This window comes from Salvelinus fontinalis, chromosome 33, assembly GCF_029448725.1.
Source record: "Salvelinus fontinalis isolate EN_2023a chromosome 33, ASM2944872v1, whole genome shotgun sequence".
In the NCBI taxonomy this organism is placed as follows: Eukaryota; Metazoa; Chordata; class Actinopteri; order Salmoniformes; family Salmonidae; genus Salvelinus; species Salvelinus fontinalis.
In genome coordinates this window covers 36,797,970-36,935,222 of record NC_074697.1, presented here as the reverse complement: position 1 = coordinate 36,935,222, position 137,253 = coordinate 36,797,970, and the positions used below count along the sequence as shown (strand labels likewise).

The 137,253-nt window shown below is 43.8% G+C and overlaps 2 protein-coding genes across 16 annotated transcripts; one reads left to right on the top strand and one right to left on the bottom strand.

Annotated features, from left to right (window-relative positions):
- Positions 1-20,099: 20,099 nt before the first annotated feature.
- Positions 20,100-40,767, top strand: LOC129832158 (alpha-2-macroglobulin-like). 2 transcript variants are annotated; one of them, XM_055895983.1, is made up of 36 exons: positions 20,100-20,465; positions 21,018-21,201; positions 21,734-21,890; positions 22,041-22,093; positions 22,372-22,392; positions 22,573-22,741; positions 22,873-22,957; positions 23,141-23,255; positions 23,372-23,480; positions 23,561-23,670; positions 23,856-24,023; positions 24,183-24,419; positions 24,688-24,751; positions 25,038-25,183; positions 26,419-26,568; positions 27,075-27,296; positions 27,422-27,515; positions 27,865-27,988; positions 28,216-28,441; positions 30,921-31,047; positions 31,610-31,731; positions 32,211-32,262; positions 32,412-32,495; positions 32,778-32,954; positions 33,301-33,382; positions 33,660-33,816; positions 34,398-34,472; positions 36,077-36,242; positions 36,317-36,513; positions 36,803-37,018; positions 37,224-37,342; positions 37,776-37,866; positions 38,091-38,159; positions 38,366-38,471; positions 40,360-40,399; positions 40,536-40,767. In XM_055895983.1, exons 1-36 carry the CDS (start codon positions 20,383-20,385, stop codon positions 40,537-40,539), a joined length of 4,401 nt encoding a protein of 1,466 aa, XP_055751958.1. In that variant the 5' UTR covers positions 20,100-20,382; the 3' UTR covers positions 40,540-40,767. The 2 variants fall into 2 exon arrangements, with proteins under 2 accessions (XP_055751958.1, XP_055751959.1); XM_055895984.1 differs by lacking the exons at positions 20,100-20,465; positions 21,018-21,201; positions 22,041-22,093 and having other exon boundaries at positions 21,812-21,890.
- Positions 40,768-40,772: 5 nt separating this feature from the next.
- On the bottom strand, positions 40,773-133,982 carry phldb1b (pleckstrin homology-like domain, family B, member 1b). 14 transcript variants are annotated; one of them, XM_055895969.1, is made up of 25 exons: positions 133,735-133,982; positions 115,232-115,333; positions 110,560-110,683; positions 106,868-107,038; positions 91,528-91,653; positions 80,389-81,929; positions 64,776-65,087; positions 63,728-63,874; positions 63,331-63,468; positions 61,260-61,388; positions 58,689-58,844; positions 58,303-58,413; positions 57,680-57,769; positions 55,590-55,709; positions 53,622-53,780; positions 53,042-53,188; positions 51,862-51,978; positions 49,733-49,835; positions 48,261-48,546; positions 46,539-46,629; positions 46,116-46,262; positions 45,767-45,986; positions 44,749-44,834; positions 44,514-44,543; positions 40,773-41,901 (listed from the first exon to the last, which is right to left on the bottom strand). In XM_055895969.1, exons 2-25 carry the CDS (start codon positions 115,289-115,291, stop codon positions 41,761-41,763), a joined length of 4,752 nt encoding a protein of 1,583 aa, XP_055751944.1. In that variant the 5' UTR covers positions 115,292-115,333; positions 133,735-133,982; the 3' UTR covers positions 40,773-41,760. The 14 variants fall into 14 exon arrangements, with proteins under 14 accessions (XP_055751944.1, XP_055751939.1, XP_055751941.1 ...); XM_055895964.1 differs by lacking the exon at positions 133,735-133,982 and adding an exon at positions 128,252-128,568; XM_055895966.1 differs by lacking the exon at positions 133,735-133,982 and adding an exon at positions 128,252-128,568 and having other exon boundaries at positions 64,827-65,087.
- Positions 133,983-137,253: the final 3,271 nt, after the last annotated feature.

Here is a 137,253-nt window from a genome sequence, read left to right as displayed (position 1 = left end):
ATCAAGGGTTCTTCCAGGTCCTTAATGTAGTCCATTCCTGAAATACAAGGGATATGACAATGTCAATCATGCAGTCAAGAGCCTACATTAATCCATCCCCATCCCCCATATATATAAACCAAGCAACAGGGCTAAGTAGGCTACCCATTGGACTGAACCACAAAGTCAGGATTGTAGTTTAAATGGGTGCTTCTCAACTCTATGAAGTGTCAAAATGTACACTATACACAGTTTATGAATAATAAAAAACTATTAATCTACCACATGTTGTGTTACCCATTCTGATGGTGGTATCATCCTTTGTCCACATTGTTTTTAATTTGGGGAGAAGGATTGCAGCTGCTATCAGCTCAGGGTTGTGAAACATGTGGCTGAAGCGCTTCTTCAGTCTCAGTTGTAGCGTATCCACCAGAGGCTTACAGTACTTCAGGGACAACTTGAGTCGGTCAAGTTTTGTGATCAGCAGGTTGGTAGTTGGAAGTAGCCACCCCATCTGGACATTGGCTTCAGCCTGCAGGATGTTGACGGCCTTTGCGACTGGGCTCATGGTGGCAGCATACTCTGTGAGGAAGGCGAGTGCAGCTGGATTGAACCTATGAAAAATATATATATATAATAATACTGTGTTTCCTAACCCTATACAAAGAGGACTACTAACCATTTCACCTGATTTAACTACAGTACTCAATGTTAGTGTATGGCTACAATATGAAACAATTATTAGTCCCCAAGCAAAGGGTCAGGAAACTGCAACAGATTTAGACAACATTCAAGAACTTAAATTATGACAAAATAATACATAATCCTTACCTACATTGGAACCTCGAAGTCTGTGCAGAGAACTCTGACGACCACCTCTCCTTTGTCTTTGACGATCCTCAGGGGTCTTTCTACAGCCATCAACCAGGAGTTCCACCTTGTACTGTAGCATTCGGGCGCAGCAGCTGCAAGCATCTTCATTTGTTCCAAAGTGCTTGGGGCTTGGCACTTGGCAAATATTGAACGGGACACTTTTTATTTATTTCTTCTTACTGGATGTTGCTTTCAGGGCATTGACTGTAGATACTTAGTTGAGTCGGTGGCAAGAACAGTGCTGGTGCTTCGGCAACTGGTACTCAAAACCATCATCTTCATTCAGGATCATTGCCACCTCAACAAACTCCACTTCTTCACTCTCCTCTTGTTCCTCTTCACCATCTTCCTGTCCTGGCTGAGCTGCTTCACCACCCACTGCTTCCACTATCTCGTTGTTTTTCATCTTTTCATAAAAAACTCGGAAAACATTCAATAAGTTAGAGCCGTTGTCTGTTGTTGTTCTCACAATCTTAACCCATGATTTCAAACTCAGAATGGATGTTATTTAGGGCGCCTGCCAACACATCGAATGTGTGCGATCCTCTCAACCGTTTACAGGCCAGGGCTGCAGAGCATCTGAGACTGTCAGGGTCTATCCAGTGGGAAGTAACACCAATGAAGCTCTGTCTTCTTGCAGACCAGCAGTCGGTGGTGGTGGCGATGTGGTCAACTCATCTCATGGCCTCAGTCACCTTCTTCTTCATTTCCTTGGAGCCTTCATCAATCCTGGAGCGCAGTGTGGGCCTTGATAAGATCTTTGAGTTAGGCTGCAGATCCTGGACAAACTCTCTGAACGGTTTGTGTTCTACAACAGCGAATGGTTGGAACCCTTGGACCACATACTTCACCACAGCTTTGTTGATGGATTTTTGAGACACTCTCTTCAGTAATGTGCTCTGCTTGCTGGTGGAGGGAATCTTAGGGGCATGTTTTCTCCTCAGTGTGTTTGCCGTCAGTTCTCCATAATTCTTAAGATGGTGTACATGCTTTCTCTGAAATAAGAAGAAAAGGAAAAGCGAAAAACTGTTACTAGATAACTACCATCACCAAATACTTAAGGTATAGGATCCTAATTTTAAAGCTATAAACAACATTAGTTAAGTGACAGTGACTATTTAATATTACAATGAGAAAAAAATATGTTAATTGATCTAGCTAGTTAGTAGGTTATGTCAACAACTTAAGTCTACAGTAATTAGCAAGGTAAGAACAACTATCAACTAACACAAAGAATAAAATGTCCAGCTAACTGGGTGTTTGCTAAAATTAGAAAGCTAACATTAGCTAGCTAGCTAGCTTGACTGGGTGTTTGGAAAAAAGGTTTTTGGCTAGACTAACGTTAGCTGACTAAAATGTGCCCAGATTCAGAAACTTCGGAAGCTAGTTAGTTAGCTCGTGTCAAATCAAATTGTATTGGTCACATACACATGGTTAGCAGATGTTATTGCAAGTGTAGCGAAATGCTTATCCTTCTAGATCCGACAGTGCAGCAGTATCTAACAGGTAATATCTAACAAATTCCACAACAAAACCTAATACACACAGTCTAGTAAAGGAATGGGGTGAGAATATATAAATATAAAATATATGGATGAGCAGTGACAAAGGGCCTAAGATGCAATAGATAGTAAAGAAGAGATAGTGAAGGATAGAGTATACAGTATGAGATGAGTAATGCGAGATATGTAAACATTCTTAAAGTGACTAGTGTTCCATTTATTAAAGTGGCCAATGATATCAAGTCTGTAGGTAGGCAGCCACCTCTCTGTGCTAGTGGTGGCTGTTTAACAATCTGATGGCCTTGAGATAGAAGCTGCTTTTCAATCTCTCTGTCCCGGCTTTGATGCACCTGTATTGACCTTGGCTTCTGGATGGAAGCGGGGTGAACAGGTAGTGGCTCGGGTGGTTATTGTCCTTGATCTTTTTTGCCTTCCTGTGACATTGGGTGTTGAAGGTGTCCTGGAGGGCAGGTAGTTTGCCCCCGGTGATGTGTTGTGCAGACCCTCTGGAGAGCCTTGCGGTTGTGGGCGGTGCAGCTGCCGTACCAGGCGGTGATACAGCCCTACAAGATGCTTTAAATTGTGCACCTGTAAAAGTTAGTGAGAGTTTCAGCCTCCTGAGGTCGAAGACGCGCTGTTGTGCCTTCTTCACCACACTGTCTGTGTGCGTGGACCATTTCAGTTTGTTGGTGATATGTACACCGAGGAACTTAAAACTTTCCACCTTCTCCACTGCTGTCCCGTCGATGTGGATAGGGGGTGCTCCCTTTGATGGTTCCTGAAGTCCATGATCATCTCTTTTGTTTTGCTGACATTGAGTGAGAGGTTATTTTCCTGACACCACACTCCGAGGGCCCTCACCTCCTCCGTGTATGCTGTCTCGTCGTTGTTGGTAATCACGCCTACCACTGTAGTGTCGTCTGTAAACTTGATGATTGAGTTGGAGGCGTGCATGGCCACGCAGTCATGGGTGAAGAGGGAGTACAGGAGAGGGCTGAGAACGCACCCTTGTGGGGCCCCAGTGTTGAGGATCAGCGGAGTGGAGATGTTGTGTCCTACCTTCACCACCTGGGGGCGGCCCGTCAGGAAGTCTAGGAGCCAGTTGCACAGGGTGTGGTCGAGACCCAGGGTCTCAAGCTATGGTGTTGAATGCTGAGCTGTAGTCAATGAACAGCATTCTTACATAGCTATTCCTCTTGTCCAGATGGGATAGGTCCGTGTGCAGTGTGATGGTGATTGCATTGTCTGTGGACCTATTGGGGCGGTAAGCAAATTGGAGTGGATCTAGGGTAACCGGTAGAGTGGAGGTGACATGATCCTTGACCAGCCTCTCAAAGCACTTCATGTGTGATGACATGTGATGACAGAAGTGAGTGCTACGGGGTGATAGTCATTTAGTTAAGTTACCTTAGCTTTCTTGGGAACAGGAACAATGGTGGCCATCTTGAAGCATGTGGGGACAGCAGACTGGGATAGGGATCGATTGAATATGTCCGTAAACACACCAGCCAGCTGGTCTACGCATGCTCTGAGGACACGGCTAGGGATGCCATCTGGGCTGGCAGCCTTGCGAGGGTTAACATGTTTAAATGTTTTACATCGGTCACGGAGAAGGAGAGCCCACAGTCTTTGGTAGCGGACTCTCCCGGGTGGCGCAGTGGTCTAGGGCACTGCATTGCAGTGCTAGCTGCGCCACCAGAGTCTCTGGGTTCGCGCCCAGGCTGGGCTGGGTTCGTGCCCAGGCTCTGTCACAGCCGGCCGCAACCGGGAGGTCCGTGGGGCATAGCGTCGTCCGGGTTAGGGAGGGTTTGGCCGGTAGGGATATCCTTGTCTCAGTATGTAAAAAAATGTAATAAAAATGTATGCACTCTACTGTAAGTCGCTCTGGATAAGAGCGTCTGCTAAATGACTAAAATGTAAAATGTAAAAATGTCGGTGGCACTGTATTGTCCTCAAAGTGCGCAAAGAAGTTGTTTAATTTGTCTGGGAGCAAGACGTCGATGTCTGCGACGGGGCTGGTTTTCTTTTTGTAATCCGTGATTGTCTGTAGACCCTGCCACATACGTCTCGTGTTTGAGCCGTTGAATTGCGACTCCACTTTGTCTCTATACTAACGCTTTGCTTGTTTGATTGCCTTACAGAGGGAATAACTACACTGTTTGTATTCAGTCATGTTTCCAGTCGCCTTGCCATGATTAAATGTGGTGGTACGTACTTTCAGTTTTGCGCGAATGCTGCCATCAATCCACGTTTTCTGGTTAGGAAAGATTTTAATAGTCACAGTGGGTACAACATCTCCTATACACTTCCTTATAAACTCGCTCACCGAGTCAGCGTGTACATCAATGTTATTGTCTGAGGCTACCCGGAACACGTCCCAGTCCACGTGACCAAAGCAATCTTGAAGCGTGGAATCCAATTGGTCAGACCAGCGTTGGATATACCTAAGAACGGGCACTTCCTGTTTTAGTTTCTGCCTATAGGAGGGGAGCAACAAGATGGAGTCATGGTCAGATTTGCTAAAAGGAGTACTGGCGAGGGCCTTGTATGCATCACGGAAGTTAAAGTAGCAGTGGTCGAGTGTGTTACTCGCTCGTGTACTGCAATCAATACACTGATAGAATTTAGGTAGCCTTGTTCTCAGATTAGATTTGTTAAAATCCCCAGCTACAATAAATGCAGCCTCAGGATATATGGTTTCCAGTTTGCATAAAGTCCAGTGAATTTCCTTGATGGCCGTCTTGGTATCCGCTTGTGGGGGATATACACGGCTGTGACGATAACCGAGGAGAGTTCTCTTGATTGTGAGGAATTCTAGGTCAGGTGAACAAAAGGACTTGAGTTCTTGTATGTTGATACAATTACACCATGAGTTGTTATTCATGAAACATACGCCCTTCTTCTTACAAGAGAGATGTTTGTTCCTGTCTGCGCAATGTACTGAAAATCCTGTTGGTTGTACGGACTCCGACATCATGTCCCCAGCTAGCCATGTCTCCGTGAAACAGAGTATGTTACAATTCCGGATATCTCTTGGAAAGCAACTCTTGCCCTAATTTCGTCGACTTTGTTAACTTGGGACTGGACATTAGCGTGTAATATACTTGGAAGCGGTGGGTGGTGTGCGCGCATCCGAAGCCTCACTAGAAGACCGCTCCAGCACCCTCTCCTCCGGCGGCGTTGTTTTGGGTCAGCCTCTGGAATCAGTTGAAATGACCTGGGAGGTGCAGACAAAGGATCCGCTTTGGGAAAGTCGTATTCCTGGTCGTAGTACTGGTTGCTCTGGTAAATGTTACGTCTCTCTGATATCCAATAGTTCTCCTGGCTGTATGTAATAACACTTAAGAAATTATACCACCTAAAAAAAACTAAAATACTACTGTTTCCTAAGGACTTGAATCAAAGCTGCCATCTTTATCGGTGCCGTCTTGCAAAAAGATTGCTTTAGCTAACAAAGCTTCTGAATCTGGGCACATTTTAGCCAGCTAAAGTAGGTAGCTACTAGCTAGTGAACTATATAGGATTAGCTAGCATCAACTAACACTGCTTGTTGCATTCGCAAATGTGGGATAGTTAGGTTAGCTAATGTTAGGTTAGCTAATTAGCTGCTAAAGTTATTCTAGCTAGCTGGCAAGCTAACAGTAGACTTACATTAATGTGTTTTTTTTTTGGATCGACAGTGATTTCTTGAATGCTAGTATTTCCTGAACTTTTGGTAAACATAAGACATTTCATCCGGTAGGATGAATCCTTCATTCCGAGAAAAGACAACATTTATTTTAGATACAGCCAAGGGTGTTCGTCCTCATCTGGAGGTGGTGGTAGAGCGATGTCGGACATTATTGTGCGATTTCGGACACGCTTGGGCAAAGTGCTGCTGAGTGGATGACTGTTTTGCAAGTGACAGGCTCCCGGTGGATGGGGTTTACACTTTAGGACCCTTGGATTTGCCCAAACTGATGAGGATTGGATAAACTCTGTATGTCGTCGCCTGCTGCCTAGCAAAACAAGTTCACCCATGTGTGCCAACTCTCCGATGTTGCTAGGATCTTTTTGCCAACATGATTAGTTTTTTTCTTCCAGCTTCAGATTGATTTGATTTTGTAGCGAGTAACGAAGGTGTCAGGGGAAATGTATTGGAGTAAAAGTATACTTTTAATTTTATTTAGTAAAGTAAAAGTCGACAGAAATATAAATAGTAACGTACAGATACCCCAAAAACATGACTAGTACTCTTTTACTGGCTGTTATACCAAAGATTGTGGAAGATTGACAAGATGGCTAACCTGTCGGCTTCACCATGTAAAAAGTTGTCTGATGTCTACAGTACAGTAACAAAGTATTTCTACTTCGTTACTTTACACAACTGAGTAGACATGAATCAGTGGAGTATGTTTTTCTAAAACCCGACTGAAAATCATACATTTGCTCACATACAACTCTCTCCAGGATCTTTGATGTTACACTGAGGATAGATACAGGCCTATAATTCCCAGGGTCAGACTTTATCCCTTTCTTATACAGAGGTATAACTTTAGTGTGTTTCATGTCCATGGGAAATATGCCTTGTTCAAGAGAGACAATGCCCTCAACCACAGGGCACGAGTGGTCACTGAATTGTTTGGTGAGCATGAAAATGATGTAAACCATATGCCATGGCCGTCTGTCACCATATCTCATCCCAATTGAACACTTAAGGGAGATTTTGGACCAGCCCCTGAGACAGCGTTTTACACCACCGTCAACAAAACACCAAATTATGGAATTTCTCATGGAAGCATTGTGTCACATCTCTCCAATAGATTTGTTTACATAATGAGCATTTATGAGCATCCACATCCGGCTTCTTCACCTAACCAAAAAATAACCAAACCAAGCTCCTATCCAAAAAATATGGATAAGAATAAGAGATAAAAGTAACAAGTAATTAAAGAGCAGCAGTAAAAAATAACAATATATACAGGGGGGTGCCGGTACAGAGTCAATGTGCGCGGAACTGGTTAGTTGAGGTAGTATGTACATGTAGGTAGAGTTAATTAAAGTGACTATGCATAGATGACAACAGAGAGTGGCCGTGGGGTGGTGGGGGGGCAATGCAAATAGTCTGGGTAGCCATTTGACTAGATGTTTAGGAGTCTATGGCTTGGGGGTAGAAGCTGTTTAGAAGCCTCTTGGACCTAGACTTGGCGCTCCGGTACCGCTTGCCGTGTGGTAGTCTATGACTAGAGTCGCTGGAGTCTATAACAATTTCTAGGGCCTTCCTCTGACACCGCCTGGTATAGAGGTCCTGGATGACAGGAAGCTTGGCCCTAGTGATGTACTTGGTCGTCCGCATTACTCTCTGTAGTGCCTTGCGGTCGAAGGCCGAGCAGTTGCCATACCAGGCAGTGATGCAACCAGTCAGGATGCTCTCGATGGTGCAGCTGTAGAACCTTTTGAGGATCTGATGACCCATGCCAAATCTTTTCAGTCTCCTGAGGGGGAGTAAGTTTTGTAGTGCCTGCTTCACGACTGTCATGGTGTGCTTGGACCATGTTAGTTTGTTGGTGATGTGGACACCAAGGAACTTGAAGCTTTCAACCTGCTCCACTGCAGCCCCGTCGATGAGAATGGGGGCATGCTCGGTCTTCTTTTTCCTGTAGTAAACAATCATCTTCGTTGTCCTGATCATGTTGAGGGAGAGGTTGTTGTCCTGGCACCACATTGCCAGGGCTCTGACCTCCTCCCTATAGGCTGTCTCGTTGTTGTCGGTGATCAGGCCTACCACTGTTGTGTCATCGGCAAACTTAATGATGGTGTTGGAGTCGTGCCTGGCAGTGCAGTCATCAGTGAACAGGGAGTACAGGACGGGGCTGAGCACGCACCCCTGAGGGGCCCCTGTGTTGAGGATCAGCGTGGCGGATGTGTTGTTACCTACCCTTACCACCTGGGGGCGGCCCATCAGGAAGTCCAGGATCCAGTTGCAGAGAGAGATGTTTAGTCCCAGGGTCCTTAGCTTATTGATGCGCTTTGAGGTCACTATGGTGTTGAACGCTGAGCTGTAGTCAATGAATAGCATTCTCACATAGGTGTTCCTTTTGTCCAGGTGGGAAAGGGTAGTGTGAAGTGCAATAGAGACTGCATCATCTGTGGATCTGTTGGGGCGGTATGCAAATTGGAATGGGTCTAGGGTTTCTGGGATGATGGTGTTGTGATGTGAGCCATGACCAGCCTTTAAATGCACTTCATGGCTACAGACGGGAGTGCTACGGGTCGGTAGTCATTTAGGCAGGTTACCTTAGTGTTCTTGGGCACAGGGACTATGGTGGTCTGCTTAAAACGTGTTGGTATTACAGACTCGGACAGGGAGAGGTTGAAAATGTCAGTGAAGACACTTGCTAGTTGGTCAGCGCATGCTTGCAGTACACGTCCTGGTGATCCGTCTGGCCCTGCGGCCTTGTGAATGTTGACCTGTCTAAAACTTTACCCACATCGGCTGCAGTGATGCGTGATCGGCTGCGTGATCACACAGTCTTCCGGTACAGCTGGTGCTCTCATGCATGTTTCAGTGTTATTTGCCTCGAAGCGAGCATAGAAGTAGTTTAGCTCGTCCCGTAGAGTCGTGTTACTGGGCAGCTTTCGGCTGTGCTTCTCTTTGTAGTCTGTAATGGTTTGCAGGCCCTGCCAGATACGACAAGCGTCAGAGCTGGTGTAATATGACTCGATTTTGTCCTATATTGACGCTTTACTTGTTTGATGGTTCGTCGGAGGGCATTGCGGGATTTCTTATAAGCTTCCGGGTTAGAGTCCCGCTCCTTGAAAGCGGCAGCTCTAGCCTTTAGCTCAGTGCGGATGCTGCCTGTAATCCATGGCTTCTGTTTGGGGTATGTACGTATGGTTACTGTGGGGATGACATCATCGATGCATTTATTGATGAAGCCAATGACAGATGTGGTGTACTCCTCAATGCCGTTGGAGGAATCCAGGAACATATTCCAGTCTGTGCTTACAAAACAGTCCTGTAGCTTAGCATCTGCTTCATCTGACCACTTTTTTTATTGATCTTGTCACTGGTGCTTCCTGCTTTAATTTTTGCTTGTAAGCAGGAATCAGGAGGATGGAATTATGGTCAGATTTGCCAAATGGAGGGCGAGGGAGAGCTTTGTATGCATATCTGTGTGTGGAGTATAGGTGGTCTAGAGTTATTTTCCCTTTGGTTGCACATTTAACATGCTGATATAAATTTGATAAAACTGATTTAAGTTACCCTGCATTTAAGTCCCCGGCTACTAGGAGCGCCGCCTCTAGGTGAGCGTTTTCTTGTTTGCTTATGTCAGAATACAGCTCATTCAATGCTATCTTAGTGCCAGCCTCTGACTGTGGTGGTATGTAAAACAGCTACAAAGAATATAGATGAAAACTCTCTCGGTAGGTAGTGTGGTCTGCAGCTTATCATGAGAAACTCTACCTCAGGCGAGCAATAGCTCGAGACTTCCTTAGATATCATGCACCAGCTGTTGTTTACAAGAATACATAGACCGCCGCCCCTTGTCTTACCAGACGCCGATGTTCTATCCTGTCGGAACATCACATAACCAGCCAGCTGTATGTTGATATTGTCGTCGTTTAGCCTCGACTCCGTGAAGCATAAGATGTTACAGTTTTTAATGTCCTGTTGGTCATTTAATCTTCCCAGTAACTCATCCATTTTATTGTCCTAAGATTATATGTTTGCTAGCAGAATTGGAGGTTTATTCGATCGACTCCGACTTCTCAGAAAAAATAAGCTGCAAACAAAAAAACGGTTGGAGGCACGTAAAACGTCTGCCTTCTGTGTTAGTGTTTGAAGCTTTTGGAGGTTAGACAAAACTCATGCTATGATGCTAGGTGGTCAAGTGAAGACTGGTTGAGCCTTGGACAAAAACAAATGTTGCTATTTGCATTACCAGTTTTACCGCTCCATTCAAGAACACACTACAGGCCAGGTATGGAGGTCGCATTATCAGTTTCACACCGTTTACTTCAGATATATCTTACTGGATTTTATCAAGTAACACTTTGAGATAATTCAGTAAAAACAATACTATAAGCGTACACATTTTGTTCATATTACTGCGCAGCAAGCACATTAATAACTAGTAGGTGGAACCAATATAATTTGATGTGCAAGGGTATATTGCAATATTGTTTTATCATTCCTCTTATCAAACACTATATTTATTAAGGTACATGTGTGTGCTTGCTAGTGTTGAAGTATTAATGGTTGTGAAATAGTAGTATTATTGGTAATGATGGCAGTATGCCTAGCTAATGGTAGTTGTAGTAATGGTGGTAAAAGGGTTGTCATAGGCTATGGGTTAGTTAAAGTTAGTTATTTTGGGTTGGTTTGTAGGTGTGGAGTTATTATAGTGGGCAAGTATAATATGTTAGAGTAAGTATAGCATCATTAGCAATAGAATGGGGTTTTAAGCTTAATTATATATATTTTTGAACATTCTGAAAGTTTTGTGGGAGTGACTTCAGTTTAGAATACAGAGCAAAAATTGTTTTCGCCACTGCTCGTGATCCATTTCAACTACAAAAACCACCCAATGTTGACATGTGCTGACTGACTTAATTTAGATTTCCTCAACACAGCTTTTTGCCACGATTCATACTTTAGAAACGATCAAGCTTGTTGTATCTCCATTCATTTCGATGGTGGAATGCAAGCTTCAACATTCTAAACTGAAATCACTGCCACAGAACAATCAGACTATTATAACAAACAAAATGGAAATCTTTAAAACCCATTCTATTGCTAATAATGCACTAGCACTCACGCTTGCCTATTATAATTTCCCACTATAACCCACTATAATAAGTCCACACCTACAAACCACCCCGAAATTACTACCTTTAACTACTACCATTACTAGGCCTACTGCCGTCATTACCACTGTCACTAGTACTACTATTTCACAACCATTAATACTTCAAGGCTAGCAAGCACACACATATACCTTAATAAACATAGTGTTTGCTAAGAGGAAGTATTAAAGGATATTGTGACATACCTTGCTCATCAAGTTCTATTGGTTCCTACTAGTTATTAGTGTGCTTGCTGTTCTTACTGAATTATCCCAAAGTTTGACTTGATTAAATCCAGTAAATTGTATCTGAAGTGAACAGTGTGAAACTGGTAATGCAACCACCATTCCTGGCCTATAGTGTGTTCTTGAATGTTGTTAAACTGGTAATGTGATGTCCATACCTGGTCAAGAATGTGTTTTTTTGCATGGGGCTGTGAAACTAGTAACGCGATGTCAATGCCCAGTCAAGAATATGTTCTTGCCTGGAACTGTGAAACAGCGAGCAGTGTGAGTGCAATGATTGAATAAAATGTATGTGTCAATTTATTTTGCAATGCTAACATGCTGACCAGACCGCTCGCACGCTATTGCGCGCATGTTGATTTTTTTCCACCCACACCAGACGCGATCAGGACACGCAGATTGAAATAAAAAAACGAACTCTGAACCAACTTTTCGATTTTCCGTGATGTGTTCTGTCTGTTCCCTTGCTACGTTTGCTAAACCAAAGCTAGTTTGACACAATTCGTGTCAAACAGCTAGTAATAGCTGTGTTTGTAAGAAAGTATGTTTGTAAGAAAGTATTTCACATAGCAGGACATCTAGCTAACGTCATTCATTGTATTCACAGGTTGCGTTGGACAAAATTGATGATGGCAGTCCGGCTAGCAGGGCTAGAGGGAGAGCCAGGGGGCAGAGGCTCTCTGTGATAGAATGGCTGCCACACAGGTTTGTATTATGTTGAAAATACCCATATATTTAACAAAAATAACGTTTTGTTTTTTTAATAGTTGATGTATGAACAGAATAATTGGTGGCTGAATACATAGTGACCGACTGGCTCAAATTGGTCTTGTGTAGCAAATTTTGAAATGGTGTTTTTTACATTGAATAAAAGTAGAGACTCGGTGCTACAAAATGGCATATCATACACTACAGTTGAGCAACAATGGGAAAGTAATTGTGCTTTGAAAGTTGATAAACTTGTAAACTCACTTTTGAGAAAATGGCCTTTGAATATTTTGGTACTACTACTGGAGAGCCCTTCTTTAGCCCCACCCATCTCTTTAAGGATTGATCTGTGCATTCTGTACTAATAACAGCAGTCAAGCACCCAAGCTAACTTGCTAGCTACTTCCAGACACGAATGAGAGAACAGCTCACTGAACATTACTCGCCCTAGCAGAGCTGGTTAGGCTGTTATGTTATCCAGAGCGTTGGTGACTGCAACTGTGCTGTCAGATTGTCCGTTCCTAAATTCAGAGCGACTGGCCGATGAGTATGGTTGATCCGAACGTTCTTACCTCACAACTGCAGTCAAGCACCCACGCAAATATTGGCTAGCTTGCTAGCTACTTCCAGACACAAATGAGAAAACACCCCACTCTGACCATTTTACTCACCCTAGCAGAGCTGGTTAGGCTGTTTTCATGTTATCCAGAGCGTTGGGGACTGTAACTGTGCTGCTGTCAAACATTGGATTACGCATTTTTGCAGACTGTTACTGACACCGGCCATATTCAACGGGTGTTGAGCGTTCGTAAATTCATCAGTTATTCTGCGCTCTGGCATACTCAGGCGAGAGTGCTTTGAAGTAGAGTAGATGGCCAGACAGAATTTACAAACGCACCCGAAATGGTTACTTGCATAGTGGAATCTTTTGTTAAGACATGTAGCTCAAATCAAATCAAACCAAATGTTATTTGTCACATACACATGGTTAGCAGATGTTAATGCGAGTGTAGCGAAATGCTTGTGCTTCTAGTTCCGACAATGCAGTAATAACCAACGAGTAATCTAACCTAACAATTCCACAACTACTACCTTATACACACACAAGTGTAAAGGGATAAAGAATATGTACATAAAGATATATGAATGAGTGATGGTACAGAACGGCATAGGCAAGATGCAGTAGATGGTATCGAGTACAGTATATACATATGAGATGAGTAATGTAGGGTATGTAAACATAAAAGTGCATAGTTTAAAGTGGCTAGTGAGACATTATTACATAAAGATGGCAAGATGCAGTAGATGATATAGAGTACAGTATATACATATACATCATATTAAGTGGCATTGTTTAAAGTGGCTAGTGATACGTTTTTGATCAATTTCCATCAATTCCATTATTAAAGTGAGCTGGAGTTGAGTCAGTATGTTGGCAGCAGCCACTCGATGTTAGTGGTGGCTGTTTAACAGTCTGATGGCCTTGAGATAGAAGCTGTTTTTCAGTCTCTCGGTCCCTGCTTTGATGCACCTGTACTGACCTCGCCTTCTGGACGATAGCGGGGTGAACAGGCAGTGGCTCGGGTGGTTGTTGTCCTTGATGATCTTTATGGCCTTCCTGTGACATCGGGTGGTGTAGGTGTCCTGGAGGGCAGGTAGTTTGCCCCCAGTGATGCGTTGTGCAGACCTCACTACCCTCTGGAGAGCCTTACGGTTGTGGGCGGAGCAGTTGCCGTACCAAGCGGTGATACAGCCCGACAGGATGCTCTCGATTGTGCATTTGTAGAAGTTTGTGAGTGCTTTTGGTAACAAGCCAAATGTCTTCAGCCTCCTGAGGTCTTCTTCACAACGCTGTCTGTGTGGGTGGACCAAATCAGTTTGTCCGTGATGTGTACGCCGAGGAACTTAAAACTTACTACCCTCTCCACTACTGTCTCGTCGATGTGGATAGGGGGGTGCTCCCTCTGCTGTTTCCTGAAGTCCACAATCATCTCCTTTGTTTTGTTGACGTTGAGTGTGAGGTTATTTTCCTGACACCACACTCCGAGGGCCCTCACCTCCTCCCTGTAGGCCGTCTCGTCGTTGTTGGTAATCAAGCCTACCACTGTAGTGTCGTCCGCAAACTTGATGATTGAGTTGGAAGCGTGCATGGCCACGCAGTCGTGGGTGAACAGGGAGTACAGGAGCGGGCTCAGAACGCACCCTTGTGGGGCCCCAGTGTTGAGGATCAGCGGGGTGGAGATGTTGTTACCTACACTCACCACCTGGGGGCGGCATGTCAGGAAGTCCAGTACCCAGTTGCACAGTGCGGGGTCGAGACCCAGGGTCTCGAGCTAGATGACGAGTTTGGAGGGTACTATGGTGTTAAATGCTGAGCTGTAGTCGATGAACAGCATTCTCACATAGGTATTCCTCTTGTCCAGATGGGTTAGGGCAGTGTGCAGTGTGGTTGCAATTGCGTCGTCTGTGGATCTATTGGGGCGGTAAGCAAATTGGAGTGGGTCTAGGGTGTCAGGTAGGGTGGAGGTGATATGGTCCTTGACTAGTCTCTCAAAGATTTTCATGATGACGGAAGTGAGTGCTACGGGGCGGTAGTCGTTTAGCTCAGTTACCTTAGCTTTCTTGGGAACAGGAACAATGATGGCCCTCTTGGAGCATGTGGGAACAGCAGACTGGGATAAGGATTGATTGAATATGTCCATAAACACACCAGCCAGCTGGTCTGCGCATGCTCTGAGGACACGGCTGGGGATGCCGTCTGGGCCTGCCGTCTGGGCCTGCAGCCTTGCGAGGGTTAACACGTTTAAATGTTTTACTCACTTCGGCTGCAGTGAAGGAGAGTCCGCAGGTTTTGGTAGCGGGCCGTGTCAGTGGCACTGTATTGTCCTCAAAGCGAGCAAAGAAGTTATTTGTCTGGGAGCAAGACATCCTGGTCCGCAACGTGGCTGGTTTTCTTTTTATTTTCGTATTATTTTTTTGTATTTTATATAAATTTTATCCCCTTTTCTCCCCAATTTTCGTGGTATCCAATCGCTAGTAATTACTATCTTGTCTCATCGCTACAACTCCCGTACGGGCTCGGGAGAGACGAAGGTCGAAAGCCATGCGTCCTCCGAAGCACAACCCAACAAAGCCGCACTGCTTCTTTAACACAGCGCGCCTCCAACCCGGAAGTCAGCCGCACCAATGTGTCGGAGGAAACACCGTGCACCTGGCCCCCTTGGTTAGCGCGCACTGCACCCGGCCCGCCACAGGAGTCGCTGGAGCGCGATGAGACAAGGATATCCCTACCGGCCAAACCCTCCCTAACCCGGACGATGCTAGCCCAATTGTGCGTTGCCCCACGGACCTCCCGGTCGCGGCCGGCTGCGACAGAGCCTGGGCGCGAACCTCGAGACTCTGGTGAGGCCCGGTTTTCTTTTTGTAATCCGTGATTGACTGTAGACCCTGCCACATACCTCTAGTGTCTGAGCCGTTGATTTGCAACTCTACTATGTCTCTATACTGACGCTTAGCTTGTTTGATTGCCTTGCGGAGGGAATAGCTACACTGTTTGTATTCGGTCATGTTTCTGGTCACCTTGCCCTAGTTAAAAGCAGTGGTTCGCGCTTTCAGTTTCGCGCGAATGCTGTCATCAATCCACGGTTTCTGGTTTGGGAATGTTTTAATAGTTGTTGTGGATACGACATCGCCAATGCACTTTCTAATGAACTCGTTCACCGAATCAGCGTATTCGTCAATGTTGTTGTTGGACGCAATGCGGAACATATCCCAATCCACGTGATCAAAGCAGTCTTGAAGCGTGGAATCAGATTGGTCGGACCAGCATTGAACAGACCTGAGCGCGGGAGCTTCTTGTTTTAGTTTCTGTCTGTAGGCTGGAAGCAACAAAATGGAGTCGCGGTCAGCTTTTCCGAAAGGAGAGCGGGGGAGGGCCTTATATGCGTCACGGAATTTAGAATAACAATGATCCAGGGTTTTACCAGCTCTGGTTGCGCAATCGATATGCTGGTAGAATTTAGGGAGTCTTGTTTTCAGATTAGCCTTGTTAAAATCCCCAGCTACAATGAATGCAGCCTCAGGATATGTGGTTTCCAGTTTACATAGAGTCAAATGAAGTTCGTTCAGGGCCATCGATGTGTCTGCTTGGGGGGGAATATATACGGCTGTGATTATAATCGAAGAGAATTCCCTCGGTAGATAATGCGGTCAACATTTGATTGTGAGGAATTCTAAGTCAGGTGAGCAGAAGGACTTGAGTTCCTGTATGTTGTTATGATCACACCATGTCTCGTTAATCATAAGGCATACCCCCCCGCCCCTCTTCTTACCAGAAAGATGCTTGTTTCTGTCGGCGCGATGCATGAAGAAACCAGCTGGCTGCACCGACTCCGATAGAGTCTCTCGGGTGAGCCATGTTTCCGTGAAGCAAAGAACGTTACAGTCTCTGATGGCTCTCTGGAAGGCAACCCTTGCTCGGATTTCGTCAACCTTGTTGTCAAGAGACTGGACATTGGCAAGTAGTATGCTAGGGAGTGGAGCGCGATGTGCCCGTCTCCGAAGCCTGACCAGAAGACCACTTCGTTTGCCCCTTTTACGGCGACGTTGTTTAGGTTCGCCGGCTGGGATCAGATCCATTGTCCTGGGTGGAAGGCAAAACACAGGATCCGCTTCGGGAAAGTCATATTCCTGGTCGTAATGATGGTGAGTTGACGTTGCTCTTATATTCAGTAGTTCCTCCCTACTGTATGTAATAAAACCTAAGATTACCTGGGGTACCAATGTAAGAAATAACACGTAAAAAAACAAAATACTGCATAGTTTCCTAGGAACGCGAAGCGAGGAGGCCATCTCTGTTTACCTACAGTGGGGCAAAAAAGTATTTAGTCAGCCACCAATTGTGCAAGTTCTCCCACTTAAAAAGATGAGAGAGGCCTGTAATTTTCATCATAGGTACACTTCAACTATGACAGACAAAATGAGAAAAAAAAATCCAGAAAATCACATTGTAGGATTTTTAATGAATTTATTTGCAAATTATGGTGGAAAATAAGTATTTGGTCAATAACAAAAGTTTATCTCAATACTTTGTTATATACCCTTTGTTGGAGGTCATTTTGCAGGGCTCTGGCAGTGCTCCTCCTAATCCTCATTGCACAAAGGCGGAGGTAGCGGTCCTGCTGCTGGGTTGTTGCCCTCCTACGGCCTCCTCCACGTCTCCTGATGTACTGGCCTGTCTCCTGGTAGCGCCTCCACTACGCTGACAGACACAGCAAACCTTCTTGCCACAGCTCGCATTGATGTGCCATCCTGGACGAGCTGCACTACCTGAGCCACTTGTGTGGGTTGTAGACTCTCATGCTACCACTAGAGTGAAAGCACCGCCAGCATTCAAAAGTGACCAAAACATCAGCCAGGAAGCATAGGAACTGAGAAGTGGTCTGTGCTCACCACCTGCAGAACCACTCCTTTATTGGGGGTGTCTTGCTAATTGCCTATAATTTCCACCTTTTGTCGATTCCATTTGCACAACAGCATGTGAAATTTATTGTCAATCAGTGTTGCTTCCTAAGTGGACAGTTTGATTTCACAGAAGTGTGATTGACTTGGAGTTACATTGTGTTGTTTAAGTGTTCCCTTTATTTTTTTGAGCAGTGTATATAAATGTGGTCATACAATACAGCTCAGTATTTGAATAATTTATTTTATAGTATTTTTTGCTTTATCAAGGGTGCTAATAATTTTGGATGTGACTGTATGTTAAGTTTTATGTTGGACCCCAGGAAGAGTTACAGCAGCTAATGGGGATCTTAATAAACTAAACGAAACTAAACCATAATACTTCAAGACTAGAAAGCATACAGCGTTTCTAGTTTTACAATGTCTTCATATAATTTATATCAGCCATGGTTTGCCCATGCAAAACTCTCTACATGACATCCACATTATTTACCTAATCTTCTTAGTTCCTGAAGGAACATGGCCTGATATCCACATAATTCCTAACAACACATTTTGGTTTGCTGAGGCTAATCTTGGCACCCAGAACCAAATGTTTAGAATAACAAGAGGTCCAATCCTCCTGCATTGGAGCGTACAATTGCAATTGTATGAAATTACACTTGTTGTTCTATATTGATCCACTAGGTTTACTGTTAAATTTGATGACAATATTTGGCTGTTGATAGTCAGTAATGTGGATATCATGGAGAGAGTTTTTCATAGGCCAACCATGGCTGATATAAATAATATGAGGATAGTGAAACTAGAAAAGGACATTTCCTGCTCACACAATGGGAAATAAATATGCTATTGGTGAGCTAATATGTTGCATTTTATCCCTCCAAGCACATAGCAGTAGGCTATGGTGGCTTTTCCATGGCTAATGTCTAAAACGACAGGTGGGCTAAATCAACAGGTTAGCCAGGCTAAACATGTATTTCTTCTCTCAAGTGTTCCCGCCAACATGTGTCCAAAAGAAATTGCCTGGGGTATTTTGGTCGTCATTCTGACTGTCCCATTGGTCAGAAGGCTGCGACTAGTTGAGAACTTCTCTGCATCCATACACAGAGCTATGGATGTAAGGACTGGCCACACCTATCTTTTTAAGATTTCAAAAGCAATACCTGTTAAAGTAAATATTTTTCTCAGAAAAAAATTGAGCATACATTATAGCTCAGTGTTTATTATTTATTTTATACAGTCTTTTTTGCTCATCTTTATCAAGGGTGCTAATACATTTCAGATGTGACTGTATTTTATGTGGATCCCAGCAAGAGTGGCTACTGCATGTGCAGCAGCTAATGGAGATCCTAGTAAACTAAACTAAATCATAATACTTCAAGACTAGCAAGTATACATATTTTCCTTGGGAAATGTCATTGTTTTAGTTTCACCATCTTCATATTATTTTTATCAGCCATGGTTGGCCTATGGAAAACTCTCTCCATGATATCCACATTATTAACTTACTCCTCTTCATTCCTGGGGGAACACGGGGCCTGATATCCACATTATAATGGCATAACGGTTGTTCACATTGACATGTGGCTAATTTCAGCACCCAGAAAGATATCTTTAGAATAACCAGTGGTGGAAAAAGTACCCAGTTGTCATGCTTGAGTAAAAGTAAAGATACCTTAATAGAAAATGACTAGTAAAGTGAAAGTCACTCAGTAAAATACTACTTGAGTAAAAGGTTAAAAGTATTTGGTTTTAAAAATACTTAACTATCAAAAGTAAATGTAATTGCTAAAATATACTTAAGTATCAAAAGTAAAAGTACAAGTATAAATGATTTCAAATTCCTTATATAAAGCAAACCAGACAGCATAATATGCTTGTTTTTTAATTTACGGACATCATTTACAAACGAAGCATGTGTTTAGTGAGTCCTCCATATCAGAGGCAGTATGGGGATGAGCAGGTATCTTCTCTTGATAAGTGTGTGAATTAGGCAATTTTCCTGTCCTCCTAAGCATTCAAACTGTAACCTGTACTTTTTGGTGTCAGGGAAAATGTATGGAGTAAAAACACATAATTTTCTTTAGGAATGTAGTGGAGTAAAAGTACAAGTTGTCAAAAATATCAATAGTAAAGTACAGTTACCCCAAAAAACTACGTAAGTAAAAATACTTGAGAGTATTACTTAAGTACTTTACACCACTGAGAATAGCAAGAGGCACAATCCCCCTGCATTGGAGCATACAATTGCCATTGTTTCAAATTACTCTTGTTGTTGTATATTAATCCACTAGGTTTACTGTTAGATTAGATAACAATATTTGGCTGTTGATATTAACATAGTGCTGACACAATGGGAAATAAATATGCTATTGGTTAGCTAATATGTTGCATTTTATCAGTCAAAGCAGAAAGCTGTAGGCTATGGTGGCTTTTCACATGAATAATGGCTAAATTGACAGGTGGACTAAATCGACAGGTTAGCCAGGCTACATAGGTATTTCTTCTCTCAGGTGTTCCAGCCAAAATAGCCTGAGGTGATTTCATCATCATTCTGACCATCCCATTGGTCGGGGCCTGTGACTAGTTGAGAACTTCAGCGGGAATTGGGAGGAAACGGGAGGTGGCTGCAGTGTTCCAAACAATTTGGAAGGGAGTGACACAAGAGGGTGCATTTGGGTATATATAGCACCGTTTGTGCAGCTTTCCTGACAATCTCCCTGGACGAGGAAGAGAAGGGAGCATTTCGAAGTGCGGAGGAAGACCGACTGTGTACCGAAGCTATGGCCATGGCTCTCAACTTACTTTTCTTTGTATTGATCACATCGGTGATTATACAAACCGCGACATCGAGCACCTTCAAATCGTAAGTACGCTACAAAACATTTGATGTAGAAAGCAGTAGATTAAACACACAATCAGCTATTTTTATTTACACGTCTGGCTGGATACAACTTCAAATGTAGGAATTAATTATACTCTGAATTCTGCACGCTATGCACGTGCAGGTGTAGAATAGCCAACCTGAACAATATAATTATTTTAGTTCTAAACATATTAAATAATTTTTATATGCTCATTGCACTGATAAATGAATAGATGCTTGCAATTGTCTCTATTTGGGAATAATAATAATACAAAAAAAGATAGTGGTAAGACCACAGGACATCACTGTTATACATACAGTACCTCTATCTCTCTGCATGTGAGGCTTTTCATTTGTTATGAGACAAAACAGAATCAATTGTGCCCTACATTGGACTCTGAGTGGGGCACATAGCCAGAGACAATTAAGGTCACTTTATCCCCAACTTTAAAAAATCACTAGGCTACAAAGGAACTAAAGAGCTGTTTGAGTACACTGCCACTTAAGTATTATTACCACAGCTGCATTCATGCTGACTCTTTCCCCTTTTAGGATTTACCTGGTGACGGTCAGCTCGGAGGTGGTAGGAGGGACCAAAGAGAAACTTTGTGCTCAGGTCCACCAAGCCACAGAGCCTTTGTCGTTGAAGGTGTCGCTGGAGATGGAGGGTGGCAGCAGCATCATTCTACTGGAGGAAGCCGTAACACAGGACTTCTATCGCTGCATCTCCTTCCAGGTCAGCTGCAACTGTGCTGCGTTCAGCAGGCTACAACGTTGTGGAATGCTCTAATATAAATATTTCATGTAGAACCAACATGCCTCTCTGACATGTAAAGTATCAAGCCAGCTCTATGTATGACATTTCTAACTGCAAAGTTCCACAACGATGTGATGCGCTATAGATCAGGATCTTCTATAATACTATGGAAACTAGTACTGGTCATCCTCTACCATCATCTAAAGAACACTATTCTTACTAGACTCAAGCTAGCTACATTCATTCAACACTTCATTATTTTATTCTGAGTAGTCAATCATGTTCTGTGGAATTCAACTTGGATTACAGGCTGGGTGTTGTATGGAAAATGATCCAACCTATGAAAGGCAATAGCAGTTAACCTCAGCATAGTGAAGTATGATTACTATATCTACCACTTAACAAAAAGCCCTCTGTTCTCAAGCTACTCAGAGAGCCATACTTTGGTTAAGGGGCTAGACAATTGTAGAAGTTCTAACAAGCTTCCATTCTTCTGTTCTTCATATTGTAGGTACCCCCAGTGAAGGTTGAAAGTGTGGCCACTGTCCATGTCAGCATCAAGGGGAGGAAGGATGAGATGAGTAATAAGACCAAGATCCTTATCAAGCCTAAAAGATTCCTCACCATTTTCCAGACAGACAAACCAGTCTACAAACCTGGACAGACAGGTAGTTAGAAATCATCTTTGATGAACACTGAAATGTTTGTGTACTTTACAGTATATTTGTGAGGCCATAAGCTTGATGAAAGGTCATTACTGAAATGGTGGATGGATATACTGTACACTATATAGACAAATGTTTCTACCGTTTTCCCAGTCAAGTTCCGAATCGTCTCGCTGGATGCCAGTTTCTTGACATTCAATCAGATGGTAAGTTACTCTTTCAGTGTTGTCTGGGTGAGACAGACAGACTGTGTAGCTGGCTCGGCAAATGTGGTCAGAGTTTATTTGCTCTACTGTAACTCTGTAGATAAAGATGCCTGTACTGTAGAAACTGTTTTGGGAAGTCGTGAAACTGTTTCAAACCCATTTTTTTGACACGATAGTAGTTCCCTTTAGGCTTACTGTAAAAACAATTTTGGGAAATAATAAAGTTTGAGAATTTTTGGGGGGGGCTAAATGCTGAATGTTTTGTTTCTCTTTTCTAGTTTTTAACAGTGGAGCTTCAGGTGAGACTCATTCAAATTCATTGCAACTAAAAACCAAAGCTGTATATAACATGAGCAATAATAATGACATGATCTCTCTTCAAAAATATTACTTGCCAATATGTACTGTGGCATGAATTTATACAATGCCTCTCTATAACAAAAATACCTTCCTTCAACCTATTATGAATCTGTATACAGGACCCAAACTCCAACCGCATTGCTCAGTGGTTGAACCAGTCAACAGTGAGTGGAATTCTGGACCTGTCCCACCCCATGTCCGCAGAGGCAACGCAAGGAAGTTACATCATCACTGCATGGAATGAGAAGGGAGAAAAAACCTCCCAAAACTTTGACATCAAAGAATATGGTGAGGAAATTGGCATGGGATAAAAAAATCTGATTATTGTTTTTACATGGTGATTTAATTGTGGTGTGATTATGTTTTTGGTGTAGTTCAACAGACCACGAGGATTTAATATTGATATGTATTTTTTATAGTTTTACCCAAATATGAGGTGAAAGTCTATCTACCCCAAACCATCACTATTCTGGACAAACAAGCAACACTGAGAGTTTGTGGAAAGTAAGTGCATAAGATGATGTTAACTGGGACACTTAATGGACAGAATATTAAGCCTTAATTTGGTTATTGCATAGACTGTACTTTATAGATCCTGTCCCATGTTTGATAATTGCTCATGTTCAAAGCTGTTTCTACTTTTTTGCAACAGTTAATTTGTCTGGCTTCTGCTGACTTTATTTCTAGATACACTTATGGAAAACCAGTGGTGGGGTCTGTCACGGCGAAAGTTTGCAGAAATGTCATTCAATATCGCTGGTTCACTGATTCTAGTAATGTCTGCGAGTTGTATCTTATGAAAGTAAGTGTTTTTATTGTTACGCCAAATTCTTTGACGAAGAACACTCACTGTGGATGAAATGTTAAGGTTTTTGTAGCTGAGCTAAGCTGACCTACAACTCTACTCATTCGCCCTAGACTGACAAAACTGGCTGTGCAACCCAAATTATCGACTTGACCCGGTTCCGTCTACGTGAATCTTTTGGGGACTTCGAAGTGGAGACTGAGATGGAGGAATATGGAACGGGTAGGAGAACCTTATCTTGAACGTAGATGTGTTTACATGCTGAACTGTTAACCTCTGACCCTTGCCTGTGTTCTCTCCAGGGGTCATCCTTAAAGGTAGTGGCAAGGCAAGCTTCACCAATGTCATCATAACTGTCAGTTTTGAGGATGTGCCCCAAGCATATAAACCAGGAATTGCATATGAGGGGAAGGTGAGGACAAACTATATTAACAAATGTTTTTTTTAACACTGCAGGGAAATATCTTTGAAAGAAGTTGTGCTGAATGTTAACATGTAATTTGGCGCATGTAAACTAGGCATTTGATGTCTTGTATGCAATGGGAGTGTTCATTTAGTATATTGAATGTCTGCAGTCATCCTGTCCTGTGTTTTCAGATCAAAGTGACCGGTCCAGACTCTAGTCCCATTCCCAATGAGCCTGTGTATCTCTTCCTACAAAACAGTGGCAATTCTGAGAACTGGACTCTCACCACAGACAGCAAGGGCATTGCTTCTTTCTCTCTAGACACTTCTCTATGGAGTTCTGATTCTGTCTCTCTGTCGGTCAGTGGTCCCTCACTCATGTTTACCGCTGAATATTTATTCATATATTATTTACTGTAAATATTCAGTTTGTTCTGACTGATCATTAATTTCCTGGTGTATTCTCCAAGGTTACTACAATTTCTAATTTTGATACATTTTATGTTTTTCTTGAACCAGGCTCGTTATCAAAAGGTTGAGGAGGATTATCCGTACGAGCAGGGTGTGCGTAGACCTCCAAATACATCTGCTTACCATTTCGCATGGAAATTTTATTCCAAGAGCAAGAGCTTTGTGAAGATAATGCAGGGTGAAGGGAAGTTCTCCTGTGAGAAGGGCGGTATTGTTCTTGCTCACTACATCATCCAAGGGGTGAAGCTGAAAAAGGGACAGACGACCCTGGACTTTTTCTATCTGGTAAGATTAAAGGGATGTTTCACTCAAAATATAACCTTTTTTAATCGATTCCACCACAAGATTTGGGATATTTTACTTCAGTATTTGATTGTTTTGTCTGGCTTGGGAACCATACAGTACTTGACTTCTAGTTGACTATTTCACCTTAGCTGATACACAGTAATATATCACTTTAGTAATATATTTGCTAGCAGATCTCCAGGTTTTGGCAACTCTTTCTCTGGTTATTAATGTTGACCCTGCCACCTGGCTGTCTCTTATGTCCCAGGTTATATCTAGAGGCAGCATTCAGCAGCACGGCCGTCTTCCTGTGGCCATTAAAGAAAGAAAAGGTAAATAAAGTGTCTTGGATTCTTCCGAATGCTTCCTGACATTTTTTCTTTAGGACTTCTCAGAACCCTACTTGATTAGAGAACATACCTCCTGGAAAATACCTAATGGCATTAAACTGGCATGGGATATAAACCTGCCATGTCAGAATTCAATCATCCAGATTACATCTTCAGTACAAGTTCTTACTGCACAGTATATTTCATAGACTAGTCACTGAACACTATGTCCGTATTGGTGGTTTAAGGTGACTTAATGGCAATCCCCATTGTCCATCTCTTGTTTCAGTTAACCAAGGGCAGCTGATGCTCTCGCTGCAGCGGATGCCTGAGCTGACCCCTTTTGCCCAGGTGGTGGTGTACACCGTGTTGCCTGATGGGGAGGCAGTAGCAGACAGCCGAGACTTCCCCATTCACCTCTGCCTTAAAAACAAGGTAGGCAACTAGGCGTCTTTCACCAGCTACATGAAATGTGATCTATCGGTGCAACATGCACTACGATCAATTTCCAAAATGACTTCGCATCAGACGATGATATGAAATCCTTCAACTGCACCTTTTGGATCATCACAAATCCTTTGGGTCTGTTTCTGGTTGGTCAGTTGTTGCGTGCTCAGTAGTGGTGTAGATGAAAGTCAGTGGTTTTGGTCACTAGTTGTTGTAGTCAGGTGTTGTGTGGTTGAGGTCAGAAGATGAATGGTCGGAAGATATGTAGTTGTGGTCAGCAGTTGAGTGATCACTAGATGTGTGGTTGTGGTCAATATTTGTGTGGTTGTGATCAGTAATTGTGGTCACCCTCATTTTTTTCCCCTCTGTCTGGTGAGTACCCATAGCAATGGCTCCGTTTGGGCTGCTCCATAATGACACACAGTATAGTAGACCTCAGCATGTCACTCTGACAAACGGCTAACTTTTTTTTATTGGTAGAAGCTATTCCTAATCTGCTCTTTCCAGTCAGAACAAAAAGTTGTATACAAGTAACTTGAGTGAGACCATTCCACACGTTTTAGTTTGAACTGCGTGTCTAGCGTAAACGGTGTAGGAGGAGTAGCATGCTGAATAAGAAAAAGTACGTTGAATATCTAAGCTGGGGCTTTTGCTGCGCAATCCCCACAGATACACTTACTCATGATGATATAATTCTGCCAGGTCAGCCTACTTCGCAGTTAACATTTGAATTTATTTTTTTGGGGGGGAAATATTTCTGTCAACCCACAAGATGATCACATCAACTGGCTACACACTGAGTGGTAGGCACACATGCACACCGCACAGACCGACTGGGGTAATATTAATGGATATGAGTTGGCAGACATTGTTAGGTTTGGCTTTTTAAGCCAATAGTGGCTAACCAGGGCTGGGATGTCAATGTTGCGTTGATTAGATAGTAGCTGAGAGCTTACGGTGTTTGACAGTTTGCTGTGGAACACGTGAGATTTACATGTACTTTCAGAATTTTTGGGCGAGCTACTCTAGGTGTGCTGCGACCTACTGGTAGCTTGTGATCGACCTGTTGGAGACCCCTGCTCTACACAGTACAAGCATTATTATGTTATGGGCTCTGTACCAGGATGCTACTATATTTGGAATGAACCAATGCGTTGGACATGTATGCTAGTATAGATATATTTCAACATAGCTGTGATGTCTCCTGCTTTTCTCCTGTCCAGGTGTCCCTGAAGTTCTCGTCCCTCCAGGAGTTGCCAGGGGAGAAGACCTCTCTGAGCCTCCAGGCCCACCCAGGGTCTCTGTGTTCTCTCAGGGCCATCGACCAGAGTGTGCTGCTGCTGCAGCCTGAACAGGAGCTCAGCCTAGACTCTGTACGTTCTCCATGGTCCTGCATCCCAAATGGCTCTATGTAGTGCACTACTCTTAACCAGGGCCTCATTGTGGTCAGTGCACTATAGAGGGAATAGGGTGCCATTTGGGACAAGACACAGCCCATCACATTAACTAACCATTGACTCACCACACTAAGCTGAGGCCTAACCATGATCACACCACCTTTGGCATTGTTTTTGTGCACCCATGTTTTTCAAGATAGGATTTGGCTCATTGTCAGCTTCCTCTAACCATGTATTAACCACTGTCTGATACTTAAAGTTTAGAAGTTTCAACTTGTGGGACTATTTCGTTGGTTCTGTTGTACCACTAAATCGAGTGCAGATCAAGCATTGGCTATTTGAATTTAACCCAGGTGTTATCCTATGCACTGACATTGTCCTGACTATATGTACTGACCCTATAACCTCTGACCACGCTCTGACTGTCAAGATGCTGCGGATTATAAAGTCAGTATTACTAGAGGTATATTACTTCTCTGCAGGTCTTCAGTCAGCTGCCTGTTCAGAAGTTGTCTGGATATTCATACAGGGTAGCAGACCCCTACCCATGCCTTCGATATCCTCCAAGATTTGAAGAGGAGATGATTATGCGCCTTCCACCCGTACCAAAACTGGTTGATGAGTTGGTTGTACCTGATTGGGGGAAACGCTCATTCTGGTTTGGCCCCAGCGACGACAAAAACGATGTCTACAGCATCTTTAAAGTATGAGACTCAAATAAGTTTGTCTGTTTTTGAATATGGAAAATGTATATACTATATACAAGACTGCTAAAATGGCGTCTTTGTAAAGTAGACACTCAATTAATTAATTGTACTTTTCATTTTAGGAAGTTGGAATCAAGATCCTGACCAACTCTGATGTGAAAAAACCTTACGACTGCAAGACTACCTATGCAATGAAACAAAATGTTATGATGGAAGGTATTGTATAGAGTCATTGAATGCTGGTCACCTCATTCTGTTTATATACTGTTTAGTGACTATGATAATACTGTTCTCGACATGGCTCATCCTAATATAGCTACTACTGTACATTTTTTATTTCCCAAATTATATTCTGTCTATCCACACCATTTATATTCCCACTAATATCTACTTGGATTGTTAGTTCTTAACCTTTTATTTGTATTGTTGGAGCTAGTAATGCCAGCATTTCGCTGCACCTGCCAAAACGCCTGCAAATCTGTATGTGACCAATAAACTTTGATTTGATATGCTAATGTATAAGCCTTTCTAGTCAACCTAATGAAGGATTTGTTTCTATTTACAGCTCGTCCCATGAACATGATGCCAAATGAGGAGAGTGCACCAACCCCTGGAGCCTCTGGCGGGCCTAAGGAGACCGTCCGCACGTACTTCCCTGAGACCTGGATCTGGGACCTGGTTCCTGTGGGGTAAGCTTTGTGACAGACGCCATATTTGTAGTCCAACACATCCCTTTCCATGGGGTGCTGGGCTGACAATGCCTACTAATATGGCAATACTGAAACCACAGGCATGTCTTTGTCCTAGGGGTCGATATAAAAAAATCACCTAGTCCGCTATTGAATTAACCATGTTATATGTTCTAATGTTAATATACATTTTGTGGGTTTTTTTGCGCCCTTTTCACCACTACCAGACATACAGGAAAAGTGAATGTTGAGAAGACTGTCCCTGACACCATCACTAAGTGGGCTGCAGGAGCGTTCTGTACTTCCCCAGTGGGTTTTGGCCTGGCTCCCAACACTGGCCTCACTGCCTTCCAACCCTTCTTTGTGAGCCTGACGCTGCCCTACTCTGTCATCCGGGGGGAGGTGTTCACACTCAAGGCCACAGTGTTCAACTACCTCTCCAAGTGTATCATGGTAAGCCCTCCCAGTGTTGTCTCTTTCTTTACCTCTCCAGTCCCACTTCATTTGGGTAGACCAGGGATAGGCAACTAGATTCAGCTGCAGGCCAATTTGTGTTGGAGCAAATGATTGGGGGGGGCCCAGATGATGATTTAACAGCATTGACTCCGGGATGCTGGCCTTCTAGGCAGAGGTCCAGTGTCTGTTCTTTTGCCCATCTTAATCTGTTTATTTTATTGGCTGAGTCTGAGATGGCCTTTTCTTTGCAACTCTGCCTAGAAGGCCAGCATCCCGGAGTCGCCTCTTCACTGTTGATGTTGAGACTGGTGTTTTGCGGGTACTATTTAATGAAGCTGCCAGTTGAGGACTTGTGAGGTGTCTTTCTCAAACTCGACACACTAATGTACTTGTGCTCTTGCTCAGTTGTGCACCGGGGCCTCCCACTCCTCGTTCTATTCTGGTTAGAGCCAGTTTGTGCTGTTCTGTGAAGGGAGTAGTACACAGTGTTGTATGAGATCTTCAGTTTCTTGGCAATTTCTCCTATTGAATAGCCTTCAGTTCTCAGAACAAGAATAGACTGACGAGTTTCAGAACGAGTTTCTTTGTTTCTGCCTGTAATCAAACCCACCAATTCTGATTCTCTAAAGGCCAGTTTTATTAGCACAGTTGTCAGCTGTGCTAACATAATTGCAAAAGGGTTTACTAATGATCAATTAGCCTTTTAAAATTATAAACTTGGATTAGCTAACACAACGTGCCATTGGAACACAGGAGTGATGGTTGCCGGTAATGGGCCGATGTAAATATTCCATTAAAAAATCTGCCGTTTCCAGCTACAATAGTCATTTACAACATTAACAATGTCTACACTGTATTGCTGATCAATTTGATATTTTAATGGACAAAATGTGCTCTTTCAAAAACAATGACATTTCTAAGTGACCCCAAACCTTTGAACGGCAGTGTACGGTACCAATCAAAAGTTTGGACACCTACTAATTCCAGGTTTTTGTATTTTACAATTTTGTACATTGTATAATGTGATGACATCAACTATGAAATAACATATGGAATCATGTAGTAACCAAAAATGTGGTAAACAAATCAAAATAGATTTTGTATTTGAGATTCTTCAAAGTAGCTACCTGTTGCCTTGATAGCTTTGCACACACTTGGCTTTCTCTCAACCAGCTTCACGAGGAACGCTTCACGAGGAATGCTTTTCAATTACCAGGTGTGACTTGTTAGTTTGTGGAATTTCTTTCCTCTATAATGCGTTTGAGCCAATCAGTTGTGTTGTGACAAGGTAGGGGTGGTATACAGAAGATAGACCTATTTGGTGAAAGACCAAGTCCATATTATGACAAGAACGGCTCAAATAAGCAATGAGAATCAAGTCTGAAAGTTTCTTCATGTCTTAAAGGAATGACAAAATTCTGACTGACCTTCAAGTGCAGTTGCAAAAACCATCAAGTGCTATGATAACTGGCTCTCATGAGGACCGCCACAGGAAAGCAAGACACAGACTTACCTCTGCTGCAGAAGATAAGTTTATTAGTTACCAGCCTCAGGAATTGCAGCCCAAATAAATGCTTCACAGAGTTCAAGTAACAGACACATCTCAACATCACCTGTTCAGAGGAGACTGTGAATCAGGCCTTCATGGTTGAATTGCTGCAAAGAAACCACTACTAAAGGACACCAATAAGAAGAGACTTGGCCAAGAAAAACAAGCAATGGACATTAGACCAGTAGTCTGTCCCTTGGTCTGACTCCAAATTTGAGATGTTTGGTTCCAACCGCCAGGTCTTTGTGAGACGCAGAGTAGGTGAACGGATCTCCGCATGTGTGGTTCCCACCGTGAAGCATGGAGGTGTGAGGGTGCTTTGCTGGTGACAGTCTGATTTATTTACAATTCAAGGCACACTTAACCAGCATGGCTACCACAGCATTCTGCAGCGATACGCTGTCCCATCTGGTTTGCACTTAAAGGGATGATAATTAGTTTTTCAACCGGACAATGACTCAACACACCTCCAGGCTGTGTAAGGGCTGTTTGAGCAAGGAGAGCAATGGTGTGCTGCGTCAGGTGACCTGACCTCAACCCAATTGAGATGTTTTGGGATGAGTTGGACCGCAGAGTGAAGGAAAAGCAGCCAACGTGCTCAGCATATGTGGGAACTCCTTCAAGACTGTTGGAAAAGCATTACTCATGAAGCTGGTTGAGAGAATGCCAAGACTGTGCAAAGCTGTCATCAAGGCAAAGGGTGGTTACGTTGAAGAATCTCAAATATATTTTAACACTTATTTTTTGGTTGTCATACAATGTAGAACATATAAAGATACCCTTGAATTAGTTATTTTTGCTAAACTTTGGGGGAACAAATCACTCACGGGACGGTTTTGGCCCACGAGCTGCCTGTTGCCGACAATCTATAGACGTTTTTGAGAAATCTAGTAAAGAGTTGCAATTGACCCCATGTGTTTCTCTTAGGTGAAGGTAACTCTAGCTGAGTCGAACCAGTTCACAGCCAGGCCATGTGAAGGCTGCCAGTACACACTGTGTCTGTGTGCTGAAGAGAGCAGGACCTTCAAGTGGACCCTCACCCCAACTGCTTTAGGTGAGCCATACAGTACTCTCTGTCAATCTATCACAAGGCTCTTGCAATAGACTCCACAGTTACTCCCTACACCTAGGCTCTTGCCCCCTAACCCTTTGATGTTTGCAGATCGGTAAGGTGTTAGAAATATGGTAGAAGCTCCACTGCACTACTTATACCATCCACACCTTTCAAATATGCAAATAGTGAAGGGTTAGGGCCAGAGGGGTAGGGAGTGATTTGGAAGCAGTGATGCTCCTGTAAGACAGGGTTGTTGACTTCACACAGCTCTCGTTAGACTGAAATTTATGTAAATGAAATTATTTATATGATACACAAATTCCTTGAATATATGACATGCTCAAAGATAACCCTCGGGTTATCTGTGGCTATCAGAGAAATGGCGGGAGGGAACAAGGGGGAGAGGAAACGAGGGAACAGTTGAGCCAGGGTACATGAGTGGGTACATGAGTGACAGAGGCTGGAGGTGGAGTGGTTAAGGGTGCGCAAGCTGATGGAAGGGCAGGTTGATGGGTGACTGGTCTAGACTAGAATGTTAATGTCTCCCTGGACTGAACTATAGGGGAGGTGAGCGTGAAAGTGAGCGCCGAGGCGTTGACAACTAAGAAGTTCTGCGGCAACGAGGTGGCCACGGTGCCAGGGAAAGGACGCATTGACACCGTTGTGCAAACACTGCTGGTGGAGGTGAGTGTCTGTCCTGCATAGCAAGTCAACTGTTTATCTCCCACATGAATTATAAAGAGATCCGGGTGTTCAGTAACACTAGGGCAAGGGTGAATACAGTAGAATTTATATCCCCTGCTATTGTATGTTGCATATTTTTATGCGACGAGACCAACGAGGTTTGGTGTTTCAAGCCCAAGTGCAGTTAGACTCCGGCCCATGCATAATAAATTGAAAATGTGTATATATTTTTAATAAAGAATTACTTGGTGCATATCTTTTAGATTAAGCTGTATAGCTGGACCTACATAACAGATGGTCTGGGACGTAGACTTATCTTAAAATTGGTCTACGTTTCAGGTCTAAAACATTTGATTAACTTTGATTTGAGTGAAATGTACCTTTAAGTGGTTACCATATAAATTCTATGGTAGCATTTACTTGTCATCATTAGACTTTTTACAATTTAAATTTTGGTGCTGTTTCACTTTCTCTGTCAGGCCGAGGGAACCCAGGAGACGGTCAGCCACAACGCTCTGCTCTGCCCTGCAGGTAATCTCCTGACCTCTATCAGTCATACTTTCTCATAACTACCCCGACGATTAAGTTGACGTGCATTTGTTGTGGTTTAGATGACAGATACTTTTTAATTGGTTCTCAAGTCACTCAGTCTGTCTCGTTTATCTGTCTCGCATCACCAGAGGGCCCAGTGGAGAAGGACATCTCTCTGAAGCTGCCTGAGGTGTTTGTGGAGGGCTCTGCCAAGGCCTCCCTCTCAGTACTGGGTGAGAATTCTTCATCTGTTTTGCTGAGTTTTCACACCTAATTATTTTAAGTTTCATAACATTTTCAGGATATGTTTTCCATTTTGGTGCAGATGAAGTGTAGGCAAGGATTTTTCATCCCTCTATTCATGGATGTGGATTTCCACCTGCAGATCTATGATTGCCTTAAGGTTATGGCTGATCAGGATAAGCATTGGTTATTTTTAGGGTTAAGCTAAGAAATGGGGCTCTGCTGGTCAACTATCCACTGCGATTGTCTCAATGGTTGGTCTCTTTCACCAGGTGACCTGATGGGTCGGGCCATAAAGAACCTGGACAGCCTGTTGCAGATGCCCTATGGCTGTGGAGAGCAGAACATGGTGCTGTTTGCTCCCAACATCTACATCCTCAACTACCTGCAGAGCACCAGGCAGCTCACCATGGAGATCCAGACCAGGGCCACAGGCTTCCTAGACAGTGGTGAGTGAACTGGGTCCAGTTCAGTAAGGCACAACATGTTGCAACGAAAATCAAGCAATTATTATCAGACATGTTCAGTTACAGCCTAAAAAATAACAATCTTCCTACTGGACACAACCCTTGTGAAATGGACTGCAACGTTTAATGGCATACATCGCATGCCCTGGTATATGACAATATTTGTAGTAAGCCTTGTACTTTTTAAATGAGTTGTCTGATCCTGTGTGCATCTCTGACTAGCAACAACCTGTTGTATATATTTGGCTCTGAACCAGTTAACGTCACCTTCCACATACAGTACAAGTCCCTAGGAGTGTCTTTGTTCATTTGGCCATTTGTGTTGCAGGCTACCAGAGGGAGCTCAACTACAAGCATGACGATGGCTCCTACAGTGCCTTTGGGAAGAGCGATGAGTCTGGAAACACGTGGTCAGTTCAGTTGTCCACACAGTCATAATACCTTCTCTTAGATTCCTCAATTTACATTTGTTTGTCATGAAGATGACATTAGATTATAGGGGGTTGCAGTATGTAATCAAGGTAGGAATGTGATGGTCTCAAACCATACTAGCATGTGCTATGGCAAATATAGAGCTGGCTTCAGCACATACAGTATGGCTACTGTTATCTAGAGTCTGATCCATAGTTTAGGCTCACGACATCTAGTCCGTGTAACTCCAGTGACATCTGACCTGTGTCCTCTCAGGCTCACCTCCTTTGTGCTGAAGTCCTTTGGAGGGGCCAAGCCCTACATCTTTGTGGACCCCGCCCACATTGCCCAGGCCAAGGCCTGGTTGGCCAGTCACCAGCAGACGAATGGCTGCATCGCGTCAGTGGGGAAACTCTTCCATAACGGCATGAAGGTAAAGGGGGGTCAGAGCTCAGTGGGTAATAAGAGGAGTATTATACTGCTGCCACCAAATGTGACAAGGTAACGTTAAGGGCAGAGATTCAGCAGGAGGTTCTGGTGCAAGTGTCCCATTTCTATTTAGAGTGCAATGGTGGAGTCTGCATAAAATGCTAGATAACTAGCAAACAAAAGACTTGATAATAATACATAGTCTAACATCAAATATGAGTACTTAACATACTTCATATTGCACTGACATATAGGATAATGTACTGTTCAGCAGGACCTTAGAACCCCACGTGTGCCCTAAAGGAGCACATACTGAGCACAACAAGAATCCCAAGCATGTTTTAGCCAGTCCTGAGAACATACCACCTCCCTAAAGGGACCTCAGTCTGACTGACTAGTCCCGACAGCTTTTGCATCTCCAAAACAATACTCTTAAAGTTATTACCCACCTGTTCTTTATCTTTGCACCATTATCACTTGAATGTTTTAAACACTGCAATGTTTTTACCTGACATCAGTGACTTTGAAACTCTGTAACACCTTGGAGTACTGTATGACGTTTACTGGCATCCTTTGTTGTCATAGGGAGGGGTCGGGGATCAAGTGTCGCTCACTGCCTACATCACCGCTGCACTGCTGGAGCTGGATGGCAACACTTCTGTGAGTTATCACCTCTTTCCATATCCAAGTATTTAAAAATAAATATTATTGATAAACAAGAAGGCCACATTTGGTGCTTTTATCAAAACATGAACGGCCTTAGTGGATATTTCTGCTTAGCCGTCCAACTACTTAACACAATTTTAAATAAGACGATATCCCCCACAGAACGCCTCACTTGCCATGTATTCAAATTTGTTAAACAACATCCCAATATACAGTTCCTTCTGGAAAAGTATTCAGACCCCTTGATTATTTCCACATTTTGTTACGTTAGCCTTATACCATTTTTAAAATCCTCAGCGATCTATACACATGACAAAGCGAGAACCGGTTTGTAGAAATGTTTGCACATGTATTGAAAATAAAACAGATTCCTCAGATCTTCTGCAATGAGATTGAGCTCAGGTGCATCCTGTTTCCATTGATCATCCTTGAGGTGTTTATACAAGTTGATTGGAGTCCACTTGTGGTAAATTCAATTGATTGGACTTGATTTGGAAAGGCACACACCTGTCTATATAAGGTCCCACAGTTGACAGTGAATGCCAGAGCAAAAACCAAGCCATGAGGTTGAAGGAATTGTCCGTTGAGCTCCGAGACAGATTGTCGAGGCACAGATCTGGGGAAGGGTACCAACATTTCTGCAGCATTGAAGGTCCCCAAGAACACAGTGGCTGCCATCATTCTTAAATGGAAAAAGTTTGGAACCACCAAGTCTCTTCCTAGAGCTGGCCGGCCGGCCAAACTGAGAAATCGGGGGAGATGGGCCTTGGTCAGAGGTGACCAAGATCCTGACGGTCAGAGCTCTGGAGTTCCTCTGTGGAGATGGGAGAACCTTCCAGAAGGAAAACCATCTCTGCAGCACTCCACCAATCAGGCCTTTATGGTAGAGTGCCAGGCGGAAGCCACTCCTCCAGTAAAAGGCACATGACAGCCCACTTGGGGTTTGCCAAAAGGCACCTAAAGACTCTCAGACCATGAGAAACAAGATTCTCTGGTCTGATGAAACCAAGATTGAACTCTTTGGCCTGAATGCCAAGGGCCACGTCTGGAAGAAACCTGGCAACATCCCTACGGTGAAGCATGGTGGCGGTGGCAGCGTGCTGTGGGGGTGTTTTTCAGTAGCAGGGACTGGGAGACTAGTCAGGATCAAGGCAAAGATGAACGGAGCAAAGTACAGATGTCCTTGATAAACCTGCTCCAGAGCGCTCAGGACCCCTGACTGTTTTGCCTCTGGAGAGACCTGAAAATAGCTGTGCAGCAACGCTCCCCATCTAACATGACAGAGCTTGAGAGGATCTGCAGAGAAGAATGGGAGAAAATCCATAATGTTTTTGTCCAATTCTTCTCTGCAGATCCTCAAGCTCTGTCACTGTACACAGTATACACTAGTTTATTTATATTGCTAACATTATTCGGTACTCATACCCGTATTAACCTGATAAAAGGTCTGGGTGTTCATTAGGGAGCGCAATGGAAAAGCCATGAACATTTTGCAACAATGTGCATGTTTCTTATTGAAACTGGGAGGGAATATCTGGATCAGTGTTCCTCTGCTTGGTGCCTAATAAACACGATCCTGTTGTATGTGGGTGTGTCAGGACCCCATGGTGGAGAAGAGTCTGACGTGTCTGAAGGCAGCAGTGTCTGACCAGCTGGAGAACACCTACACCATTGCCCTGCTGTCCTACACCTTCACCCTGGCCCAAAACCAGGTCATGAGGGCCAAGCTCATCACCCACCTGGACAAGATAGCTGCTACCTCAGGTATGTCTTGTCTCTTTGTGAAAATGTCTCTACCTTTCTGACTGCTGGGAAACTGACAATGAAAATTCCCACAGGTGGCAATCGTCACTGGGAGAGAGCAGAGGCTTCAGGGACGAAGACTGACTCTCTGGAGGTGGAGATGACATCCTATGTGCTGCTGGCGCTGCTCTCCGGTCCCACCATGCCAGGCTTTGGGCTGGACTACTCCACTGGCATCGTCCGCTGGCTGGCCCAGCAGCAGAACCCCTACGGAGGCTTTGCCTCCACACAGGTACTTTGTTGGTCTGGTAGACTTTCATTCACTCTAGCACCTCATCTGCCTGTCGATCCTACTGTTAGTACATGGCCAAACATGGATCACACCAAATCCTTATTTGTATATGAAATGTAGCAAATTGGACATTGTATTAAAGCCTTACAATCATTTCATAACACAACACATGGATTTCCTTGAATTGTGCTTAATTTTATTGATTCTCTCCATCCATACCCAAACTATAGTTGATCCAGATTTGATTTTGCAACAGTACTTTTCTCCCCCCCCTCCCCACTGTCACCAGGACACAGTAGTAGCACTGCAGGCCCTGGCCAAGTACGGTGCTGCCACCTTCAGTCCAGAGGGCGCCAGTACAGTCAGTGTGAGCTCGGCCAGAGGCCTGAAGATGGAGTTCACTGTGAATCAGAACAACAGGCTGCTCTATCAGGAGGAGCAGCTGAGAGAGGTCCCTGGAGACTACAACATCAAGGCAAAGGGCAAGAGCTGCGTGTTTGTGCAGGTCAGGCTCCAGTCATTTTCCTTTGCTGCCTCTCAGTACTGCATGTACTGAGTATCTGGTTTGTGTTCAGTAGAGCACACTGTTGCACAAAAACTAACGTTTCATCCCTAGAATTTCAGCATTAATGGAAATGCATGTGTGCTACTGTACATTGAAATGTCTATGTTGATTTCATGCATCTCAATAGTATTGTCTGTCTTTTCAGATCGCCATGCACTACAATATTCCCCCTCCTCCTGACTTCTCTGCTTTCAACATCTCAACACAGACGCTTGGGAAATGTGACGGCACCAAGAAATCTCTGATAGTGTCTGTGGCTGTCAGGTACAGTGGTATTCCTTTTACCCTTGAAATAGCAGCTGAAAAAAATGACGACCACCAGTGTGTAGATGCATTTTAAAATGCATCTTTAATGCTGCACAACTTTTTGGGTGACCTGACAATTCATGTGGAAATATGAGTTATAGATCTATCATCCTCATTGACTGCAAGTCTAACAAATGTTAGATCTCTTTTTATGCTTCCCATTCTTAAGTATTGTTTTTGCGTCTTACTTTCGGTTTTGAACAGCATAAAATAAAAAATGTTTGGTTACTGAAAATATATTTCAAAGCGGTTTAGATGGCGCAATGATTTTCTTGCTTGTTTTGTCATTAACTAGTAGAATTTTAGCAATCAGGAAATGGTGGAGCGATTTCTGCATATTTGCACCTTTAAGATAATATCCATCCTTCATCTGACTCTGTGTGACTGACAGGTACAATGGTCGGCGAGAGGAGACCAACATGGTGATCATCAATGTCAAGCTTCTCTCCGGCTTCGTCCTGGACAAGTCCTCCCTCGGGCCTGTGAGTCAATAAGAGAACCTCAGTTAATCAGGGCCAGGAGTTTTACCAGTTTGGGGAACACTCCTGGCCCTAGGTATAATCCCCTTGAGGATTAGTTAATGTATAAAATGATAATGGCATCTGTTCTAATTGTAAGTATTATCGTTTTGTCAATGCCAGTAGTTGTCCTTTGAATGTATCAGTTGTACTATGACACAATCTTATCCTGTGTTCTGTTCTTCCAGTTGAAAAATGACCCCACTGTCAAACGTGTTGACCTGGAGGAAGGACATGTCATCATCTACCTAGATGGGGTAGGAACATGACTGTTGCATCTAAACGGGGCTGTCTTTATCGGTTACAGAACTTAGTTGGATGTGGTCTCATCTGCATCTACACACTGGATTTAACTTGAACAGTAACATCAAAGTAAGACTGTAGTGGATGTTTTATACAGTAACACTATGTGAATCTATAACATTGAACTGCAATGTCAAATGTATTATTCCTTTTCTTCCAGCTCAAGCAGAAGGAAACGAAGACATACAGCCTGGCCATAGAGGAGGATGTGCCTGTGAGGAATCTGAAACCAGCTGTGGTGAAAGTGTATGACTACTACCAGACAAGTAAGAATTCCATCTAACAGTGAAATGTGTAGGGTTGCCAAGAACTTTAAATAAATTCTGTGGTTTTCCCAAAATCCCGACTGGCAGATTCACAGAAAAGGGAGAATAAGCAGGATATCCATTATCCTCCATCCAGGATTTATGGAATACCAGGGTATTTAAGTTTCCTGAAATTCTGCAACCTTAAAAGTGATTTCATTTGCAGAAAACACTGTGCTCCCCAAGGGTTATCATGAAAAACTGATACTCTTTCTCAAATGGAAAAAGATAAACACTCAACTAGATATTAGACCGTGTCAAACTCATTCGAGGGCCGAGTGGGAGTTTTTGTTCCTCCCTTGTAAATGTTTGATTGAATTAAGGTCACTGATTAGTAAGGAACTCCCCTCACCTGGTTGTCTAGGACTTAATTGAGAGAAAGAAAAGAAAATCCAGCAGAAGAGGCCCTCCATTAAATGAGTGACACCCCTTGGATGTGACCTTAAGTGTCAACTTGTTAGCTTTTACCAAAAGTGCACCGTGTGATGTAATATATAAACTCATTAAAAAAAAAAGTCCTCTCACTGTCAACTGCATTTGTTTTCAGCAAACTTAACATGTTTAAATATTTGTATGAACAACTAAGACGTGAGATGTTACCCCACTTTTCCACCAAGGCACCTGCAAGTTCCCGGACACTTCTGGGGGGGAATGGCCCTAGCCTTCACCCTTTGATCCAACAGGTCCTCAATGGGATTGAGATCTGGGCTCTTCGCTGGCCATGGTAGAACACTGACATTCCTGTGTTGCAGGAAATCACGCACAGAACGAGCAGTATGGCATTGTCATGCTGGAGGGTCATGTCAGGATGAGCCTGCAGGAAGGGTACCACATGAGGGAGGAGGCTGTCTTCCCTGTAACGCACAGCGTTGTTGAGAGAGCTTGTCATTGCAGGCAATGTCCGATAATGCTGTGACCCACCGCCCCCAGACCACGACGGACCCTCCAAATCGATCCTGCTCCAGAGTACAGGCCTTGGCGTAACGCTCATTCTTTCGACGATAAATGCGAATCCGACCATCACCCCTGGTGAGACAGAACCGCTACTTGTCAGTGAAGAGCACTTTTTGCCGGTCCAGCGATGGTTTGCGCCCATAGGCGACGTTGCCAGTGTCTGACGACCTGCCTTACAACAGGCCTACAAGACCTCAGTTCAGCCTGTCTGAGCACTGATGGAGGGATTGTGCGTTGCTGGTGTAACTTGGGCAGTTGTTGCCATCCTGTGCAGGTGTTACACGTGGTGTGCCACTGTGGATAATCAGCTGTCCGTCTGTCTCAGGCGTCTTACAGTACGGACATTGCAATTTATTGCCTTGGCCACATCTGCAGTCCTCATGCCTAAGGCACGTTCACGCAGAGGAGCAGGGACCCTGGGCATCTTTGGTCTTTTTCAGAGTTGGTAGAAAGGCCTCTAGTGTCAAGTTTTTCATAACTGTGACCTTAATTGCCTACTGTCTGTAAGCTGTTAGTGTCTTAATGACCATTCCACAGGTGCATGTTCATTTAACAAGCATAGGAAACAGTGTTTAAAACCTTTACAATGATCTGTGGATTTTTACTTATCTTTGAAAGACAAAGGGATGTTTTTCTTTTTTCCTCGTGTGTGTAGCTTTTTTATCTCCCCTCTCTAATGGAATACCAGTTTCCAAACCACCCCATTCTCTGAAATATTGGCCACTGGCATACCTGTCAAGGTTACGTAAATAACTCCAGTTCATTGAAAGGAAACCAGACGTCACCAGTATGGGCCCATTGGTTCACCCCTGCAGTGGGAATTTAATGACTGACAGGGAAGTAGTTATCATTATAAAGGAACTGACCTCTGCATTCTCCTCTTTTCTGTTTTCAGGTGATGAAGCTGTGAGTGAATACAGCTCCCCGTGTGCAGAGTAAGTACAACCTTTCTAATACTTCATTTTCACATCTAAATTTGTCAGTTAAGCGATGTATGTTCATTGTTTTTTATAGGGAGTAAAATCCTAGGCAAAGCATGGAATATTTTATTGATGTTTGTCATTTTCACAGGTGACACAGCCAATCAAGCTGACTGGACTTGGGCTCAACCAATTGCTTTCCTATTTAGGAAGAGCTCCTAGAATGGAGGGGTTCTATTTGGTGCTTAAACATTGTCCAACTTGTAATCCGTTTAACATTAAGTGAACACAATTTAATAGATGGGCCTTAAGGTTAACTCTAATCCTGCTATTAAAGTGATTGTCGTGTTTCTACGTTAATAAAACCATGCTATGGATTCAAACCAGACTCTGTAACATTTCTGTTTTAATAGATCTGTATTGAGAATCCATACATGAAAGTGTACATATGGTGTGTCAGATGGGAGCAAGGTTCTACAGTGAGGGAGCAGAGTGTGGTATACTGTTAACTGAAGTGTATTCTGACCATTAGACTTCTTGTACAATACTGGTTGATTGAGTGACATTTTACAGTAAACCTTTTTCTAACACGTACCTCTGGCTACACCCATTTCGGTGTGGGAAAAATATATTAAGATATGTTCTGATGTTTATAGTACCTGAATTTCACAAGGCTTAACAAACCTAAAGATATTCAGATGGTGTTTATGTAGCATGTCAAGCTACCAGATCATGACATTCTTGATCTGAAAGAATTGGAAAGTGTAAGCAATAATTCAACCTACCCAATCAGATCTACAGAAGTGCATTTGAGGTTACTGTTCAGTGACATTAGACTATGACAAGGCACAGAATGATTAGCATTATTATAATGACATGTGCAAGGGGTCAAGTCAACATTAGTGGAATCTAGTTCAGCAGTAAGCTAAAGTCCGATGGAACAAATTGAGTTGTCTTCACTTAAGTTTGAGCTAAATAGGTAGTCGGGAAATGCCTTTTGTATAAAACAACCATCTGAAACCATTGGTATAATGTAATTTAGCAATATTCCATAGTGTAAAAAAAAAAGTCTCACAAGCAAGAACCTGTAACAAACAATATCTCAATTTGGCAAAATAGGAAGGCTTTTGAGCAGAAAGTCTGACAGTTGTCATTTTGGTTATATACAGTGTCTTTTCCAGGACTCCCTTTTTCAATCCGTGGGCAGGAGCAGGTAGAAAAATCAGTGGAGAAAAATGTCTATTGTAAAGTGATTTAAAAATAGATACAATGAACGTAACAAAATAAAAAGGCAATTTCCCAATACTGGGGAGAGGATAAGGCCTGAGTCTATTGAAGTGTGTCACTGCTAGGCCTCCGTACACAAGTCCCCCCTATTAGTTCATGAACTGCGTGTAGCCCTCGGCTCCGGTTACTATAACATCCATCCATATCCTCATGGCCTCCGGGGCAGAGGCCACCATGTAGTAGAGTCTGTCGTGAGTCTTCACACAGAAGGTCAACGAGGGATTGGGGCTCTGGGATTGCAGGGGAGAGAAAGGTCAGTAATATGGAGATGACAGATTTATCCCAAACAGCACTCAGTGTTAAGGGGTGATTGAATGCAGAATCTGTGGGCGGAGAGTTTTTCCTACGCACCTCCTATTGTCTCTGATTCAACTACAGTACTAGAGCTTGGTTATAAAATAAATGAACCAATATCATATTCTGTCTGTACAGATTTTACTAAAAATACAATGGGTGCACTATCAAATATATTAAACAACCCAAAACCTGTGTGTTAGAGTTGCTACACATTTGCCCATATACACTGCTCAAAAAAATAAAGGGAACACTAAATTAACACATCCTAGATCTGAATGAATGAAATATTCTTATTAAATACTTTATTTCTTTACATAGTTGAATGTGCTGACAAAATCACACAAATTATCAATGGAAATCAAATTTATCAACCCATGGAGGTCTGGATTTGGAGTCACACTCAAAATTAAAGTGGAAACCACACTACAGGCTGATCCAACGTCCTTAAAACAAGTCAAAATGAGGCTCAGTAGTGTGCGTGGCCTCCACGTGCCTGTATGACCTCCCTACAACGCCTGAGCATGCTCCTGATGAGGTGGCGGATGGTCTCCTGAGGGATCTCCTCCCAGACCTGGAGAGTCTGTGGTGCAACGTGGCGTTGGTGGATGGAGCGAGACATGTCCCAGATGTGCTCAATTGGATTCAGGTCTGGGGAACGGGCGGGCCAGTCCATAGCATCAAGGCCTTCCTCTTGCAGGAACACTCCAGCCACATGAGGTCTAGCATTGTCTTGCATTAGGAGGAACCCAGGGCCAACCGCACCAGCATGGGGTCTGAGGATCTCATCTCGGTACCTAATGGCAGTCAGGCTACCTCTGGCGAGCACATGGAGGGCTGTGTGGCCCCCCAAAGAAATGCCACCCCACACCATGACTGACCCACCGCCAAACCGGTCATGCTGGAGGATGTTGCAGGCAGCAGAACGTTCTCCACGGCGTCTCCAGACTGTCACATGTGCTCAGTGTGAACCTGCTTTCATCTGTGAAGAGCACAGGGCGCCAGTGGCGAATGTGCCAATCTTTGTGTTCTCTGGCAAATGCCAAACGTCCTGCACGGTATTGGGCTGTAAGCACAACCCCCACCTGTGGACGTCGGGCCCTCATACCACCCTCATGGAGTCTGTTTCTGACCGTTTGAGCAGACACATGCACATTTGTGGCCTGCTGGAGGTCATTTTGCAGGGCTCTGGCAGTGCTCCTCCTGCTCCTCCTTGCACTAAGGCGGAGGTAGCGGTCCTGCTGCTGGGTTGTTGCCCTCCTACGGCCTCCTCCACAGCTCCTGGTGTACTGGCCTGTCTCCTGGTAGCGCCTCCAAGCTCTGGACACTACGCTGACAGACACAGCAAACCTTCTTGCCACAGTTCGCATTGATGTGCCATCCTGGATGAGCTGCACTACCTGAGCCACTTGTGTGGGTTGTAGACTCCATCTCATGCTACCACTAGAGTGAAAGCACAGCCAGCATTCAAAAGTGACCAAAACATCAGCCAGGAAGCATAGGAACTGAGAAGTGGTCTGTGGTCACCACCTGCAGAATCACTCCTGTTTTGGGGGGTGTCTTGCTAATTGCCTATAATTTCCACATGTTGTCTATTCCATTTGCACAACAGCATGTGAAATTTATTGTCAATCAGTGTTGCTTCCTAAGTGGACAGTTTGATTTCACAGAAGTGTGATTGACTTGGAGTTACATTGTGTTGTTTAAGTGTTCCCTTTATTTTTTTGAGCAGTGTATATATTTCAACAACTGATTGTCTTCGTTGATGGACAATGGGGCGTCTATGCCGACAGTCACACTTCTGTCTACTGAACCTGTTAAAAAGAATTCAGCCTTATGCTGCTCTACCACGTGTTTATCCACAACACACAGTTAAATCACACACACACACCTCTCTTCGAAACCGAGGAGACAGGAGCTCAGAAAAGTGCTGAAGGAGACAGAGTCAAAACAGGATACACTGCAGCAGCTAGACTGCCAGCAGAACAGTACACACACACACACACCATAAGATGCCCAATGCACATATACAGTTGCACACATGCACTTCTTAGAGTTCATTAGCTATATACAGTATATGAAATACAACACTGATATGCATACACACACCTGGATGGATAATCCACCCGTATTTAGTCCGTTTCAATTGAAGGGACAGATTCAAACAACCAATTCCACAGAGGAACATACGAGGGAATTATCACTCTAATAAGGCTTGCTTTGGCAAACAACTCCAATGCAGGAACTAAAGACATATGAAAACAAGAGGTCGGGGGGAAATTGAGGATCCAGAGATGCACTGTTCTGTAATGGCTGTGGGTTTTCATTCTGTCTTGTGTTAATCATGCATGATCACACCCGTGTTGGGTATTCAACTGAAAGTTGCAGATAGCAATGGAATATGTAGAGCTGACAAAAAATCCTTATTCCACATGACACACTTCTGTCTGAACATTCTGTGTAAACAACCAAACACACACTTGGGTAAGGAGGGCAGAGAACAAGCAATGGGTGGGTCTGAGTTCACTGAGACAAAAGTGGTACATACATTGGTCAAATTGAGGTTGAAAAATCCTTTCTGTGAAACCAGCCAGTAAAAGCAAAAGAGTGAGAAGAGAAATGAAAGCGTGGAAGAAGCAGAATGTGTATAAAACCAAAGATCTTAAAGAGAAATATTGCATCAGTACAGTGAAAGTATAAAAAGAAAAGTGAAGAAGATTTAATTTTGTTCTGTATAAAGATTGTTCTCCGAGTGTTGGGTAGATAACATAGGTAGAACGTACCTTGGTGGCGCTACGCAGGTGATCGTAGTAGACCTCTTCAATGGCCTGGAAGTAGATGACTCCTTTTAGTTTGGTCTCGTGCTTGTCTGTTGAGTAAATTAACATGACAAAATGCTTGGATAAAAATATCACACATTTGCGATTCCTACAGTAGTTTCTTTGATGACAGAGGGAGAGAGAGTCATGGAATATACTATATGTAGCTAAGGACAAACATTTTCATTGTTTAGCTTCTATAGTATTTCCTAAGCCAGTGTCCTAAAAGTAACATACTGTATCGTCATGTCCATTTGAAGCTTATTGCAACCAAAAAAGTTCCTCAAAAATATATTTTTCGTTTTAAATAGGTTGCAGTGTCTCTGACTACTATTGCATTTTAGACTTGGGGCTCTATTCAATCCCCAACGCAGAAGTTCCGTTTTACGGCACGATTGAAATTTAAAGGCATGTTCCCCCTTTAGTGGAGACTGCATTCACAGTAAACGCTGAATGTCTGCTCAAATCGGAAATTACCTTTAATTTTTTTAAATCGCAGAATCTGTAACGCTTCAGCGTTGCAGATTGAATCGAGTCCCTGATTTCTACATTCTACACTTATGGTACAATATAGCAGCTTATTTCATCAACCACTGCAAAAACACAACCAGGGGTAACTTTATGACCCTTTTACCTCCAGGCATAAACTGCACTAGATCCTTGCTACATAAAAATAATAAAACCGTCACTTTCTAGGAAAAGTAGTTGCAATTTTAAATGGAATAATTATTTTATAATTTGCCGTTTTATCATTCAAGCATTTGCATATTACTGTATTTAAAGCCTGCTTCCAAAGCGCTACCTACAAATGTGTATTTCCCTTGTGTATCCTAAAGTTAATCTCTATCAAACTCATTTACACCACCTTTCACAAACAGTCTACATTAAGGTCAAAGGGTATGAATATGCCATCTACTGTATCTCCCATTGGCTCGATCCGAGCACTAATGTGTTTGTATATAAATGGCAGCATTTTCCTTACCAACGTAATAGGAGAAGGTCCTTTTGAGGCGGTCGAAGACAAACCAGCGTTTCTTCCACGACTTGATCTTGCCGCCCATCTTGACCAGGTAACCCTTACACATCTTGTCTGTGAGGATCACGTGGTGAGAGGTCTCCACGTTGTGGCCGGATGACTCGATGTGGGAGCGCAGGTCAAACTCCTCCTTGCGTATGGGCAGGTAACGAGTCATAGGACGGGCCTGAGGAAAGGAGGAAACAAACTTGTAACAAGTTTTTCAAAAGCCTGTATGACTAACAGGATGAGAGAGAGAGATCTCAAACTGTATATTCTTTTTGTTTGGATTTTTGTTATTGGGCCTCAGGCTCACCTGGGAGAAGTTCTTGCTCCTCATCTTCACCTCCTTGTCCACCAGCTGCTGCCTGTGCACCGTCTCGTCCTGCAGCCTCTTCTCAGCCTCCTCGCGCCGCCTCCTCTCCTCCTCCAGCATCTGCCTACGGGCATGGCTCTCTCGCTCCTGGAGAGAAGGTGGAAAAAGATCATGAACATAGGCCCTCTTTACATCAGCAGTTGTCACAAAGTACTTTACAGAAACCCAGCCCAAAACCTCAAAGACCAGGCAATGCAGAGGCAGAAGCACAGGAAAAACTCCTTAGAATGCAAGAAACTGGAAAGAAACAGAGGAACCAGGCTCCGAGGGGTGGCCAGTCCTAATCTGGCTGTAACACTGAAGTAATACGTCAGTATGGGATCTGATAGGAAGTTAGCCATGGCATGTGAGGTTCTGTCTTACTCTGGATTCTATGAGCCTGGCCTTCTCTAGGTGGGCTTCCTTCAGCATCTTCTCCATCTCCTCGATCTTCAGCGCATCCATCCCACTGGCACTGCAAACCAGACACAGTCAGAGATACATCTCAAATAGCAATGACATCCATCATTCAATATATTTATGGGTTACAGTGTATTAATACTCTTAAGTCCTAAAACTGTGTCCTGTCCTGAAAAACCACCCCCAAAATGGCTAAAGATCGTCAAGCTTCTTACATAGGAACAAAGAGGATTAAGTAAGTAAGTCCTAAAACACCATTCATCACTGGTCATAAAAACAGTAACTTACTATGTGGACACTAACTACCACAAACAGTTATTAACTATCACCGACTGTTATAAAACGGGTGATAAAATGTGTAACTGTTTAGAGATACAATGCTGCATACACTGGAAATGTCCCGTCTTAGACAGCGTATGGCCAGGTGGTGCAAGGTTGTGTTCATTAAGGTCAACATTCTAAAACGTTTTGCAACAGAAGACGAATGACTGTTTCTCATTGGACATGTCCAGATAGTAACCTCCCCTCTTCACTCCGCTTTGGACAGTTTATTTTCCATTTCCTGCCTACTGAACACAACGCTAATGAGTGCTTAGGCCTGATGATTACAAGCAATCTTTGATGTCCTGTTTAAAGTGGAGAAACAGCTGTGCTTTCACCAGGTGCAAAGGGAATGGACACATCTGCCTTGTCTGTGTGCGTCCACACACACCCTACCTTTCATATCAACTGGATCAGAGCAACCACTATCTGTGCAGTGTCTTTCACTAGTTTTAAGACTATTTAACTAGTAATTTGACTATATTTCAGCAGTCACTCATCCAAATGTTTAACTGGCCAAAATACAAATGTTGACTTTTAACCAATCATAGACAGTAAAGGGGACATCCCTTCTGCTGTAGCCTACACATGTATCCAGGGCTGCATCCCAAATAGCACCGTATTCCCTATATAGTGCACTACTTTTGACCAAAGCTCATAGGCTCTGGTCAAAAGTAGTGCACTGTATAAGGAATAGGGAGCCATTTGGGCACAACCCAGTGTGTTCACCCAGGCCAGGATCATAAAATATGGTGAATAAATGATTTGGGAGGAAGGCAGTGTTCAGCAACACAGTCTCTGGCATGTGTTTACGGAAGAGCGTTTCACTGTTTATTTTTGTAGGCCTCATTATGGTCGGCGATAATTCATGCACGACAACAAACTTGACGAGTTCTGTATGAACTGGGAATCCCTTTTGACTGTGATAAAGACGGCATGTTTGAACTAGATTTAGAGAAATATTTTACATTTTTCACACTACCGTGCCGACTGAAACCAAACTGTGCTGCCTCGGATACTTTACACATCGACCTTTTCCGCATGGTTCCAGCACACCAGCTCAGGACAGAGGACCTGGGTTAGTTCTGCTCAGTAGTGTAAGAAGCCCTATATTGTACGTTAAATATCCACTAGAATAGTGATAACAGTGGATGGACAACAGCTGAGCAGACACACAGGCTTCTTTTGTCACTAGTAGACAGACTAATGATACACGACACAGCTTAACAGATGGTGCACAATTCACAGTCAGACAGGACGTGGGGAGGAGTCATTTGACCCATGTGGTTACTTGTCGGAGATCCCTTGGCAGAAATGAGCCAGCGTGAGTGTGTTCCAGGATATGCATGTGTGTGTTTCTCTGACCTGGACATGTTGTCGGGGGAGCAGGCCGAGTTGTTGCCTGTGGAGACACTGGTGTCCATGCTGTCAGAGCTCTCCAGGCTCAGTGTGTCGTACGGCTGCTCGCCCGCCGACGGCGGCTGGTGGTGCAGGATGGAGTGGTGCACCATGGGAGGGCCGTGGGCGTGTGAGGGGGCGTAGAGGTGGGTCTGAGAGCCGTGGAGCGCATCCCACTGGCACTGGGCCTCCACTGCAGCCCGCTGCTTCAGCTCAGCCAATCGACGCCGCTGCTCCTCGATCACCTGGTGGCCTGAGGGTGGAGGGAGAGAGCTGGTCTGTGGGTTGCTTGATCACATCCAGGGATTCCCTATCATGTCAGTTCTAGGATGTATGGCAGCGCTCTCAGCATGCAGACACACATACTCACCCCCTAACCAACTCTCTCACACACACACAGACACACACACAGACACACACACACACACTTCATATCCACTTGCCAAGCAAAAAGTCATGATCATCAGCATCACCCAGCTATGAAGGGACAGTAAACCTAAAGATTGCCTGTGAGTCCATGTAAAGTAGGATACCACAGGTCAGCGACAGATGAAACCAGGCCCCACACATACATCAAACATACAACATATATGTGCTTGGCATTATCAAAAGCCCAAGCTCAATTCAACCAGCAACCCGTTTCTTCATCACCAAAGCTTCCGTAAGTACAGTAAGCAGCAAAAATACAAATACTACATGATCAAGTAACCCAAGGAAGTCATCTTCAATTCAAACCCATGCTCGCTATCCATCATATAACTGACAGACACATCTAAAAACAGCCGCAAAGCTAAAAGGGAAACAAAAGTTGGCCCGACAGATGAAAAGCACTGCTTCTACCAAACACATGCATTGTTGATTCTCAGCAGGAGGATGGAGACAGACAAAAACATGGAGAAGGGAGAGTTTATATGAGTTGAACACGAGACCAAACCCACTCCCAGGTTGAGTGGTCTGTCTGTCTATCTGTCTGTCTGTGGGATTGTCCATGGTGGAGCAGGGAGACTCAGACGTGGAAGGCAAGGAGGACTCTGTGACAGAGAGTGGAGGACAGTAATGGAGAGAGGGATGGTTGGGATGGAGGGACGGAAGGACAGGGTGACAGAGAGACAGACAGGAGGACAACATGGTGGTTAAATAGGAGCTGGAGGAGGCAAGCGAGGGAGGGGTCACAACCATGGAGGAAGAGACTGGGTGAGGGGGAAGTGGGGTGATGGAGACAGGGACGTGGTGTGGTTTCTCTGAAGCATGACAGGAAATCTTGAAATGACAGACAACAAATGTCGTAAATAGAAACCTGGAGAGGACCATCTTAAACACATTATAACTATACTAGTTCCATGTTGATGTTTACTGCTGGAACCCTAGAAGGAAACTCTTTCCTCAGACCAGAACATGGGACAGAGTTGCCTTGTGTAAACCTCCCAAAAGGCGGTTACCTTTCTGCTGTAAGGCTAGCGCTCTCTTGGTCTCTATTTCCTGCATGGTGGCAGCCAAGTTCCGTGGCAAACTGCCTGTACTGTTGGGAACCATCAGTGGGCTCTGGAAGGACACAAAAGAAGGAGAGTGATTGATTAAATTCAAACAACAATGAAAAACACATACAACAACATATCAATGCAATGGCAGTACACATATTAAAAACCATCAAGGTTTACACAAAAATACTTGGTCGTCACTGACTGGCCAAGAAGACATCCACTGACACATCCAGTGAATGGGACTTACATAAAACATCATTTATTTTTTATTTTTTTCCATCTTTATTTAACCAGGTAGGCTAGTTGAGAACAAGTTCTCATTTACAACTGCGACCTGGCCAAGATAAAGCAAAGCAGTGCGACAACACAGAGTGACACATGGAATATGCTATGCATTAACCTTTGACGCATGACAACAGCTACAGATAAAAAATCAAGCTCTCGTTCTTGTGAGCAATATAATCGAATACTATCAAATGTAATCTGATACTACCATGTAACACATAACCGCCTGCCGTTGTTTACCAGTATGTAACCATATGCTAGGTCTAATCAATCACCAGGTGACCGGAGCAGGATACATACACGATATACACAAAAGTATCTGGACACCCCTTCAAATTAGTGGATTCGGCTATTTCGAGCACACAGCCATGCAATCTCCATAGACAAACATTGGCAGTAGAATGGCCTTAATGAAGAGCTCAGTGACTTTCAACGTGGCACCGTCATAAGATGCCATCTTTCCAACAAGTCAGTTCGTCAAATTTCTGCCCTGCTAGAGGTGCTCTGGTCAACTGTAAGAGCCATTATTGTGAAGTGGAAACGGCGACCCTAACTGCTCAGCCGCGAAGTGGTTGGCCACACAAGCTCACAGAACGGGACCGCCGAGTGCTGAAGCGCGTAAAAATCGTCTGTCCTCGGTTGCAACACTCACTACTGAGTTCCAAACTGCCTCTGGAAGCAACGTCAGCACAAGAACTGTTCGTCGGGAGCTTCATGAAATGGGTTTTCATGGCCGAGCATAGCCACGTACAAGCCTAACATCACCATGCGCAATGCCAAGCGTCGGCTGGAGTGGTGTAATGTGTGCCGCCATTGGACTCTGCAGCAGTGGGAATGCATTCTCTGGAGTGATGAATAACGCTTTAGCATCTGGTAGTCCGACAGACAAAATATAGGTTTGGCGGATGCCAGGAGAGCGCTACCTGCCTGAATGCATAGTGCCAACTGTAAAGTTTGGTGGAGGAGGAATAATGGTCTGGTGCTGTTTTCATGGTTCGGGCTATACCCCCCTTTTTTTTTAAAGGCATAGCGCTACAGCAATGACATTCTAGACAATTCTGTGCTTCCAACTTTGTTGGGGAAGGCCCTTTCCTGTTTCAGCATGACAATGCCCCCGTGCACAAAGCGAGGTCCATACAGAAATGGTTTGTCGAGATCGATGTGGAAGAATTTGACTGGCATGCACAGAACCCTGACCTCAACCCCATCAAACACCTTTGGGACGAATTGGAACTCTGAATGCGAGCCAGGCCTCATCGCCCAACATCAGTGCCCGACCTCACTAATGCTCTTGTGGATGACTGGAAGCAAGTCCCCGCAGCAAAGTTCCAACATCTAGTGAAAAGCCTTCCCAGAAGAATGGAGGCTGTTATAGCAGCCAAGGGGGGACCAACTCCATAAAAATGCCCATGATTTTGGAATGAGATGTTCAACGAGCAGGTGTCCACATACATTTGGTCATGTAGTGATTGTTTGTGTACAAGGGCCCTATGAGCTTGTAGCCTTTCTCATGGAAACTTAACTATTATGATGAAGCTAGCTAAATCGCAGGATTACAGCAAATGCCTGCCTCAGAAGAGTACTACACAATCCAGCCACGGACTTCACCACCCTCCAACACCAGTACCTTCTATTTTCATTTGGTTGTATGTATTTAGGCCTGAGTATTCTGCTATTCAAATTTTAGCAGCAAATGTGTACTATTCAAATTAACCTTAAATAATAATAGTTGATTACTACATAATCCCCTGAAGACCCTACTAGCCAACCAGTAGTGATGGAGCGGAGGTGATGAGGTTTACCTTGGAGGTTGTGTTGCGTCCCAGTGTAGTGGCTACGTACTGCAGATGGGATCCGGAGCCTGCTTTGGGTTGATGTACCGTCTGTCCAGCATCACTGTCCAGCTTGGAGCGGAACACCTGGGAGGAGTGAAGACGTCCCAGGATCAGCTATCAAACACAGTAGACTTTTTTGCGGTTACCCCGCACATAGTAAAACATGTATTACATTAAATGGAATGAGGAATATAAACTGTGGTGCTTATTCCAAACTTGTCTGGTGGGAGATGCTGTGAGAAGTAGAGAGTAGAGTACAAATTTCAAAAGGCACATTTATTGACATTTCAATTCAACCAACATATTGATTGACATCTTTGAAATGCTAAAGCAGCCTACTTTTGGTGAGTGAACTTTAATTGCTGCTACTACTCCTACTGCTGCTATTACTGCTACTACTACTGCTGCTACTACTGCTACTACTACTACTGCTACTACTGTCATCAGACACAGCCAGAGACAGTGATTATTATGGCAGCACCAGCAGCATCCCTTTTATTGGTGGTCCTTTGATTCCTCCCACAGGTGTAATGACAGAGTCTGTGTCAAAGTTTTTTACTGGCAAATGCCAGGGTGAAGACATGCACCCTGTTTGTAGCCACAACTTTCAGGTGGTTTGTCCCACAACCTCAGTTGGCCATACAGTATGAGGTCTTATGGCTTTTCATTGTGCCAGTAAATCATCAGAGATTGATTGCTGTCTAGGCTATACCCAGGTTAGGGTCAATTTAGTACTTGGAATTGACCTCAACCCTTTGGCTGTGCTTGTGTGTACTGTAGTATAACCTGGTAGTAAATGTAATACAATGCACATAATACAGAATCATTTTTGAAGATTCAACCAGGTTGAACATTTTATATTCCATTTGCAATTTAATGACATCAATGAGTGGTACTACTGCTTGATTGAATACTGACAAAACATACTAACAGATTACCGTAAAGCATGTGGAGATGCTTAAAGAATTAAAAAACGCATGAGTGACAGCAAGCCCAGACAGACCATCATTGATATATTAATAAATCAACAAAGCACAATGCACTTGAAAAGCCATTTTCATGGGAAGACAGAACATGAAGACAGAACAGAAACAATGGAAGAGGGGAGGAAGAGAAAAGAGGAGAAGGCAGCGCCTCTAAGAATTACCTGCATAGGCCTGCGAGCGGAGAGAGGTTTAGCTGGGAGAGGGGGAGGGAGGCAGAGCTGGCTGCTCTCCCCAGCAGCCATCACCTCCTGGTACCACTGCTCTAAATCGAGAGTGGGGATTTGAGGCCTACTGCACTCAGGCTGATACTGGAGGGCCGCAGTTAAGAGTCCACAGTAAGAGGCAGCAGAGAGGCAAAGGACAGAGTGGACAGAGCAAGGGAGTGGAGGAGGAAGATAATTAAGAAAATAAAGCATTAATGAGCAAATAAGAGGATCTGTTAAAGTGACGGAAATATAAATATTTTTTCTAAATGTTATGTTTTTTGTGTGTGTCAATGTTCATCTTCTTGAAATATCAGCAAATGCTAACATAAAAGTGTCTCAATGGGGAAACACTGGTTGAAATTACGCCAATAGAACCAGTTTACAACCAATTACAAACATGATTGAAAATTGGTTGTAATGACGTCATTCCAACCAGCTTTGGCCACTGGGGTAGAGGGGGCATTCAGGGCATCTTCAAACGAGAGGTGGAGTAGAGGTGGGTGAGAAGGAACAGAGCGAGAGACCAGACACACACCTCAACAGAGAGAGAGAGGGAGGAGCCGTGACGAAAGGAGAGCCAGGAAAAGGCGGGGTCTCCAGCTCCTGACTGGAGGGGCCGGAGAGGAGAGGTAGGGGAGGACTCGACCTTCGGCATCCCAAAGAACTGAGTTAACTGGTCCACAGTCACGTACTCCTTTCATTCAAGGAGCCACAGATAGTAAGGCAGACAGGAGGTCAAAGGGCAAAGAAGGAAAGAGGGAAACAACGGCAGAGGACACACGTCAACAGGGAGGAAAACAGCAGCAACAAGGACAGCATGTGAAATAGATGCCAGTAAACCTGACTCACACATGGATAGTCTTTCTATAATATCAACCCATCGTACCATCCAGACCTGGGTCAAATACATATGTCAAATACTTGAGCTGTGCTTGATTCATTTTGCCTGGTACAATGACAAAGTTCCAAAAGTGCAAGCCCCAAGCTAAATCAAGTTCACCTTAAATACTGGCAAGTATTTGAATGCATATGACATCCAGTGCATTCGGAAAGTGTTCAGACCACTTCCCTTTTTCCAAATTTTATTACGTTACAGCCTTACTCTAAAATGGATGACAAAGCGAAAACAGTTTTTTTTTTTTTACATTTTTGGGAGACTAGTCAGGATCGAGGGAAATATGAACGGATCAAAGTACAGAGAGATCCTTGATGAAAACCTGCTCCAGAGCACTCAGGAACTCAGACTGGGGCAAAGGTTCACCTTCCAACAGGACAACGATCCTAAGCACACAGCCAAGAAAACGTAGGACTGGCTTCGGGTCAAGTCTCTAAATGTCCTTGAGTGGCCCAGCCAGAGCCCGGACGAACCCGATCTAACATCAAAAAGCTGTGCAGCGATGCTCCCCATCCAACCTGACAGAGCTTGAGAGGATCTTCAGAGAAGAATGGGATAAACTCCCCAAATGTCATTATGGGGTATTGATAAGGGGAAACTAGACTGCTCAAAAAAATAAAGGGAACACTTAAACAACACAATGTAACTCCAAGTCAATCACACTTCTGTGAAATCAAACTGTCCACTTAGGAAGCAACACTGATTGACAATAAATTTCACATGCTGTTGTGCAAATGGAATAGACAACATGTGGAAATTATAGGCAATTAGCAAGACACCCCCCAAAACAGGAGTGATTCTGCAGGTGGTGACCACAGACCACTTCTCAGTTCCTATGCTTCCTGGCTGATGTTTTGGTCACTTTTGAATGCTGGCGGTCCTCTCACTCTAGTGGTAGCATGAGACGGAGTCTACAACCCACACAAGTGGCTCAGGTAGTGCAGTTCATCCAGGATGCCACATCAATGCGAACTGTGGCAAAAAGGTTTGCTGTGTCTGTCAGCGTAGTGTCCAGAGCATGCAGGCGCTACCAGGAGACAGGCCAGTACATCAGGAGACGTGGAGGAGGCCGTAGGAGGGCAACAACCCAGCAGCAGGACCGCTACCTCCGCCTTTGTGCAAGGAGGTGCACTGCCAGAGCCCTGCAAAATGATCTCCAGCAGGCCACAAATGTGGACAGTTTGATTTCACAGAAGTGTGATTGACTTGGAGTTACATTGTGTTTTTTAAGTGTTCCCTTTATTTTTTTGAGCAGTGTATTTCATCCACTTTAGAATAAGGTTGTAACGTAACAAAATGTGGGAAAAGTCAAGGGGTCTGAATACTTTCCGAATGCACTGTATGCATTTGATCCAGGTCTGGTACCATTATCCTCAAAATTCTCATTCAGTAATGCAGAAGTTAGTTGAGCTGATTATATCAAGGACAGGGCCATTTAGCAGAAAGCCAATACACTACAGTAAGCTACCTAGAAGCAGACAGCTAGAGAGAGAGAGGAGCAACAGGTGAAAGAATGAAAAGATGGAGTGAGAGAGAAACAGAAACCGAGGGCAAGTGATAAGGAGAGAAAGAGAGTGAGATAGTGAGAGAGAGAGAGGGCAATGGTACCTCGCAGGGGACAGCTGCGTCTAAGGTGAGCGAGAGGCCGTGCTGAGCAGAGGTGATGAGTTGGGTGTCATGGCAATCACTCCCAAACATCTTATAGACATCCGAGAGCTTCATGTACTCCTGAGAGCCAACGCAAAGCAACGCAAACCAAACAGGACATGAGGCCATGAGCTCACTCCATGACACGTTCTTTTCATAATATGAATACTCACACACACACGGATGTGCACCCATATCAAAAATGTGCACATACAACCTTCCAAGACAAGCTGCTGCTTTATCTTGTTTTTATAACCTAAACACATAAGCTTGGGTGAAAATCATGAACAACTATATGAACGGAAAAAATAAAGAGCACAGCATTTCTCTACCCTATAATTTCCCAAGGCTCACATCGAGCTGGAGAAGTGAAAACACGTGGCAAAAGAACACAATAACAGAGATGTCAACAAGCTATACCCATCTTCAAAAGATAGCAAAATGCTAATAGAGAGAAGTGCACTACACAAACCAAACAGAGTAGTACACTTCAATGAGAGACAAAGCACTGTGCCTGTGAGCCTCTGGCTAAACCTTCACACAAACAGCATCTTAACATCCCAGTTGTAGCAAGAGCTGTTTATGCTTTTCCCCATTCTAAAAGTTGAAGAGACAACATCAATTAAAATGGCCATAGTTCATCCAACAGACCAAGTATTTCCTAAAGACAAACAATGACGACATTCAAATCAGTATTGTATTGGCGGGGTGCAATTTGCTGGGAGTGATTGGGGGTAACAAGACATAACTCACACAGACTTCTTAAAGGCCCACTCCTTAATGAAAAAACAACAATAAAAACGCCAGCCTCGGAACTTGGTTTCCTATAAAGCTGTAAATATCACAGAGTGGGCCTTTAAGTTTTAGACAAACAGACTCTGCATATGGGGGTTACAGTGAGTATGCTCAGGTGTCATGCAGTGACATTTACACTGACAGTCTGGTCACCTCTGTCGGGCTGCCCCCTGGGTATAATTGAGAGGAGGCGCTTAAATAGGAAGCAGCGGGACGGCAGAGAGGATGCTGGGAGTGGGAGTCCTCTAACAGGTCAGTCTGGCTGATATGGTGCAATTCCTGTTTCAATAGGAAGTCAGGGACACTGGTTTCAGCTCCTGTTGCTGTAGTGTACAGTTACGGTGTATGTCCCTCTAACATACACTAGGTGTCAATACAGTACTGGGATAATAAGTGTCAATCACAAAAACATAGGTGTTATGCACATTGAGTGCCCCTGTATGGGTTATACTCAGTTTAATAGGGCTAGTTTACAGTGGTCTAAAAGAGTCCATTATATCCAATTCAACAATGAAACTGAAAGTCATCTCATGTAATGAATTTGCTCTAGATGCATGAGAACACAGGTTGATAGGTTATGTCCGAATTGGAGTTAAGCACGAGACTAATTCGTTCATGTTTTCTTAATAAACAACGCAGCCCAGGGATTCAGGCCAGATTTATATCTCGCTGACCTGAGTTGAGATATTATGTGCAATCCACCATCAAATTGCAGATGTTTCCAATCACAAGGAATATGTCCGTCGGATCTGAATTATCCGATCAAACCAGTTTGACTGATGTTATCAGCTGTATCCGACCACAATGTAAAACAAGGTCATACTTCACAAGCCGACACTACATCGTGTTTAACACAGTAAATAAATGGTTACTCTGGCACACAAGCAGTAGAACAAGCACACGACAGACCTACACCTGAGGTAAAAAGTCCTATTGACCAATAAAACAACCTCAACTATGAAAACCATAACATTTCTCTTAAAGCCACAGTCTGTCATTTTGTACTTGAAGTAACGTTGCACTCATGGGAAATAATTCATTGAGGACAACAGATGTATCATAGAAACCTAGTATGAAAATGTCTAGGAGTGCATTTTCTCCATTGTTAAAATTTTTGGTTGGTAGTCTTTGTTGGTCTTTCACAAATTAAGGAGTGTGGCTTTTAGACAAGTGATCAGAGTGGAGGTCCGTTCATCCGTCTGGGTCATGATAGATAACTGTAGGAGTGACCTCTTAGTAAGATAAACCCCCCTCACCTCTTTCATGGTGCTGGAACACTTAGGGAAAGACCTTCCTCCAGTAAGGCTGAGGTACCTCTTCTCTAGGGCCGATAGCCTCTCTTTCTCCTGGAACACACCAGAAAAACATGAGACTGTGACAAGGACTGCTTACCTCACCCATCATGATGCCCTGGTTACAGTGTGCTCGTATTAAGACATAGCTTCTTGTACCTTACATTACTGAAAGTATCTAAGTATCTGACTCTGTCCTGATTATGGATTGCCATAGTTTCTTTACCAAATTAGAAAATGTGCCACTGCAGAAAAGCCGGGGACAAGGCAGCACATGTGCCGAGTCATGAAGTGAAATGTCAACATATGGGAAATCTGCCAACAAGCTCTTAATTGATTGACTTAATATGAGGTGGCTGGCATGGCACATTGCCCTTCATGTGGTAATGCCTTTGTGTGTGATTCTCACATTGTCAAACAAGACCAGAGAGAGATAATGATTCAAATTAGTTATTTTCAAAAGTGGTTTCATGGGAATCACCAGTCCAATGACAAAAAACGTAGTAATAACCAACAATGTCATTACTGTATATGTGTAGATTGTAGAGTGGCTGCTGGGACAGATATGAACTGTATTGTAATGTTACCTTATGGAGAATCTGCAGGGTAAGGTTCCTGTCCTTAGCCAACCTGTCACACTCCTGAGACGCCTGCTGTCCCAGCTGACTGGCCTGGCCTTCCAGAGCTGCCACCTTGTCCTGGAAGACAACATGTTTAGAGCGTTATTGCTGAATTAAAGGGGTACTCAACAAGATGACAAACTGAGAAAATATACACTACACCAAAAACAAAGCAGTAATCATCTATCATGTCTTTGTCAGGTATCCCCCACCAACACCATTCTTGACGTGAATCATCAGGCCATCATCAAAAATTAGGAAGTTTCTCTGACAGACATTTATATTCACAGCTCCAGATATGATGAAGGGTTGCCAGAATAGATAGGAGCAGCCATTGTGGTCCAGTCCATTACCTTCCTCTTGGCCACGCTGGTGTGGTACTCGGCCCTCTCCTGCAGCAGCTGCTGGCTGATGGTCTCCCTCTCCTCCTCCAGGCTGCTCTCCCTCTCCAGCTGCTGGAACTCCAGGTCCTCAAACTGTTTTGTCTCTGACTCCAGGGTCTCGCCCTCCTGTCGAACCCCACACAGAGCCCATCACAATGGGTTACAACCACAACATTCCTCAGCCTCCTATAATATATTGTTTTCACACTGCTGTGCCAAGCAAAGCCGAGCCAAGCTGTATTTGGCTGGCCTGGTAACGTATTCATCCATTCACCATAGTTGCTAGAAAGCACAATGTGTGGAGAAAGTACCCGAGCCAGCACAGTCTGGTGTGGTTGGCACGATAGTGTGAAAAGGGTTCTAAAGTACCAACAACTACCAACCCCAAGAGACAGACAGACCCACAAGGTCACCACAGGGCCACCCCCTCCACCCCCCTGGCTCTCTCCAATGACCATGCTCCTGAGCCGCGGCGGTCAAGGCCCAAGCCAAGCCCAGCACAACCAGGGGCGGTAGGCCACAGAAAGAACGAGCTTCAAAAGACTACTGCATTGTCATTTTAGACAGAGACTAAGCTGCACGGAGGTTCTATTTAACGATTGATGGAGTTCTGTTTAACACTATGACTACTTTGATCATGCTTTGATAGACTTTAATATTATGTTGTTTGGGTTAACTTTACTATATTAGACTCTTTATTGTGTTCTAGGTTTGTACTTCACTATGGCACCAATACAGAAGCACCATACCCTTGTGAAAATGATGTGGTATACACAGCTATCAATATTACAGGCATTTCTGCTCATGTGAGTCCAATAAGTTGGAAAATTTTATAGCCCAGTAGTTTGATTGATTGGTGACAAGCAGTCTTCTCTGCTGCACCAATACTAATCCCAAAAATGAGAAACCAAAAGGGCCACTATATCTATATGTTACGAAAGATAACTGTGCTTTTACTGTAGTAATACTTAAGTACTATCTTCTATACTGCATTTTATAGCTGATTTGAATGTGAGAACCCAACTGAATGTCTTGACCCTTTAGATCCATAAACCCAAGAAACACACACACATATTTGTGAGAGAAGGCCACTTATGCTTTGGAGGGGGAAAGACGAGGGCCTGCCCTTGCTGTCAGTTCATCGGAGCGTTACTGACAATAACGAGTGAAGGCTCGGGGCGTCAGAACACTCATGTCATCACTGACATCTCCAGACCCTCGTGTTTGGAGAGCAGGCCACTCATGGGCCTCTGTCGCACTTCTGAAGGATGTCTTCAGCAAACTTGGGACGTGTCCATCAGTGCACGCAACGGAGAACATTTTTACATGTATTTTTGTCCATGTGCTCCCCCCATTTTTTCTCACGTCAAGTCAGTCAGCCAATGTGTCATGCTACTCTACGTGGATAGGACAGCAAAGTGAATAGAGCTAACGTGCTAAATGTAATTGGCTGATAAATAGTTGCACTGCCTGACAAAATGCAAGATTCACTTTCTATGGACTGAGTTTTCAGAGAGCTGACGATATAAAACATTATTCAGACACAAAAACACACACATTTCCATTCAGAGGAAAGATATGAAAAGAGAATAGGACAGGAAGTGGAGGTGGTAAGTGTCTACATTAATAGATTAGTAAGCAGTTAAGGGGTTATAAGCCATCACAAATCAAGAAGAGAGGGATGCTTCCAGACTAAGAGACTGTATCAACCAGACGGACAACACACACTCCTGTGTGAAATGCATGCAACGCACATATGACCCAGAAATCACCACAATGCAGCACCTCGCCCTGACATCACCAGACGCCATTTTGACACTCCTCCCGTTTGCTCAGAGGCATAGCACATAGGTGTGGCGGGGAGAGGAGGGGAAATTCCAGCAGCTTGTGGCATTAGCACGTAGGCGAGGGGCTAAAGGGGTAAAGGTCTCAGTAACTGTATCCGAGGAGATATGCACCAGGTCTTATCATACTAAGATAGTGTAGCCTACTATGCAGCAATCACCAACTGGCATCTGGCATAAACATTAAGGGCAGGTTTCCCGGACACAGATTAAGCCTTGTCCAGAGCTATAAAGCACTTTCAATGTAGAATCTCCATTGAGCATACTTTTTAGTCCAGGTCTAGGTTTAATCTGTGTCCAGGAAACCTACCCTAAATTGGTATGCCATCTTCTTGGATGTTAAGACTGTTTTACATCAGTTATCATCATAGAATTAGAATTCCAGTTCAGTATCTTTGACAGTTAAGTGCAGCATTCTATGCACTATATCCAGCTCAGTAGACATTATACTAGTAAATCCGTAAGTGCACAACTTCAGCTTCTCCTGAACATGTAATTCTCTTACTGGGTACTTTAATAATCTGGAGGTAAGTATACTCTAATTGCAATGTGGTGCTGCTGGAATTTCCCTTCATAATGGTGGATAGGTGTAGCTCCGAGACAAGGGTGGAGGGAGTGGGTGGGGGTGTGGTACGCTTGCTGTCTCTGGAGGTGGGTCTCAGGAGTGGTTGGGCTGATGGTCTTGGTGACGACTGACCCTTTTGAGCTGTTCCTTTAACTGCTCCCTCAGTGACTCGGGACAGTTATGAAGCTGGTTCTTCAGCTCACTGTAGCCCTCCTGGAGGCTCTCCAGGTCTCGGCGCTCTGCGTCAACATTTGCCCTCTCCTAGAAAGAGAACACACCGTCCGGGGTGGGAGGGAGGAGAGGAAGTGGGGGACAACAGAGAGAAAGCAACAAAAAAACACACTTGCTCAAATCCACGCCATGCAAAAAGCTTCCGATGTTAGAGGTCACAACAGTGGATAAGCCAGAGGGACATGGGGCATCTATGGAGTTTATAATACTGTGAAATCAATCCCCCAGTGACTAGCTTTAAAAGTGCTGGACTGCAGGGCCGTGTTCATTAGGGCACAACGCTGAAAACCTTTAAAAATGTTTTGCAACAGAAAGCAAAAATGGCCTCCTTGTTTAAGTCAGTTTCCACCCCCCATTCGGTGCCTAATAAACATGTCCCATGCCTCAAACAGGTCTGAACAGACTTCTTGTTCACAGACATTTCTAAGTTGCAGGGTTCGATGCTCATGAAAACACTGGTCTGCGATTGAAAAGGAGATTTTCATGTGGCTTTAAAAATTATTATTATTAGCCCATCCAGATTTTCATGTTTCTTTGGTATGAATACTTTAGGTCAGTCCAGTTAGTTTTGAACAGGTTTATAACTGGATGTGTTGGCATGCCTGAACGATCTTTGTTGTTATTGCATTTGAGTGCAGGCGGTGTAAGCATGGGTAACTCTAGTGCTCTGCACCACTGCCCTACTGGCACCCAGGCTGTGATATCAAAACCCCTGGAGGGAATAGAAGCGCGCAATAGGCTCCCCGCACCGGCTCTCCTCGCCTCCTTCGAAACGCAATGGAGCTGAAACAACTAGCTGAAACAACAGAGTTGTGTAAAGCCTTCAAATAGAGACCCTCTGTAATGTTGTGAACTATGTGGTGGACAGATATACTTTTAGTAGCCAGCCACTCATACCCACTCTGCATCCAGTCCCAGCTTCAGCCAAGTAGAAACCCAAAGGACCGATTCATACCTATGTCCCAAATGGCACCCTATTACCTACAGAGCCCTGGTCAAAAGTAGTGCACTATATAGGGAATATAGTGCCATTTGAGACACAAGACAAGTGCTAATAACCTACATTGATTTCAGGCTGACAGTGGGGGAGGAGAGGAGGTTGCTGAGTGAAGCAGTGAGAGGATTAGAAGTTAATGGAGGCTGGTTAGTGGAGCCGAGCTGCAGAAGAAGAAAAAGCCCTGGAGAGAGAGAAACCACCAAGGAAAATAAAGAAAGAAAATACAGAAAAAAACACCCATACTTAAGTCTAAGCACCATCGTCCACAGCTCTTAAGGTAAAACATCAATGCATATAAAAGGTGAAAGGTTGAAGCATTCCCCGCTGGGGGGGGGGGGTTGAAGAGCGAGTGCTATGGCTGGGTGAATTTACCTTGGGATGGCAAAACCAACTAGATACGGTCTTGGGAGGCCATACAGGATTTAATGCCTTTAAGGAATGTCAAGAGACCAGAAAGGCTGTTCAGTCCCTTTGAGGCTTACAAGATATATATTCAGTGATGTGAAACGTTCGGAATGCTGCAGATAGAAATATCACGAACCGAACTGCCATGAATCCATTTCCTACCCCGCAGAAAATCGTATATCTGTTCTACAGGATACATTTCTATGTGAACGTTCTGTAACGTTCCATCCAACTGAACAGGCCCTATAACAGACAGTCCAGCGCAGGGAAAGGCGGGTTGGGTTGTGTCTGTTGTGTTTAAACAACACAATGTTGAGATCTCACAAATCTCACCTCCCTGTCTGCATACCCACCATCTTTCCAATAAGGACTCTCTCAGAGTGCTAGGACAACAAAAACAGCTCACTAACAAAAGTACTTTTTCTATAGGTTTTCTCCATTAAAATACAACACTGTAACATTGGAATGAGAAGTTTATAAGTGGAGCAAGAACTCATCTGCAGGTGGTAAGACTGCTTAATGTGTACAGGACAGTATGCTTGGTGTGTGTGTTTTCCCACAGGGTCCTACCTTGTCTTTCTCCCTCTGGATGGCGTTCTCCAGCTCGTTGAGCTTGTGTTGCAGCTGTCCGATGATCTCCGTCTCTGCCTCTACCTGGTCCAGTTCCGCCTGCCTCTCCCCCTGCAGCAGGGCCCGCTCCATCTCTGCCTGGGAACGGGACACACCCGTCACACATGAGCCCCCCTGCTCCAATCACAGAGCTTCCCCACAGACAGCAGAACAATCACAGCCTAGCGGTGCGTGTGACACCACCCAGTGGTCATTCTATCACTTTCTGCTTGTTTGTGTCACTAAACGTGCATGAAGCACACACACACACAATAGTTTCAATTTATCTTCCCCACATATCATTCCTTATATTAGAAGCAGCCTACTATCTGGAAATTGAAGTGATTGAATTTCTTACCTCCTGCTTGGACTCCTGTAGCTGCTGCTCCAGCTCTGTGATTCGTGATTTGAGCTCGTCGACTCGTGCCAGCACTCTGACCCTCTCGTCCTCCAGGTAACCCAGCTCTGTCCGCCCCGGGCCGCCAGAAACAGGCTGCTCCTCGTGCTGAAGGGGGAGCGAGACAGAAGAGGCAGGCACATTGTTACATATAAGTGCAAAGAGCATGGCCCATGTGCAGTAGTTAACCGTTTCAGACTATGTTGCAAACACACACTGATCCACACATTAGGGAGGGACTATACACGTCACATGTCTCCATGTTAAACACTGTTGCTTGGCAAACAAATGTCATTATCTTCATGCTGTGTCATTTCGACCATCAATCTAGGTCAGGCCGTGTCTAGGTCGGGCCGTGGGTCGGGCCGTGTCTAGGTCGGGCCGTGTCTAGGTCGGGCCGTGTCTAGGTCGGGCCGTGTCTAGGTCGGGCCGTGTCTAGGTCGGGCCGTGTCTAGGTCGGGCCGTGTCTAGGTCGGGCCGTGTCTAGGTCGGGCCGTGTCTAGGTCGGGCCGTGTCTAGGTCGGGCCGTGTCTAGGTCGGGCCGTGTCTAGGTCGGGCCGTGTCTAGGTCAGGCCGTGTCTAGGTCAGGCCGTGTCTAGGTCAGGCCGTGTCTAGGTCAGGCCGTGTCTAGGTCAGGCCGTGTCTAGGTCAGGCCGTGTCTAGGTCAGGCCGTGTCTAGCAATTTCCACTTTAAATGCATGCAGTAAGTGCTTTCATGCTGTTATATCAACGGCATGCCTGTAGTTCTCATAGTAAGTTCTAGTATGTCATGCCTGTAGTTCTCATAGTAAGTTCTAGTATGTCATGCCTGTAGTTCTCATAGTAAGTACTAGTATGTCATGCCTGTAGTTCTCATAGTAAGTACTAGTATGTCATGCCTGTAGTTCTCATAGTAAGTACTAGTATGTCATGCCTGTAGTTCTCATAGTAAGTACTAGTATGTCATGCCTGTAGTTCTCATAGTAAGTAGTAGAAATGATGAAAGTGACAAGACGGCCCTGCGTCTGACCTGGTATCGGTCTCCATTGTGGAGAGCCTGTGGTGGACGTGGCGTCCTCACCTCCTGATGGGTGCTCTCTGTACTGCTGCACTCCTCCTTGAGGTTCTCCTCGTCGCTCTCCCTCTGCTGTCTATGGGCCATGCTACGATGCAGTGAGCTGGACCCTGCCAAGCTGTCCATAGAGGGTCTCCTGGCCGCCCCCTCCCCCGGTCCCAGGCCCCCAGGGAAGCCCATCCTCCCCTCTGCCTCGCCCCCAAAGGGCCCGTCGCCCTTGTTGTACTCGGCGCACAGGTTCAGGATGGTCTCTAGCCTCTGCCTCTCCTGTGGACAGACAGAAACAGAGGAACTGATTACATCAAGCCTCTGCTGCAAAGGCAAATATGTCCTCCTCCTCGCCCCAAATCTCATTTCCTGTGTGTGTGGCTGCCACTGATGCCAATCTGGAAATGAGCAATTCAGAGGTGGGTGGAGATTAAAAGGACCCTTCCCCAGAACCCACCTTCCCCCTCAGTGATGGCATCTTTCCTGTGTGGAGGAACCAGGTCTTATCAGGGACAGATCTAGCTCCAGCCATGGCTAGGCCAGGCCAAGCCTGTCTAATATGCAGTACAGAGCACACTCCTACCAAACATAACAAAACTCCATTAACCGACATGTTTGTGGATGTTAGTGTGTTCATAGTTAATGTGTCATTGTCTATAACTGACGCCAAGATCCAGGTCACGTGGTCAGGGAAAAACCCAAATCAAAGTCAATGGAAGTTAGCAGTTTAACAGTAGGTACTATCCTACGACCATGTCTTGATCCCAATGAGCAGACATATAGGCTGCCCATGCACCCCTGAAACAACAGCTTGCCAATCTCCAGAGCTCCTTCCCAGGGGTCTCACAAACACAGTGATTGTAGAAACAGGTGTCATTCTAAGATCAGTGCTGGCCCACCTCTGAGCAGTGATGGACTGCTGAATCACCAGGTGACCTCTAACCCCTAAAGGTCAACTGGCCCCTGCTGTAAACCCCGGGCTGCAGACGCAGCGACTCTGGTCTGACATAGACATTAGTAGCCTTTATACTCTATTGTGTCGAAACCAACTGTACTGACTTGGATTTTCTTTTTACATTATTCATTCCAGCAGTTAAGGTAACCGGGCCAGCTCAGTACAGCTCGGCTAAGCAGTATGAAAGGGGTATTAGGCAATCAGTAGAATACAATGATCGGACAGAAACACAGACAAATAATATTATAAAACTTAATCACAAATGTATTTTTTTTTTCAGATGAGGTATGTTTTGTACTTTCAGACGAAGGAGACGTTTTGATCAACTTTGTTGATCTCGTGGAAATAAAAACAGCACCACATTACTCAACCAAAACAAACGAGTTAACACCTAACTAACTAGAGATACATGCAGTACATGACTAATGTTGTCAGGGGGAGGCAGGCTCTAGACCTGTTTGATGTGCCCTCAGACAGTGATTCCCTGTGATTGAGGTAAGTGGGGTACTCTGATGGGGGTTCTACACACCAAACCCTACATTAGCTTAACCTGTAATCGGAGTCAGCCAGCTTCACTAACAGAAGGTTAGAAGAACAAGCCCTGGGCTACAATATGTTCACTAGAGATATGAGGGGGAAGCACAACAACAGTGGAGCCTCCATTTGCAATGCACAACACCCACATCTTACTGGCTTTCATCTGAAAATGCCACCGTGCCTTCCCTCTCTGGATTCACATTATGGAATTAAGTCTAGAAAATGCAGGCCTGACAACACCAACAGCTGACGCAGACATAGGAAATGTGGCGTCTCCTGTTCCTTGCATTTTTGGTTTGCTAAGAATGTAGTCTACTAAGGGACAAAGTATACAGACAGCAGGCATTCCTGAGGCTTTAAAGTTTGAATGGCACAACAAATCCAGCAGCTTTTCTCCTTTTCTCTCATACCATGTAACAGGACCTGGCTGGCAGTGCAAGGCCCTGGGCTATAGAGAATCACAACTGGGTTCAAATACCATTTGTTTTGGTTTTCAAATACTTTGAGCATTTGATCGACCCAGCCTGGAGTGCCATACCGGCAAGTTTGCACTTTTGGGACTATACCATTGCCAGACAGTGCTGCTGAAATATTTGGATGAAAATACTATTTGAACCCATGTCTGCAGAGAAAGCATACTGTATGTTCTCTCTATTCCCACCATCTCACTTCGGGCATGTTTACTTTTTTGCAGACTGTCTCTTTGACACTGTTAGAAGTTAAACGATAGTCAACATAATCGCTGTGTCATTCCACCAGACTGAACATAGTAGGCCTACTGTCTGGCTAGGTTCAAAGAGCCTAGACAGATTTATGTTGCTGTAATAGCTCGGGGCGGTAGGTAGCCTAGTGGTTAGAGCGTTGGACTAGTAACCGAAAGGTTGCTAGATCGAATCCCAGAGGTGCCAAGGTAAAAATCTGTCGTTCTGCCCCTGAACAAGGCAGAGTTAACCCACTGCTCCTAGGCCTTCATTGTAAATAAGAATTTGTTCTTAACTGACTTGCCTAGTTAAATAAATAAAAAATACCCATGTGTTTCTCTGTACATAAATCAGCATGACAGTGTTTTGAAACCTGCACATTATGGGATATTCTGATCTTAAGTTCAGTGACTGGTTGCCAGAACTTTGCTTACTCCAGCAAATTGCTAGTACGTTTTTTGGAAGCAGAGCTAGTGCCTAAAAATACCTTTAACAGTGGAGCACCCCACCTTCTAATGCACCGTTTCAGCACCCCACCCCCCAATGCACCGTTTCAGCACCCCACCCCCCAATGCACCGTTTCAGCACCCCACCCCCCAATGCACCGTTTCAGCACCCCACCTTCTAACGCACCGTTTCAGCACCCCACCTTCTAACGCACCGTTTCAGCACCCCACCTTCTAACGCACCGTTTCAGCACCCCACCTTCTAACGCACCGTTTCAGCACCCCACCTTCTAACGCACCGTTTCAGCACCCCACCTTCTAACGCACCGTTTCAGCACCCCACCCTCTAACGCACCGTTTCAGCACCCCACCCTCTAACGCACCGTTTCAGCACCCCACCTTCTAACGCACCGTTTCAGCACCCCACCTTCTAACGCACCGTTTCAGCACCCCACCTTCTAACGCACCGTTTCAGCACCCCACCTTCTAACGCACCGTTTCAGCACCCCACCTTCTAACGCACCGTTTCAGCACCCCACCTTCTAACGCACCGTTTCAGCACCCCACCTTCTAACGCACCGTTTCAGCACCCCACCTTCTAACGCACCGTTTCAGCACCCCACCTTCTAACGCACCGTTTCAGCACCCCACCTTCTAACGCACCGTTTCAGCACCCCACCTTCTAACGCACCGTTTCAGCACCCCACCTTCTAACGCACCGTTTCAGCACCCCACCTTCTAACGCACCGTTTCAGCACCCCACCTTCTAACGCACCGTTTCAGCACCCCACCTTCTAACGCACCGTTTCAGCACCCCACCTTCTAACGCACCGTTTCAGCACCCCACCTTCTAACGCACCGTTTCAGCACCCCACCTTCTAACGCACCGTTTCAGCACCCCACCTTCTAACGCACCGTTTCAGCACCCCACCTTCTAACGCACCGTTTCAGCACCCCACCTTCTAACGCACCGTTTCAGCACCCCACCTTCTAACGCACCGTTTCAGCACCCCACCTTCTAACGCACCGTTTCAGCACCCCACCTTCTAACGCACCGTTTCAGCACCCCACCTTCTAACGCACCGTTTCAGCACCCCACCTTCTAACGCACCGTTTCAGCACCCCACCTTCTAACGCACCGTTTCAGCACCCCACCTTCTAACGCACCGTTTCAGCACCCCACCTTCTAACGCACCGTTTCAGCACCCCACCTTCTAACGCACCGTTTCAGCACCCCACCTTCTAACGCACCGTTTCAGCACCCCACCTTCTAACGCACCGTTTCAGCACCCCACCTTCTAACGCACCGTTTCAGCACCCCACCTTCTAACGCACCGTTTCAGCACCCCACCTTCTAACGCACCGTTTCAGCACCCCACCTTCTAACGCACCGTTTCAGCACCCCACCTTCTAACGCACCGTTTCAGCACCCCACCTTCTAACGCACCGTTTCAGCACCCCACCTTCTAACGCACCGTTTCAGCACCCCACCTTCTAACGCACCGTTTCAGCACCCCACCTTCTAACGCACCGTTTCAGCACCCCACCTTCTAACGCACCGTTTCAGCACCCCACCTTCTAACGCACCGTTTCAGCACCCCACCTTCTAACGCACCGTTTCAGCACCCCACCTTCTAACGCACCGTTTCAGCACCCCACCTTCTAACGCACCGTTTCAGCACCCCACCTTCTAACGCACCGTTTCAGCACCCCACCTTCTAACGCACCGTTTCAGCACCCCACCTTCTAACGCACCGTTTCAGCACCCCACCTTCTAACGCACCGTTTCAGCACCCCACCTTCTAACGCACCGTTTCAGCACCCCACCTTCTAACGCACCGTTTCAGCACCCCACCTTCTAACGCACCGTTTCAGCACCCCACCTTCTAACGCACCGTTTCAGCACCCCACCTTCTAACGCACCGTTTCAGCACCCCACCTTCTAACGCACCGTTTCAGCACCCCACCTTCTAACGCACCGTTTCAGCACCCCACCTTCTAACGCACCTATTCAGCACCCCACCTTCTAACGCACCGTTTCAGCACCCCACCTTCTAACGCACCGTTTCACCACCCCACCTTCTAACGCACCGTTTCAGCACCCCACCTTCTAACGCACCGTTTCAGCACCCCACCTTCTAACGCACCGTTTCAGCACCCCACCTTCTAACGCACCGTTTCAGCACCCCACCTTCTAACGCACCGTTTCAGCACCCCACCTTCTAACGCACCGTTTCAGCACCCCACCTTCTAACGCACCGTTTCAGCACCCCACCTTCTAACGCACCGTTTCAGCACCCCACCTTCTAACGCACCGTTTCAGCACCCCACCTTCTAACGCACCGTTTCAGCACCCCACCTTCTAACGCACCGTTTCAGCACCCCACCTTCTAACGCACCGTTTCAGCACCCCACCCTCTAACGCACCGTTTCAGCACCCCACCCTCTAACGCACCGTTTCAGCACCCCACCTTCTAACGCACCGTTTCAGCACCCCACCTTCTAACGCACCGTTTCAGCACCCCACCTTCTAACGCACCGTTTCAGCACCCCACCTTCTAACGCACCGTTTCAGCACCCCACCTTCTAATGCACCGTTTCAGCACCCCACCTTCTAATGCACCGTTTCAGCACCCCACCTTCTAATGCACCGTTTCAGCACCCCACCTTCTAATGCACCGTTTCAGCACCCCACCTTCTAATGCACCGTTTCAGCACCCCACCTTCTAATGCACCGTTTCAGCACCCCACCTTCTAATGCACCGTTTCAGCACCCCACCTTCTAATGCACCGTTTCAGCACCCCACCTTCTAATGCACCGTTTCAGCACCCCACCTTCTAATGCACCGTTTCAGCACCCCACCTTCTAATGCACCGTTTCAGCACCCCACCTTCTAATGCACCGTTTCAGCACCCCACCTTCTAATGCACCGTTTCAGCACCCCACCTTCTAATGCACCGTTTCAGCACCCCACCTTCTAATGCACCGTTTCAGCACCCCACCTTCTAATGCACCGTTTCAGCACCCCACCTTCTAATGCACCGTTTCAGCACCCCACCCTCTAATGCACCGTTTCAGCACCCCACCTTCTAATGCACCGTTTCAGCACCCCACCTTCTAATGCACCGTTTCAGCACCCCACCTTCTAATGCACCGTTTCAGCACCCCACCTTCTAATGCACCGTTTCAGCACCCCACCTTCTAATGCAGTTTCAGCACCCCACCTTCTAATGCAGTTTCAGCACCCCACCTTCTAATGCAGTTTCAGCACCCCACCTTCTAATGCAGTTTCAGCACCTCTACTCTTCTTTGAGCATGAAGTACCCTATTTTGTTTTGAGCTATTTCTATGCTTCACGTTATTAAGTTTTGTTTTTGCGTCTTTTACTTTCGGTTTTGTACCACAGCTGAAACAATATTTTTGGTTATGGAAAATACATCGAACAGCGGTTTAGATGGTACAATGATTCTCTACACTATACTAGCTAATTTTATCACAAATTGAAATTAGGCAAACGATTAGAAAACGGCGGAGCGATTTCTGCATGGTGCAACCTTAAAAATATATAAATTCCTTCAGTTTATGAGCCTCAAACGGTCTCCGTAGATGTCATTAACTGGCTCCCCCGGGGTAGAGGCACGACTGAGGCAAGGTGTTACTAGAGATTTCCTAGAACCTTTAATGCACATGATACAAAAACCTGGTGGCATAGTCGGAACCCGTGGAGGGGAGGCCGACTCATTGGATCTCCAAGTTGGCCCACACGGAGTCTCACTCTGATCCTGCAGCTTCCGCTCCCTGTAGGTCTAAGTTACTGACTGGTTCCAATCACAGCATACTGTAGCATATGGCTTCCAATCCACTGTCTATTAAACACATGGCTGTTTATGGTCTAGCTCCCACTAGTCTAGTGCTTTGACACTCATTATGTGACACATATAATTCCAAGAGTTTCCTTGAGTTCCACAACCAGCATGGTAGCATGCATACAACACTATGTAGGTAAAATACTACACTGAACAAAAATATAAAACGCAACATGTAAAGTGCTGGTCCACTGTTTCATGAGCTGAAATAAAAGATCCCAGAAATGTTTAATACGCACTAAAAGCTAATTTCTCTCATTTTGTGCACAAATGTATATATTTTTTCAGTATATGTAGGACACAGACCTAATACTAAACAACGTCTGCAACGTGTTATATAGTATAAGCAGTGAGAATAATCAGAAACTGGTTAAAAGCTACACAAATCTGAATAGAGACAACTGGTCAACCGATTTCAAAGATTGTGTTATAGAATTTGATTAATCAATGTCTCCCTCATAACTAAGTTGTTTATTTAGTTGTGCAAAGTTCACCATGTTCAAGAGTATAAAAACAACTATCAATTATGAAATCAACCAATGAAAATTCAATTTGATTATCTACTGTACAGCAAATAAAAGTCAGCAAATCCAAGTGGGATACTTACTCTCATTGTGGACATGTGAAAAGGCACAGCTCTAGGAGGACAGTGAGGCTCATTGAAGTCACACTCAAACTCCCTCCCTGAGACAGATGAACAAACACAACCCTTCTACAGAGTCCCACCCCCAAACCCTTCCACTGTCTCCAGACCTGTGTACACAGGGAGGTGCTGGGCTTACAATGAAAGACCTTTAGTGCCCTCAATAAACAACAAGCCTCTGAATCACATTCCTACCTAGTGTACATAATGCATGTTCTCATTTCCAACCTATTTAGATGGAAGAGTTGAATTTGATGTTGCTTCAGCGTTGAGGTAGCATTGTGCAGTAGTAGCAGACCCAGCTTGCTAATAGGAGGAACACTGACTGGATTTCCCAGCCAAGTTAGAGACTTATTCCATATGGGCCTCTTTCCTTATCTGCTAAAGCGTGACTCAAGGGATAAGCTCAGCCACAAGTCTAAGCCACATCCAGAGTCTGTCTGCTCCATAGGAAAATCCTTTATGAGAAGTAAAATACTGACCCATAGCATGGTCCATCCCTACTATGGCCTACCTGGGATTTGAACCCACAGACCCAGAAAAGCCAAGGTCCGGGTTGACAGTACTGCTCTATAGTCAAACTGGTTGCAATTCATGAGATGGCAGTTCTTTCCACCAACTAACCCACCCACGTTCCAATTAGCCATGACTCATTCCTGGATATTTCATGTAGTTCTGCGATGTTTACTGAGTCATTCATCCTCCCACCGCCATTTACAAGTCATCAGACAAAATGTGACCGCACAACACAAACTCATAGCAAGCTCTCTAAGCATCATTAGCTTTCCTTATCATATTAGCATAATGTACTTAGCCTGTTAAGCTAACCGAGTGGAAGTGATTAAAACGAGTAAATGACAGTTAAGAAAGTCAAAAGGAGATACAGCTACAGTAAAATGTCAGGGTAATTGCTTGGCATGTGAGAGATCTGGAAAAGAGTCTGGAGTGAGGATACATGGCATGGATTCGGCATCTTACAGTCTCCTCGTTGGGACATTCAGGCACACTCATTTCTAGACAGCTATTTCCAGGCATTCCCCGAGCACCGGGACTGTCTTTCCCTCACTCTCGCAACATCCTCTTTCTTTGAGTAAGTCAGTATCTTTCCCACCGTACCACTCTCCCTCCCTAACAATTAACGACTAGGCCTATTCTTTGAATCCAAGCATCTCTTCCTCATTTTTGCCTTCTTTCCAATGTGAATCAGTGATGTGTCAGTCTCTCGTTCTTCTTTCTCCTTTTTTTTCTGTTCCTCTTTCTCGTCGTCTTCTGTCCTTCTTGCTATGCACTTCTGCATCCTTTTCCCAGTGAGCAAAACTAGTTACAATGACATCTTTTCTGATGGCATGGTCAAATTATACCGAGTGTACAAAACATCACCTTCCTAATTTTGAGTTAAACTCCACCCTTTTGCCCTCAGAACAGCCTCAATGTGTCAGTGCATAGACTCCACAAGGCAATGAAAGCGTTCCACAGGGATGCTGGCCCATGTTGACTCCAACGCTTCCCACAGTTGTGTCAAGTTGGCTGGATGTCCTTTGGATGGTGGACCACTGTTGATACACACGGGAAACTTAAGCATACCCCGTTCAAAGACACTTCATTCTTTTGTCTTGCCCGTTCACCCTCTGAATGGCACACACACACAATCCATGATCTTTAACCTGTCTCCTCCCCTTCATCTACACTGATTGAAGTGGATTGAACAAATGACATCAATAAGGGATCATAGCTTTCACCTGGTTAGTCTATGTCATGGAATGTTTTGTACACTCAGTGTATATACTGAGCAGAAAACAACCTAAATATGATGTATTTTTCGGGCGACTGCTCAACAACCAGAAGAAAATACCAAACACCCCTGTGGGGAATGCCCTAATTGTAAGCCTCTCCTCAGGGGTTGGATTGGAACATGTTTTGGTATTGCTTAAATGTTGCACTGTAGACACGCAACAAGGACAGCCGGCGAGTTACCAAGAACAAATTCAGAGAGTACCACTGATACAACGGCATTCTTCACAACTCATAAACCAAGAGATAAAAGAACCCCACACTCTCCTTAGTGCAGGGAACGCTGGGAAAACAACCACATTCACCTCTTCTTTATCAGGCACAGTTCCGGGGAGGCTGAGGAAAAACACGGCGGTTTCAGTGGCGCTAGTCGCTAGCGGGCACTAACTGGAGCGGCAGCTTCAAACAGCCACATGGAAGACTAGTCCTCCAGCAGCATGTTGTGCTGGTGACTGTGTCCCAAAAGGTACCCCATTCCCTATATTCTGTAATACACTACTTTTGACCAGGTCCCATAGGGTAAAATAGGGTGCCATTTTAGAAGCTAACTAGCTTGACAAACCTTTCCAAACCCTGGGTACTGCATAATCTTTACACATAGATATGTGCTAGCCTATAGGCTAGTTCTATAGGGCAGCAAATGTGTGTTGTGCCCAACATCCACTCCACAACATCTAAAAGGCAAAACAATGAGAGTCCATGGAAGCACCAAGTCTACACCACCATACAACTAGAACAGCCTGTCTGATACTGCAGCATGCTTTATATGATCTTCATTAGACCAGGTTTGGCCAGGTGAGGTTGAACGACAGTCTCTCTCTCACTCTCTCTTCCTCCCTCTCTCAGCTGGGCCCGTCTGAGAAGACAGAACCCACTGCCACGGCTGGATGTCGACTAGCTAAGCTCAGACCTCACAGCCAAAGAATGACCCCTGACCTCCAAGCATTTACACCCTCAGGTTGGAGTTCTCCGTGGCCTAGGTTGTGTTCATTAAAAGGGTAATTTCACTCAAATAACAAAATCACATATTGGTTACCTTACAATGGAAATTATTCCCCCGTTTCAGTCTGTTTGGTTCCTAATGAACACAACTCTAGAGGCAAGACAATCTCTCAGTGACAGACGCAGGTGTCTTGAAGCTGAGGGTGTTTGACAGTGAGTGAATAAGATGCATCTTATATGTTATTAAGTAAGAAAGGAAGCGTAAGAGTTTCATGGTATGTTTCTCTGGGAGAATTGAATCAACTCAAGTAAGATTATTTTAGCACAACCATTGGTAATTCAACAGTACAGACTTGGAGATCAGGCCTAATGTAAAACGTTTCTTCTACTAATACAAATACACATGTAATCTAGCTGTGCATGTTGCACAAATGTCCAAAGTCTAAAAACTGTTTGAAACCGTAAAAAGCCCTGAAAAAAACACACCCACCAACTTCAGCACACGCAGGAACACACACACACACACACACACACACACACACCCTAACTCAAGCAGACATCCTCGTACGCACCCCTAGTTCTCCCAATTCCATATCCATTCTGGAACGACAAACAGTAATTGCATTAAACAGTAAGTGCAGTCACATTGGTGAGGAAAGCTGGGTCCTCCTGAGCCAGAGAGAGTAAGTACAGCACGGCCCTGCTCTGTTCCGCTCTGTGTGCTTCCGATCCGCTTCCATTGAAGACTTTACGTCAATCTATTACTGGTCCTAGATCAGTGTAGTATGTACAGTAAACTGTGGCTCTACTGTGGTTCTATTGCTAGGTTCTGTTCCCAGTGCTGGCTTGTTCAGTCATTCACCTCCTCACGTTTGAACAGAGCTCGGATGGAGATCCTTCCTCTGTCCTCAGGCCAAGGGGGAGAGGCTTATACACTAGGGGGAGGGGCCAGAGGTATGTTTACAATGCTCTGGTCTTTCCTTTTTTTCCAGACAGAGGTGTCCTCTCCTAGGGCTGTGACAATTATGGAATTTTTGGTAACAATTAATTGTCATGAAAATGGCTGCGGTTACTTGTAATGCATCATAGTGCATCTTTGAAAATTCGCTACGAGTGAATACAACAGCTTTGGTGACACCCGTCTCAAAAACGAATGTTTTGATCGCTTGCAACTTTTGGAAATGAAGGTTCTCCTCTCGACTGTGCCGATCGGCATGTAAAATAATTTACCCAATTAAACGAAAAATACTTGAATATAAAGTTGAATCCCCCTTCAACTAAAATGAATGTGTTAAGACGGTTCTGACGAAAACACATGTCAGTTCATGGCTATGCCCATAACTGTCAGTCACACGATAATTGTGACAGCCCTATGACGTCCCCCCTCTCTGAATGTTCTCTGAATGCAGATAGGGCATGGAGATATGTTAGGCTATCACATGCCGTCTTAAACAACCAACGACTGCTTTCAAACAGCATGGTAGCGTGTCGTATTTGGAAAATCGTGACAATGGGACGGTAGAACTGACACAGAGAACCTAAAAACAGACATGGAGCAAACTTACAGACTAGATGAAAACAGCATCCCTTCAAAAGGAGTCTGAGTGAGAGATTTGCCACTGACCCAGATTATCTGTGAAGTGAGTAGACAGTGTCTCCCCCCAACCTTTCTCTCACTCACTCTCTTTTCTCAATCCAGCTGTGGGGATCACTATAATCTGCCCTGGCTAGGAAACTCGATACCCACCGTGCTTTAACCCCCCCCCCCCCCCCCACACACGCACGTATAAGCCTTCATGGATGGTTCATATTCTAGGCCTAATGGTAGTTATAACTATAAAGTCGTATACTGGTAAAACTACAAAATATAAAAACACCATTAAAATCAACACTAGCTGCTTGACCACAGAATTAGACCAGTGACAGAGAGGGCATTGTTCTAGGTCTAAACCTAGGCCATGCTGCCCTATGACAGGACGATACAGGCGAGAATATGTTTGGTGCGCTGGGTCTATTTGGTGTGCTAATCCATGTGAACACTGACAAACATGCCAGTCACGCAGAGAAGACCTCGCTCTCTCCCGTAAAGAGCCGACCGTTCTCGCTGACATTCTCACCGACTCTGAAAAGTCTTTCCCTTCAATGGAAATACTTCCCGGACAGAATTGCATGCACAAGAAACCGGGAAAGAGAGGGGCCGAAAGACACCAACGTAGAGAGAAAATAATTCTCTCCAGGTAAAGCAGTATAGAAACTTCAATGAAGGTCTTAAACTCTTCAGGACAACAAATATGTCCCTCGAGCTAGAGAGAACTAGCGATAATAGTCTAAATTGTATCCATGCACATTTTGAGATAGTCAGCTGAAAAATGTGGTTATTTTTGTTTAGCTACGTTTAGAAATGTCCCTGTGAGCATGACGAAATGTCAGGATTATAAGGTAATGGAATATGTGATGTCATCATCCTTGGACCACTCGTTACAACATTGAGGTCATCTTCAGTAGACTGCCGTTTTCACAACCCTATCTGTCTGACAGTCAGAGCAGCCAGCCAGTGACTAACGCCATATGCCTAGTGTGTTTGCCAAGGCAGCGCTTCACTAAGCAACCATGTATAGCACTACAACTCAAAGGCAGCTCAGACGTGAGAAATGATCTCCTTAACTGCCTGGACTCCTACATGACATAGAGCTCACCTCTGATTGGCTGGCAAAAATAACATCTTAAGATACTGTTTCACTGGTTTATGTGACACATGCTACTTGGATAAAAGAGAATAAAGGCGCTGTATAAACATTGTAAACAGATGGTATGAATGACGTCGTCCCTGGTGAACACTTATGTTTTCTCGGGCCACAGAACACATAAATGTCTTTCCAGATCACAGAAATAATTGAGTATCGTTGGTACAGTAAACAAGTCCTATGTATAAACAGTGCTGTTAGTTTATCAGGATGCCAGAGAGCCTGTAGGGATAGATAGCTGTACCCAGCATACCCCTTTGCTTCAAGCATGACACTGATCCCCAGGGTCTGACTGACTGCATTTGGAAATAACTTGGCGACAAAGAGCAGTTAGTTACCCCTGGCCTGGCCGGACCTACAGCATGTTGCTGGGAGACTGACAGACTGACAGACAGATGGACAGACGGCGAGCAGGCAGACAGACAGACGGTCCTTGGGTACAGAAAGTGTAGCAAATATAGCCTTGATGAATGGACTGTACACTGCCCCACACCTCCCCTCCCCCCATGCCCCTCCAAAATAAATGACTGTGCCAGTCACATGGCGACATCCCCATCCACCCCCACTGGCAGCTCCAGTGAGAGACACTGAGGACCTGTGTCACGCTTGGCTCGCTGCACTGCCTCTCGCCGTCTCTCACCACGGCAGGAGTCTAACGCCTTCCACTTACAAGGACCTTATGTCATGCTTAGCTCTGCACAGTTCGGTCTGGGTCTTGTTGCTGGATCTTAAATACCCGGACAGAACAGAATCTTTGGGTGGATTTAAACGGATGCAGAAATACCTCATGGTAATAATGGTTACGGGATCCAAATCCTTAATTTAGTGCTTCCTGAGCTGAGCACACCTGGGTTCACAATGAATGCATATAATACTCGTACACCCCTCTTGATCCCTCCTCACAATGAAAATACTAGCATACCAGTTGCAAAGCTCATATGCCAGGGGCTTAATCTTGTTATAACTGGGATAGCTAGCTCACTAAGCTAAAGCCTAGGCACTAAGCTAAAGCCTAGGCATTTGCTCAGGGAGCTAATGCAAACCTTCTGGCTTCAGACTAGGTTACTAATCACACAGGCATTACGTAATTCACCAAACCACCCCTCTTACATTTTGAAAGTTTGACCGGCAGGTGACAAAGAAAACGTAAGTCTCTACAATCTGTCCGCATTCGTAGTACCTCCCTTTATAAGGGAGGTTTATAAATCTGGTTTTAAATAAGTATTAAAAGTAAATGTAATTACTAAAATATACTTAAGTATCAAAAGTAAAAGTATAAATTGTTTCAAATTCCTTATATTAAGCAAGCCAGACGGCACCATTTTCTTGTTTTTACAGATAGCCAGGGGCACACTCCAACACTCAGCCATCATTTGCAAAAGAAGCATGCATGTTCAGTGAGTCGGCCAGATCAGAGGCAATAGGGATGACCAGGGATGTTCTCTTGATAAGGGTGTGAATTTGACCATTTTCCTGTCCTGCTAAGCATTGAAAATGTAGCAAATAGTTTTGAGTGTCAGGTCAAATGTATGGAGTAAAAAGTACATGATATTCTTTAGGAATGTAGTGAAGTAAAAGTTGTCAAAAATATAAATAGTAAAGTAAAGATACCATAAAAAACTCGTTAAGTAGTACATTCAAGTATTTTTACACCACTGCTTACAGTATGTACATTCCCTGTTATTTCTTCTGCTATTTACATTCTGTCCTTTGTCAATATTTCCCAGTCTAATGGCACAAGGTTAAGATCATAGGTCATTATGGTTTGCTGTAATAACCATCCTTTCAATTGAAACCCCATCCATACAGAGAGAATTGCAAATACAATTTAACTGATAGGCCTAAAGGTTGGGGGATCTTGTTGTCCTTATTCAAAAAGGAACTATTATTAACTTGATCTAGATTCGAAAATTGCCTCCTTCCTGACAATCCTGGCAATTGCTTTTCTCCTTGAATTGAGAAAGACATTTCTCTAACATTTAGGGCTACAGCCTATTCCAACACATGGGGGTGACAGAGGAGACAAAGACAGATTGTGTCCATTCTGTGATTGCCAGAGATGGTTTTACTGCTGTGTAATGGAAGTAAGGCTCCTGTTGGGAACCAGAGCATAGCCCAGTATACACAGAGAGGCTAGGGCACGTCAGCGGCACCCTACTCATAGAAATAGAATGTACCCATGACTGTACCTTCATATTGCCATGTTTTGAGGGGGGTTTCCCATTCTATTACTATGGTGTACCTACAAGGAGGCAGACAAGAGTTTATCACACAGAGGCCTAAGCATATAAAAGTATTTTAAAGGTCATTGTCTCAGGCGCTTCATTAGGGACATAAGTCCAAGTCTACTGCTCCCTCCCTCTCTTTAGTGCAAAAAGGGACAACAAACAATGGGGTTGCATTGGAAAAACATGGCCGCTCCGTCACCACACGTCAGCAGTTAAGATAGTTTCACTGCTCGCTTTTCCTCACAAATGTGGACTTCACTGTGCTCTCCACTCCCATCATTTTAGGTTAAACAAATGGTTATCTAGTAATGTGGAGGAATACTTGAGTGGAGACAGACTAAACATGTTGGTTAAAAAAGGCTATAAGCCGAACTACAGCTCCGCAGATCCAGTTGCTAAGAAACTTCAGGTTTTGTTGTTGTTTTTTAGGGTGGGAATTCACACCCTTACATATTTTATTTTTATTTGATAGATAGTGGCGTGAGAGACGGAGACAGAAAGACAGAGAAAGATTTTTGTGTCAACATCAGGAGCTGGATAAAGGGCATATTTCCCAGGCAGCTGAGTTATCTCCTTGAGGACCAGTATCAAAATGAATGGTAATTTAATTGATAGTATTACTTCGAATAACTTCTAGTTTGCTATTACCCTGTACCACATAGGTCAATGATGAATTGTGTGAATAGCTAGCCTAACTCAAAGCTAACAGTAGGCTACTCCACTTACCAGTCTCTCCATCTCCTGCTCCCTGAGCCTCTCCTCTCTCTGGCGCCGGTGGTACTCCAACAGCTCGTCCTCGTTGTCGCTGATCTCAGAGATGCTGTTTTTCCGTTCCCGCATGCCCGGGTGGGGGCCCCTCTGATCCCGGGGGCCCCCGGACATCTTCCTCTGGCCCCTGGGGCTGGAAAGAGGCGAAGAGCCAGGTAGGGAGCCCAGGCTGTAAGCAGGGGAGAGGGCGTTCCCAAAGCTGGCCTTCCTTCCCCCTCCCCCGCTCTCCATCATCATCAGCCCCAAGGTAGGGGAGGGGCTGCGGGCTCGGACCACACTGCCGCCAAACTGGTCCTCCGGGGGGGAGAAGGCCTTGCGTAGGAGCCTGGGGCTCTCCGGGACTCCCAGCTTCCCCAATGATGATGGGCTCTCAGGCGTTCTCAACATGGGGATACTTCCAGGGAGAGCACCCGGGAGAACAGGCACCCCTCTGCGAGCCATGGAGGGGCTGAGAGGGGGGAGCTCCCTCATGCTGCTGCCCCCACCGCCGCTGAGGTCGAGGTTCCTGCGGGACAGCCGAGGGCTCTCTGGGGGCTGCAGCGTGAGAGGGTGGGGGAAGGGGTGGTGCTGCTGGAGTGGAGAGCCCCCCTGGATTATGTGGACGATGGGGTCCAGGGGAGGCTGGAAAGCCCTGCTGGGCTGGGATAGCAGCTGTCTGGAAGAGCTGGAGGTGAGGGAGCGGTCCGCCGGCTCTCTGAAGGGGCTAGCCGGACGCTCCTGGAGGATGGTGCCCGCTTTCGTCCTGGGGCTGGATGGGGAGGAGGACGTGGCGGCGTAGGGGAAATTGGAGGTGAGTCTGGGGCTACTTGGCACTGCGTTCCTGCCCATGCCCATGTACCCGGCATCGGCTGATGCAACAGATAGGTGGGTCAGTCTGGGGCTCTCGGAACCCATCACCCCTGGGCTGTCTAGGCTCTGGCCTCTGCGGGCCATCTTGGGGCTCTGGGGGGCCTCCAGGAGACATTTCCTCTGGAGCCTGGGGCTCTCAGGGACCCTCTGCACCCCACCGCCGGGGCTGTAGTTTGTCATGATGGTCCTTGGCTGGGGGATGGGTGGTGTAGTTGTGTAGTTGTAGCTGGATGAGCGGACTGGCACGGGTGGCAGGGATAGGTCCTGGGGGTCTAGGCAGCCGCTGGGAGAAGGGCTGGTGTAGCTGCCTGCGCTGCTGGCCGCCGAGGGAGAGGACAGGGGGGAGAAGGGCGGGGAGGTGTTCTCATAGCTGGAGCCCACTGACATGGCCCCCGGGCTGGTGGGAGGGGAGAGGAGGTAGCGGCCTCCTCCGTTGACCATGGGGGACAGCGGGGAGTGGGGGATGGGGTGGTCTGAAGAGGAAGGCTGGGGATCATCCATGACTAGGGAGTCCATGATGTCCTGGAGGTCCTTTTCGATGGAGCTGACGATGGCACTATGCTCGGAGCGTGGGACTCTCTCACCGGGGGCTGGGTGGTGTGACTGGGATGCTCCTGATTGATGGTTCCCATTGACCAGGCTCTTTGAGTCTGTAGGGAAAACAGAACTAATATCACTCACTAGGCTATACTATGAGAGAAGACTATGACCACTGCAATATATACAGTTATATATTGTACATATATTATACATTATAGATACCAAAATGTGCAAAATTTACAGTATGGTATATCCCTGAAAACATGACAAATAGAAACAGACATAGGCTCTAAGAGCTGAATAGATAATGAGATGATGTTGAGAGAATTGAATGGACCGTAAAGTTCATAAATGGACTGTATCTTACGGTTGCACCACCACTCATTTATATAAAGTGCCTTGTTACTTTTATTATAGTACCTAAGCCTTTAGCACAAGTACCTTCAATTGGCTTCTATGTTTTATAGGTTGGCCACACTTCAAGCCATCAATTATCTTAGAGCGCATCTAAATTTAAACCTGCCCACTGCCCAACTTAATTCACCCAAATCACAATTTGCATGAAGAAATTCTAATGAGAAAAAGGAAAAAGAGAGAGAAAGATACAGAGCAGCGACAGAGACGAAGAAAGAGTGAGAGAAACAGGTGGAGCGAGATTGAGAGAGCGAGAGAGAGAGACAAAGGCAGCAAAAGACAGTCTTTGGAAAGATTGAGGGGAAAATGTGCCAGTATAACCCAATTACTGTGTGGCTAGAGAGCAGCGCAGGCCAGGGCACAGTGGTAATTCAATTGAAATCGCAGGCAGCCCGCAGCCTCCCCATAATGTCAACGTTGTAGATTAGGGAGCACAAGGGGACATCCAGGTGTAATCTATGGTATTAATATGATATGCTAATAGGCTGCAACCAGGAATAAGCAATGTGATCATTTGTATGATGGCCGGTAAGCCTAGCGGTTAGAGCGTTGGGCCAGTAACCGAAAGGTCGCTGGTTCGAATACCTGAGCCGAAAGGCACTTACCCCTAATTTGCTCCAGGGGCACCGTACTACTATGGCTGACCCTGTAAAACAACATTTCACTGCACCTATCCGATGTATGTGAAAATAACACTGCTGGGTTTTCATGTTCAACAGTTCCTGTGTGTATCAAGAATGGTCCACCACCCAAAGGACATCCAGCCAACTTGGCACAACTATGGGAAGCATTGGAGTCAACATGGGCCAGCATCCCTGTGGAATACTTTCGACACCATGTCGACCTGACAAATTGAGGCTGTTCTGAGGGCAAAGGGGTGGGGGGGTGCGACTCAATATTATGTTTTTATTTTATTTTTATGTTTGGTATACTCAGTATATATAAACAAATTAGTAAGATCATCTTTGGCAACTCTTGTATGTGGAAATATGTACTGTATGCATGTGAATATGTATATGAACATATTTCTGTAACATCGATATCATGCACATGTCAAATATGAAAGCCATTCCAAATACAGCTCTGTTTCAAATAGGGCACTTTCAGTCTAGAATAAACAAGTTATTGTGTATCACTGCAGTAAATAACCACCTTCATTTTGCTTTCTATTCATAAATATGACCTCATAGCCCTGGATGATTTAGAGGCTTTACAAATAATGCATAAGCACTATTTGTTCAGCAAAGAGCTGGGAGTAGGCTATCTGCCTGGTCTTTCTACAATGACTCAACCAGAGTTCTTCATCTGCCAAGCAGAAAAACTATTCAAGCATCATGTCATTTTGAGTGACAGCACGACCACCATATGGCCCCAATACATGTTGGTGCAAATTACAATTATATGGATATTTGTCGGTTACTTGGTTATTCATTTCCCCCGTTATTTTGTCAGCCCAGAACAGGCCACATGGTCGTAGGATGTCGCCAGCATTTCGATTGTCAAACGTCTCTGAAGATGAATAGACCCACAATGTCAAAAACGTTGAGAATGACCGTGAAAATACATTACTGTCCCTCTGTCACTACACCAAAGCGGTAAATAATAATAATTATAAGGACTTACATGAATGGGTAAGCCTGCGACTAAGACATAATGACTTATAACCCAGCTAAAACCCAAACGCTGGAGCCGGCATTTCTACCTCAATAAAGCTGCATTTACCGAAGCCTGTCGTAGCCTACCCGGCTCTCCGCACCCGGGGAGGTTGACAGAGTGATATTCCAGCCGGGTTTCGTGTGCCAGGCGCCGCTACCCTGCTAGCTCGCTCCCCCTCCCTTCCCTGTCCACCGTGCTGATGTGACGGCCTGGTAGTTTACGGGGGCGGGAACTACGGCGTCTGTTTTTCTTCTTAAAGGGGCAGTGCAGTCAAAAACGTATTTTATATATATTTCCACACTATGAGCTTGGATTATTACTGTGAAATTGTCTACATTCTTATAATACCTTTTGAGTGTAAGAGCAGTTTGAAAAGACTACCTGAAATTTCAACTCATTTTGTATAAATTAGGCAGTATAAATTCATTCAATTCAAGGGGCTTTATTGGCATGGAAAACATAAGTTAACGTTGCCAAAGCAAGTAAATTAGTAAATTAATAGACCAATAACAAAGGGTTCCTGTAAAGAAAAGGGTTCCTGTAAAGAAAATATGCAAATTTTCCCACCAGTGCTGTTTCCACCAAACAGATTTGTTGCGGATAAAAATCAGTGTGTGATGACAGTGATACATAATGTATTTTTTCGCTTACATTTTCATGTACCAAATAAATGTGTTGTGATGTGTTTCCATCACATTTTCAACTCTACATATAGTTGTCACAAAAACTGTTCCTTTAGCAAACATGCCTACTCTGGTCTGGGAACCTGCGCTCTAGGCCACAACTTGCAGATACAGTGCGTGTAGGCCAGTCTACATGAGATTATGGATAAGAGCGATTACAGATTACAAAGGAAGACCCAGCCGTGATGTCCCCAACGATGCCTCTCTACCAGACAAACTCTATGCAATCTATGCACGCCTTGACAATACCAACATCGTACCGGGTGTGAGGGCCGCCACCAACCCAGAAGATTGGGTTTGATCTCGCTCTCCAAGGCCAATGTGAGTAAAGTCTTTAATCAGGTCCGCGGGGTACGATGGCATTCCAGGGTGCTTTCTCAGAGCATGTGAAGAACAGCTGGCAAGTATATTCCCGGTAATTTTCAACATCTCCTTGTCCCAGTCTGTAATCCCAACATGTTTTAAGATGACCACCATCATCCCTGTTCACAAGAACTCTAAGGCTTCATGCCACAATGACTACCACCCTGTAGCATTCACATCTGTAATCATGAAGTGCTTTGAGAGACTGGTTATGGAACACATCACTCCATCATCCCAGACACCCTAGACCCACTCCAATTTGCAATAACGCCCCAACAGATCAATAGATGACGCAATCTCAGTTGCACTCAACACTGCCCTCACCCACCTAGATAAGAGGAATACCTACTGTATGTGAGAATGCTGTTCATTAAATACAGCTCAGCTTTCAACACCATTGTCCCCTTCAAGCTCGTAACCAAGCTTAGGACCCTGGGACTAAACACCTCCCTCTGCAACTGGATCCTAGACTTCCTGACAGGCCAAACCCAGGTGGTGAGGGTAGGCAACATCAACTCTGCCACGCTGACCCTCGACACAGGGGCCACAAAGAGGTGTGTGCTTAGTCCCCTTCTGTACTCCCTGTTCACCTATGACTGCGTGGCTACGTATAACTCCAACTCCATCATCAAGTTTGATGACGACACCACGGTGGTAGACCTGATCACTGCCGACGATGAGACAGACTACAGGGAGGTGGTCAGTGACCTGGCAGTGTGGAGCCCCAACAATAACCTCTCCCTCAACATCAGTAAGACCAAGAAGCTGAGCTCCCTGCCATCCAGGACCTCTATATCGGGAGGTGTAAAAGGAAGGCCCGGAAAATCATTAAAGACTCCAGCCACCCATGCCATAGACTGTTCACTCTGCTTCCGAATGGCAAGCGGTACCGGTGCATCAAGTCTGACACCAACAGGCACCTGAACAGCTTCTATCCCCATGTCATAAGACTGTTAAATAGCTAACTAAATAGCTAACAAAATGCCTACACAGATTATCTGAGTTGACCTTTGTATTTTATTCTTATTTTTATGTACACTCACAGGACTCTACATACTACGCACACTGATACTCCAACACACGGCGTGTGTGACTCACAAGAGGCGCAGCAGTCTAAGGCACTGCATCTCAGTGCAAGAAGCGTCACTACAGTCCCTGGTTCGATTGCAGGCTGTATCACATCCGGCCGTGATTGGGAGTCCCATCGGGCGGCGCACAATTGGCCCAGCGGTGTCCGGGTTTGGCCGGGGTAGGCCGTCATTGTAAATAAGAATAACTGACTTGCCTAGTTAAATAAAGGTTACACACACACATACACACTAGAGGTCGACCGATAATGATTTTTCAACGCCGATACCGATACCGATTATTGGAGGACCAAAAAAAGCCGATAACGATTAATCGGGCAATTTTAAATGTTTTGATTTGTAATAATGACAATTACAACAATACTGAATGAACACTTATTTTAACTTAATATAAAACATTAATAAAATCAATTTAGCCTCAAATAAATAATGAAACATGTTCAATTGGTTTAAATAATGCAAAAACAAAGTGTTGGAGAAGAAAGTAAAAGTGCAATATGTGCCATGTAAGAAAGCAAATGTTAAAGTTCCTTGCTCAGAACATGAGAACATATGAAAGCTGGTGGTTCCTTTTAACATGAGTCTTCAATATTCCCAGGTAAGAAGTTTTAGGTTGTAGTCATTATAGGAATTATAGGACTATTTCTCTCTATATGATTTGTATTTCATATACCTTTGACTATTGGATGTTCTTATAGGCACTTTAGTATTGCCAGTGTAACAGTATAGCTTCCATCCCTCTCCTCGCCGCTACCTGGGCTCGAACCAGGAACACATTGACAACAGCCACACTCGAAGCAGCGTTACCCATGCAGTGCAAAGGGAACAACTACTCCAAGTCTCAGAGCAAGTGACGTTTGAAATGCTATTAGCGCGCACCCCGCTAACTAGCTAGCCATTTCACATTGGCCTAATCTCGGGAGTTGATAGGCTTGAAGTCATAAACAGAGCAATGCTTGAAGGACAGCGACGAGCTGCTGGCAAAACGCACGAAAGTGCTGTTTGAATGAATGCTTACGAGCCTGCTGGTGCCTACCATCGCTCAGTCAGACTGCTCTATCAAATCATAGACTTAATTCTAACATAATAACACACAGAAATACGAGCCTTTGGTCATTAATATGGTCGAATCCGGAAACTATCATCTTGAAAACAAAACGTTTATTCTTTCAGTGAAATACGTAACTGTTCCATATTTTATCTAACGGGTGGCATCCATAAGTCTAAATATTCCTGTTACATTGCACAACCTTCAATGTTATGTCATAATTACGTTAAATTCTGTCAAATTATTTCGCAATGAGCCAGGCGGCCCAAACTGTTGCATATACTCTGACTCTGCGTGCAATGAATGCAAGAGAAGTGACACAATTCCACCTGGTTAATATTGCCTGCTAACCTGGATTTCTTTCAGCTAAATATGCATGTTTAAAAAATATATGATTTTAAGAAAGGCATTGATGTTTATGGTTAGGTACACGTTGGAGCAACGACAGTCCTTTTTCACAAATGTGCACTGCATCGATTTTATGCAACGCAGGACACGCTAGATAAACTAGTAATATCATCAACCATGTGTAGTTAACTAGTGATTATGATTGATTGATTGTTTTTTACAAGATAAGTTAATGCTAGCTAGCAACTTACCTTGGCTTCTTACTGCATTCGCGTAACAGGCGGGCTCCTCGTGAGGCAGGTGGTTAGAGCGTTGGACTAGTTAACCGTAAGGTTGCAAGACTGAATCCCTGAGCTTACAAGGTAAAAATCTGTCGTTCTGCCCCTGAACAAGGCAGATAACCCACCGTTCCTAGGCTGTCATTGAAAATAAGAATGTGTTCTTAACTGACTTGCCTAGTTAAATAAAGGTGTAAAAATAATGTTTTTTTAATCGGCAAAATCGGTGTCCAAAATTACCGATTTCCGATTGTTATGAGAACTTGAAATCGGCCCTAATTAATCAGCCATTCCGATTAATCGGTCGACCTCTAATACACACACACCACACTGGCCAAAATGTTATTTTGTCGGCATTTAAGTATCTCCCCATTACCAGTAAAACATAATCAAAACCTATTTCTTTCACTTACTTGCTGTGCTATTTCATTGTTCATTTGTTCAATCGTTTCATTCTCAACCAGGATTCTATGGAACGCCGTTTGGGTCTTTGCGTGTCAAAAAAGAAAACAATGACCAGTAGATAACACTATTTGATGTGTCAAATAAGCTTGTTGACCAATCAGGACCTGAATATGACTGCACGTCACATAATAATTTAACGCGTCTATTCATTTTTTACATATTTATTACACTATCACTTGTATTTCATGTCACAAAGATTCATCTATACGTATGCTATGATGCTGGTAAAGTTGTTTCGCGCATCTACAGTGCTGGTCATTAAAAAAAGCCAGTTAGCTCATGGAGGCAAACAATGTTCTTCCCCAAAAACATAGCAAAACGACATAATCTGTATCAGTAGCAATAGTTAGCTAGCTAACTATATAGCTAGGTGTAATCCTCTAAAATAACCCTAAAAATAAAATTTTTTATTTGATTAATGGTGGTTGGACCCATCTATGTGACGCTAGTCACAATAAGGATTAGCCACAATAGTGGACTTTGCGGTTAGCCTTCAAAATAAACGTATTGCATAATTCTATTTGTATTTATTTGCATCACTGTCAATGACATACTTTCATTTTGAAGGCAATCCACAAATTCCAATATTGTTCCTAATCCTTGTGGCTAGCGTCCAAGTCCGGTCGAGCCACACTAGCCAGATGAAGCTAGTTGACTGCTTATAACGTTATCTTGGGCAACCGGGTTAAGTATCTGGCTAGCTATTTATTTTCATAAACTGAAGTTAATTTTCAATAGGCGAACAACAAGTGGCAACCTAGCTAATACTAATCATTGCTAAGAATAATGAAAATGACTGCAGTTTCTACTGGTCATTGTTTTCAGGCTGGTTGTATTGGTGCTAGCTAGGTACCAAGCTAAAGCTAGCTACCCCAGAAGTTGCGGTCGAACAGATGGTTTATTACCAACGCAGTATTGTAAACACATCGTTAGTGGCCGGTGTTTGCAGACTTTTTTGTACAGCTTTGACAATGCTACTGTACCTTTTTTGACATGCGAAGACACAAACGGCGTTCCATAGTATGTATGTCTTGAAGCTAATAGCAGTGACGCTATTACTGTGTAACTCCAGTAGGGCAACATCTGAAAAATAGCGCACTTGGTAGTGTGTACCGGTGCTCGACCAGTCGGAGAAAGCCAACATCACCCACGACAGAGAACGGTTGATTGTCAAGGGCAATGAATTAATTGCATTATCTTGGCTTTAATGGATTTCACCTTTTGAGTTGTCTCGCTGAAATGTTCTTGCTCTTTCAAATGACTGCTCGACTTGTTGACTGCTCGATCCACACAGCAGACATTGTGGGCTAGGTTATGAATGCTGTGTTGCACGTGTAGCGCAAAATTTTACGTGGCGTCATTACGGCATGTACCTACGTTATATAGGTATGCACATCAGCTTTGACATCGGTTTTGCACATCGGCGTTAAACTAGACATCGGCCGATACCGATGTTGGCATTTTTAGCTATGTTCACCGATATATTGTGCATCCCTAATTACTGCATTATTGGGGTTAGAGCTAGCAAGAAAGGAATTTCACTGTACTTGTGCATGTGATATTAAAACTTGAAACTAGTGTGAAATCATACTGTCATTCATACTTAATTTAATAATATGCCTAGGCTATATAGTAGTGAGTCTTCTAGGTTATTTAAAAGGTGATATATTTCCTTGTCTAATGTAATTTTTACTGCATAGACAATGAACCAATGGATTTTGACTACATCAAATAACAGTTGTGGAATGTGTAGACTATATATCAGACTTTTTAGGCAGAGCCAAACCATTTGAAACGATGGGATATTAAGATGGACGCGATGTGGCCAGGAGATAATTAAGATAGAGAAGGCATTTAAATCCCCTGTTAACCTAAACTACACAGGGAAATGGTGCGGTGCAGGAAAGTTTGAGGGAACACACAGGAAGTGGAGATGGAAGATAGTAGAATAGGGTAGAGGTTTAAAAATAGAAACAGTAAAAGATACCCCTCAACTTAAAATAAGCAGTGCGTAGCCAACAAAGCTGTCTGCCTGGCTGGCATATGAATGAGCCTGGTAGGAAATGTGTCAGAGCTGCTCACTGAGGGTGGCTGAATAGACTAGTGCCTGTCTGAACTCTAACTACTCTATAGGCCTACTGCAATGTACGATATGTGAGATGGGTTACCAAGCACTAGAAATTATACTCATAAATCAGATCTAGCAACCTTAATGTGACACACAATAATACACAGTTTATGTACGTCAAAGGTAAGAACAGACCCTCCCCAGCGACCACCCCAAAGAATGCACATCTAAGGAGAAATCAAGCCTTTTTAACAACAGCGGAAAGCATTCATTAACAAACCAGGAAGTTAAACACCCAATATGTATATGCTCCATACTTATCACCGGTGGCACATCGTCAACGCTCAAAAAAAATAAGGAAATAACAAGATGCTGGGACAGATCCCCAAGAATCAAATCAAAGTTTATTTGTCACGTGCGCCGAATACAACAGGTGTAGGTAGACCTTACAGTGAAATGCTTACTTACAGGCTCTAACCAATAATGCAAAAAGGGTATTAGGTGAACAATAAGTAGGTAAAGAAATAAAACAACAGTAAAAAGACAGGCTATAAAAGTAGCGAGGCTACATACAGACACCGGTTAGTCAAGATCCCCCATAGGCGGCCAAGAAGGGGAAACACACTCCACCGTGCCTGCGAGGAGAGAACAGGGCAGGGCTAGGCAGCTGAACACTTCTGCTTAGAGACCCAGAGAGGAATGAGATGCTCATAAATCATGCATGGTGTGAAACTAGGGCCAGCAGGGTAGGCAACCAGGGTTCTGTTGCACCCTGTCTTCGCCAAGGCCGGAAATGGAAAGGCAATAAGGGGCCTTCTGTGGCGTGTGAAACTCAGCACCTGTAAGGGAGCTGCCTCTTTAGCCACGGTAACAATCTGAGCCATTAAGCAGTGTGGAGACACAGAAACAAGGACCTTGGTGGAGGAAGTGTAGTTTATTCAGTGTAATTTCATTTGAAGGGGTATTAAAAATGTCTTTAAAATACCTTGCTTTTAACTCTTTGCTTACCTTTAGATTTACCCCAGTAGTTTATATTCAACATGTGTCATTGCACTCTAACGTTGGTCGCTATAAGCTGACATCGGCCATATATTCTGAGTATTACGCAAGCTTTGTATTTGAGATGGTTCAAGTGAAGTGCTCACAAAATGTATCTTGTAACATCCATATAGACATCTACATTAGATTTTCTGCTTATTTTTTCAGCAAATATTTTCGGCTAGTTCATACACCGGTAGGGCCTATTCCTTGAGTGTGTCATGACAGTACTATATTACCTGTGACAGTGCTATATTACCTGAGTGGATTCTGTAGTTCCCACCGGAGCCCTTGCTTCCCCCTGGCATCATGCTCTTCATCCTGAACGCCTCCTCTGGGTGGTTGAAGCGGAAAAATACTGACTGGCCAAAACACAGCATACAGCCTGTAAAAGAAAACATGGGAGGTTGAGAAAGCAGCATTTGTAAGGGAGGTGGTTCTGTGAACCATTCTTGCATGATGAGTAACTTTGCCTGAGACCTAAAGACTTGCATTAACTCCCCAAGGCCAGGCTTGTCACATTGATATCTGTCATCTGTATCTTCAGTTCATCAGCTTTAGCTTCAACTGATGTTGCCTCTGTAATATATGAGTGAAACACATCAAATATAAGTCTGGACAACGTTACTGGAAATATACTTGATCTTTTCAGCATCAGTTATTGCAAGTCACTGGGGTCTGGCAGATTGATAAGGTGGTGAAGGGTTTGATAGACATTGCATAACAACAGGATATGAAAAGGCAGGCATGGCCTGTAACTCACTTCTATGTAAGCATTGCGCATTGTCTTGTGAGTGAAGACCATATATTTAGTTTGATCTCTATGGAAAAGACCCTGTGCTTGTAGTGCCTATTCTGATCCACTTAAAGCCTTGTTTGAAAAATCTGAAACATTCTAATTCAGTCCTGTATGCTACTAACTAAAAGTAATCAGGAGAAAGCAAAGATTGCTACTGTATTGTCCAAATATAGTCCCATTGTACAGTGAAAGGCTGAAAATATATTTTAGATTGAGATAGAGGGTGGTCTGTTAACTGATACCTGTCATCAGCAACCAGAGAACCTGGGGTAAAAAGGCTTTCATGGAAATGTTTCAATCAGAGCACCATCATTGGGTGAGATCCAGATGTACCCTATTCCCTTTAGAGTGTACTACTTTTAACCAGGGCCCATAGGGCCCTGTTCAGAAGTAGTGCACTATATAGGGAATAGGGTTTCACTTGGGATGCATACAGTGTGTACAATGTAGCCAGGTGCCTTTTTATTCCATGGCAGTGGGGAAAAACAGTTGATTACTTCACAGGCTCTGACTGGACAGGACGTGATTAGGACACAAACACAGGCACAGCTGAATTACCGTGGTAACTATCACATCAGTGTAGGGAGACGAGATGACGCCAATGCAGCGGAGAAACAGATTTTTTTAAATTATGTTGACAGAGTTGAGCTTAGCTTTAATTATTTGACTAATGGGAAAATTTGAAAAGTTGCATGTCCTTTCTATTATATATGATGTTTATGTCCACATTTGGTAATAAAATATATGAAATTAATGTCTCTGGGGAGACAAACATAAAAACAAGTGGTGTGATGGGTAGTACTGAGACGTATTACATTTTATAACAGTATTACTTAAGATTGTAGAGGAGAGCGCCACATCAGCTGAATATCTGTCTGTACATGCTCTCTGTTCTTCTTCAGGAGACAGAGGTTGTGCGTTTTGGCAGGCCTGAGTCACAGCCAAGGAGAACAGAGGCATGGCTTTGACCTGTATCAACACGATTAGAGGGAGGGAAAACTCAATCACGCCCAGTGTCAGACCCACCCTTCAAATGACATATCCCCGGGTTACAGCCCTCACACACTGTAAGCCAACTCAACCTCACAACTCATTGGCTATTCAGACAGCACACACGCGCTGTACAGACTTGATCCAAAGTATTAATAGCATAGATGTTGCATATCATACCATCAGGGTCATATAATAGCAGGAAAACATGTAAAAATTGCAACGCGAGGAAGAAAAACGCACTGTTATGTGTGATTGCAATTACTTGTATGTGGTTGTATCTGACACCACAAATGAAGTTCCATACGGGAAAATAAAATAAACTCTTTAAAAGTATGTAGTCTGTGCAGAATGCAGATACGAACTGTGAATGCAGAACTGTATTGGTCAGCCACAGCAGAAAAATCCTGTCAGGCTGACATGGCCTTGTTAACTTTCCCCAATACAGCTGTACAGCTCGGAGGTGGACGAAGAAGCATTATACTTGGTTGCTGATGTTAGAAGAAGGAGACTGGTTCTCCTGTTGTTTTCATCACACGCTGAACTTGCCATTCACTGACTGTTTGCCTCTGTTCTGCCCTTTTTCTTTTCCAATTAGGGACTGATCCAAAGATCTCGGCAACCGAAGGACCTTGTGTGCCTCTGTCTGTGGCTTCTGGTGAGGGTTAACTAAAAGTGTCTTCTGCACCAGAAAAAAGCACACACGCACCCACAAACGGACATACATTAAAATCAGATCAAATTTGATTTGTCACATGCTTCACTAAACAGGTGAAATGCTTACATACGGGCCCTTCCCGGCAATGCAGAGATAAAAAAAATGAGAAATACTAAAAAAATAATAACACAAGGAATAAATACACAATGAGTAACGATACACACACACATTACATACACACACCTGCGCACACACCACAGGCCCAGGGCAAAGGGGTAACGGTGCCCCATCCTGCTGCCTCTACAGCTGAGCAGTGACACGACAGGCCATCAGGGACCAGACAGGCAGGATGAGACAGCAAACCACACAAAGAGCTGCTCGTTTACACCATTTCCAAGCTACAGCAGTGTGTGTGTGTGTGTGTGTGTGTGTGTGGTGTGTGGTGTGTGTGTGTGTGTGTGTGTGTGTGTGTGTGTGTGTGTGTGTGTGTGTGTGTGTGTGTGTGTGTGTGTGTGTGTGTGTGTGTGTGTGTGTGTGTGTGTGTGTGTGTGTGTGTGTGTGTGTGTGCGCTCATAAGCCTATAACCAGGAGTGGACAACAGAGTGAGACAACACACTGGACAAGCACAGGCATCAAACTGGGTCTGAGTCAAGGACATGACAAGTTCAAGAATTTACAATCTCTCTCAACTAACAACCATTGAATAGCTAGCTAGGGCGAACCTTGAAATATGACTCATAAGATTAATTCATTTCTGATCGTTTTTCTTTCCTCAGAGGGAGGAGAGCAAAACCATTACATCTAGCCATGGACTGGTGGTTGATCATATCAATGCAAGGAAAATATTGCAAAATAACCGTATGATTTGTTGAGTGTGAGTTAGTGTACAGACAAAAACATTCTGAAGATCTTCCTACAATACAACAGCTGCATAAATGGCTAGTCAGTAGCCACCTGCAGTGACAGGACAGGGTCATTATCTGTGAGCCACATCAATGTAAATTAAGACTCATCAATTCAGCCATTACAGACCTAATTATAGTGATGGATCCCTTGGTATAGGGAAACACTAATCAACAGTATGTGACTATGGATTTAACACAATTTGCCATGGGGCAAAGAGAAAAATATATAGTTTTATAGGTAATCTTATGCTATTCCACAGATTTTGAGGCCAAGAGAAACTTTGCTATTTTAAAGCTAATTTCCTGCAATTCTGCACATTTTGCCATGGGGCAGAGAGGAAAATGTGCATTTTATAGCTTATCATGCTATTATATACATTTTGCCATGAGGCTGAGAGATTTAGCATTTTTAAAGATTATAGGTAAAATATCCAGTACCAGTCAAAAATTTGGACACACCTACTCATTCAAGGCTTTTTCTTTATTTTTACTATTTTATACATTGTAGAATAATAGTAAGACATCAAAACTATGAAAGTGTTAAACAAATGTATATTTGAGATTCTTCAAAGTAGCCGCCCTTTGCCTTGATGACAGCTTTGCACACTCTTGGCATTCTCTCAACCAGCTTCAACAGTCTTGAAGGACTCCCCACATATGCTGAGCAATTGGTGGCTGTTTTTCCTTCACTCTGCGGTCCAACTCATCCCAAACCATCTCAATTGGGTTGAGGTTGGGTGATTGTAGAGGCTAGGTCATCTGATGCAGCACTCCATCACTCTCCTTATTGGTCAAATAGCCCTTACACAGCCTGGAGGTGTGTTTTGGGTTATTTTCCTGTTGAAAAACAAATGATAGTTCCACTAAGCGCAAACCAGATGGGATGGCGTATTGCTGTAGAATGCTGTGGTAGCCATGCTGGTTAAGTGTGCCTCGAATTCTAAATAAATCACAGACATTGTCACCAGCAAAGCACCTCCACACCATCACGCCTCCTCCTCCATGCTTCATGGTGGGAACCACACATGCGGAGATCATCCATTCACCTACTCTGCGTCTTACAACGACACGGCGGTTGAAAAATCTCAAATTTGGACTCATCAGACCAAAGGACAGATTTCCACCGGGCTAATATCCATTGCATGTGTTGCTTGGCCCAAGCAAGTCTCTTCTTGTTTTTGGTGTCCTTTAGTAGTGGTTTCTTTGCATCAATTTGACCATGAAGGCCTGATTCTCGCAGTCTCCTCTGAACAGTTGATGTTGAGGTGTGTCGGATACTTGAACTCTGTGAAGCATTTATTTGGGCTGCAATCTGAGGTGCAGTTAACTCTAATGAACTTATCCTCCGCAGCATGAGAGCCAGTTTCATCATAGTGCTTGACGTTTTTTCCGACTGCACTTGAAGTTCTTGAAATGTTCCAGATTGACTGACCTTCATGTCTTAAAGTAATGATGGACTGTCATTTCTCTTTGCTTATTTGAGCTGTTCTTGCCATAATATGGACTTGGTCTTTTACCAAATTGGGCTATCTTCTGTATACCACCCCTACCTTGTCACAAACGCATTAAGAAGGAAAGAAATTCCACAAATTAACTTTTAACAAGGCACACCTGTTATTTGAAATGCATTCCAGGTGACTACCTCAGGAAGCTGGTTGAGAGAATTCCGAGAGTGTGGAAAGCTGTCATCAAGGCAAAGGGTGGCTACTTTGAAGAATCTGAAATATAAAATACATTTTGATTTGTTTAACACTTTTTTGGCTACTACATGACTCCATATTTGTTATTTCATAGTTTTGATGTCTTCACTATTATTCTATAATGTAGAAAAGAGTAAAAATAAAGAAAAACCCTGGAATGAGTAGGTGTGTCCAAACTTTTGACTGGTGCTGTAGGTCTGTTACCTTTTTTTTTGCTCAATCTGATCGGGTGGACCTGGCTCCCCAGTGGGTGGGCCTGGTTCTCAGTCCTACCACTGCCTAAGCCCGGGGAAATTCCCTGCCTGGAATCATAAATTAGATTAAGCACGCAGGTCTAATCAGAATACGGGACACATAGAATAGCATCCTGTGATTCTCGTGCCTTGTTTTCATAATTAACTATCTTTCACAACAAATAGTAATTGAGTGAGTCAATACCATTAGCAAGATCCCCAGGCAATCACTATGCTGGAATTCAATAAATCTAGCAGTCATCTGTTGCAGATATTGCTACTGTACAGAGGAATAGATAAATGGAGAACGTCTTTAGAGACATAAAGATTGATCGATGGTGGTAACACATTGAGCATGAATCATTTGCATCTTGTCATCAGACTTACCTGGATGTGAACATGTGTCTGGAGACTGGAGGCTTCCATACTTAACTTAATCTCTTCATTCACAATTTCTCTGTATTAAGAGTAGGGCCCAGAGTATTTCCAAACCATTTGACCTGACCTGGGAATACTCAGGGCACTAAGTAATGAGCAACCTACTAAGACCTGAGTATAAATTATTGATATGATAAGTGATTGTGTGGATGCTGCTAATATTTTGGCATCACAACACTGAAGTGTGAGAGGCCTCCCCTATGTAAAAACCCTCAGGTTGTGAGCTCCTCACTGCAGCACCCCCCTTCACCTCCATGCCCTTTTCATGCTGTCCCACCATGCGTATGTCTAGGGGCTCCCCTCAGCTTATTTCTACTGAGACCAGACCACGATTATACCAAATCAGAACACAGAGATACCTAACCCAACTCCCTAGGTGGTCCGTGGAGATCTCCACTAGAGCACTTCCATAACATTGTAGGGGTCACATTCCCATTGGACATTCACTAGTCAATCACCTTTGGTTAATCATAGGAGAGGACAGAGTATAGGCAGCGTGGGCACTAAACCAGTGACAGGGTTGTAGAATAGATCCTTGGGTGATCATGTTCCCCTATAGGGATCTCCACTCCAAGGGCAGACTGGCCATCTGGTACTTCTGGCAAATGCCAGTTGGGCTGGTCCATTTTTAGACCAGTTGGTCTGCCTAACATTTTTTGGGGGGGGGACATCATTAGCTGGCTAAAAATGGGTTCCTCAAGAGGAAAAATGGTGCGGTGTGGGTGCCTCAAGGAAAATATTGGGCAGGTGTGTTACATGCTGACCACACCACTTGCGTCGCGTGCGTGAGCGTTGCAAAATAAATTTACACATACATGTCATTCAATCATTGCACCCACACCGCTCACGCGCGCCAATGAGCGTCTGTATTGCCAAGCGCTAAAATAGAAGTCAGCACACAATTGGCCCAGTGTCGTCCGGGTTAGGGTTTGGCGGTGTAGGCTGTCATTGTAAATAAGAGTTTGTTCTTAACTGACATGCCTAGTTAAATAAAGGTTCAATTAATAAAATAATCAAAACATGTAATCCCTCCATATTTCTTCAGCTCTCCTCAGACTTGAAGTGAAGAACCCTTTCACCAGAGACAAGCATCTCATGGATTCCAATAAGAGCAATATATCATTACTCTGTTCTGGCGAAGGCTGAGCTTTAAAAAAACTCACCTCTGATCTCCAAGCTGCAAGAGAGTGCAACGTTTATTCAAGTTCTTTGCTAAAGCGATCTGACAGTAAAATATGACACGTTGCCATTTTTATAATTAAAATTCATGACGTCATTTGGGAGAGGACACGGTTCAATGGTAAATGAAAAAAAACCTTCACAGAACATAATGAATTGGGGCTGTTGGAAGAGAACGGGACTGGCGGCTGAGCAGCCAAGATCCTCACAGTTAATCAGCGAGATTGATTCTCTCAACATCGCGAGGCAGAGTTCTCCTTTACCACTCCATTAATGGCAGAAGTCATTGGGTTCTCATCACAGTGAGTGCACTTTGGGAATGGCTCCAACGTACATCTTTCTTATCTCGTATGGGGCTGTCTCTGCAAGTTACCATATTCATGTTATTCAATTACAACCAAAAAGGGAACCATGTAGCCTACTCAAGAATAAGACCTAAGAGAAGTCAACGGGTGATTTGACATTACTATATTTTCAATAATCTAAACCGAAAAGCACAGATGAGGTTGTCTGAGATGGGTGTGGATATGTCTTTACTTCAAGGGCACTTTGACACAACTAGAAGTGACACCAAAGAGCACAGAGCATCATTTCCTGAAAACACCTTGGAACTGGCAGGGATTCAAATCTCCAGGAAATTACAGACCCTGTTCTACAAGGACAACAGCATCACCTCAAGATATTCTTTCATGAAAAACTGGTAGATGAGAGTAACCGTAGGAGAAGGTTGGGTTGGCATACCTGAGGGGTACTACATTATCTTATATCATGGTAGTGTCACATTTAGAACACATTCCCTGGAGTTAAACCCTTGCTTGAACCTTGTCAAGCAACAATATGAAAGCATTTTCATATCATCATTTTAATGTAGTATAGCTTGCCAAAAATATCTTCATTATTAAGCCCTGGAAAGTGAGCCATTGGGACCAGTGAAATAAGATCTAGGAAACTTGGCTGATAGCAAATACTTGGAATTGTGATAACGTGAGGGCATGTATGAAGAATAGAGATCAACTGAGTTCCAGTTGGCTTCAACAAAGAAAGAGTCCCTCTTACCCTCCATCTGTGACTAACCTGAACTTCTATAAGATCACATGTATTTACATTCCTTTACTATTAGTTAACCATTTAAGCTTTGAAAATTTGAAAATTTGACGTTCTACTGTTTCATCATAAAACACAGAAGACCCGACACTAAACCTAGAGTGTCAGACATCTCTAAAGCAGAGGACATACTGGACAAAGGGATGCCTAAAAAGTAAGCAAGACAGTTGCCATGGCATTGTTGTGTTTTACTGCTTAAGGAAAGGCCAGACACTTTCAAGCTCACCAGTTAATCACTCAATGCTTTAGCCAATGCAGAGGACATAAAGTGCAGCCACACATACCAAAAGATAGAGAGGAGATTCACAGGACAGTTCATCTGAGAAGAACAAGTTCTCATATGTCCATTCTATTTTCACCAACATAACTGAGTTGGATGTCAGAAGTAGGATGTCTGCCTACCTTTTAAAGAGGGTAAAGGTAGCCTATACAGCAATACCCGATGAGAAAGTACATTTTAAGCTTGTGAATAATAAAATGAATGATGGCGTCAGTATTTTGGTAAGATACACTGCTGTTAATTTGGTGCTAAAATAAGTATAACACAGGCAACCATCTACAGTAGATCATGTGGCATTTGACACCACCGATACGGATTTCAGGCTTCCTCTTCATATACTTTCATCATTGAGAAATGTATTCATTAACATTTATCCCAGATACAATATCTTGAAACTATCTGCCACCTTCTGTGAGTGGCATAATGAGGTGTGAGGGAGTCTAGTAACAGATGTGCACTGAACACACTCTCCCCCTCACCTCCTTTTGCCAGAACACCATAAGACAATAAATACTCCTGCTGGTCATGTCAGTGAAACAGATGGCTATGGGTTATTTCTCTATCCATGCTATGTGTACGTGGCCTCACAAACAGAGGAGTCCAGGTCCCACCAAACATGAGCAGGAGGATATGGGGCTCACCGAGCTGAAAAAAAGCAGGGAATTGTATGACAGCCTGATGCTTGTTTGCAGAGGGGGTGCACCTCATGTCTATTTACTTCCTATGCATACAATGGGGGTCAATGCAATGTGTCAGAAATGACAGAATGTTGGACGGGGGAGTTTTGAGTGGGCTTGCTAATATGAGAATAGACTGCATCTAGATTCTACACAGGGTTTACAGCATGCTTAGGTCACATCGACCAGGAATAGAAATATCTGGTGACCATGACAAAATGAAAAGGGATCACTGCAGTGTCATAGTGGGGGATCTGGCTGGAGATTTCACCCTTGTATGTTTTTCTGTCTGTAAATTGAACTCAAGTGGATGAGGAAGTTCAGTGGAATAAACAATAATATTGCAGAAATATGAGATAAAAGTCATCTTAAAAGTTGACAAATATAAATATATATATAAATTACAAACAAAACAATCACATATTTTGTGCGGAACCAGCGTGATGTATTGCCATTACTCAATATTAATACAAAAGATCAATGTTATTTTACTGGTGCAATGGTGCAGGTACATCATATTTTTTACAATATAAATATACGTTATTGAGAATACTTTGTATCATATTTGCATGATTCAAGATTAGGGTAAAATGTATACTTTGAATGTTACAATGTTATACCTACTGTATAACGTCATCCATCTACTATAGCGAATCAAGGGACTCGCTTTCGGGTTTGTGGGCCACAATTGATGATTAAGCAATTGCAAAAAATTGGTAGATACAACACACATTTGAAATACTCTACAGCATACACATTACCTTTAATTCTGAAGAAAAAAAACTTACTTTAAATCCAAATGAAAGTCCTCTTGCCCTCCGCTGTTAACATCGCAGCTGCTCCTTTAAAATGAGCCACGTGTTTATCCTTAACGGCAAATAATTGTTGAACGAGAAAGCTTTAATGCGTGCTTGTCTCGACGACTCTTTTGTTATGATAATATTTATCAGTATTCTTCCACAGGCTACTCACATAGGTTACGTTATGTTTTTACAAAGAGCGCTCTCCACCTGCCTTGTAGTGGAGCCAGCAGAAAAGTTAGTTAATCCAACGCGTAGAGATGCAATCCATTTCAGTGAAATATTTTGCGTTACAATTCGTTGTTGTCTATTGTTCCTTCCAACGCAGCCTCGTGTGTTGCCCTATTTCACAGTCAGTCAACTATCGCAGTAAGCTACACGCGCATGATTGTTTCACGGTGACTCCTGGCAGCGGGAGAGATGGTTGGTGTTGAAACCGCAGCTGTCTCCGAAACAGGCTCAAACTAATATCCACACCAGAGAGAAAGAGAAAAGGGGTTGGTGTAGTGTAGGGGGGGGGGGGGGGGCAGTAACCCTGAGTCAGAGCTCCTTTGTGCAATCCCAAATCTGTGTCTCTGAATCAACCTCACCCATTTCCTCCAATAGTAGTTGTGTATCCTCTGAGTCTGTCTGACTACCAGGTTAGTCATGGCATGAGTGTGGCCAAAAGTATGTGGACACCTGCTTGACAATCTTCTCATTCCAAAATCATGGCCATTAAGATGGAGATGTTGGAACATTGCTGTTGGGACCTACTTCCATTCAGCCACAAGAGCACTAGGGAGGTCGGGCACTAATGTTGGGCGATTAGGCCTGGCTCGCAGTCGGCGTTCCAATTCATCCCAAAGGTGTTCGGTTGGGTTGATGTCAGGTCTCTGTGCAGGCCAGACAAGTTCTTCCACACCGATCTCAACAAACCATTTCTGTATGGACCTCGCTTTGTGCATGGGGGCATTGTCATGCTGAAACAGGAAAGGGCCTTCCAACAAAATTGGAAGCACAGAATTGTCTAGAATGTCAATGTATGCTGTAGCGTTAAGATTTCCCTTCCCAGGAATTAAGGGGCCTACCGCGAACCATGAAAAACAGCCCCAGACCATTATTCCTCCTCCACCAAACTTTACAGTTGGCACTATGCATTAGGGCAGGTAGCATTCTCCTGGCATCCGCCAAACCCAGATTCGTCCGTCGGACTGCCAGATGGAGAAGCGGGATTCATCACTTCAGAGAACGCATTTCCACTGCTCCATAGTCCCGTGGTGGCTGCTCGGACATGGAAACCCATTTCATGAACTCCCGACAAACAGTTATTGTGCTGACGTTGCTTCCAGAGGCAGTTTGAAACTCAGTAGTGAGTGTTGCAACCGAAGACAGATGATTTTTACTCGCTACGTGCTAAGTCCTGTTCTGTGAGCTTGTGTGGCCTACCACTTTGCGGCTGTGCCGTTGTTGCTCCTAGATGTTTCCACTTCACAATAACAGCACTTACAATTGACCGGGGCACCTCTAGCAGGGCAGAAATTTGATGAACTGACTTGTTGGAAAGGTGGCGTCCTATGACGGTGCCACGGTGAAAGTCACTGAGCTCTTCAGTACGGGCCTTCTACTGCCAATGTTTGTCTATGGCGATTACATGGCTGTGTGTCGATTTTATACACATGTCAGCAATGGGTGTGGTTGAAATAACCAAATCCACTCATTTGAAGGGGTGTCCACAGACCATGTAGTGTATTTAAATCTGGGTAAGGACTCAATGAATTTGTAGTTCACATTTGAATATCATACACTCAACTTAAAGCAAAGTCTCTATTCTCTTCACAGGACAACTGCTTTGTCAGAGAAAAATGTGGATTCAGTCAAAAAAATTTATAGCCTACCACTCACCCAGAAAAAACAAGGAGTTTCTGCATCCGGAATGACAATAGCAATGCGGACATAGCTTCCCCTACACTTTTCAACGATGCTTGTTACATATGACCGACACACTGTGTCAAAGATATCGACTATCAACTCATCTCTACATAGTATTACACAGATTTGGAGTCAGCTTAATCAATGACACCACACTGATCTTAAAGTTATTCTTCACCAGTACAATATATATATATATATATATATAGAGAGAGATATATAATAGAAATAAAATTATTCCCTCAAATCATTATTTCACCTTTCACCCCCAGGGGTAAAAAGGCATCTGTTGGAGTAAGAGGTGTGGAATAAAAATAGCTATATCCCCGCTCAGATTTACAAGACAATCCAGGTTGGGGGACACCAGGAGATAGCCAGTGTCATCATTAGCCTCCAACTGTTAGCTCTCTCGCTACTGTCAGAAAATTGAATGTACTATTGTGTACCTTAGTAGCGCTTCCCTTCCTCCTCTTTTTACAAAATCTTATTTACATTGACGGCCTACCCCGGCCAAACCCTAACGATGCTGGGCCAATTGTGAGCCCAGCACCATCCGTCCATGTATATACGTATATATATATATATATATATATATATACGTATATATATATATATATATATATATATATATATATATATATATATATATATATATACGTATATATATATATATATATATATACGTATATACATGTATATATATATATATATATATATATATATATAAGGTACCAGTCAAAAATATAAGGTACCAGTCAAAAGTTGACACACCTACTCATTAAAGGGTTTTTCTTTACTTTTTACTATTTTCTACATTGTGGAATAATAGTGAAGACATCAAAACTATGGAATAACACATGGAATTTTATTTTATTTAACTAGGCAAGTCAGTTCTTATTTACAATGCCAAAAGGCCTCCTGCGGGGACAGGGCTAGGAATAAAAAATAAAATAAAAATATATAGGACAAAACACACATCACGACAAGAGAGACCACACAACACTACATAAAGAGAGACCTAAGACATCATGTACTAACCAAAAAAGTGTTAAACAAATCAGAATATATTTTATATTTGAGATTATTCAAAGTAGTCATCCTTTGCCTTCATGACAGCTTTACACACTCTTGGCATTCTCTCAACCAGCTTCATGAGGTAGTCATCTGGAATGCATTTCAATTAACAGGTGTGCATGGTTAAAAGTTAATTATTGTAATTTCTTTCCTTCTTAATGTATTTCAGCAAATCAGTTGTTTTGTGACAAGTTAGGGGAGGTACACAGAAGATAGCCCTATTTGGTAAAAGAACAAGTCCATATTATGGCAAGAACTGCTCAAATAAGCAAATAGAAACAACAGTCCATCATTACTTTAGGACATTAAGGTCAGTTAATCAGGAAAATTACAAGAACTTTGAAAGTTTCCTCAAGTGCATTTGCAAAAACTATTAAGCGCTATGATGAAACTGGCTCTCATGAGGACCGCCACGGGAAAGGAAGAGCCAGAGTTACCTCTGCTGCAGAGGATAAGTTCATTAGAGTTACCAGCCTCATAAATTGCTGCCCAAAGAAATGCTTCACAGAATTCAAGTAACAGACGCATCTCAACATCAACTGTTCAGAGGAGACTGCGTGAATCAGGCCTTAAAATGGTCAAATTGCTGCAAAGGAACCACTACTAAAGGACACCAATAATAAGTAGAGACTTGCTTAGGCCAAGAAACATGAGCAATGGACATTAGACCGGTGGACAACTGTCCTTTGGTCTGATTAGTCCAAATTTGAGATTGGAGGAGGATGTAACGGCTTTCTTCCTGGGGTGAAGGAGAGGACCAAAATGCAGCGCTGCTAGTGTTCAACATGATTAAATAAAGAAGAGACAATAACGTGAACACTATACAAAATACAAAATAACAAATGTGAAAACCGAGACAGTCCTATCTGGTGCAGAACACAAAGACAGAAGACAACCACCCACAATCCCCAACACAAAACAAGCCACCTATATATGATTCTCAATCAGGGACAATGATTGACAGCTGCCTCTGATTGAGAACCATATTAGGCTGAACACAGAAACAGACAAACTAGACACACAACATAGAATGCCCACCCAGCTCACGTCCTGACCAACACTAAAACAAGCAACACACATAAGAACTATGGTCAGGACGTGACAGAGGAATTGTGATGATGTGGGGGTGCTTTGCTGGTGACACTGTCGTGATTTATTTAGAGTTCAAGGCACACTTAACCAGCATGGCTACCACAGCATTCTGCAGTGATACGCCATCCCATCTGGTTTGCGCTTAGTTAGTGGGACTATCATTTGTTTTTCAACAGGACAATGACCCAAAACACCTCCAAGCTGTGTTAGGGTTTTTTGACCAAGAAGGAGAGTGATGGAGTGCTGTATTAGATGACCTGGTCTCAACAATCACCTGACATCAACCCAATTGAGATAGTTTGGGATGAGTTGGACCGCAGAGTGAGCGAAAAGCAGTGAACAAGTACTCAGCATATGTGGGAACTCCTTCAAGACTGTTGGAAAAGCATTCCAGGTGAAGCTGGTTGAGAGGATGCCAAGAGTGTGCAAAGCTGTCGTCAATGCAAAGGGTGGCTACTTTGAGAACCTCAAATACAAAATATAGTTTAATTTGTTTAACACTTTTTTGGTTACTACATGATTCTATATGCGTTATTTTGACTTGACAGAGAGAACTTGTTGCGAAGGGGAGTGACTCGTGATACATCAGAGAGAGTGTACTTTGTTACAAAATACAGCACTGAAGCAGATACCATTAAAATAATCATTAAAAACAATTGGGGAATCATCCAAAGTGATACTCTACTACGCCAAGTCTTCCCAGAGCCACCAGTCTTGAGCTTTAATAGATGTCCTACCGTAAATGACAAATTACCTCACAGCTATCTTCCTGGTGACTCTCAAAAAACTATACCACAAACCCAGGGGCTCTTTTAAATGCAACCATTTCAGAAATATTTCACAGAAAAAACATTTTGTTGACACAGCTTCTAAAATGGAGTATCACATCAAGCATTTCATTAACTGCAAAACCACTCATGTCATCTAGAGATTGGAATGTCCACAGTGCAAGGTGTTCTACATTGGACGAACAAAGAGACGCCTTCAAGACCGCTTAGCGGAACACAAGTACGCCATACGGGTAGGCAATGAAGACTACCCCATGGCAAGGCACTACGAGTCCTTACACCATGGCAACCTTGCCTCCCTACAAGCAATGGGTATTGATCATGTTCCGGCCTCAATTAGAAATGGGGGCCGTCTTGAACAGCTAAACCAGAGGGAAAGTACTTGGATTTACAAACTACAGGCCACTAAGTACCCTGGTTTAAATGAAGATATGGATTTACAAACTACAGGCCACTAAGTACCCTGGTTTAAATGAAGATATGGATTTACAAACTACAGGCCACTAAGTACCCTGGTTTAAATGAAGATATGGATTTACAAACTACAGGCCACTAAGTACCCTGGTTTAAATGAAGATATGGATTTCTCACCCTTCCTGTAGGGTCGTGATAGGTCTATTTATTGTCATCTAGTGGACATTTTGCTCCATTGCCCTCAGCTATGTTTAGACTGTTGTCCATGTTTACTGTGTTCTAGTGTACTATGGAAAAGATGGCTCTCCTATTCTTGGCATTTTGCCCAGTTTCCCTTCCTCCTATTTTTTTCCTACGCATTATTGCATTATTTGATGTGTTCACTATTATTCTACAATGTAGAACATAGTACAAATAAAGAAAAACCCTTAAATGAGTAGGGGTGTTCCAATGTTTGACTGGTACTGTATATACAGTATATACAGTATATAGTAAACAAATACTCCTTGCCATTGAGGTTCATTTCAGCGAGTCAGTTTGTTGGTAAGGAGCCATACCTTGTGACAAGCGGACCGGTTTGGTGACAGGAAGCCCGTCTGCGGCACACTGGTTCCCACAGGGGTGCAGAGTGATGATCCCTGCCCGGTTCTCTATGTAGCAGTGCTGGGCGGCAACTCCTGGGCCCTGGATGCTGATGTCCATCGCCGCATGGCCCAACGTTGTCCTGCCTTTAGGAGCAACACCCAGAAGAGTATGAGCAAAATATGGACACTGTAACTGAGAGATTCTAGCCTGGTGGTAGGTAGCCTGATCTGTTCATACAATAAAAGGAGTTGGCTAAAGAAGTACTCAAATATTACTGCCAGGCTAGAATGATCCCTCAATGTTCATAGAAGCAGTCTCATCAAACTATGTTGCAAAGAGAATAATGTGGCTGTATGTTGACTGTGGCTGTATGTTGACTGTGGCTGTATGTTGACTGTGGCTGTTTGTTGACTGTGGCTGTATGTTGACTGTGGCTGTATGTTGACTGTGGCTGTTTGTGGCTCTAAATTGACCCTCAACTACAGTGTTTTACTTATTGTGTACAACGTCCATGTTGTTACTGTATAATGACAAAGTTACCTATTAATTAAGTGACAGAATAACTTGCAAGAGAAGTGAAACCCTGAAAATAAGTGAATGATTACGTAATCTTGTTTCATTCTGGTTTAATCCGTTGTACAAGTCTTTGTAACTCATGGCGAGAGTCAATGTCATATCCAGCAGTCATTCATTAAACTAGGCAGACATGCTAAATAGAAATGCTTTGTTGCTAAATCACATTCCACCCTCCACAACCCCCTCCTTCCGCCCAACACGGACCCTGTCCAGCCTCATCTCTACTGGGGCTCCAGATAAGAGGAGAAAACCCAGTGGAATGTCACATCACAGTGCAACACGCATTCTCATTCTCTCCCCTCTGGACCAAGGCTTCCTCCCAAATAGCACCTTAATCCCTATAACGTGCATTACTTTTGACCAAGGCCCATAGGGAATAAGCTGCCATTATATAGGGTATCTGGTGTCATTTGGGATGCAGCCTTTTCAGTGCATTCCATACCCAACTCCCCGCAGAACTCCAGACAAACCGAGAGGGGCTTGGAGAAAGGAATTCCCCAGATGAATGGGTAGCAGTGGTGGACATTGCATGAGGTGGGGTGGGGGTACTAAAGGGGTGTTAGGGAGGGATGGTGGTGGGGGTTGAGGTCAGGGACAAATTGTGGTGTAGATATTGGTGGGGACGAATAGTAGACAGAGGGTCCACGGCCACTGGGGACATTTTTTGGGATATATTAAAACACATTTCATGCAATTCTACACAGGTTGATATGACTTATTATGCATCTCTTGGGTTGTTTTGCGGGGTATATGGAGTGGTATTTTGAATACACAGTATAAGTGGAAGGATAACTGAAAGGCCTCCCCCCAATCTTTGGAGGGGGGGACAGCTAACCTGCATTTCAACCCATTTTGCCACGGGACAGAGAGAAAAATGTGCAGTTTTATAATGCTATTCTACACATTTTGTAATGAGCCTGAGAGAAAATGTTGCAGTTTTAAAGCTATTTTCCTGCAATTCTACATATTTTGCCATGAGGCTGAAAGAAAATGCTGCTGTTTTACAGTAACTGTGTGGCTACCCAATGAGCATGGGCTACCCAATATGCACCGGGTCCTCTGTTAGCAAGGTTCCGCTAACAATGGACCCTGTGCAAATTGGGTAGCCCGTGATCATGTTACCCAAAGTAATGAACTACTTCCGAGATGGGGGCGAAGGACATTGTGTACCGGTGTCCTAGCTAGCTAGCTACTTCCATCGTCGTAATGTTAACAGAAGTTCAAACTCTTGCGGTAGCTACCCATAGTTGATGCAAACGTAGCCACATAGTAATTCGTCACTATGGATCTGACAGAACCTACAATGGAACTTGTGTATATTGGGTAGCCGCATCCGGCCAGTGAAAATCTCACTTTTAAAAGTTAATTTTCTGTTAACTCATACCCAAGTAATGTTGTTGACTCATCCCATACTCGTACTTGTGTCCAAAGCATAAATTGGAGAGAAAAACACTTCAAAAACCCCACCTCAAACTTGTATCTCAAACAGACTATTAAAAAAATGCTTGCTATTTTCTCATAGAGGATGATGTCATCCTCCTAAGGAGGAAAAGCAGGCCAATCAGTGGTCTACTCACATTAATATTTTGTTGTTGTTGGGGAACGCCCACACCATTCCAACACAGAAAGTTGCTTTAAATGAAAAACATTTTTTTTTAACTAGGCAAGTCAGTTAATTAAGAACAAATTCTTATTTTCAATGACAGCCTAGAAACAGTGGGTTAATTGCCTTGTTCAGGGGCAGAATGACAGATTTGTACCTTGTCAGCTTGGGAATTTGAACTTCAACCTTGCGGTTACTAGTCCAACGCTCTAACCACTAGGCTACGCTGCCGCCCCAGGACTGTTTAAGCATCATTAATTACCATTTTGCTGGACAACTGGTGAAAGGAAGGAAAACTATTTAACTTAATTATTGGTAATATTTCACAGAAATCTGGAAACATTGGACAGTTACATTAAAGGTCGACTTTGGGCAAAAATGCAAAAATAACGGTTTTATTTACAATTTTTATTTATTACATTTTTATGTATTATTAAAAAAAAATGCATGAAATGACCTGGTATGATGGTGCATTGATCAAACCAGGTAATTTCATGCATTTAAAAAAAAAAAAAAAAAAAATGTGAATAAGATATTTAGCTACAGAAGTGCCATTTCTTACTGGTCTCTACTTACTCCGTCCAAAAACAAATCCTGTGAAATTACCTCAACACATACTGGAGAAGTTACTGGCTACCTACAAGTGGCTAGCTTAGCTAATGACCTAGCTACATCGGTTGCGGTGTGCATGACCAGAATGACACATCGATAAACCTCCAGGGGCACACCCCATTTCTGTTTGAAAATTGAGAAAGAGGAGGAATTGGACAGTTTTTTGTGCCCAAAGTCGACAATTAAAGAACATTTCCTGCAATTCTACACATTTTGCCATTGCTTATGACGTATGATATCTGGGAGGGCCCCCATTTTTAAAAATTAATTATTGGGGGGGACGAATCAGCCTGTTCTGCCTTCGGGCAATTTCAACTATGGGTTGAGGGGTTATGGTGGGGGCTTTCAGAGTGCTGCCCCCTCCCCCCGCTGTCACATGGTTCCGAAATAGAGGTGACAACAGGGTCAGAGCACAGCCTATTCAATCCTGCTGGGACTGAGGTGTGTGTGTGTGTGTGTGTGTGTGTGTGTGTGTGTGTGTGTGTGTGTGTGTGTGTGTGTGTGTGTGTGTGTGTGTGTGTGTGTGTGTGTGTGTGTGTGTGTGTGTGTGTGTGTGTGTGTGTGTGTGTGTGTGTGTGTGGGGTATAGCCAATAGAGGTTATAGTGGTACTGAAGTCAACACTGCAGGGTGAAGGACAGGCCACTGTCAGTTTTACGCTCCTGGGGATGATGTGTGAGCATATGTATGTTCCTGTATTATGCTCTCCATTAACTGTGTGCACGCAAATCCTCACTATTCAAAAGCACACATGAAAGATCAAAAGAAGTATAAGAACCAACCAAATGCTCACGCATCTGATGCTCAAGCCTCAGAGTAACTCAATTCCTTTACATTTCACTATTGACATTTGGATAGAAGAAATATTAGCTCACCTTCAGGAAGGGGCAGCAGTGTGATGGCCGTACTGAGACGGCCACTGCCCAGACTGACCAGATGGGGGCGCTCTGCCTGGACCTTCAGCCCCTTGCCGCTCTCAAACAGATCCAGTGGCGTGCTCTATGAACAGAAAGGTCACAGACTCAATTATCAGTCTATTAAATCCATTTGGCCTCACATGGCAGTCTACAGTGCATTCGGAAAGTATTCAGACCCCTTAACTTTTTCCACATTTTGATACGTTACAGCCTTATTCTAAAATGGATTAAATCGTTTTTTTTCTTCAATCTACACACAATACCCCATAATAACAAAGCACAAGCTTGGCACACCTGTATTTGGGGAGTTTCTCCCATTTTTCTCTGCAGATCCTCTCAAGCTCTGTCAGGTTGGATGGGGAGCGTCGCTGCACAGCTATTTTCAGGTCTCTCCAGAGATGTTCGATCAGGTTCAAGTCCGGGCTCTGGCTGCGCCACTCAAGGACATTCAGAGACTTGTCCCGAAGTCACTTCTGCGTTGTCTTGGGTGTGTGCTTAGGGTCGTTGTCCTGTTGGAAGGTGAACCTTCGCCCCAGTCAGAGGTTCTGCGCGCTCTGGAGCAGGTTTTCATCAAGGATCTCTATTTACTTTGCTCCCTTCATCTTTTTCTTGATCCTGACTAGTCTCCCAGTCCCTGCCTCTGAAAAACATCCCCACAGCATGATGCTGCCACCACAATGCTCCACCGTAGGAATGGTGCCTGGTTTCCCCCACATGTGACGCTTGGCATTCAGGCCAAATAGTTCAATCTTGGTTTCGTCAGACCAGAGAATCTTGTTTATCATGGTCTGAGAGTCCTTTAGGTGCCTTTTGGCAAACTCCAAACGGGCTGTCATGTGCCTTTTACTGAGGAGTGGCCTCCGTCTGGCCACTCAACCATAAAGGCCTGATTGGTGGAGTGCTGCAGAGATGGTTGTCCTTCTGGAAGGTTCTCCCATCTCCCCAGAGGAACTCTGGAGCTCTGTCAGAGTGGTCACCTCCCTGACCAAGGCCATTCTTCCCCGATTGCTCGGTTTGGCCGGGCCAGCTCTAGGAAGAGTCTTGGTGGAACTTTTATCAATTAAAGAATGATAGAGGGCTCTGTGTTCTTGGGGATCTTCAATGCTGCAGACATTTTTTGGTATCCTTCCCCAGATCTTTGCCTCGACACAATCCTGTCTCGGAGCTGTACAGACAATTCTTTCGACCTCATGGCTTGGTTTTTGCTGTGACATGCACTGTCAACTGTGGGACCTTATATAGACAGGTGTGTGCCTTTCCAAATCATGTCCAATCAATTGAATTTCCCACAGGTGGACTCCAATCAAGTTGTAGAAACATCTCAAGGATGATCAATGTTAACAGGATGCACCTGAGCTCAATTTCGAGTCTCATAGCAAAGGGTCTGAATACTTATGTCAATAATGTATTTCTGTTTTCTATTTTTAATACACTTGCAAAAATTTCTAAAAACCAGTTTTTGCTTTGTCGTTATGGGGTATTGTGTGTAGATCTATGAGGACAACTTTTTTTTAAATCCATTTTAGAATAAGACTGCAACATACCAAAATGTGGAAAAGGGAAGGGGTTAAGTTGTATGTTAATGATTGGAAGCAGACTTAATATCATCAAATATTTTGGAAAAGCTAAATGGGATAGAGAATAGACCTTTAGACAACTACCCTCAAGCTACAGTTGGCCTTTTGACTAACCATTAACGCACCCCAATGGACGGATGCTCCCTTACACTGCAAAAGACAGTCACACAATACATGTTCACTACCCAGACAAACAGTCAGGACATAACACAACATTATATGACCATGTTGGCTATTTAGAATGATCCCTTTCATTATTTCTCTATTCATAAGCACAATATGTTTCAACACTGTTTTAGCAGCTACACTGGATCACAGGCCTACATTACGGTTCATTTCATAGCCCAGGGACATCCAGCCTGTATGAATGTCTCCTCTGTGTGGTGGCATTGCTCTAGCTGACTGCTGGTGCTGTTTACATATCGCTTTATACAGAGAGAGTGTGAGCTGTGAGGGAGCCTAGTTATGCCCGCAGAGCAAAAACACCAGCATGGGGTTTTGTGCTTTGGGAGAAGGAGGAGTTGTCATGGTAACAGCACTCACTGGAAACCGCTGAAGCACTGAGAGCTGCAATTAAGAGACATTACTTCCTGGAAGACATTTCATATGAGCTAAGTTGTGAAGAACCTCTTTGTCATCATCATCATAACATCTCTCTGAATGTATAGCACACGTGGGGTTTGCATTTAATTTTAGTCCAAATGAATTCATTTGATGCCTAGGCTACTCTAACATTGTACTGCAGAAGACTAGAGGGAGTAAAATGGTTGAGCCCAGTTATCATTTGCCCAATGTATGGCATGCTACTTTGAGTCTGTTGCATATCCTTGCTGATAATCTTTCTCGTTCACCCGCTTTCCAATCAACCCGTGCACAGCAAGCAGCGTTGTGACAGATCATGAAGTCAGCCTCACTGTTGGGTGGCCACCCATGGCTGTCCAAATAGGATGATCTACTTTCAATTAGATCGATCAGTTAAAGCTGGGTGAAGAGGATTGGGGTGATAGATGATAATAGCTTTAACGCGTAGGCCAGCTAGCAGTAGTGACCAGATGCAGTAGATGAGGGCCTAGGAGTGCCGTGGGAGATAGCGTAATCACATTTTAGTAATAGGCTAGTAGACTAGTAATAGGCCTAATCACTATGCCCCCATTTTGTAGTAGGTGATGAAATGTTGAAATCCCACATGGCCTCTTTGTCACTGTCTACTGGCTCTCATCATGGTGGTGTTCAGTAGGCACAAAATGTTTTAAAACGGAGTGAAACAGAGATGCTACCCAAACCTGTCCAATAGAAATAACGATTTTCATATTCCATTGCCAATTTGTTTTTGCTACAGTGTGCCCTACTGAACACAACCCCCAAAAATCCTCATTAAACCTTACTGAGACGTCTCTGAAAAAAACAAGTGTTTCCTGCTTGATAGGCCAAAGGCCTACTGTAACAAGTTCAATCTCTTCTATCAGCCTCCCTTTGATATTTTTCACTTTGATCTCTTATGCTGGTTTAGTCATTGTCTCTCTCTGCATGTCAGTATAGGTTACTGTATTAGTGGCAGCCAGCTGCAGTTTCCTGTGTGCTACTGCTCCCCTGTGGCACTCCAGAGCTCTGAAACTCTGTCTACTGCTTTAAGCCCTGAGCCTATCCTCCTGCCTCCCGCTCCCTCTCTATATTCATCCCTCTCTAACTCTCCAGCCCCTCTCCCTCGCTCCACCTCATCTTTCTCCTACTTCACGTTTCTATTATCTTCCTCCCTCCATGCTCTCTCTCTCTCCTCTCTCTTCCCTCCCCCTCCCTCCCCCCTTTCAAACTACAAATTGCAAATTGCATTGTGGACCACCTGACTTGATGTACAGCTGGTGTAGGACTATATTACCCAGACAGGAAGAAGACATTCAATGTCAGTGTCCCTTTAATTACAAACCCAAATGTCTGGCAGTTTGCCAAGCGCTGCCATTTGCTCTCCATGCCCATTATAGCTGTTCCTTCACCTTTACCTTGATTGGTAGGTTGTTTCAATCTATATTTATCTATAGCAGGGGTTTTCAGGAGAAGACTAGCAGCCCATTGTGCTATAAAGTTGTAACACACATTAGGAGACTCAGACTTTGATGTCTACTTTTAAAAAGCAGTGATCTGTAGATACACTGCATCATATCACACCTGGATTCAAATACTATTAGCAGTACTTGACATGGGCAGGAGCTCACTGGAACTGAGTACCGCCACCTAAAATGTTCTTCTTGAGTCTCTGCACCTTCTTTAAAATATTAGCTCAAAAGTTTTGAGGAGTTCCTGCACCTAAATATAAATGCTACCGGGATCAAAAATAAGTATCGCCACCTATTTCAGTCCAAGTCCAAGTCACTGACTATTTTACATCTTTCAAATACCTTAAGCGTTTGCTTTAGCCTGCTTGTAGTGCCAGATGGGCGGAGTTTGCACTTTTTGACTATTCTATTGGTTCCATTGCGCCAGGCAAGCTCAATCAAGCCCAGCTAAATTATTTCAAATGATTTAAAATAGTATTTGAACCCAGGTTTCAACAATACAGAGCCATACCAACCCCAGGTGGCTACAGAGGCAGCTTGTTGTTACAGACCCATTGTTCTCCTATCTAGATAGTCTTCAGGGAGCCTTGACATGTCACGTCAGTGGATACAGTAATCAAGAGGAGAGGAGAAAATGCCGCGGGTATGGTTTGACATTGGGAAAATTCAACAAAATTTGAAATTTCCAACGTCGCTTGCCAAGTTTTTAGCATCACTCACACAATGGCCTCACAGTCCAAGTACCCCTCCCCATTAAGAGAACACTCCTCACAGAGTGGTAGTGAAGGGCAGGCTGTGGTTAGAGAGAGATGGGACTGCAGAATACACACACACACACACACACACACACACACACACACACACACACACACACACACACACACACACACACACACACACACACACACACACACACACACACACACACACACACACACACACACACACACACACACACACACACAAGCACCGCCCCATAAACACACACACACACACACTCACCTGTAACACCTGATGGGTTTGCCTTCCACACTCAGGCAGGTTCCTGTTCAGACTGTCCATATCTACTGCGTTGTCAATCACCCCCTCTGACACATGAAGATCCTATGGAACAAAACACAACACACCTGTGAGAGGATCATCTAACAAACAGAGAAGAAAGGATTGTGAAGGATTCAAAGGCCTTCTGCCGTTACTGACTCCTGCTGTTTACAAAAGGCAACATGGATCATACTTTTTAATCTACTTTTTGTGTCTCTGTCTTTAGTCTCGTCTTATGTGGCGTTTATACTGTACATGCACGGTCAATGACATGGGTCTATACATTACAGGTGAAAGAGAATGGTCCAGAATGTGTTAACTAGCCATGGCCAAAGGGACTGTGAAACGTCAGACCTTACAAGTGATCAATGAGTACTCTCAGAGAAAGGCAGACCCTGCTGATTGGGATTCCCCCTTCAGCCCCTCTCAGCCAGGATGAGTCAGTAATGTGATTCATTAGAAGAGAATACACCACACACAGGGAGACAGACAGTGTACATATTCTGCTGATATCCCATATTACCTCACTGAGCCAACAGACAGAGACACAGGGTGATCTCCCCTGAGACCTAACACAGGAATGCATTGCAGCCTTCTTGCGTCTGTCTGTCTGCCCTCCCTTTAGTCTCTACTGCACCCACCCCTCTCCCCCACTCCCCTTATCCCACAAATTCCTTCTCTCTTATTCATTTATTTTTGGCTTTTCCACCGAGTCAGCCCAGAACAGATCGCTATACATACTTTTCCATGTCTGTATTTGTATGTGTCATAAATGACCAGATTTGACAGTGAGCGTATGTGAAACTAAGACAATACTTATGCACCCATTGTGGGAAAATTAAGTTGAGAACACCACAAGTAAGGTTATGCAACACAAAATTATAGTCATCTTTGTACATTTAAGTGCCTTGGACCACTAAAATGATGTGCAGGGTTGGTAAATACACTACATGGCCAAAGGTATGTGGACGCCCCTTCAAATTAGTGGATTAGGCTATTTCAGCCACACCCGTTACTGACAGGTTTATAAAATCGAGCACACCGCCATGCAATCTCCATAGACAAACGTTGGCAGTAGAATGGCCCGTACTGAAGCGCTCAGTGACGTTCAACGTGGCACCGTCATAGGATGCCACCTTTCCAACAAGTCAGTTCATCAAATTTCTGCCCTGCTAGAGGTGCCCCGGTCAACTGTAAGTGCTGTTATTGTGAAGTGGAAACATCTAGGAGCAACAACGGCTCGGCTGTGAAGTGGTAGGCCACAAAAGCTCACAGAACGGGACCTTTGAGTGCTGAAGTGCGTAGCACGTAAAAATAGTCTGTACTCGATTGCAATATTTACTACCAAGTTCCAAACTGCCTCTGGAAGCAACGTCAACACAAGAACTGTTCGTCGGGAGCTTCATGAAATGGGTCTCGATGACTGAGCAAGCCTAAGATCACCATGCGCAATGCCAAGCATTGGCTGGAGTTGTGTCAAGCTTGCCGCCATTGGACTCTGGAGCAGTGGAAATACGTTCTCTGCAGTGATGAATCATACTTCACCATCTGGCAGTCCGACGGACTAATCTGGGTTTGTCGGATGCCAGGAAAACACTACCTGCCCGAATGCATAGTGCCAACTGTAAAGTTTAGTGGAGGACGAATAATGTTTTTCATGGTTCAGGCTATGCCCCTTAGTTCCCATGAAGGGAAATCTTAGCGCTACAGCATACAAAGATATTCTAGGCGATTCTATGCTTCCAACTTTGTGGCATCAGTTTGGGGAAGGCACTTTCCTGTTTCAGCATGACAATGCCCCCATGCACAAAGCGAGTTCCATACAGAAATGGTTTGTCGAGATCGGTGTGGAAGAATTTGACTGGCCTGCACAGAGCCCTGACCTCAACCCCATCGAACACCTTCTGGATGAATTGGAACGCCGACTGCGAGCCAGGCCTAATCGCCCAACATCAGTCCCCGATCTCACTAATGCTCTTGTGGCTGAATGGAAGCAAGTCTCTGCAGCAACTTTCCAACATCTAGTGGAAAGCATTCAAAGAAGAGTGGAGGCCGTTATAGCTGCAAAGGGGGGGACCAACTCCATATTTATGCCCATGATTTTGTAAAGAGATGTTCGACGAGCAGGTCTCCACATAGTGTATGTTTCTGATGTATCCCAATCCACAACATAGATTCAAATGTTCTTTATCATCAAGTTTATCCTGTTAACGTGATAGAGCTCTGAAAAAATGCACTAAAATGTCTGATATTACCTATAGAAATGACAAAAATGGATATGTCAACAAACAGTTAAAAAAAACACTATGATCAGAACAAAACACTTCAATCAAAGTTATATTTCACATGACTATACCTACTAAGAAACTACTGTGTGTGTGAGACCGAGTAACCTCATGATATAGCCATCACGTCCCTTGTCATATCTTACAGTGCAGTTGTAGGGCTCTCCGGTAATTACCTTTCACTAGTTGTACAGCAATTATACGGCCTCCATTGCGAAAAGATTCTTACTCTCAACTACAGAGTGAGCAAATTAGTGCTTCCTTCAAAGCTGCTACAGTACCTGCTACTTGCCAGCAGCTCTACATATTGTTGAGGTATCACCTACCTCAACAATCACCCCTGATTTGTTACATGCTCCCATTCACTGCACGGACCTGTCTGTGCTTGCTACGCTGAACTAAGCCCACAATCTTGCCTGGCAGCCACAAGCCCTGATAACAGAAGGAGAGAGGGATGGAGAGAAGGACAGAGACAAAAAAGGAAGAGAAAATTGAGAGAGGATGAGAGGTGAGGGGTAGAAATAGCCTTTAGAGTGATTATACGGTATTATTAACACTATTAGGGAAATATAAACATGCAATAACTCAGAGAGTGTAACTGCATGAAGGCAATGTAGGTCATCTGGAGAGCTGGATAAAGAACATACAATAGGCCATCATCAAACTCTGTCTAATCCAATATATCTCTGTGATCTAGTCTGGTTTGATCTGATTCCAGCCCCTATTCTCAGCCAGTTCCCACCACATACCATCACATTCATCAAAGCCTCATCTCTTTCTCTCTCTCTTTCTCTCTTTCTCTCTCTTTCTCTCTCTCTCTCTCTCTCTCTCTCTCTCTCTATCTATCTCTCTCTCTCTCTCTCTCAAAACTGTTGACAACCTTTTCTCTAAAGATGCGCTCTACAGAACCAGCCCACTGCTAACTACACACACAGAGATTAAAGGAGAAACAATGCAAAGCATGGCACTTTTCTTTTTTTTCAAACTGGAGTGGCTGCTATAAAGGCAGGCATTGTGTTCCATCGAGCATGCATGGATCTTTCCCTCACACATGAAGGAATCTTTTTTGATGGGGATATGGGAGGGGAGCCATCGAGTTGAATAGCAGAAATGTTGGAGGGAGGGAGGGAGCTTGTGGCTTGCTGAAGGCATGCGAGTATGGGCAAAAGCGGGGCATATTGTTTCCAAACCCGAAGTCCCACGACTGTCCCAGGAGACAAACAAATCCGTCACTCAAACACGTTGATGACAATCTGGGAGAATTGGTGAATTTGGGAATTTCTTCCCTATTTTCTTCCCCTAGTCAAGACAGAGAAACTCCTAAACATCAGCTGTAGTGTAATACAAACTTCCTTGACACAACAACAAGATATTACCTCCGTAGACATCCTATGGTAGCTTATGTAAAAATATAATCTCACTACTGTCCAAACATACCATTTGGAGGTTTCATCATGCATATGAAAACACAATATTCTCCACAGATTCTCTACCCATGGGCATGAATTTCCAATGAAGAGACGCTTTGTACGCTTCCGAAATGCTGATGCGTCGGAAATAAATAGCAATTAGAATAGAAATTAATAGTCTCGTATGGAGTAAGGTAATGATTGGCTGCCTGTTCCTTCCTACCCAGAGGATTACTCAACACTGGCATTAGAACTGAGGTGGGCTGGAGAGAGAAAGAGAGACAAAAAGACACACACACAAATACCCTGGTGTTGCTGAACAATCCATCAATTCTCTTACAAATGCCATATCTGCTCACATGACAGATTTACTATAGCATCCTACTCCTTGTAGTTTATGATTCTTGTAATGAAATATTCACTCTCTCCATAAAATGTAAGCAGTCTCTGCCTGAGACCTGATGTGTTTCTCACCCGGAGATGTTTCACTCTTAGAAAACATCTCTGTAATCATCTGTTCTAATATTCACACTAGCATACTACCTAGAATGAAGCAATGTATTGGGCTCATATTCTAGCTAAGTGGTATGTTAGTATGTACATTGGAACGTAGCCTACATGTCAGGGAACAGGGTAGAGAGGACAGGACAGTAGTTCTGTAGTAGGCACCATGTACAGCCTACTATAGGAAACCAAGTGGCTGCACATAAATACTTGGCATTTCAGGGAACATATATTTATGGCAACAATTGTACTCTGCAATGTCCCTTAGCGCTTCACAACTGGATGTGGCTACAGCCAAACAGCGCCTTCTGTTTTTAGAGCGAGGCCACAAATGTAGCAAACTACCATGGGAAGAGTTTCAGCATGTATCTTTTAGGCAGCCTTTACCAGATACCTTAAATCAGATGGTATAAAGAAGATTAATGATACTTGTGCAATATCCACAATGCAAGGATATGCCTACAACAATTCAATTCAAGAAGGCAAAGGTAAAAATGTCATCCCCTATGAATGATGCACTCCGAGTCAAACAGATCAAGAGATATGAACATCTGCCTGTTATAACTCCACTGTGTGGTCGATATGAATGTTCTTGCATATGTTGAGTCTTGACAGTGTTTGCAACATGTGTACCAAATGTTGTTACAATACGAATATACTTGACTGATTTATATGCATTTATGTGTCATACCACGCCCATATGAATGTTTATTGGTCAATAGCGAGGTTAGGGGCATGACCTTTAAAAGTTTGCATTTTCAATCGCCATCTGGCCAATCAGTGTATTTTTGTAAACGCCAGATCTCTATGGCAAGACGCATCATTCACCCAAGTTTAGTCAAAATCAGGCCAGTGCTGTCTGACATATGTGATGTGATGAACATACGCACTTACTAACGCGTGGAGACAGAGCCACAGGCCCCTCCCCAATTTCATTGTGGGGGACAGTCAAGACGTTGCAATAGTCTACGTACCGAGGAGCTAGGGTCAGTTTGTCATATCCAGTATAATTCTTCTGTCTTATCTGGTGTCCTGTGTGGAAGTATGCTCCCTAAAATTCTCTCTCTCTCCCTCCCCTCCCGGATGGATCTGAACCCTAGGACCATGCCTCAGGACTACCTGGCCTGATGATTCCTGTCTGGACCCAGTCCACCTGGTCGTGCTCCAATTTCAACTGTTCTGCCTGTGGCTATGGTGTCACGACTTCTGCCGAAGTCGGTTCCTCTCCTTGTTCGGGCGGTGTTCGGCGGTCGACGTCACCGGTCTTCTAGCCATCGCCGATCCATTTTTCATGTTTCATTTGTTTTGTCTTGTTTTCACACTCAATTCCCTAATTACATGTTGTATATGTTCCCTCTGTTTCCCCCATGTCCTCGTCGGGAATTGTTTATTGTAAGTACGTGTGCATTGTGTACCAGGTGCGATACGGGTTTTGTGCCCATGTGTTGGTTGTTTTTTTGTATGCCGGTAGTTATGTTAATTAAACGGCTCCGACTATTTACCAAGTTCTGCTCTCCTGCGTTTGACTTCACTGCCACCAGTTACTCACCCCTTACATATGGAACCATTACCTGTTCACCAGATGTGCTACCTTGGCCCTGATCTGCCGTGTTTGTCTCTCTCTCTCTTTCAATTTAAAAAAAATTCAATTCAATTTGCTTTATTGGCATGACGTAACAATGTACATATTGCCAAAGCTTACTTTTGATATTTACAATATGAAAATAATAAGAATCCAAATTGTCAGCAGGACAACAGTAACAACAATAACCAAGGGTCAAAAATAACCATACATTGAACAATAACAATAAGCATATAGTAGAGTACATGTGCAAGTTGATTGGTCTGTCAGACACTGTCCCTCATCTTATGGCCGTCAGCAATGTAGTGCGCTGCCAAACCACAGCTCTCTGCGTCCTCCCCCAACAGGATGGGTAGCCTACTCTCATCAGAGAGGTCTTTGAAACCTTGAATGAGGGTTTCAAATTTGGGGAAATGACAGTCTCTAATTGTTTTATATTTTTTACATTTTGTAAGGAAATGCAGCTCCGTCTCAGGTTCTGCTGTTGTGCAGTGGTTGTGCAGCCTTTCCTCTACAGGGAGCCAGTTTTTCCTGTGTCTACCCATCTCAATGGCAAGGCTGTGCTCACTGAGCTTGTACTTTGTTAATGTTTTTCTAAGGTTTTGATCAGTAACCATGGTCAAATAGTTTGCTATGGTGTACTGTCAATTTAGGGCCAGATAGCACTGCATTTTGCTTGTGCTGTGTTTCCCAATAAGCAATGTAGTTTTGTTTTGATTGTGTTGTAATTTGGTTTATTCTGATTGATTGGATGTTCTGGTCCTGGGGCTTCAGTGTGTTAGTAGAACAGGTTTGTGAACTCAGCCCCAGGACCAGCTGGATGAGGGGACTTTTTTCTTTGCTCAGCTCTTGGCATTGCAGGGCTTGGTAATGATATGAGAGGGGGTCACTGTATTTTAGATTTCCAAAACTTAATTGCTCTTTTTGGAGTTTTTATTATTAGTGGATATTGGCCTAATTCTGCCCAGCATGCATTGTTTGTAGTTTTCCTCTGGACATGTAGGAGAATCTTACAGAACTCTGCATGCAGGGTTTCAATGTGGTGTTTGTCCTATTTGCTGAAATCTTGTTTTACAAGTGGACTCCACACCTCGCTGCCATAAAGTGCAATTGGTTCAATGACCCATTCAATTAGGTATTTCAATTTGAATTCGTTTTTTTAATGGCGTAGAATGCCCTGCGTGCTTTCTCTCTCAGTTCATTCACTGCCCCATTAAGGTGTCCAGTTGAGCTTATTTTTAAACCTAAATAATTGTAGTGTGTGCAGTACTCTATATACACTGCTCAAAAAAATAAAGGGAATTTTTAAAGAATTTTTCTTTATTTTTTTGAGCAGTGTATTTTGTACCTAATGAGAACTTTGGTCTAATTCCCAGAGATCTGAATTTTCTCTGGAAAATCATTATTTTCGTTTTTTTGTGGTTTACTGACAGGGCCCAGGTCTGGCAGTATTGCTCTAGCAGGTCCAGGCTCTGCTGTAGGCCATGTGCTGTGGGTATCATCTGCGAAAAGTAGGCATTTAACCTCTGAATTGTAGAGCCTAACACCAGGGGCTGAGGATTTTTCTAGAATAGTGGCCAATTCGTTGAAGTAAATATTGAAGAGTACAGGGCTCAGATTGCAACCCTGGCAAAGGCCCCGCACCTGGTTAAAGAATTCTGTTATTTTCTTGCCAATTTTAATGCTGCACATATTGCCAGTATACATTGATTTAATTATGTCATATGTTTTACCCCCTACACCACTTTCAATAACTTTGTAGAACAGTCCTGTATGCCAAATAGAATCAAATGCTTTTTGGAAGTCGATAAAGCAAGCGAATATTTCGGTATTATTTTGGTGTACATGTTTATCTATCAGGGTGTGTAAGGTGTAATATGATCAGTCGTGCAATGTTTTGGTATAAATCCAATTTGGCTTTTACTCAAGACATTGTGCTTATTAAGGAAGTTTAGAACTCTTACATTTATAATACTACAGAAAACCTTCCCCAGGTTACTGTTCACACAAATGCCTCTGTAATTGTTAGGGTCAAATTTGTCTCCATTGTTAAAGATTGGGCTTATGAGTCCTTGATTCCAGATGTCATGGAAATAACCTACACGCACAATCAAATTAAACAGTTTTGATATAGCCAATTAAAATTTTGCACTCGTGAGTTTGAGCATCTCAATTAGGATGCCATCAGGTCTGCATGCTTTTTTAAATTTGAGAGCCTGAAGTTTCTTATAGAGCTCCTGGTCAGTAATTGGGGAGTCCAATGGATTTTGATTGTCCTTTATAACTTTTTCTAATCCATTAAACTTCTCAATGAATTTTGTATTGTTCTGCATTTGTGTCAATTTGTGTTGTAGAGTGTTTTAAAATGGGTTGTCCATATGTCACCATTTTTTATTGCTAATTCCTCTTGTTTCGATTTTTTTTCTTCCAATTTTGGCAGAAGTTGTTTGTGTTTATGGACTCCTCAAATAGTATCAGCTGCTTGCTGTTGTACTGTGCTTTTTTGGTTCTGAGTGTTACGTTTATAGAGTTTTAAAGTCTCACAGTAATGAAGGCGTAATTCACCATTATTTGGGTCTCTGTGCTTTTGGTTGGATAGTGTTCTAAGTTTTTTCCTTATAATTTTACAATCTGCATCAAACCAGTTGTCATCTGTGGTCTTTTTTGTTTAGTTTTTTATCAATTTCAATTGTGCTTCTTTTGCCGTTTGCCTGAATAAATAGTTGATGTTTTTTACTGCTAGATTGATGCCTTCTTTACTTTGAGTGAATGTGCTATCCAAAGTTAAAAGTTATCTAAGAGTGTTTGGATATTTTGCGCAAAGGAACACATCTTTTTCTGTCAGTACAAGTTCTTTTTTCATTTTTAACCAAATGTAATATTTACCAATTTTGAGGGGATCATTTAGATTTTGTATTTCGGATTTGTACCAAATGATCAGTCCTCCAGAGTCTCTGCCTCTATTGACAGAGCTGTGTTTCTGTGATGGCACAATTATATCTCTGTAGCCTATGGGACAGTGAGTGACACCATGTCTCCTGCAGAATGATGACATCAACATCTTTAAGTCTCTCTCTCTCTCATTATTTGACCCTTCAGGTCATCTATGAACATTTGAACAACTCTCATAATCTTCAACCTGCACAGCCAGAAGAGAACTGGCCACCCCCCAGAGCCTGGTTCCTCTCTAGGTTTCTTCCTAGGTTCCTGCCTTTCCAGGGAGTTTTTCCTACCCACCGTGATTCTACATCTGCATTGCTTGCTGTTTGGGGTTTTAGGCTGGGTGTCTGTATAGCACTTTGTGACATCTGCTGATGTTAAAAGGTCTTTATAAATAAATTGTATTGATTGATTGACATACTTCTTTATGTGATAGAACCAAGTGATATATTGAGGGTTACTACAGCCATTGCATCACAAGAAAGCACACAACCTACTGAAACAAAGTGATACTACAGATCTAGGAGATGAGACACAACCCGTCGCCAATGATAAGAATACAACACAAATCATTTCCACAGTTACAACATGCGATGAACAGTCCTGCTGCACGTGGCTGTTTAACTTGGTCTGGTTTCCACTCGGTGGACTAGTAAACTGCTGGTAAACTCTTAATAACATACAACATAAAGCATGTTGAAGGGTTCATTTAAAATCTGTCTCTGAAGAGAGAGCAATATATTTAAATAGTTGTTGATATAGTCCTAAAGTGTTATGCATGTCAGCAATCAAGTTTTCAAGATATATAACTTTCAAAATACCTAAATACATCCGGTATGATGCAAAACGCAGCCTCATATGATGCAAAACGCAGCCTCATATGATGCAAAACACAGCCTCATATGATGTAAAACACAGCCTCATATGATGTAAAACACAGCCTCATATGATGCAAAACGCAGCCTCATATGATGCAAAACGCAGCCTCATATGATGCAAAACACAGCCTCATATGATGTAAAACACAGCCTCATATGATGTAAAACACAGCCTCATATGATGTAAAATGCATCATACCGGCTGTTTTCCTTTAATGCAAATAGTTCCATTGATAATCACAAAATCTGATTGTTATTGTTTCCATCTGGGTCATGTTCAGTAGAACACACAGTTTTCATTGGACAAACTCAGGTAAGTACCTCTCCATTTCAAAACGTCAAAACGTTTGTACCTGGGACAAGTAGGAGGGGTATATGTCCTAATATGTACACCATACAGGGGGCTAAACAGTGAGCAGCATCAAAGGCTTCCCTCCCTACTCTCCTTCTCTCTAACACCAGTGAGATATATGACTGTTTATTATAGGCCACATAGAACAAAGGGAATCTGCAATAGGCAGGGTACAATGACAGTCAGGGTCAGTGGTTGAGGTTGGTCAGTCTAACCTAGTAACAAAGAGAATGAGAAACAGTACATTTAATTTGTACAAACTGAGATTATCTACTTAACTAGATAACTGGCCCCACAAGTTTGGATTTAATTAGAATTTTCACGAATCATTGTAAAAACCATTCAAAGCTTTCAAATCATAACAGAAATCTAAGAATAGATTAATGAACAGCATTGGTAAATGGGATACAGCCAATGGATGTGGCTTCCCAGACAGAATAAAAGGTTTCCACTTTTGTTTTTGCGCATGGCTAAAAGTGTTGTTTATTTAACTAAAGTTATGGTTGACATGTACAGCTAAAACGGGCTAGTACGATGGTACTTTCTCGTCAAACTCTCCAAATAACATAAGCAAAAGCACCTATGAAAAGTTATTGTCTGATTTTAAAACAAGGTTGACGAAAATAGGGCTTGAGAAAGTCAACAGATGGACGTGTTGTGTGAACTGTGAACCATATAAGAGACTGCATCTCTTCATGGAAGGATTCCGGAAAGGCAGAGTGACAGCAAGAGGAAAAAGATGACAAACAAAGAAGGACAGCTAGAAGAGGTTGACCACGACGGTTCTGAGTGTCACTATATGTGGACATCCTGTGTGGCCGACAGAGGAAGCATTTCCTGTAGGGCTGAGGCCAAGGCCAGGGTCCGATAGTGGCCTCTGTCACTTTCATATAAGGAACCGAAGGATATAAGGGACAGCACAATGATCTCTGTGTGTAGTTCGGGAAACCCGTCCAAAAGATCAGGATGCAAGAGACTAAAATGCAAACGGGACTTTTAACATTTACTAAGAACAGATGCAGATGTTTTAAACATTAAATTAGAGATTTGATATGTACAATGATCTCTCAACTAAATGGTCACTTACGCTTCTGATGCTGATGTTACAAGTGCAACTATTTCTGATTTACAATTAATCATTCTGTAGGAATAATAGGAGTGTCAAACCAACCGACAACACATGATGATATCAATATTGACATGGTCTGCATGACCTGGAAAAGTTTTTGTCATTCCTTCCTCAGCTGATGGTGTGCTCAAAACACACAGGCTCAGGGCCTTGGCCCAGAGCTATCCGTTTTGGACCACAGCCACTCTCTGCTGCAGGCTAAACACGCCACCTGCTCCACTGTGGGGAACAGCAGAGCAACAGAACACAGACTCACAGATCGTCATACCCTTTGTGAAAGACATGTGTCATAATGCTTTATAACTTATTTATACATTTTCAATTGATTTAAAATGGCCATTATTCAGTTAATTGTGATCATTATGCAATGATAAGACTGTATAATGGGTCATACATTCTTATGACAAGTCTTACAATGCATTATAGCCTCTTCATAATCCCTGTTGGTCATTACGATATGGGATATGTTATGCTGTGTGACTGATTCCTCACCACTGCACTGACATCACTGAACAACTCATACCAGCAAATACTGGAACTACAGTGATGTAGCTCAGTGGATAGAAGAGGAACGCTATAATTATTGGATTAACGTTTCCATACAAAAATATGTCCTTCACATGCAAAACACAAAGCGCTATCTAATACATGCACGACCAGCAAGGCAAGGTTGACTAAAACTAAACCCCTGGCTTAGATGCCAGGTCAACCGTTAGGGAGTGAGTCATTCTTTCTCCGGCTCCAATATTTCCTTACTACCATTAGGGGATAGGGCAGGGGGAGTTAGAGAGTTAGAGTGGTACCATGGTACTCCAAATGCGGGTCATTGCTCAAAAGTTCCGTTGATTTTGGCTGTTTGTTTCCCAAAGACACAGAGCTCTACAGGAATTTCAGTGCTGGTCGGCACAAAAAGCTATTTTCAATGTCCATAATCCCCCAGAGGAGAGAGGGAATGGACTAGGCGACTGGACCCTCCTCCACTCCACTAGGTTACAGGGCCCAGCCGTCCCACACCGTTGCCCCACCACACATGCTGATACAGACAGCACATGGCCAGGGAAACCCCCAGGGAATTATTGGACAATGTGTGTGAGAACAGAGCTGACCGACAGCCTTTGGGAAACAGATATCCTAGCCAATTCTCTATGATGTAAATAGAGAATTATCGAGAGAGATAGAGTGAGGGGAGACCATGTTGATTAGTATACATAGCTGGTCTCCAAATGTAAAATTTCTACTTTCCATTTCCACAGTCCAACTGTTTTTGTAAAAAATTATGTTTTAATGAATTATTTTTTTCCTTATTTTTTAAACCTTTTTTTATTTTTCTCCCCAATTTTGGTCTTGTCTCATCGCTGCAACTCCCCAACGGGCTCGGTAGGCAAAGGTAGAGTCATGCGTTCTCCAAATCATGACCCGCCAAACCACGCTTCTTAACACCAGCCAGCTTAACCCGGAAGCCAGCCGCACCAATGGGTCGGAGGAAACATCGTTCAAGTGACAACCGAGATCCGCCTGCAAGCACCTGGCCCGCCACATGGAGTTGCTAGGGCGTAAGTAAAGCCCCCCAGCCAAACCCTCCCCTAACCCGGACAACGCTGGGCCAATTGTGCGCCGCCCTATGGGACTCACAGCCGGTTGTGATACAGCCTGGGATCGAAACTCAGACGCCTCTAGCACTGTGATGCAGTGCCTTAGACCACTGCACCACTCGGGAGGCCCCCAACTGTTTTTGTTATACAATGAGAAATAAAATGACAATCAGTTACACTACTTTAATCTAAGCTTCTGAGCACGTCTTACAACATGCCAACTATGAATCTCACTAAAGTATCCAATTCTTTCTTAACTCTTTTATCCATCTATACATTTCCATGTTTACAGCTCTATGCTCCCTCTTACCTTTGGTACAACCTGAATTTTAGTATGGACCTTTGACGCCAGGAGTACTCTGACCCCAATGTTAGCTGGACAGAGATAATGCTCCATCTCTCAGGTCAGTGTCCTCAGCTGGTCAGTGGGCAGAAACACCGGTGCCATGGCTTTCTGGATCCTCAAAACAGGCTGTCCCAGGACTTGCTCGGTGTACACACAGTTCCTCTTTCTTAAACTGAAAATTCTCCAAATGGAAACGACAGCAGGCAAATGTAGCACTTTCCTCTCTCTAAGTGAGTCAAAAGTCTGTAACTCGATACCAGCCAGGTGACGTTTGGCTGGAGTGCCAACCGCTGCCAAACTCTTTGGTACCAGGCTGTGCCTCTCCAACAGTATTTTGACTGACGTATTGGTCTATTCATTAATCTTGCAGTCCCTCTTAAGAAATAAAAACAGACAAAGAGGTGTGGCGAGCCAGGAATTTGAATGTGGTGTTGCCAGAATAAGCTGAGTAACAAGTACACAGGGCCCTGTGTGTCAGGGCAACAAAACAGCAGCCACCCTCCCTCCTTTTTGGAGTTGAAAGGCAGCCCTTTCACACAATATGCTGCTTGTCAAGAGTGTCACAGACCCACCCTCCCCTCTCTCCCTTTGACTCTCACTTTGTCCTCATCATCAAGTGGCAAATGTCAGTCAATTACAAGAGAGAGGTCTTCACAAATTAGTTCAGAAACGCAGTCTGGTCTATAAAGGAAAAGGGGAAATGTGTTGGCTGTTGTTGTTGCCAAGGACAGCACTATGAGAAGACGGAGTAACAAGGAAGAGGTGGAAGCAGGGTGGGGGGAGGAAACGACGGTGTGGGATATATCCCTTTGAGTAATGGAAACTGCTCCTCTGGATGGATGGACAGCCATCCTCTTCTCCCCCTCCACTACATTCAAGAATCTCCTTCCCAAAACAACTCTATTTCTGTAAGGTTGTTCTTTTCTTTTCTCAGTCAACCATGTCTTCTTTTTCTTTGTGTTCTTGAACGTAGCCCTGTTTCTTTGTGTTCTTGAACGTAGCCCTGTTTCTTTGTGTTTTGGAACGTAGCACTGTCTTTCATTTTTGTTAATTGATTTCACCTGCGTTTGTTTCTCACCTGGTCTCATCAGCTCCATATTTAGTTCAGTTCTTTCTGTTTGTATGGTTGTGAGGTATTGTTTGTTTTTGACTGCCTACCTGTGTTTGACCATTGTTTGCCTGCGACCACGATTCCTGCGTTCTGCGAAGGCTTAATAAACATCTGCCATGCTCTGCGTGTGACTCTACACCCTTTTCTCCCTGAGTATTCATTACAATTTTGAATTGTTCATGTTCAGACAACATGCAGAGCGAAATCACAGATTCCAACCTGGTGAATATGAATTGAAAGGCTGCAATATATCAAAGTACTCTAGCTCTTGTTTTGGACAAGCATCTTGTGTTCATATGTAGTCAAATGATGTGGCCTATAATGAGACATTTTCCAGACAAGTAGCCAGAGAGAGAGTGGTTTCTTTGGACAAAGTGACAACAGGTTCCCTGTTCAACTGCGGTAAATGTTACCAGTGACTTACATGATGACATCTCGTTTGGACCGCCAACCATGTGTTACCGTGACAACACATCTCGAAAACACCCCAACGATCAGTCTTGCGTGTTCTCAGATATTGCACCAGTAATAATGATGACCAGCTAATGTTGGGTTTCATTGATTGTGAACTAACTACCACCAAACAAATCTGTGAATCTTAATATGGTTAGCAGAGGCTTTTATCTAAAGCAACTTATATAACTGTCAATTTTGACAGTGTGTGTATATCTGGACCAAGAAGGAATGGAACCCACAACCCTGGTGTCGTGGTCCCGTGTGGCTCAGTTGGTAGAGCATGGCGCTTGCAACGCCAGGGTTGTGGGTTCAATTCCCACGGGGGGACCAGGGTTCAATTCCCATGGGGGGACCAGGATGAATATGTATGAACTTTCCAATTTGTAAGTCGCTCTGGATAAGAGCGTCTGCTAAATGACTTAAATGTAAATGTAAATGTTGCTAGCCCCATCCTCTGGGGAACCACCAATTCGAAGATATCGTTGTGAAGACTTAAGATCAGCTCACTTCCCAAGTTCTTGCAAACAGGAAATAACCGACTATAAAATAGAAAAAAGATTTCAAAGGACGATTCAGTCTGAAACTGAGAATGTCTTTGTTTTGGATGAAGGGCTTGCCTCGAGGCGAGGAAAAAAAGACCAAGACTGAGGAAAGGAAATCACATGAGGAAAGACCTTCAGGAAAGGTCATCCAGTCTGCAGTATCTATACAGATAGATATCGCCTGGTAGTGTGTGAAGCCCAGATGTTGCAGCTGTCGGAAAGGCCTGAGGTCCCCGGAACACACAGCTGTTTATAACAATAACACTCTCTCACAGACAGGTATCATCACAGCTTGGGAAACTACTCATTAGATAAAAGGAAGACAGATATACTATACTGAACAAAAATATAAACGCAACATGTAAAGTGTCGGTCCCGTTTCATGAGGTGAAATAAAAGATCCCAGAAATATTTCATAGGCACAAAAAGCTTATTTCTCTCAAATGTTGTGCACAAATTTGCTTACATCCCTGTTAGTTAGCATTTCTCCATTGCCAAGACAATCCATCCACCTGATAGACGTGGCATATTAAGAAGCTAATTACGGCACGATCATTACACAGGTGCACCTTGTGCTAGGGACAATAAAATGCCACTCTAAAATGTGCAGTTATTTCACACAACACAATGCCACAGATGTTTTGAGGGAGTATGGAATCGGTATGCTGACTTCAGGAATGTCCACCAGAACTTTTGCTACACTTTAATGTTAATTTCTCTACCATAAGCCGTTTCAGAGAATTTGGCAGTACGTCCAACCGGCTTCACATCCACAGTCCACGCGGAACCACGCCAGCTCAAGACCTCCACATCCGGCTCCTTCATCTGCGTGGTGGTCTGAGACCAGCCACCGGACAGCTAATAAAACTGTGGGTCTGCACAACCAAATAATTTCTGCACAAACTGTCAGAAACCGTCTCAGGGAAGCTCATCTGAGTGCTCGTCATCCTCACCAGGGTCTTGACCTGACTGCAGTTCGGTGGCATAACCGACTTCAGTGAGCAAATGCTCACCTTCGATGGCCCCTCGCACGCTGGAGAAGTGTGCTCTTCATGGATGAATCCCGGTTTCAACTGTACTGGGCAGATGGCAGACAGTGTGCACGGCGTAGTGTGGGCGAGCGGTTTGCTGATGTCAATGTTGTGAACAGAGTGCCCCATGGTGGAGTTATGGTATGGGCAGGCATAATCTATGGACAACGGACACAATTGCATTTGATCAATGACAATTTAAATGTGCAGAGATACCGTGACGAGATCCTGAGGCCCATTGTTGTGCCATTCATCCGCTGCCATCACCTCATGTTTCAGCATGATAATTCACAGCCCCATGTCGCAAGGATCTGGACACAATTCCTGGAGGCTGAAAATGTTCTTCCATGGCCTGCGTACTCACCAGACATGTCACCCACTGAGCATGTTTGGGATGCTCTGGATCGACGTGTACGACAGTGTGTTCCAGTTCCAGCCAATATACAGCAACTTCGTACAGCCATTGAAGAGGAGTGGGACAACGTTCCACAACCCACAATCAACAGCCTGATCCACTCTGTGCGAAGGAGATGTGTTGCGCTGCATGAGGCAAATGGGGGTCACACCTGATACTGACAGATTTTCTTTATCCATGCCTCTACCTTTTTTTAATGGTATCTGTGACCAATAGATGCACATCTGTATTCCCGGTCATGTGAAATCCATAGATTAGGGGCTAATGAATGTATTTCAATTGACTGTAACTCAGTAAAATCTTTGTAAAATGATGCATGTTGTGTTTATATTTTTGTTCAGTGTATATGACAGCTAGTGCTCTATTGTATACAATATATAAGATATATCTGTAAAAAAATGACCTATTTCATCTGGTTTATGTACTTCCCATTTCATGTTTATTTAAGAGACAGTGAGGAAAGACATGGACGTAAGGAGGAGAAAGTGTGTTACTGTGTTAGAAGGGCATTGGCCAGATTTGACCTCACACCAACACCAGCATACATATGCCCTGAAGGAAGCGCCATGAACCGCTTGAGCACACCATAGTAGACCACTTATTTCTGTTCTGTCAATACTGTGCATTTCTCTAACGGTGTAAAGGGGATCATGCATCTTGTTAGACCAATATTGAGCATCAAAAAGGTTCTTTCCAGGAAACTCTGAGTGTATGATCCCATTCAAGGTAGCCAGCAGCAGTAATTAACAGGCCAGTGCACAGTACCCACAGCAGAAGTGGGACTGGTGGAACAACACAGTAACATTTGACACAGTGCAGAGGACACACTGAAAGACTGGCTGAGTGATTACAACATGGCCCTGATTTCTGTGAGAACAGAACAGAACAAGCTTTCATAACAAAGGAGTTATTATTGCAGTTTAAGTCCATTTCTAGGGAGCATTTCTCTCTCTGCAAGGCCCCCACAATGTGTCTGACCCACTGCAAAACAATTCTCTCACTCCCTCCCTCTCTCTATTTCTCTCAATAGCATCCACTGTTTAAGGAGTGGGAAGAAGAAGGGACTAAACGTGCCAATGACTGTTGCCTCTGTAACGGGTTTGTGCCTGCCCTCTCCCTCTCTTTCTCTCCCTGTCTCTATCCCATGTCTCCCTCTCTCTGTCTTTCTCTCTCCACCTCCCTCTATCCTCCTCTCCTTCTCCCCACTCTGAAAAGAGAAGCTGCAAATAGACTATGAGAGAACAGTTAGAAGAGGCAGAGGTACACAGACATGATCATTGTCTGTTGGTCTCCATCGTAGCCAACTAGCAAAGCATTGCCTAGTTGATCTGCCCTGTAGATCTCAGCTTCCAGTGTGCAGACTCATGGGAGGACAACCTAGGCTTGTATTGTGTCTGTCTGGGGCTCTGATAAACCAAGGACAGTCAGAGGACCCACTCCTGGAGGTTGGCATTGACACAAACAACCAGATGGTGTCCAAATAAGGAACAATGATATCCAACCAAGAGTGATTATACAAATTCCCCCACAATCTCTATGAATTACAACATTTTGTTATAGATTTAGTTAAGTTTGTTTAAACCCTTTATAATTCAATAATAAAGTATCCCAAGATAAACAAGCATATGATCCACTAATTTGTTCATTCATTCATGATTCTCCTTCTTTTAAACCAGCAACAGCAAATAAAGAATAAACTATATTGAATAACATGCCAATAGACCAACTCTCGTCAAGGAACCTTTAGAACAATGACAGATGTACACATGCAGCCAACACAAAGTGAGTATTGTGTCTCACCTGGAGTCTTTCAGACACCACTACTCTCCCAGCTGATTGTCAGTCTGAAAAAGTCAACCCTTCTAACAAAGCATAATGGAAGTTTACTTTACCTGAGGGCAAGTTTCCAGTAACAATGAGAGAAAAATGGCAGGACTGAGCAAACACACAGCTTGTCACAAAGAGGGCACCACTGTCGGTCTTTTTCATGTACAGCAAAACCCAAACAAAAAAGCCTGGATGGAATCCAAAAGGGGGAGAGCGAGAGGTGCAGCAGGAGTTTTTTTTTTGTGGTCAGTCGCTCCGATGTTTGAGAGGCTCTCCCTGTCCTAAACACACTCTCTAACATCACACTGTCATGACAAAAAGAGTGACAAAGCAATGTGTCCTGTGCTCTGCTCTGCTGACACGGTCTGCCCTCCCCCCCCTCCATCTCTCTCATTCTCCCTCCCTCAGTTTTCCTGTGCTGTCAACCACTCCTAGCAAGACACAAGGCAGTCATTCTTCTGGCTAAAGAAATCCTTACTTGTTCTCACAAAGCCTAAAGAAACAAGTTCACCTTGAGTCACTGGCATATTTAGGAGGAGGTTGAAATGATTATAACCATTAGATAGATGCATGCACTCTTCACTGAAACAGCCCCAAAGATGCATCCAATGAGTTCTTTTGACCTACTGTTATCCTGAATTTGAATACCAGATACTTCATGTCTTCAACATAAAAGAAATTACTATATTTAGTCCTTAAACTTTTATATTGCAAACTCTATATTTTTTTGCAGCTAATATAGATTGACTGAGTCAAATATGAACAAGCGACCAAGTGTCACTGAGAAAAACAGTAAGTGGTGAAAACAGCATAAAATATAAGAACTAGTTGGGGCAGTTATTAATCACATAATGTCTATTATTGTCAAAGTGAACATAAACTGCAGACGTCCGCCTTTTGTAGATGCTCAGCGCCTCGGACTCAGCTGTCATAATTGGTTCAAGCTGTCAGGGCTGACCTAACCAGTGATGCTGCTGCTTGTCAGCCTGGCTCTAACACAGACAGAATACAAACACCCAAACAACATAGCCACAAGTATAGCTCCTATAGCCTCATAAAAAGCAATTTTCCTGATAAAAAAAAATATACATTACTGTTGAAAAGTTTGGGGTCACTAGGAAATGTCCTTGTTTTTGAAAGAAAATCATTTTTTTGTACATTAAAATAACAACAAATTCATCAGAAATACATTGTAGATATTGTTAATGTAAATGACTTTTGTAGCTTGGAAATGGCAGATTTTTAATGGAATATCTACATAGGTGTAGAGAGGCCCATCATCAGCAATCATCACCCCTGTATTCCAATCGCACGTTGTGTTAGCTAATTTAGCTAATGCTAATTGATCATTAGAAAAACATTTTGCAATTATGTTAGGTCACTTTCTTCTGAACCTCGTCAGTCTATTCTTGTTCTGAGAAATGAAGGCTATTCTATGCGATAAATTGCCAAGAAACTGAAGATCTTGTACAACGCTGTGTACTACTCCCTTCATAGAACAGCGCAAACTGGCTCAGAACAAAATTAGACTAATGAGTTTCAAAAGAAAGTGCTTTGTTTCTGGCCATTTTGAGCCTGCAATAGAACCCACAAATACTGATGTTCCAGATACTCAACTAGTCTAAAGAAGGCCATTTGTATTGCTTCTTTAATTAGCACAACAGTTTTCAGCTGTGCTAACATAATTGCAAAATGGCTTTCTAATGATCAATTAGCCTTTTAAAATGATAAACTTGGATTAGCTAATACAACGTGCCGTTGGAACACAGGACTGATGGTGGCTGATAATGTGCCTCTGTACGCCTATTTAGATATTCCATAAAACATCAGCCGTCTCCAGCTACAATAGTCATTTACAACATTAACCATGTCTACACTGTATTTCTGATCAATTTCATGTTATTTTAATGGACAATTTTTTTTATTTTCTTTAAAAAACAAGGACATTTCTAAGTGACCCCAAACTTTTGAACGGTAGTGTATATATACAGTACCAGTCAAAAGTTTGGGGACACGTTCTCATTCAAGGGTTTTTCTTTATTTGACTATTTTCTATAATGTCTAATAATAGTGAAGACATCAAAACTATGAAATAACACATATAGCATCATGTAGTAACCAAAAAAGTGATAAACAAATCAAACTATATTTTATATTTGAGATTCAAAAAGTTGCCACCTTTTACCTTGATGACAGCTTTGCACACTTTTGGCATTCTCTCAACCAGCTTCATGAGGTAGTCACCTGGAATGTATTTCAGATAACAGGTGTGCCTTGTTAAAAGTTAATTTGTGGAATTTCTTTCCGTCTTAATGCGTTTGAGCCAATCAGTTTTGTTGTGACAGGGTAGGGGTGGTATACAGAAGATAGCTCAATTTGGTAAAAGACCAAGTCCATATTATGGCAAGAACAGCTCAAATAAGCAAAGAGAAACGACAGTCCATCATTACTTTAAGATATTAAGGTCAGTCAATCAGGAAAATGTCAATAACTTTGAACGTTTCTTCAAGTGCAGTCGCAAAAAAACATCAAGCGCTATGATGAAACTGGCTCTCATGAGGACCGCCACAGGAAAAGAAGACCTCTTCTGCAGAGGATAAGTTCATTAGAGTTACCAGCCTCAGAAATTGCAGCCCAAATAAATGCTTCATGGAGTTCAAGTAAAACACACATATCAACATCAAATGTTCAGAGGAGACGGTGTGAATCAGGCCTTCATGGTCGAATTGCTGCAAAGAAACCACTACTAAAGGACACCAATACGAAGAAGAGACTTGCTTGGGCCAAGAAACACGACCAATGGACATTAGACCAGTGAAAGTCTTTGTGAGACGCAGAGTAGGTGAACGGATGATCTCCGCATGTGTGGTTCCCACCATGAAGCACGGAGGAGGTGTGATGGAGTGGGGATGCTTTGCTGGTCATTTTGCCGCGATACGCCATCCCATCTGGTTTGCGCTTAGTGACTTCCGCAGAAGACTTCACGACTCCCGCAGAAGTTGGTCCCTCTCCTTGTTTGGGCTGCGTTCGGCGGTCAACGTCACCGGCTTTCTAGTCACCACCAATCCATGTTTCATTTTCGTTTTGTTTTGTCTTCATTATACTCACCTGGTTTCCATTCCATAATCAGTGTTCCTTCTTTAACCCTCTGGCTTCCCTTGTTGTTTTGTGCGTGATTGTTTTTGTCAAGTGGTTCCGTGTACGTGATCTGGATTGTTTATGTTTATTCTTGTTTGAGTATTGTTGAATTTGAGTAAATATCGTGGCTTTATTCATACCTGTGTCCTGCGCCTGACTCCGCCTTATTCCATTCACCTAGAACATTGACAACAGGACAATGACCCAACACACCTCCAGGCTGTGTAAGGGCTATTTGACCAAGGAGAGTGATGGAGTACTGCATCAAATGACCCGGCCGCCACAATCACCCAACCTCATCCCAATTGAGATGGTTTGGGATGAGTTGGACGACAGAGTGAAGGAAAAGCAGCCAACAAGTTCTCAGCATATGTGGGAACTCCTTCAAGACTGTTGGAAAAGCATTCCAGGTGAAGCTGGTTAAGAGAATGCAAAGAGTGTGCAAA

Bases quoted from the DNA above. Each gene is read 5' to 3' on its own strand.
- LOC129832158 (XM_055895983.1), top strand. From the start codon at position 20,383: ATGGCCATGGCTCTCAACTTACTTTTCTTTGTATTGATCACATCGGTG. The intron at 33,817-34,397 runs GTAAAGGGGGGT...TTGTTGTCATAG, and splicing joins TCTTCCATAACGGCATGAAG to GGAGGGGTCGGGGATCAAGT. The intron at 37,343-37,775 runs GTACAGTGGTAT...TGTGACTGACAG, and splicing joins ATAGTGTCTGTGGCTGTCAG to GTACAATGGTCGGCGAGAGG.
- phldb1b (XM_055895964.1), bottom strand. From the start codon at position 128,338: ATGGAGCATTATCTCTGTCCAGCTAACATTGGGGTCAGAGTACTCCTG. The intron at 48,547-49,732 runs GTAACCGCCTTT...CTCCACCCTCAG, and splicing joins GCTAGCCTTACAGCAGAAAG to GCCACCAGGTGATCGAGGAG. The intron at 41,902-44,513 runs GTATGTACCACT...CTGCAATCCCAG, and splicing joins TCAACCTCAATTTGACCAAT to AGCCCCAATCCCTCGTTGAC.